This window comes from Stylophora pistillata, chromosome 2, assembly GCF_964205215.1.
Source record: "Stylophora pistillata chromosome 2, jaStyPist1.2, whole genome shotgun sequence".
NCBI classification, from domain to species: domain Eukaryota; kingdom Metazoa; phylum Cnidaria; class Anthozoa; order Scleractinia; family Pocilloporidae; genus Stylophora; species Stylophora pistillata.
Genome location: NC_142520.1, coordinates 12850937 through 12974700, shown reverse-complemented (window position 1 = coordinate 12974700; position 123764 = coordinate 12850937). Strand labels below are relative to the sequence as shown.

General features: G+C 38.2%; 9 protein-coding genes and 4 pseudogenes across 15 annotated transcripts; 4 read left to right on the top strand and 9 right to left on the bottom strand.

Annotated features, from left to right (window-relative positions):
* Positions 1-6918: 6918 nt before the first annotated feature.
* LOC148737195 (uncharacterized) lies at positions 6919-34050 on the bottom strand. The gene is made up of 3 exons (XM_088749077.1): positions 33933-34050; positions 9782-10300; positions 6919-9152 (listed from the first exon to the last, which is right to left on the bottom strand). Exons 2-3 carry the CDS (start codon positions 10071-10073, stop codon positions 8812-8814), a joined length of 633 nt encoding a protein of 210 aa, XP_088605203.1. The 5' UTR covers positions 10074-10300; positions 33933-34050; the 3' UTR covers positions 6919-8811.
* Positions 11186-16518, bottom strand: LOC111338915 (uncharacterized). The gene is made up of 3 exons (XM_022945473.2): positions 16317-16518; positions 11821-12086; positions 11186-11329 (listed from the first exon to the last, which is right to left on the bottom strand). The coding sequence occupies exons 1-3, from the start codon at positions 16405-16407 to the stop codon at positions 11186-11188; spliced, it is 501 nt and encodes a 166-aa protein (XP_022801208.2). The 5' UTR covers positions 16408-16518.
* On the top strand, positions 19514-24718 carry LOC148737197 (uncharacterized; annotated as a pseudogene). Its single transcript, XR_015996734.1, has 12 exons — positions 19514-19638; positions 19829-19999; positions 20110-20255; positions 20579-20690; positions 21208-21291; positions 21928-22108; positions 22344-22433; positions 22547-22615; positions 22709-22769; positions 23350-23418; positions 23551-23737; positions 24006-24718. The product of XR_015996734.1 is annotated as an uncharacterized LOC148737197 (transcript).
* On the top strand, positions 30455-31520 carry LOC148737196 (uncharacterized; annotated as a pseudogene).
* Positions 34051-49929: 15879 nt separating the features above from the next.
* Positions 49930-61110, bottom strand: LOC148737194 (uncharacterized). Its single transcript, XM_088749025.1, has 5 exons — positions 60500-61110; positions 55183-55448; positions 54205-54319; positions 52307-52825; positions 49930-51632 (listed from the first exon to the last, which is right to left on the bottom strand). Exons 1-5 carry the CDS (start codon positions 60588-60590, stop codon positions 51292-51294), a joined length of 1332 nt encoding a protein of 443 aa, XP_088605151.1. The 5' UTR covers positions 60591-61110; the 3' UTR covers positions 49930-51291.
* A 2236-nt stretch (positions 61111-63346) lies between these two features.
* LOC148737193 (uncharacterized) lies at positions 63347-66540 on the top strand (annotated as a pseudogene).
* A 791-nt stretch (positions 66541-67331) lies between these two features.
* On the bottom strand, positions 67332-68161 carry LOC148737192 (uncharacterized; annotated as a pseudogene).
* Positions 68162-74670: 6509 nt separating this feature from the next.
* Positions 74671-87591, bottom strand: LOC111338917 (uncharacterized). The gene is made up of 6 exons (XM_088749018.1): positions 85882-87591; positions 80163-80428; positions 79555-79669; positions 79077-79199; positions 76903-77421; positions 74671-76272 (listed from the first exon to the last, which is right to left on the bottom strand). Exons 1-6 carry the CDS (start codon positions 85970-85972, stop codon positions 75932-75934), a joined length of 1455 nt encoding a protein of 484 aa, XP_088605144.1. The 5' UTR covers positions 85973-87591; the 3' UTR covers positions 74671-75931.
* A 2161-nt stretch (positions 87592-89752) lies between these two features.
* LOC148737191 (uncharacterized) lies at positions 89753-93397 on the bottom strand. 2 transcript variants are annotated; one of them, XM_088749041.1, is made up of 3 exons: positions 93163-93397; positions 92066-92587; positions 89753-91383 (listed from the first exon to the last, which is right to left on the bottom strand). In XM_088749041.1, the coding sequence occupies exons 1-3, from the start codon at positions 93395-93397 to the stop codon at positions 91043-91045; spliced, it is 1098 nt and encodes a 365-aa protein (XP_088605167.1). In that variant the 3' UTR covers positions 89753-91042. The 2 variants fall into 2 exon arrangements, with proteins under 2 accessions (XP_088605167.1, XP_088605168.1); XM_088749042.1 differs by lacking the exon at positions 93163-93397 and having other exon boundaries at positions 92066-92467.
* LOC111338927 (uncharacterized) lies at positions 92460-98327 on the bottom strand. Of its 2 annotated transcripts, none has more exons than XM_088749059.1 (5): positions 96979-98327; positions 95549-95869; positions 93929-94246; positions 93474-93580; positions 92460-92584 (listed from the first exon to the last, which is right to left on the bottom strand). In XM_088749059.1, exons 1-4 carry the CDS (start codon positions 97205-97207, stop codon positions 93519-93521), a joined length of 930 nt encoding a protein of 309 aa, XP_088605185.1. In that variant the 5' UTR covers positions 97208-98327; the 3' UTR covers positions 92460-92584; positions 93474-93518. The 2 variants fall into 2 exon arrangements, with proteins under 2 accessions (XP_088605185.1, XP_088605184.1); XM_088749058.1 differs by lacking the exon at positions 92460-92584 and adding an exon at positions 93163-93254.
* A 1208-nt stretch (positions 98328-99535) lies between these two features.
* Positions 99536-102623, top strand: LOC148737190 (uromodulin-like). 4 transcript variants are annotated; one of them, XM_088749108.1, is made up of 4 exons: positions 99536-99848; positions 99928-100039; positions 100799-101673; positions 102015-102623. In XM_088749108.1, the coding sequence occupies exons 3-4, from the start codon at positions 101584-101586 to the stop codon at positions 102171-102173; spliced, it is 249 nt and encodes an 82-aa protein (XP_088605234.1). In that variant the 5' UTR covers positions 99536-99848; positions 99928-100039; positions 100799-101583; the 3' UTR covers positions 102174-102623. The 4 variants fall into 4 exon arrangements, with proteins under 4 accessions (XP_088605234.1, XP_088605232.1, XP_088605231.1 ...); XM_088749106.1 differs by having other exon boundaries at positions 99928-100068; XM_088749105.1 differs by having other exon boundaries at positions 99536-100068; positions 100799-100914; positions 101505-101673.
* Positions 102624-102823: 200 nt separating this feature from the next.
* Positions 102824-111164, bottom strand: LOC111338911 (uncharacterized). Its single transcript, XM_088749095.1, has 2 exons — positions 111056-111164; positions 102824-105896 (listed from the first exon to the last, which is right to left on the bottom strand). The coding sequence occupies exon 2, from the start codon at positions 104257-104259 to the stop codon at positions 103753-103755; it is 507 nt and encodes a 168-aa protein (XP_088605221.1). The 5' UTR covers positions 104260-105896; positions 111056-111164; the 3' UTR covers positions 102824-103752.
* On the bottom strand, positions 106500-111197 carry LOC111338910 (potassium voltage-gated channel subfamily A member 4). Its single transcript, XM_022945461.2, has 2 exons — positions 111056-111197; positions 106500-108261 (listed from the first exon to the last, which is right to left on the bottom strand). The coding sequence occupies exon 2, from the start codon at positions 108020-108022 to the stop codon at positions 106724-106726; it is 1299 nt and encodes a 432-aa protein (XP_022801196.2). The 5' UTR covers positions 108023-108261; positions 111056-111197; the 3' UTR covers positions 106500-106723.
* Between the last annotated feature and the right edge of the window lie 12567 nt (positions 111198-123764).

The window sequence follows — 123764 nt, the reverse complement described above, 5'->3', positions numbered from 1 at the left end:
TATCAAGATTATTTAACGAAGGTCGATAATTATAATTATTGCTCAGGCAGATTAGATGACTAAATATAGATCTCTCTTGGACTAATGAAGAGCTCTACCTTAAGGATTTTAGATGATGGGGTGTTTATGGGCTAATACCCAGTCCTAATTACAGATCTCCAACCAGAGGCTTCGCAGCTAGGACTTCTTGATGAGATAGATGCGTTCCAGTAATAGTTGTTCGCTTTTCAAGTTCCTTGGGTAGCATTTTAAGATCGAAATCATATAAAGAAATAAACGACAACTACAAAAAAAAAAAAGAGAAAAAAACTGACAATCGGGAAAGGGAGTTTTATCAATGCTACTCCTTTAGTTTTTGCCCTTTCTTCGCTCAGTTTTATTCTGCGCTTTTGCATTTACATTCCTGCCTCAGCACTCATGAATAACTAATGATGTACAGCCATAGATTACAAATAAAAGAGGGCTAAGGATCGTTCCTTGTGACACACCATATTTAAGAGTTGTGAAGTCAGAGAGAAAACCATTAATTGAGCACCGTTGTGCATGTGTGATTCGTCAAATACGATTTAAACTAATCAAGAGTTTACCTTGAATTCCACACCGATTTATTTTAGTTAGTAATAGCTCATCATCAACAGTGTCGAACACCTTTTTTGAAGCGCGAAAGACTACGGCATTGACGTAGCCACGATCGATATTAAACGCCCAACTGTCAGTGGCTTCTAGAAGTGTAGTAACAGTAACTGATCGTACACAATCCTCACGCGGAACACTTTAGCGACTTCGGAAATGACTTAGATAGGTCGGTAGCTGTTTAAATCAGATGAATAACCCTGTTTAAACAAAGGAGTCACTCTGGCACCCTTCCAGTCGTCAGGAAATATGTCAGACACCAGAGATTTATTAAACAGATCGCATAACAGGCCTGAAATAATAACCGCACACTCACGAAGCAACCTAACTTTAGTCTTAGACAATCTATTCAGATGGGAAAAGCCATCACTGGTAGTTGTTGGACGAAAGCAAGATTTGTTGTAATTTTCAGTAATATTAGTTTGTAAACTAATAGACTCCTCGTCCCAAGCTAATGGTATTTCACGGGCTAGTCTATGCCCTATGGTTAAAAATTATTCGTTAAAGGCGTTCCAAATCTCGTTACATATAGAGATTTCATTTACTTTCGCATCCATTCTAATTTTGACCCTCAGCTTTTTTAACAGGGCATAGAGCATTTTAGGTCTCACTTGTGTTCGACTGAAATCATTGTATCTTTTGTCCTTGATACCAGTCAGTCTTGCGCTTTTCCCTTACTCTTTTACTTCGACTTCAAATGGAAGTAGTGTAGTTGTATCACAAACTTAACGACCCATAGCAAATATAAACAACAACAAACATATGAAACATATGTGTGAACTGCGTTTATGAGACGTATATGAGAACGATCCTTCGCAGTAAAGCACTATTTGAGCAATAGTGGAAATCAGACCTGAAAAAAATTTTCAGGCCTGTACGGGATTCGAACCACTGACCTCTGCGATAGTACTAGGCCTGTTCGGGATTCGAACCACTGATTCGAACCACTGATTCGAACCACTGATTCGAACCACTGATTCGAACTCTTGGTCGCGTTCGTAAATACCTCTCGACGCAGCAAAATGAAAGATTGATACATGCCTTCATCTCATCGAGACTTGATTACTGTAATAGCCTATTGTACGGTCTACCGATTTGTGACATCTAAAAATTTCAACGGATCCAAAACACAGCTGCCCGCTTGTTAGTCGGTGCTAAGTCAAGAGACAGTATAACACCTATACTTATGAAACTTCATTGGCTCCCGGTCACAAAACGAATTCAATTCAAGATACTGTTGATAAAATACAAAGCACTAAATAACATGGCTCCAACCTATCTTGTTGAACTTCTTAGTCGATATATTCCAGCACGAAACCTCCGTTCATCAAATATGAATCTACTTGAGGTCCCAACAATTCGAACTAAAACGTATGGGCAAAGAGCATTCTCCTACGCCGCACCGTATTTGTGGAATCAATTACCTGAATGCATAAAAAACGCCGAATCTGTTGACTCCTTTAAACGCTTATTGAAAACTTATCTTTTCAAAAATTAAGCCACCAGATTTTTTGATATCGTACGTTGTCAAACATATGTATAACACGTAATAATTCATTAGTTTAGATAGAGTAGCGAATTGCATGTATAGGATTTTTATTGAAATTTTGTTAATTTGTAATTGTAAAGCGCATAGAGTTCAATTTTAATGCGCTATATAAGAACTTATTATTAAATTAATTAAATATACGCCATAGCAAATATTTTTGTTTACATTTTGGCTACATATGGCGCTGAATCCAGCTTCCCCCGGTGAAAGGGGAAAATATGGCGCCATATCACGAAGCTAGAAATATTACCCATGGACAAACTGAATGGGGGAGCTTTTATGAAAGAAAGATAAACGAAAAAGCCAATAAAGACAGAATGTTCCCAATTTCTTCCAAATTTCCAACTTAAAAAAAAATCCCCTTCATTTCGAAGGCTCTTTAAGTTAGCATGGTAAAATGTAGGGTTGTGGTGATCTTTTCCAGAAAGTTTTAATTCTTTACTGAGATTTTGCACGAATTTGGCACGTTATACCGCAATAATGCGAATTGCGAAGTCTCTTGCACACCCTACTGGCAAACTTAACAAAATATTCCTGATGTTAATGTAGGTGGATTACAAGAACCTGAATATTTTTTGTATCTATTTGTAAAGCTTATCTAAGAATTTTTTCGAACTTACCTTCTTTTATATCAGATGTGATCTAGCTTTTGTTCATAAATTCCTAAATCACGCTCACTTTTCTTCCTAATTTATGATTCACATATCAAATGCGGCCTTAATTACGCGTCAATTATAAAGCCTTTGCCACCCATTTGAGTGTGTACATGGAATCTCTCGGTACATTTGATATATAGGTTAAACTAAAGTAAGCCTGGAAGGAGAGCAGCTAGTATATTTTACAGCCCTTTCTCTTTATCAGAACTCCTCAAGGGTTGTTGAAGAGTTCACTCAAGGGAATTTTAGGACCCGTCGTTAATTATGTGGAGGGAGGTATGAAGCCAAGGGGGGTTTTTCTAGTGGTATTGGAACGATGGAGGTGAATATCCGTATTAGTATATATTAAAACAGTGGATAGCGTTGAAGGCGCGCTCTGACTGGCTGGTCAAACTCCGAATATCCTTTTCTATTTACCTCCGAGCAACTCGAGAAAAAGTGGCGTGCCGGTTTGCATCCATGACAAGCGAAGAAATCACTCAAATAACAGCGAAGCAGTCCCTGAAAACACAGAGAAAGCCACTAAATTTGATTTGGATGTGTTTAAAGGTAATGGTAACCGGGAGTTTATCGATAAAAGCCAATGGAAAAGGTTTTGTTTACAAATGCAAATTAATCTTGCGTAACCTCACTTGTTTACTTGAAGATCATACATACATACATACATACATACATACATACATACATATAATTTTTGTTAAGGCAGGTCGGTTTGTGGCAACCCAAAGGCTGGTGTGGACCTGCCAGGAACTAAAAGGGAACTACTTAAATATATGGACAATTCTAAGGAAAAAGTAAAGAAATTTCAAGGACTTAAAAGTATAAAAAATCCGTTTGCTTTGATGTTATCACACAGGCCTCCTTTTCGAATTGAATGCGATCTAATGTCCTTGAGGCCTGTCTAAGTTTTTGTTTAAAAAGCTGTAGAGAGGAAGCATCCTTGATGGCTTTAGGCAGCAAATTCCATACAATGGGCCCTCTGTACCTTGTACTATTTCTACCAAGGTCACTGTTACACCGTACATGCGGAAAGTCATTAATACGCCTTAGATTATAATTACTATCAATGTTGCGTTTTGTGAAAAGGGCAGTAAGTTGATCAGGTAAACTATTATAATGTACTTGATACATTATAGAAGCGAGTCTACGTTTGTAAATATAGCCTAATGATTTCCATTTAACTAGGTCAAGGACGTCAGAGTCAGGAGTTTCGCTGGGCAGTTTATGGATTAGTTTGGCTGCTTTCAAGTGTAAATGTTCCAATTCATTAAATGTAGATGGTGAACAGGACCCCCAAATAGCAATGCAGTATGTGATGCTTGGGACAATCCCTTTAAAATATATTTCTTCTAGTACACCTGATGGTAGGGCTTTGAGCTTTTTAAGGAATTTTAGCTTTCCTCCAAATTTGTAGTGCAGGGCTTTAACTTGCGGTTTCCAGTTCAGTTTATAATCAATTTCAACACCCAAGCAGGTAGATTTGGTGGTGAAGTAAATGTGAGAGTTTCCGAACATTAGGGGTCTCATTGGTCCGACAAAGACTTGACTGGAAATTAACATTGCCACGGTCTTACCAGTGTGAACAGTCAGGTGATTTTTACAGCACCACACTTTGAAGTCGTTTAATATTAAATTTAACGCATCAATGATTTCTTCGACTCCTTTCCCAAGGTAATAAATTGTGGTGTCGTCTGCAAACATATGAATGCACCCAGTTTCGGACGAGTTCGGTAAATCGTTGACATATATTGTGAAGAGTCTGGGACCCAGTAAAGAACCTTGTGGAACACCGATATCAATTTGTTGTAGCTTTGATCGTACACCGTTAACAGTGACATATTGGGATCTTTCATGAAGGTAGCTTGCGATCCACTCGAAGAACACACCAGACACACCTACATCGGACAATTTGTCTTTTAGATTTGTTATGTTTAAGAATACTTGCGCCGTTTAGAATTATATATATGCGCGCTCCGCGTGCTCGAGTTAAAACATTTTAATTAGCATAGATTTATGGTAATAGCTCTATTGGGCTCGTTGTATTTCAGTTTTTACGAGCTCTCAAGTCCAATAAATCCATTGAGAGATATAGATGCCTGAAGATTGCGTCACTTATAAAACATTAGGGACTTTAAGAAACCGCGACGGCGACGCTAAGGAAGACTTCGATGAAAATATGAATTTCTACTCTTAGTTAGAATTTCAAAATGGCTGCAGGAGCTTACTGTCTCATAGATCGCCACAGCTCAACTTCAGCATGACGTATAAAGTAGCCGTTGAGTTCCAAATGGAAATTAAAATAATTTGCGGTTTCGGTTCGCAGACGACGCAAATTTTGGCGATTTCACGTTGTTGTTTTGCATAGGACGGCTACGAAATGTACAAAGTTTCAAAACGCACGTGCTAAGCTATTGTTCTGCCAAATTAGATCTCTTGTTTCTCCACATCCTCGTTGCCGTCGCCGTCGTGCTTTCTTAAGGTCCCTATTCTCCGATGCGGCGCTGTTAAGAAATTCAGAGACCGAAAGAATCGATCGAAGTCAGCGTCCGCCCTGTTACAACTATTCACCTCCGAGGAGCCAATGGGACAGATTCGCGCGTAAAGAGTTTAATTTTCGAACGTTTTTCAGTATATTGACACGGATAAATTAACTTTAATCTTTTGTATCTGTGTGGTATGTACTTAAACATCTATTCACCTCATTGTCGCTCAAAGGAGTGGGTATTTAGGGCTCGGTAAATATCTACAGCTGTTCACCTTCACTTCAGTGAATAATTGTTAAGTGTCGGCAGGACGGCATGACTCGAAAAATCGTCTAGAAAACTCTAACTTGATTTCTCATTGGGTTTTATTTTTTCATCCCTTTCAAAAATTTGGTGTGGCATTAAGCTCTCAAAACGGATACTTTTCCTTGGTTTAGAAATGTTTCGACAAAAGAAACAGGACAGCTGGTGAGAGTATTGATAAGTATTCCTTTGTTGGTTCACAATCTCTAAATTCACTGTCTATGGTACATTTTCACCTTATGTTATCATTTAATGCTTTCTTGCAAAATAAATTATTACTTACTCAAAATCAAAAAGGGAAAATTTGGTGGGAGCCCACCTCGAATAAGTTGCCAATCTAAACGTTCAAATGTGCCAAGGGGGCTTAATCCAAGGAGCTTTTGTATCTGTAGTACAGTTACTGCTACTTTTTATATGGAGGATTAGTTAAAACGAAAACTCACACGATAAGATTTTCGCAACATGTTACTGTAGTCGTGTTAATATTAAAAGTGCCATTTGCAACTAAGTTGCGGAATGAGTGGAAGTTGAATGATGCATGCTCTCAAGAAGGTCTCAATGGGGTCAACCATAAGCCGTAAAACGGCCAAAACGCGTAGCCGTTAGGCGTAGAAATTGACAATTTTTAACCGTTAGTCGTGGGGAAAAAACTGTAAATTTTATAGGAAAATTGATTACCTGTTTTGTGAATTCCGTGTTAACTTGCACGCGATTCGTGCGATATCGGTTTTCGCGTGCAAGTTAACGCGGAATTCACAAAACAGGTAATCAATTCTCCTCGAATCGCATAACTGAATGAAAGTAAGAAAACAAGATATGAAATCGGAAATATTATTGTTTGTTTATATCCCGAGCGCGCGCTCTAGAAAGCCATTTCAAAGCCAACTGTCAGAGGTGTCATTATGTTAGCGAATAGAAGGCAAGGTTAGTCGTACACGTTTGAACCTTCGACAGTTTTATTTGTTCCTCTTGCTCAATTTTACATTAATTTTCGAACTTTTTAAACCAGCGTCACACTATTTAAGGATAATAGTGGTATTTCGTTGAATTTACAAGCCGCTTATCGTTAACATCTCTTTTCGAATTTCCAAGTAATTTGCTCGAGAAAGAAAATAATTTACACCTTTTACCTCTTTGTGGCAAACTGAGAGAAATGAATTGTGCAATCGAAAGCACTGATTTCAAGTGCTATAACATCGCGATTAATATAAGGTAAGCGCCTTGAAGTGTAAATACGTGTATTGATCGATTCTTTATTCCTTGAAAAATAAAGAAGTGTTTCATGAAAAGTCCGAAAACTTTAATATTTTTATTTGTAGAAACTCACCACAGGCGACTGCCATTAGCTCAATCGCTGGGATGAGCATTCGACTTAAAGTTGATGGAAATATTCACTGGAGAGTTTTTGAACGATACATTGGCGAATAATCCACCTAGAACTCTTGCTGCTAGATCATCAATGCTGTTATTCATTGATGTTGTGTTATTGCCAACTACTGATGGAAGTGCAACGCTATTGACACAAATTTCTCTTAAAGCTTTAGTGCGTGGACCGTCGCGGGCGTTGGCAGCTGTGGCAGTCGTAGTGGTACGACTGCAAACCCAGCCAACCTGCTTGACGTCCTTTGTTGTTTTACTAAAATATTATGGCTGCAGATGGATACTGAACCTGGCTTGGCGTGACCTGTTTGCTCGTAGATTGTTTTCTCAGGGGGGTGTTCACGGGATTTTTTCGCTTTCGGGTTGTCGCCAGCGAAAGAGGTTTTTCATGCCTCTCCAAGAATTTGAAGTTCACTTCAAAACAAGGAAGAACCTCAGGCTCACTTTGAAAATGCTTTTGTTGTTTTTGCTCTTTAGAAGGTGACAATGGTTTTGAAAACATTTTTAATTGACGTAGCCTGAGCCAAACTTTGTAACAATTTGACGATAGTTGTGGGACTTACGTACATGCGAAACAATTTCACCTAGCTTCGTTTTCAACTCGCAATTCCACGCTAAATACCTCGCTTCGTTAAGCAATCAGAATGCGAGATTCTATTCAATGATGCGATTCTATTTTTAATCACAATCATGATAAGATGTTTACCTTTGATACTGGAAGATGAAGACTGGCTAATTTAAATGTTTCCAAAAGGAAATTCAAGAGTTGGAGCCTTTGTTTAAGATACAACACTAAGGTTAGATAACGTATACAATGGCGTCTAGTTCCCTGAAGCTAAGAAAAATGTTCGGATTAAAACTTAAATTTATATATGATGTCTATAAGAAACATGAGCAAGCAATTGTAGACCTTGAAAAAACTCTAGAAATAAACGCGATTAAGTTAAAATATCAACAAGGCAAGGTAATTTCAATTTGGCCCCACGATCTCTACGATATTTTAAATTTTACAAGGTCATTGGGTGGCGAACACTTGCACTGTATTGTTATCTCAAAAGTTGACCGAAATTTTTAAAGAAAAAATTTAAAAAAGAATTTATATGCAGCCTCATTAACCCTTACCCTAGCCTTAAGAAAATGTAATAGATTAGAATGAGATAAATTGTCATAGGGCTGCATTCTTTCTTTACTGGTGCGCGCTCTCACTGGTTAGTTTTGAGGTCACATGACGTCTAATATGAAATGGTTTCTGTCAAAAGGTTTCGAGGGGGCATTACTATGAAAATCGAAGACGATTTAAGAGTAACAGTCCAATTTCATCTGTGAAAGTTGACCTAAATCTACCTTTGCACGTGAACAGATCGTGATTTCGGGTGACATAAGAATAGCACGAGATTATTCTGAAAGTATTTTGCTCTGTTATGAGGTTACATATAAATCAACCTCGAGTTTCATTTGTTTGTTTGTTTGTTATTTATTATTATTTTTTTTTTTTACAATATAACCTTGCCTTTCCTGGTTGTGCTATACAGTAAATCACTCAACGGCTCTTTATTCGAGAAACAGATTTTCCCCCTTGGGTCCAACCTGGTAAAAAGACAGTTTCCCTCGGGATCAACCTTTCAAAGACATAAAAGTGCGTATGCTCAAAATACACTAACACTAATTTTTACATTCAAAACCGCGTTATGACAGTATGTCCAATATTTTTATTGGATTCGATAATAATTGCAAACTCTACTGATCGATCTATGTATTCAGTCAGCGCTGAGAGTTTTTCGATCTCCATAAAAGTTTTTTTTTGTTTTTAAATTTTGGTTATGATCACCTGACCATGGCCAAATGATCGATAGCAACATTCATTATGTTGATTTTTACCAGCATTGTAAGATCCTCCGCCGCCTCCACAGGAATCAGCTATATTATCTCCACTGCCTCCTCCAGAATACCCCCCTCCTCCTCCACCGCCTCCTCCTTTTCCCAAAGCTCCTCCACCTCCGCCAAATCCACCCACAATATTGTTAGATAGAGCTCTACCTCCCACTCCTCCCTGAAGAAATCCTTTACCACCCTCACCACCACTTCCTATGGTACCACCAAACTTCACTGAGCTTCTGCCGCTGGAGTAGAAACCTCCTCCGCCGCCACCTATCGGTGATAATGACAATAAGTAGTTGTTTGCAGTCGATTCGTAATCTTTACATTTAGGTTTAGAAATAGGTGAGATTCTTCATTCTACTACTGATGAGACTAGAAGTTCCTTTCGTGCGATAGAGATCAACGGAGATTGATGATACGGTAGTTACTCATTTATTAAAGAAAGGTCAATTTCAGACTAATGTCGTAACAACTGAATCAGTGTTTATTTAAAGGAAAAATGGGGTAAGAATTGGAAAAATAGCGATGCGTACGGGCGAAAATTAAAAGACGAAATTAAAATGTAAATGATTTTAAGATAAAACACATCTTCAAGGAGAGCTAGAAGAATCCAAGAAATCGTCCTGTTTTAGATTCCCTTTAGAAGAGTTCAATTCTCAAGGTACAAAAAAAAGAAAACAAAACAAAACAAACAAAAGCAAAACGAAAACGTTTTTAAGCATTTAGCGATGATAAATACCTAACCTTTCTGCCGTGCAGTCCCACGTCAAATTCATTCATTTTGATTTCAATAATTTGTATCTTTTACGTTTTTCCTGACAATTGATTGATATGTGGATAAGAGACATGGGAATTTTGTTTCGTAAACAGATGGTGACATATCAAAGCCACCGACTTACCGGAACGGCCAGTGTCAGCGATCTGTGCTCCATGTCCATTGCTTCCCCCTGACCATGATCTGTACCCAGGATTTCCCGATGAATTAGAACTAGCATCACATCCTGAATGCCTTGACTTTAATTTCTTTATACCTCCTCCGCCCCCGGCTATGATCAAAGATTTGTTGGCTCCTCTCACTACAAATGTACCTCCACCACCGCCAGAAGAATAATCAACCTTGTTTATTCCTCCTTCTTGACCGATAAGTATCTGAATGACTTCACTCTTGTTTAAACTGAATGTTCCAATCATTCTTGCTCCTCTTCCTCGATACTGAGCACTGTTGTTGAGTTTATCGTACCCTCCTGCTGCTCCTATTGCTTCTATTCTGTATTCGCCAGTGTACGGCACAGTTTACTGTTGAATACCGCTGGACAGTGTAACTTGTCCGTCATGATCCTGACCTGTGTAGTGACTGCTTAGCGTTGTCGGACCAAATCTTCCACTGGCGTTGAGATTTGTAAAAACGGCATTGAATACTGAAAGGGAATAGTTAAGCTATCTCTATCAATATCAACATAAACGTTTTCCTTTTATTGGCGGTACATTGCATTTATAAAAAGAGATGTTGAAAATTGATTAACAAGTAAATTGATCCTTAAAGTTACTTATACACTAATGTGAGCATTAAATTATCTATTTAACAGATGGTGAACGCCATAGCGTGTACTGTTGAGTTATCGATGCACGCCGGAGGTTGCTAAGCACGAAAGAAGCGTAAGAGTCGCACGAGGTGATAGCCGAGTGAGACTCTATCTTCTTGAGTGCTTAGCAAACAACCCAAGTGTATCCATAACTCAATAGCGCACGCTATGGCGTTCACCATTTGTTTTATAACATAACATTGAGACATTGATAGAACAGAAGTTCTTTTATTGAGCTACATCGCAAAAAAATGTTCGTGTAGTCTTGCATGACAAGAGAAAACAAGCGCGCGAAAATTCATTCATAACAACCGACTGCACACCAGCAACTCGATAAAGTTTAAGCACCCTTCCTGAAATACTGACAAAAATCTTCTTTATAAGCTCTTTATTTCTTCAATAGATGATGAGATTTCAATGTCGTCCAACTCCTTTTCTTCCTTTGCTTTATTTAATAAAATTGGATCGATATTCGACATCCATTCCAACTCTTTATCGTTAGAAGGATAGTTTGAATTTTTCGCCATTTTTGTTTGTAACCTTAATCCAAGTAGTCGCTTGCGAAATGCAAGAAAACATGTCTTGAGCGTTATCTGTATTCTAAGAAGCACAGTTGGATAATAAATGACTCGTAAGTAATCAAAACACATGTCGAAGCATACGAGACCATGGTAAAATGGATGCAAAAAAGAAGCATAATTGTAGTAGCGAACATGATTATTAGAACGCACGTGCAAAGTAACTCTTGCCTTTTTCACAGTGGTCTCCCGTGTAACCAGGTGGACACACACACTTGTATCCCTTGTCAGTAAATCCAACTAAGCAAGTTGCATTGTTGTAGCACATGTTGAAACAACACTTGTTCTAGTGGGGAAAAATATTGAGCCTTATTTTTTCATAAAATAACGGAGATGCTATTCATGCGAGCGATTTATACTTTCTATCCATAAGGGGCATGCCTGGAGTTTTTCACTTTTTGTGTAACAAATAAAAAAAGCCTCGACTTTGCTCTGTTCTGTTGTAAAGGACGACGTAAGCGGCTAGAGAACAAAAGAAGTGAAGGGGGAGAAACTTCTTGATACTCTGATAAGACATGCTGTCTCAACCAATCAGAACGCGGGTTATACAGGAACTTTATTTTTAAAATTCATTCATCTTTTTTTTTTTTTCATTTTTAGCCGATTAAGGTGTTCTCAGGCTTCACTCAAAAAGGTTTTGAGATAAAATTGCCTCATCTGAGTTGCTGAAGACTCACAGAAGACCAAGGAAACTCTATTAAACGGTACACGAGGCTTGCGAAGAGCATCAAACTTATAAACAAAAAAAAAAAAAAAGAAAACAAGAACAAGTCTTACCTCCGTGCCCCTATACATGAAACCTGCCATCGGTTTCAAATCATTTGGGTGTTGTAAGTGGTCCGAGTCACTCAATTGACACAAAACCTCCTCTTTTTCTCCTGCGGGTCCCATGTTGATCGATTTACATCTGTCTTCCATAGTACACCAATTTCTGCAGTGACTATATATATGCATTCCGACTGGTAATAAAATGTTTTTAAAGACGTGGCCCACTAATCCATATCCATCTTTCTGTTGCAAGAACTTTAGACGCCGACAGCTATCTATAAATCAGACGTTAGAGAAAAGCTTTTGTCAGGCCTCAAAAACGTCTCGCGTAGGTTGGCGAAAAAAAAAACTCAAAAAGGCACAGGAGTAGAATAGAATATAATTGAGTAATGTTTAATAAGACCAGTATTTAGAGCAAACCGTGTGGTCTTAGGGATTTGACAATTTTCATGGATATCAATTCATGAGCTAAAACTTCTATCCACTCGGACTTTAAAATCCATCTGCTCAAGAAATTGGATAGTTTATTATATCGTCTATATGTGGTTAGCTTTCGGTCGAAATATACTGAACCGCTTAGGGGCCAGACTATTTATTTTGTAACCCATCTGTAATATTATTTTTCCTTTAACAGCAGCAAAATAGAAGTGTGACAACTCCGCAATATGCCGGCACAAGAGGTTATATGTTTATTTTTTTTTTGGGGGGGGAGGGGGGGGAAACTTTAAAGAAACATTTGCAATTTTTTATTTCATTTCCGTTTTCATATGCGTTCTCATGCTTTCTTTTAGCGGATTAAAAGATTCAAAACGTAAAACGTTTTTGAGCAAAAACGAATTTGAGTTGATGTGACTCAGGAAAAAGGAGATAAAAAAAAAGACCTTGCAGAGGCTAAACAATCATTTTTCTTTCTAATTTAAAACTTTTATAATTGCTATTGTTTTCACCGCAAATTATAAAAGTAGAATGTTTCGAAAACGAATCTGGGTGGTAGGGCACAGAAAAAATAGTGGAGAAGAAAAAGCTTTCGACAAGCTAAGCTGAGGGAGCTTTTTAAAAATATGTTTGTACCCCGAAATGGTATCTTAATTTCTGTAAATATTTCACCATGTACTTTAATCAATTTTTAAATGGTCAAAATCTGAATTTTGCCACAAAGATAGTGAATAATGTATGATGTTATGCCCCAAAATGTGCTTACTTTAATGGTCTCTGAAACTTTATTCCAAGTTGAAAACCAAAACAATAAATGTAAACAATAATGTCAAGGTACATGGAACTTTAGAAAATCATCTCTTTTTTCGCTACTTATGACCTCATACCCTATTCATTGTAACCTTCCTCAACTAGATTTGAACAAAGGAAAAATGTGTGAGAAATTCTTTCCCAATTTGAATCTTTCTTTACAATTTCCTTTTTTTGCAAACGAAATTTAAACAGCCACAGAAAACAGCCTGTATTTGCTGAATAAAACCATTTGTGACAAACGTAACCCTAGTCATTTTACTGACTTGAGCTAAAGTGCTGGTGACAAGCTTACTGAAAGATAAAAAGCAAGCAATATTAATTCCTATTTTCTTGATATTGAACGATTTTTTCAACCTCAAACATACCCAAGTCGAAAGATGTTAGCCCTTGGAGAGAAGATAAGTTCATAGGAATATTAGGTACTGAGTTTAACTTAAACTGGCGGCAATTTCGCATGCGGTCTGATTGACCACTTTGCTGTTGTTGATAAGAGTACAGAGAACGCTGCTCTCGTCAACGTGTCACGTAAAGTTTCGGTCACCGAACAAATCCACAGCATTTTGGGTACTGTGATAACGACTATCGTTGTCACGGTAAGAGGAGAGACCACTTTAAACCACTGTCGATTTATTAATTTTATTCTCATGGAAAGATAAGTTACTCAGTCACTAAGTTGTACACGGAAACAAGATATGCTTTTAATCATTTTTAAAGCCCTCTATAACAATATGCCTCAGTATATTCAATCTTTATTTCAAGTAAGAGAAAATAAGAAAAATCTTATGGGCAAAAACAAACTTGTTTTACCTGTAGCTAAGACCACAACTTACGGCCTCAAATCGACTTCTTACATTGCTGCTAAGGCTTGGAATGCATTACCTGATAAGCTAACATTAATGGCCGAATTTGGCCCTTTCAGGAATGATATAAGAAATCTAAGTAATTTGTAATTTTATATCACCATCATTTATATCATCATTTATATTTAGGCTTATATTATTTTTAAACTCTGTAATTTATATTCATATATTTTTCTCGGTATATTAGCATCTCCATTGCAAGAGGCCTAACAAGCCTCATTTTCATCCGAGTTTAAATAAAGTCATTATTATCATCATCATCATCATTTATCGCTCACATTTTGGCTTACTAAACAAAACTGCTTTTGTGGTTCTCGCACTAAGTAAATCATTACTGGCCTATTGTTCAAAACTTCTTTATTTTATTTGTTATATACAGATATTTAAGGAATAAAAAAAATTATTCCACATCGACTATAAATCCTTTGTTTCCCTGCTTAGTCTCCTTTACAGGCTAATTCAGTTCAAGAAATGTTGGAATGTTCTGTTCGTAAACTATTGCATAGATTGCACCTAAGGTTCCTCTGCTCCAAGAGAGGCTGTCAAACGGAGGACGAAAAGGACATTTTTCTATTATATTATTGATGTTCTGAGGGTATAAAGATAATTCAGATGGCATTAGTTGAGGAAGAAATAAATATTAGAAATTTTCACCCATTTTTACCAGGTGTGTGCTTAAAACTAGCCAAAAGTCATAAATAATCGATGGGTTTTTGCATCGACGTTATTAGGAAATTTTGGGTTTTTTCTCTGTGAAAAACATATGCGTCTCTGAAAAAAAGAATGAAGTGGATGAGATTCTTGCAATTCTTTTACTGGAATCGCGTGGACTTACATGAAATACAGACGTAAAATTCTTGCTACTAAAAGTGTTCTCGTAACAAGGAAGAAACTATATTTTCATTGAAATTAATTGTAACCTTCCTTCAACGAATTTTTTCTTCTTCCCTTTTTATTTTAAATTCCACACATCTTATGTTCTTGACTTCCTTTCTAAATGCGGTAAATTACTTTCAAATGAGTCACTGTATGCTGAGTTAGTTTAGGCAATTTATTCTTTCTGAAGGACCTCTCACGGGCCTACCTAACCCTGCAGGAGTTCTTTTGTTTCCTTGGGCATGCTAAGTAGTTAATAGCATATCAATCTAGTCCGTCTAAGTTTTCGCAATAACACCCAGGAAGAGCATAATACGGAGACAAACGTCTCTGCAATATAACTGATTAAGTTTCTGTTTGCAACATATTTTTTCGCTGCGGACTAAATCCCATTTTAAAATTCTTAATGTATAGTCTGTTCGAAACAGGTGCCTGAAGTCTCAAAAAGCAAATATATTGCTTAGATACAGGGTATTTCTCAAATGAAGGAAACGATAACGGAGAAAAAATAATTTTCATACTCGCTTGATGATGACCTCGTTCTCTCCAAAGTTGAAGATTCAAGCGTAAATGAAGGAAGATATTACTGGTGGTTTTGCTCATTAATCAAAAATCACGCGTAGTTGTTTCCATTAAAAACCATGATAATTCGAGACGTTTTTCCTTATTTTCCGCATTTTTAGAGATATCTTTGTTTCTTCTTCCTAAAATGATTTCAATGAATACTCTGTTACTTTGATGGATAGACACAGAGCTGAATTCAAACGCTCTTAAACCACCTATAGACAAAAGCTACGACGATATGAAGTGCTTCTCAAAGTTTTCCTAATCATAACGTTTGCTATAGCTGACACCTTGATTCATTTTTACGAATCTAATGGATTTAGAGACTTTAATAGAAATTGCAAAAGATAACTCATGAGCGACAAAAACCTTATAAACAAAATTCCTCCATTTGATTTTCTGTCCTCAAGTTACAAAGGTCTGAGTGTCTCCTATTCATTGCCATCCATTATTGCAAAAGTATTTCTTTCCCCTCCGAAAGATAGCTTTTATTACGTATTTATGATTGTTTCATGATGAAATTGATCTGAACAAATTCTTGTAAAAATTTGATGCTTAGGAAACGTCGCCGAAAAGTTAGAACCAAAATACCCCCAATGAAGTTCCCACACACACCCTCGATTATGTTACAACTGGTCTAGAAAGTTTCTAAATTATTAAGCTTTTAAAATCGTCACGGTAGTTTCCTTCTTTCTCTCCTTTAAAAAGCTACTCTTGTTTACAAAATACTAAATCTCTTTGCACTCAAGCTTTTCCGAGATGGTCATGTCAATTTTTACTTGAGAGCCCTCGCGATGTGGTAGATTAGGATTTCCAAACCCTTGAAAAGTGCATAATTTTTGGTCCCTACTCCTCGGGCCCTTGCTTTCCTGTAACTCCAGGTTTGCATTACTTCAGGAGTTGCCATAGTCTACATTTTCATCCAACCCACACAAAAGACTTTCAAAGTTAACTTACCATGGTTTGCAACCGTTAAGGTGTAGAACCAGCCTCCAAACAAAAAGAGAAGAAATATGAAAGAGAGCATCGGGCAGCGACGGCGGGCCATCTTCAGAGTCTTGTCAAAGAAGAAAGCGTTTTTAACCAACCATCAGAGTGTTTCGCTTTACAAAAATCTTTTCAGTAAAGCGAGATAAATACAGCAACCGTCAGTTTCCCATCTCTGTCACTGCTTGGTTCTTGTAGAGCCAAAACGTCTAAGTTTCATTCCTACCGTCATTTATTATTAACTCAAATTGGGCGGGATAATAAGTCTCTTAACTATTCCTGTTTACTACTTTCTTCAAACGTCATTGGTGCATGAAAAATGCCCATTACAAGCCTCTTGTTTAATGGAATTTTCAAAAAGAAATTTCTCTGAAACGTTAATCGAAACGAAATGAAAGAACGACGAAAAAAGAAGAGAAGAAAAATCTAGAGATACTAATTGTTATGATGATTATTTGTACTATCACTCATTAACTTCCCTTGGGGAAGTAAAGTCTTAACCATAAGAGCCAGTTTTGACTAGAGTAAGCCTTTTGTACTCTATGTCGAGACAATTCCATAATTTTACAAACTCCTTAAATAAAAACACATTAAATGACTACCGAGTTTTTTTTCCCATTTATTTGGCATTTTGGGGTGAAGACTGTTATTTCAAAATGATTATTTAAACATTCAATAAAAAAAAAAAAGTCCTGGAACGTCACGCAATGTGAACTAGGTCCCAAAAATGTTCTTTTCGAACTTTTACGAACTTTTCCGAATTTTTTTTTTTTTTTATCGCTAATAAAGAAAAAATGCCATATTGATTTTAACGTGCGAAAATAAGTCTGTTTATACGACAGGGGTGCATAAAAGTTAAAAAAAAAATACTTTCGTGTTAGCCAGGCTTTTAGAATATTCGTCACGAACATTGTAATAATGAACTGTACACGAATTCATCAAAAATGCGTTTCGTTTTTTCCTTCTTGAAACGACTCTTTTATCACGGTTTCCACTTGCCAATCTAAATGGCTAACAACCATCTAATCTAACTTTAGATGAGTGGGTTCAAGCCGTTTTAAATGATTATCTCAGTCTTCCCAGTAGCTCATTAAATATGCATAAACATTTCAACCAATCAAATCCCTCATTCATCGGTGAACAAGTCAAGGTCATCGCTGCGAAATGCGTCGGTTAAAGCCCGTCTTCCTTGATGTGAAGAATATTGGGCGCGATGGAAAGAAAACCACTGTATCGATTCCGCTGAGAGTGGATCTTGGGAAGCAGCCTCATAAGAGTACGGAGGAAAATAGTCAGGACACCAACAGTCCAGTAGAACAAGATGTCCCTCTTGACAATCTCGACAAGCAGGAACTCTCAACTCAACAGCAAAATCGTGTTTTGAGTTTCTCTGCTAACTGGGAAAAGGTACGAGAAAAGTTGCTGAATTCGTACATTGAAGAACAGCATCTTCCAGACAATACTAACTGTGTGAACCGTCAAAAGAGTATCGCTACAACACGATGTGAATACTGTGGCCCTCGCCAGTACTTCTGTGTTGAATATGCACGAGCTCTACATGTCAATCGAAACAAGTCTCATGTACTTGAGCAATGGAAGGTGTGTATGAATATTCTGGGGCCGGTTGTATTCTAGCTACTTTTAGTGTAACATATCTGGTTAAACTGTACTTTTATCTACTTCTTACTTTCTTTATTTTAGTAGGATTGGGTATTTTCTCCTTTGTATGCAGATGAGGCAACTGTTGGCTATGGCCATACGTGCAGAACCGCAACAGTAAAGCTGTTCAGACCTCTGGATCCCTCAGGTCAGTTCATTTCATTTATAGTGGTTAGAGAATACTAGAATGGTTTTAAACGAAGCGTTCTTTTTCAATTTCATATGCTCCTTTGTCAAATTTTCCTGCCGCTTGCCTAAAATCAAGAACGCTGATGATAATGATACGATTTTTAAATTCTCTCAATATGTCAGGGCCAATAATTGGCTGTCCAATAGTTTCTAAATATTGAACCGGGTAATGTCCTGAATGATCGCACATGCAATTAAGTTTTGTGATGATATGGCTTGCCATTAAGTCCAAAGAGAAACTATAAATTTGGCTTGCATCTATCTGTAAGAGCCTTTTCTGACGTGCTGGGAGAATATTGGCCCTTGGACTTTTCTGTACAGACCTCGCTGCACTTGGTTTGTACTTTCAAGACCTCGTGCCAATATTCTCCTAGTATGGCTCTCGCGGTTGGTTAATAAGGTGTCTACATGTCCCTCAACAAAGTAATAGGTATGTAAAGCTCTATGTAATGTTTTTTTTTTTTTTTTTCGTTTTGTTTACTTAACTTCATAAGTTGTTCATTTATTTTTTTTTATGAATGTCCGGAAATCATCGCCTCAGATATGTACAAGTGTGTGATTGTGAGCCGCATGCTGTCACACTCTTGAAATGTCAGTTCTGGCCAGGGTCACCAGAAAATCCCACCACAGGATTCAGCTTCAAACTGATGGAGTTTGTGGAGAAGGTCTTTCTTCATTGTCAAGTGTCCCTGCTAAACATCACAGAAGTGATCACAGAACTCAATCCTCAGCTACAACCAACACATGTAGGTTTGCTTGCAAAGAGTCTTTTTCAGACATATGACCAGACTTTTTTTAATTGATTGATTTTGGTTGGACGGTATGTTTTTTTTGAGGTGAGCTCAATTTACAGTATCCTTAATTCAGAATGCTTTGAAGAATTCAGGTAGGTGTGGTTATAGGTTGACAGTATCAAAGCTGCTAATTTTTGGACGTACAAGGTCTACTAAGGTATTATTGATATTAGAATTAATATAATTATTACTACTATTATTATTGTTGTTGTTCTTAATATATTGTTATTATTAATATTATTATTATTATTATTATTATTAGTAGTAGTAGTAGTAGTAGTAGTAGTAGTAATAGTAGAGGCAGTCACATGATTTACAAGTGCTTCTTTATATAATTGGTATATTTCTTTATTTATTTTCTAGTTGCCCAGCTTAAATATATAAATGTCAAACTCATGCTTTGCTTTTGTGTTCATATGATTCAAAGATACATTGACTGTCTGTTTTAAGGAAAATATTCCATTTACATGAATTTATAAGACATATTTCTTGCTGTACATATACATCTACTGACTTGCTGTAAGAAAATAATTAGTCCTAATTGACATTTTGTTGTTTTCACGTGAAGGTATCTCATGCATCAGTACAAGCATTGTACAAACTACAATGGAAATCTGTACAATGGAGCTTGGTGTCCTATATGTCCAAGGGTAACTATACATTGTAATTTGTTCTGAATAGTAGCCTGCACTTGAGGAATATTATTTTGGCATTCATTTTGGGGCACACAAAATGCACTCATCTTTACACTAGTGCTGCAGTTCTGCAGTATTCATTTTATGTTGTTGTTGCTGTTCTGTTTTATATCTATTTTTCTCTTTTCCCCTCTCTTTTGAACAGGATGATGGTGTACTCATTGAAAGCATGGATGGGTGCTTTGGATTGTGTAGAAAAAAGGACAAAGGGCATGATTTAGGAACACCCAAACATGGAACACTCCTATTTGCAGACCAGGATGATGTTGACAATTTTGTCAACAGTTATGGCAAAGCTGGAGCAGACATGGAACAAGTCTGTATATAAGATGATGCAATGCTCAGATGTTAATTTGAGAACTGTATAATTTTCCTTTTGGCCCTTTGAATTCAAGATTTCCTGTTTTTGTCCCTTTTTTATCACAGAACTGCAGTAAGTTCCATGCTGGAGAGGTTCTTTCAGCTTTAAGATCAACAGGCAAAAACAAACTCTTTGACAAGAAAGGTGTCTTTGGGCGAGTATGCAGACATGACTTTCCTAAAGGATTCCTTAACATAAAGCATGGTGAAAGGTATGGCGTATAATTATGTAAATACATTTAACCTAATGTTGTGCTCAATCCTACATGTATTGTCTGTTAGAGAATTACATGATAGAGCCTGCCATGATTATTATAAATTTGTCATGCTGACAATTAGCACACTTGGATATACATTATGCAGGAGCATCCTATGATTCTTTACACTAATAGCATCACCATTGTATAACTTTGTTATTAATTTGAATGTCATATTATAGGAAATATATTCAATTTGTCTTAAATTTTGTGTAAAAAGATATAAAAGAAAAAATTGGTTATTGATTCACCTTTTCAATAATCTTTTCTCTCTACAGAATATCATACTCTGTTTATGAGCTTAAGAGGCTTAGAAGTCTTAATGAGAGCACTAGAAGCAGAGTAATCATCATGTATGACATCGCTTGTCTATTAGCACACCATTTGAAGGTAAGTAAATTTTTTGAACATGTATGTGCAGGAGGTCAAATGGTGGTTCTAAAGTGCTATTTAATTTTGTAGAACTGTCCAAAGTATTTTCTATTAAATTTGGGATGAAATAAAATAATTTATTGAAACAGTCTGGAATTATGTGAATTGTGGAAATTAAATGAAGATGTAGTCGTCAGAGTTATGAACTGTATTTTGAGTAGTTGGCTCAATCAAATAAAACTTAATTTTTGCAGCTCACGTAAACTTGTCCATTGCCTGTTTCATCACTTCCTCTCATGGGTACTGGCTTGCTCCCAACATATGGGGGTTCATAGCTCAGTGGGTAGAGCATTGTAATGACAATGTCACGGGCTGAAATCCCAATGGGGCCAGATTCGTTTCTTCTTTGTGTTTGGTTAAATTCCCATTATTGCTTACATTTACATTGCATGAATATCTGTCAGGATCACTCCTTAATTCCAGAATAGTTTGTTACTTCTGACACAATTTTCATTTACATGATTATATTTGTTAGTGTTCATCTCAGGAAAGCCTCTTGGAAGGTGTTGATGTTGCCATACCCATATTCCTTTGCTATGGGCACAAGGCATCATGTCAGGTTAGTAATTATATATCAGTTTAACGGTAAATGGCTTGGTGACAATGTGAAGAAATGTGTGGCAATACCACGACATTGGTTAAATACAGTTGTAATTATAATAAACATCCCACGCTTACCAATGGGTGAGCAGTGTGGGATCAGAAATCTGACAGTAGTTTCCAAAATCAAAAGCAAATGATCTCCAAGCGTCAGCTTAGCAAGCAAGGTAAAATATTTAAGCACAGGTACATGTTCCTTTTATAAGAGTGACCACCCTACATAAACCTATCAGCTTCGGAAAAGACCACCGGCCAGTGAACCTTTACTCGTGGTTAATTTTACCTAAATTGAAAATTAAATTAGGTGGTTTTAGTGGTTGTTATCTTTTGAGTGTTTGTTTTACTGGAAAGTTGGGGCGAGAATGCAATGCGGGAGGAGGTCTCACGCCTACTGGCTTGGTAAACATATTTCTGCGCTAACTCTCCACTGTTTTCCTAACTCGAGATGGTGCTTTGAACACTCGATTTGGAAATATTCATTCACACTGCTAAAATCTGCCTGCATTGTAGGCTAGTACGTGTATTGGCTAACTATCTCATGCAAGGTCCATACCATATTGATTCTTAGGTTTATCTTCAATGTGATTGTCCGTAGATCCAATACAGTCCAAGAAGGATCAAGGGAACTGGATTGACAGATGGTGAAGGGGTGGAAAGGTTATGGTCCTTTCTGTGTAGGTTTTCCTCTGCCACTAAAGAAATGAGTGCTCACAAGAGGACAGATGTTTTGACTGATGGACTTCTTCACTATGCCCAACATCTGTATCACAATTTTGGTATGGTTAATTTTATTGAACACATAACTTTCACGTTTCTGTAGGTTTTGCTTAAAAGTAAAGTATATATCAACTATTGACCAGAACTTTAGCTGGACAGCTTTATCTACCCTGTATTTTCTGTGGTATAAGTTGCAATTCTTCATTTTTTCAATAAGGACGTGTGTTAAGATGTAAGTCCAGGTTGATTACTCTCATTAACACACATTAAACTGATTCCTTTCAATGTTCACAGGTAGTACTCTAAAAGAAAAGTTTGCTAGGGCAGAAACTCTTCTACATGATGTAAGTGCAAAGCTTGAGGAACTCATGGAAAAACTTCCAGGTATACATTTTAAACTTTTTTTTTTACTCATTGCATTGAAAAACAGCACAATGACTTACATGCGTGCGTTTCTGCCCGATTATTGCATTACAATTTGTATTTACTTGTACTAGGTTGTGATGATGATGTGATACAACAGTGGCAAAAGGATGAAGTGGAAGCGCTGAAACCAAAAGAACACGGTAATTCTATTCCTCAGCATTTATTAAAAATCAGTAGGGAAAACATTTTTTTTTTTTTTTTGTATTCACTAATATATTATTAATCTGTCACAGAATTAACACTGCAGTGGTACGAATCATATGTCAGCTTGCTCCATATGTCTAAAAAACTCAGGTATATAGTGTGGAAGTACCACCTACCGAATTCATGATTTACATTATAGGGAGTACCTGAGCTTTTCGAAAGTGATTAATGTCGTAAAAAAGGCGAAATTCCTACCTAACCAATCGTTGTGGTGGACTACGTGAAACTAAACTTTTAGTTGATTCATGGCATTAGGTATTCCTTTAATTGTGACTTAGGCTTGAATAGAGCTGTTTTGTAGAGCTTTCTTCGGTCAAACCCAGTCTGGTCAAGTCAAGTAAAAAACTAGTCAGTTCAGTGGTACTTAATAAATCTACTTTGGAGCCAACTTTGTTGTTGTTAGTCATTGCCGCGTGGATAGTCAACAGCCGTGAGTAGATCCCGGCCTTCCTGCAGCCACCGAGTGCCCCCAGGACAACCTTTTCCCAGAAGAAGTTTATCGGGTTGTCCCCCGTCCGTCCGTTTATTTGTGAAGGCAAAACCCGTTTTCACATAAATATAACAAACGCATTCGTACTTCCCTTTCTTTCCACCTTAGCTGATATAATTACTAAGTATTAAATTTAACATATCGTGTACGTATCTCCACCCACTTAATTTTTTTTTTCAGAAATGAATTGAGCTATGTACAAGATGAAGATGAAGGGAAGGTAAAAGATGTTGAAAAGAAAATCAAACGGTAGGTCATAAAGATGAAAATTTCTTCCTTACAGCAACGACTGGAATAATCATGTTCTGCAGAGAGAGAATTAGGGGTGCAAAAATTAAAGACAAATAGTAGTTCTCTCAAACTTGCATTTATTGTACATAGGAACGACAAGGCCATAGTAGCCATGGAAAAGAAGCATCACATCAAAGAAAGATGGTCCGATTTGTCCCGTGTGTTGTAACCTTTAAGTCACGCCTCTACGAGAAGAGAAAGGGCGAACTCTTGTTGAAGTTACATTGTATGGCATCCGAAAGATGTTTCTTGGTGGAATTGAAGCGAAAATATGCTGGTAATAAACTGAAGAAATTGCTATGTAAAATATTTAGTAGCATGTGTATTTTGGTGATCATGGTCTGCGGTAATTCCGTCGTTATGTTACTGCGTATGCCAGTTGTTTTTAACTGCGAGGCTAGGCATTGTACAGGGATTATTTGAAAAGGGGTATGAGGGCTAAATTTTCCCAGTTCCCAAGTCTTACACATTTACATCTTTCCGTCTTATCCATAAAACTGCCACTGCATTGTATCTTTAGTTATTGTGAACTTTTTAATTTTCAGATGGTCAAGCAATTGCCATAAAGCTCGCAAAGCAGATCGACAAAGTCGTGAAGTCCATCCACAAAACTTTGTCTGAAGTAAATGGTATCTTCCTAATGATGTACCCCAAATTCTTTATGACGATGCCAAGGATCCAAGGAGCAGCATTTACTCTGAAGTCCAAGTGGAAGGGGACACCGTTCCTGCTCTTGTTAGGAGGCAGATAATTGACCTTTTCTACTTACACAACAGGTGTCAGGATGAGCTTGAGCTGTTGAAAGAGGAAATGAATCGCCTTGTCTCTTTTCTCCAAAACGAAAGCAGGCTTATAAACGAATCAGTGGAAGCGCTTCTGCCTCTCACTGATAACCCTCTTAATGCAGGAATGATAACTTGCCTTAAAAAGAAACGGATGATCCCCTGTAATCACATTTCCTCGCTGCTGCATTTGTGGGGTGGTATCTTGGATTTCCCTAAACCTATTGATCATGCTGAGGTAGCAAAAACCTATGCTCATTTGAGTGGTATCGACTATCTTCCCGATGACGAGAAATCAGACGAATCGATGATGGAGGAAGATGTGGACGATGAGGCCTTTGTGTTGGAACTATCATCAGACAGCGAATTATCTGATGATGAATAAAGCTCATTTTGTCTCTGTTGCTTGCCAAATCCATACAGAACCAGCCGCTGCTTTGTTTATGCGCGCGCGCTAATAGCGGGTAAACTTCTCGGAAAACCCGATAACTACCCACCCGGTTGAGTGGGTAGTTACAGGGCCTTTCTGAAAACCACTTCTGTGAGAACGCACCCTGTCTAAAGATTATTATCTATCTATCTATCTATCTATATATCAGTTTATTTTATTAGCTTCGCCAACCGGCAGGGACACCGCAACAGCTTGCACCAATTACTGCAGGCCCAGTAAACCCACCCATCCCACCCCAGGGGAGGACATCCATCACATAGTAATCTCGTGCGTGGGAAATTAATGTCTCCTACCCCCAGCCCTGCAGGAGACGGGACCTCCATTTATTCGTCTCTATCCGAGAAAACTAGAATATCCAACCAGTTCTTGATGTCACAGAAACGTAGCCAATTCTTCTCAATTATTTTAAGAGCTTGAGTGTTGGTCCGGCCGGGGCTCGAACCCTCGACCTCTCGCACAACAGTCAAGCGCTCTATCCATTGGGCCAACCGGGCGGCTGTACATTGTGTAGGACTATACTGACTGGCTAATCATCACAATATGTTTTAATAAATTATCACCGTTGGCAAATTTCATCTTGGTGGTGATTCGTTGCAGTTTTACGTTATTAGGATTATACATAACATGTGTAGAGGGCATATTTTATTCGCTAATCGGTGCCGAATCTCCCTTAATTAACGGACACTCGTAAGTGGACAGCTCTACTTACCCACCTAGTCAAAACCCCGTTTTATTAGACTCCCATACAGACTCTGTTAGGTTCTGATATGATTGAAAATCATGTTTGTGTGGATTGGAGTTCACCGGAGGTACAATTGTAGGCGTGGAAAAGATGTCGGACCATGAGTCAACGTTGTCATGCAATTTTGAGAGGTCCACCATTGTCGAACAAAAACATTTGTCATCTTTGTCGATCTGTACCAAAGGGAATGATAGATAAACAGAGATTAGCAAGTGTGGGGTGGGTGCCTCGAATATCTACATAAACTCTGTATTTTAATTATCGCTTTTATAAGGCACTATATAACTTAGGTTTGAATACTCTAGTTGATGAGCCAAATACTGAACTCGGTCGTCGTCCTTTAGTACATTGTCAATTCGGACCTTCCTTACTGAACTGAAATGACGCTTTTTCAGCGTTGCATACGTAACCATCACCCGTCCAACAAAATTTTTTAGTTTTTAATTTCAAACCTCATTTGTATCGTTGATCTTATCCATAGAACTCATGCGGTTTTATCTAGTTATTAATTTTTATATTGTTAATGTAAATTGTTTCGATAACAGCAGGTCCACATGAGCTATTTTTAGCTGCCTTAATTCAACCTGCTATACCAAATAAAGTGTATTTTTGTATGTATGTATGTAGATATACACATGTACCTCCTATTATTCTTAGATGGCGATGGATCTCATTGTTTAACCTTCCTATACAGTGCTTAGGCAAAACATATCTTGGTGACATCCATGGAATAGTGAATATGTGCCACATAATTTACAATTTCTGATATGTATGATGTCAAGTAAAATGTATCAGTATACTTCCTTTGTGAGGCCATAACGAAATTGACACACCCGTAACGGAATTAGCACGTGCCGGAATTACTGAGGAAAAGTTATAAGTTGTAATTATTTCGGGCGACTTAACGGATTATGTTGTTAAAATGGTAAACAGGCAGTCAGCGCTACTCTGTAAAAGTGTCCTGCAAATTGTGCAGAGGTTTAACGCGATCATTTGCTAACTCTGGATCTTCGCTTTATTCGTTAAGTTGTGTTGTCGTGTCATTGTACATCAAGTAGCAAATCAACCACAAGTCATATACGACGTCGATCGCCCTCCAACCTCCATGATACTAGACTATTTCTTAAAATATCATTGTCCTGGCGAAAGTAATGTTCAGTAATAGTTTTTATAGACTGATTTCTTCATAAAATTGTTCTAAGGTCTTTTTTGTCCTTTTCAAGATAGTCCGGTAGTCAGGTTTATCACATGATTTCGTTATATCATATAACTACCGTATTCCTCTTCAGTGTTCACAATTGTGTGTACGGACGTATATTTTTAAAGTTTATTTTTGAAGGTGAATTCATGTTTCTGCAAAAAGATATCATAACAGCTATTTACTGTGGTTTGGCTAACCATGTGAAGTTTTTCTAAATTCTTTTAACGAAATTAGCACAATGAGTGCTGGTGTCCTTGCGCCATGATGACCATGATAATGTGAAACTTCTCCACTACATCGAGGAGAAGCCATATTTTTCCGGCAATCAAAGTACCAAACGTGGAAGAATCATTTCATCTAGGTAAAGTTGGGAAGGGGGGGGGGGGGAAGTTAAGGTGTGAGGCGTGGGAGGTGGGAGAAGGGGGAGGCGAGGAAAAAGAGACGGAACGGTGACGCACTGGGACACGGCGATTAATTTTTCTTCTTTCAATCGATTGCAGCTGAAAAAAAAAAAAGAAAGAAAACGTGTTGTGCGTGGCATATCTGCAAACATCTTTGAACTGAAAGACTCGGATCGAAGGCTGAGGAATGCTACAGCTGTCTACCTCCAACCTAAATGACTCCCGAGTACCTCTAACCTCAATGACTGGGTACCAGACTCCCAGACAAACCACAGGGAGGGAGGTCACGAACTTACGCTTCTCTTTGAACCCTTCAATTGAAATGTATTTCCATTTCGAAAATGGATACGACCCTATCGATCTTGTTATTCAATTTCGCCAAGAAAAGAACGTGGCAAAGGATATCGGATTAACGCAAAGAAGCCACTATCTCGGTTTAATAGAAAATCTTGTTTGCCATTTCCATGAGATCCGAAACGTGGAGTCGACAACCTCCATTCGTACAGGAATGTCAATGGAATTGATAAAGATGAAGATGTCCGACGAGGCCGAAAGCGTTTTAAGTCACTTGAATGATCATAACCTGTCAAAGTTACCACAGCGGAAGAAACGACTGAGGAAAAAAACTTTATAAATACCCCTGCAGTGGGAGTATGTAGTTTCCAAAGTAACGCACGAGACGGAGTCAGGAGGAGGGGTCAGGCAAGGTTTGGGGACTCTGATATTTTCTGTCCAAAAATTGTCATATTTGCCACCCCTGTTACAACACCGAAATTGGTAAAAGTTTTAAAATCCCTACCTTAGGGCAGGTGAGTGCGGTCATTTATAACGATTGCCAAAATTTCTCATGCACCCAAGGGACAATGACAGAAAATCAAAATACCTACATTGGGGACTGCCCTCACAGTCAAATTTCCAAGGCTAGCCTGACAACCCTCTCCTTCTTGGGCTTTATGTTAAAAGGTGCATTGAGAACATGCCAATTAACTTAGAGAAGATAAGCTAAGCCTGCCATTGTATAAAGCGCAAAATTAGAATTTTAGGTCAACTCCACTGTCTGGTTCTGAAAGTAATTGGCTCCTACATATAATCTACATCTATATAGAATATATATAGCACTATGATGTATAAATGTAAACAAACGACATCCATCTTGGTACTCAAAAGGATTCAAACCACAGAGGTGGTGGAGTCTGTTCAGTGGAGTGAGAATGACATCTAGAACTACTTTTAAGATGTTGATATTGGCCCATCCCTTCATATCATAAGAAAATACTTTGGGAAACAATCTGCAACATTGCTGGATTATTTATGAGCACAGCTGTGTATGGGAATCTGGAATTTTATTTGCACAAAACAATGTTACATACGAATAGATCACTCTTTGCAGAGAGATATTTGCAGGTGATACGTTGATGCTTGGCCTATGTAATGATGATCGTAACTACCTGTCATTATGCAATGACAAGCTAAGCAGTCATGATGATCCAAAATAAAATATTCACATATCTATTTTGCTATAATTTTATTTTCAGATTTGCCAGAAGGAATACAATAATCTTTCCAATCATTTGAAGCATGCACATAAGCTGAGTAAGAGTGAAGTTGGAAGCTAAATAGGGAAAAGAATCAGGAAAAGGCCAAAGGAAATCAGCAAAATAAGTAATTTATTACATTTCTCATTGTTCTGAGTTCTGTTTTCAAGAGGATTGTGTTCATTGTAGTTACATAGATTAGTGTTTTCTCTACTGTACACAGCATTTATAACCTTTTTCAATTCACGCTCAATTTGACACAATGCATTCTCCCTATATTTTCAGCAAAACCAAGAGGCCCATGAGATGTTGTCCACTATGGGGATGTACCTGGGTTGGACGACGCTTCGGTTACCACCAACCAAAAGTAGACAATATCGGCAAAGATTCCGAAAAGTACTTGACACTAGTACACAAAAGATGCTAAGTTTTAATTTTATGTTACTTTCTGTTTTATTTGTACTATCAAGCTTCTACAAGTGGTCTTTGTTACAAAGTATAAAATGCATGTAACGTATTGTTATAATATGTAACATAGGTAATAAATTAAAAGTACTTTATACTACATTTTGTATTCATTTGTAGAGTCACACACCACTTTGTTTGACCACTGAAAACGATCAACAAATGAACAAAAAAACCTCTAGGCTTATCATTATCTATAGTTTGATAGTAGTAACAGTTTAAGAACTACGATTAGGATTCTCTGTTTGTCAGCTGGCTATTATTGAAAATTGGCTTTCTGACAAGTTCTTAGAAAAAGTATATTAAATTAAAGTATATGTTTGAAAAAACCAAAAAAATTGCTACCAGTTTGAGTTCCTGTTTTCTGTCTACATATACCGCAGTACTTACATATAATTTGGGTGAAGTCATTAGTATAGCATAGTCCATATATATGGTGAATGATAATGATTTCAGTGATCTGAGTGGAAAATGAATTCATGAGCTTTGAGTTTTGATATTTTACACTGTTGGATGGAAAGTTAATTTTTTGTTTCATGGATCTTTCAGTTTTGTCGAAACAGCAATTTAAAGATGTGTTCATATGTGGCACTAGAAACTTCTCAATGTTCTTCATGTGATTTATGATTTTATGCCTTTATAGCCTTGTGCCCACACTGAATTAAAGTACATAAATATTGTTAATTTTTAAACAATAGCGCTAAATCTTAAGGCAGCATATATTGAATTGTTAAATACTTCAGGTATATTAAAATACTGGTCATCTGAAATTTCTATCCTCTGCAAAAGATATAATGGCCCATAGGGTCCATTTTTGATCAAGTTGGCAATAGTAACATCCTGATGATTCGTATGATGCACGATCCTCGCAGGAGATAGCGCTATTTAAGCGATAGCGAAAATCAGACCTGAAAAAAATCAGGCCTGTACGGGACTCGAACCACTGACCTCTGCGATACTAGTGCAGCGCTCTACCAATTGAGCTAACAAGCCAACTGGGAGCAGGTCGTTAACTTGATACGTAATAAACCCGTGAAAGTGATAAATCAGATACAATGAAATATATGAGGTTCATATATTTTGAACTGCGGTATTAGATACGTATGATGCACGATCCTCGCAGTAGATAGCGCTATTTAAGCAATAGCGAAAATCAGACCTGAAAAAAATCAGGCCTGTACGGGAATCGAACCACTGACCTCTGCGATACTAGTGCAGCGCTCTACCAATTGAGCTAACAAGCCAACTGGGAGCAGGCCAGTTTCGTGATAACTATGTATGATAACTTTCACTGATAACTATGAACAATTGGTTCAATACTACCCACAATCTTGCCCTTACCAGAACAGATCTTATTGACCTCCTAAACGTAGCCACCAAAGGCCAACTATTTCAATTTAATGGAGCTCTATACGAACAAACAGATGGCGTTGCTATGGGGTCCCCTCTCGGGCCCTTATTAGCAAACGTCTTCATGTCATCCATCGAAGATACCCTTGAGCGACAAAGAAAACTCCCATCCTATTATCGTCGATATGTTGATGATACACTCACTGTAACGCCCGATCTAGCAACAGCAACTACCTTCTTGCATACCCTCAACAGCGCCCACACTTCAGTCAAATTCACCATGGAGGTGGAGAAGAACAGCAAGCTTCCTTTCCTTGGCACCGAACTACTCAACCATGCACCTCGGATTGAAACCAAGGTATATGTGAAACCAACAAACACGGGCCTACTATTACACTACCAAAGCCATGTAGACAATCGCTACAAACGGAGCTTGCTGAAAACTATGCTGGATCGCGCACACCGATTATCTTCCTCCTGGGCCCATTTCTCTGATGAGTGTGATCGCCTAAAGAAAGTTTTCGCACGGCTTAAATACCCGGAACGCCTGGTAAATTCTACCATTAACACCTTCTTACAATCAAGAATTGTTGGTACGCAGCCTACACAGACGCCCAAAGAACCTATATCCATTGTTCGTGTGGTCATACCTTTCAAAGATCAGGAATCAGCAAATTATGTTAAGAAAGAGCTCAAGAATCTTAGCATGAAGGTGCAGACAACTGTCCAGCCAGTATTTGTTAGCCGCAAAGTTGGCCAAGATCTTAAAGTACGAAAAATCAAGCCACAGATTGTCAACCAACAACGCGTCGTTTATCAATTTCAATGTGACCTGTGTGATGCGGGTTATGTGGGCTATACACGCGGACACTTACACACACGCGTGGATGGACATAAACGAAAGGCATCTTCAATATATAAACACTACCACGAACGGCACAGCGAAGTCCTGAAAGACTTACTGAAACGTTTTAGCATTCTAAAAAAGTGTAGTAACAAGTTCGATTGTTTGGTGAACGAAATGCTTTTCATCAGAGACTAAAAACCCACTCTGAACGTGCAAAGCGATTCAATTCGCGCAAAAGTATTTGTTTAATTAGCTCGTAACATATTCATGCTAATTTAGTGTTACACCTTGCCACAAACTTCATTTTTATTTCTCCTTGACAATGGCGTCATGATGACACCGAAATGTCGGTTTTTATCGTTAAAATGGTATATTGATGATTTATTGGAAACTTTTATACGATATTACAATGTAAATCAAAGTTTTATTTGGGAGTAACCAGGACTGGTAACCATAGCAACCCTCTTATTTACTTTTGTTCGCGATCTTATCAGAATGTTTCTTCTCTCTTTCTATAGGGTAGAGGAGTATGTAAGAACTGGAAAAGATCAAAACCTTATCAAACAAAGTCTGAAGTGGTTCTTGTCGTTCTGAGTCGAGCTCAGTCATTAGTAACTAGTTTGCTTTGGCTAATCGCTCTGACCTCAGTCGATGATCCTGAAGTTGAGATTTCTAGTGCATTCATTTTTTCTTTAGGTTTAGCATTCCCTGCTTGTGCTTCTATAAGTTTTTCTTCTATTGCCCGTTTGCGTACAATCTCTACAGGTTCAGCGATCGAATCGGCGGTTGAAGGCTCATCTTGGACTGGTGTTGTTACTGTTTGGGGTTTTGTAGGCGATTATCTCTTCTTTGGCGATGCCATATGCCACGAGAATTTCGATGAGACGCTACCAGGCTTCATTTTTATAATACCATTTAATGACTTTTTCATGTCAGTTTTCTTGAAATGACGGGAGCACACTTTAGTCCGACGAGTTAGTTCATAATCTTTTTCCGATCTCTTCGAATCGCATGGATCCATTTCTTTCGCAAAACTGCATTCTTCGGGAAGTAAAATAATGAAAATTTCTCCCCATCTGAATTGCGATGGACCTTAAAGGTGCAATGAGGAACACAGCAGTGTGTAGGCATTACAAAGGCAAAATATTGATAAGGATTTCGAGAAAATCCTTGCTAAAAAAGCGTACAACGAAATGGCGATGGCTGATCGACCTCTTTTTTGTGCAAAATCGTTACCAATCCCTACAAAAGAATGCTCGATTTGCATAGCGTGTATAAATATGCATTCCGATTGGTAATGAAATGTTTTTAATGACGTGGCCTACCAATCCATATCCATCTTCCTGTTGCAAGAACTTTAGACGCCGACAGCTATCTATGAATCAGACATTAGAGGATAGCTTTTGTTAGGAAGGAAAACGTCTCGCGTGGGTTGGCGAAAAAAAAGGTCTTAAAAAAACACACGAATAGAATAGAATATAATTGAATAATGTTGAATAAAACCATTTCTTACAGCAAACCGTGAAGTCTGAGGGATTTGACAAATTTCCATAAATATTTTACCATATACTTTAATTAGTTAGTAAATGGTCAAAAATTGAAATTTTGTTGGATACAGAACTATGAACAAACTGTGGTGTTTACCTTTTGTTTTATTAACATAACATTGAAACATCGTTACAAGACTTCCCTTTTATTTAACAAATCTTTAAAACAAGCGCGCGGAAAAATAGTGTTAGCATTTGCTCACGTCAGCAGCATACATCAATGGGCAAATAGTAGATGCTGAGTTAACCAATCAGAGCGCGCGCTTTGCTTTAGTTATGTTATAATTAATTAATTTTTTGATCATATATTCAATTTGTTGTCTCTCGATTGACGTGTACCCAGTTATCAACAAATATTTTCCCCTGCCTCGCATCTGATTGTGGTTGTAAATGTTGTGGCAGTCTTGTTTGTTAAAACTGAGAGGTTTTGAAATCGGCCTTCGACTGAACCTGTCAATTCCTTCGTCATTTTCAAAGGTTAAGCGTCCTAATACTTCCTCAATCTCTCTCTTTTTAAGCTATAAATCCTTCTTTAAAAGCTGTTTTTGGATTTGTTACTTATTGTTTAGTTACAAACGAATCATTTTAATATCTGCCATCACATGTCACATCAACTTACTATTTTTTTTAAAAACGTCAGCCCTTAAGTTTAAACGCTCATACGAGGCTACTACTAAACGATCCCTACTGTTACACATATTCCTTCTGGAAAGCGGGAAAGCGAGTTTTATCAACGCTGCTATGCTAGTTCGGCCTTTTTTTCTCTTATTTTGGGCTTTTCAAGGCACCATTTTATTTAATAATTAATATTTGAAATTGTCCACCATTTATCTTCGTAACTTCAATCAAATTCTTCGCTTACACAATTCGAGAAAAACTGTCTAGCCGGTTGTCTGGAGTACAAATACCGCGAGATATTTGTATTGGGTTTAGGCGTTATTTGTACCCAACGAAGCACCGTTGGATGATATTTTATCAACCAACCATTGGTTCATGCTTAGCGACGTTTATCGCGATATGGATGCACGCGTGATCTTTGGAGAGCACAAGCTAAAAAGTCACCATGGTCAGGCAAATATAAAGAAACGAGGATAATGAATCTATTGTTTCTGATATTGGCTAAAGTTTAGATGGACAAATGTCATAGTTACCTGTGCAGTATTTGCCATCGCCTTGAACCCTAACCATGCAACTGCAGTTAAAGGAACTTTCAGTATTGTTGCACTTGGCATTAACGTCGCAGTTATGGGTATTGGGGGTACACTCGTCTAAATCTGAAGAGACAAATTCTTTCCGTTAATGATGTACTTAAAAACAAATAAATGATAAAAGCTTGCAGGTACGTTCATACTGCATGACCTCGGATAATCGAGAGGACTGAAAGCTCACTGAAAGCGTGCTTTCAGTGTGGAATCGTGTTTAGGGACCAGTCGTTATCTATCGGAGGAAGGATGAAGGGGCGGGGGAGATCACATGATTTTCAGGGGAAACGTATACAAAGTGTGATATATGACTCGTTGGTCAGTTAGTCATCGGAAGACATGTCGAGGCATACGAGACCAGAGTAAGATAGACACTAAAGAGACGCATAATTATAGTAGTCAACCTGATTATCAGAGTGTAAGTGCAAAATAACTCTTGCCTTTTTCACAGAATTCTCACGTGTAACCAGGTGGACACACACATTTGTATCCCTTGTCCGCAAATCCAACCAGACAAGTTCCATTGTTGTAGTACATGTTGAAGGAACACTTGTTCTAATGGGCAAGGACATTGAACCTTATTTTTCATAAATTAAGAGACATGCTATTCATGCGAGTGATTTATACTTTTGATCCATGTTTTTGTTTAACAAATTAAGAAGCCAGGACTGTTCTCTTGTCGACGATTTCGCCATTTAGAATTTACATGTTTCTGGTGGAAACAATTCCAAAAGCGCTTTTACTTCTTGATTTTAGTTTTTAAAAATTTTCGAACAAAAATGTTTTAATTTGAGTGGAACGAGATCATTCAAAGGCCGGAAATTTCTGGGGTCTGCGTGCGCTCGAGGCAGCATCACCTCATCTTACCAGATAACGTTAGATGATATGGAGAACGACTTAGAGGCAAGCCTTTGATGGGTACCCACAAGCATTATTTTAGATTTGGTGGAGTTGAGTATTAGGTAATTAGCACTAAGCCACTGAATAACACTCTCTAAATCAGATCACAGATTGGACTCCATGATGTTAACATCGTCACTAGCAAAGTAAAGAAGCGTATCATCAGCATGTAGCTCATCATTAGAATATCTATAAAGAGTAAGGGCCCTAAAGCTCTACACTAGGGACTCCAAAATCTATTTCTTGAAGCTCTGAAACTATTTCATTAACAGAAAAACTTTGAGAACGATTGGTTAAGTACAAGATCGTCAACCATTTGTTTTACATAGGTCGGCATATCGGCGCTTTTTCAGTTTTTATACATTTTCGAATAAAGATTCATTAACGTGAATGGGACGATCCCCGCGAAATAAGTGCAGACATGGCAAAAAGGAAAAGAATCACTGCAAAAGAAAAACCTCACGGCAAACGAAAAAACCTCACGACAAAAAGAAAAAGACTCAGGGAAAAAGAAATAAACCTTGACGGCAAAAGAAATAGCAATGTCCTCACGGCATAAAAGAAAGCACAGGGGTTTGGACGAGTTGTAGAGGTTATTTCTTTTGCCATGCCGGCTTTCTCTTTTTACCGTGAGCCTTTTTCTTTTGCCGTGAGGCTTTCCCCTTTTGCCGTGAGGCTTTTTCTTTTGTCGTGAGGTCATTCTTTTACCGCATATACGGCAAAAAATTATCATCCAAGAACGCACTTTCTTTGCAAGACTCACAATAAAGGTCAATTTCGTAACCTGCCTTTTTGAAATACAGTGTTATGGGCAATCAGTATCTGACCCTCAAATGAATTTTAAATTTTCTTTTGCCGAGAGTTTACTTTATTTTACCCCGAGTCATTTTATTTTGCAATCCGTATTCCAAATTCCATACGAAAGCGAAAAACGAAAATTGAAATCCAATTTGTTTTTTTACAGCGCAGCGAAGAACAAAAGCGAAAAACGGTTGGCACTAAGATACACCCATTAAATTTGATTTTCATTTTCCTACGCAATTGGAAAATGGTTGGCACTAAGGTACACGCATTGCAAATGAAATTTGATTTTCATTTTCTTACGCAATTGAAAAACAGTTGGCACTAGGGTACACGCATTCCCGAGGTCTTGAATATCAAGACAGATATCTCAAGGAAAGTTGAATCGTAAATGAATGCAAATGCGTGTTTTGGAGCAATCAGTCTGCTTGTTTGCTTTCTGCAATGGTGTGTGCAAATCTGTCTTCCTTCCACCGAAAAGCTTAAGTCAATGAAACTTTTTCCAGCTAGACACAAGGGGATCAAATGCGACTTTTATTCATCGATTTCCTTCGGTTTCTGTTATGAAATTTAGCGGAGAAATGTCTAAATTCAAGGGACTTGCAAAGAAAAGGCGAAAGTGTATTTATAGAAAAACTCGACACTTTGCTCAACGTTTCACAAAAGAACAAATTTTCTTGATGAGTTTTGATATTAACGAAAGAGAGTCACTTTCATTAACGTTATTTTTAACTGCAACTACCTCTCGTTTTAACTTTTTGAGTTACTTTTTGTGAAGGGTTACTAGATAACAAATTGTTTTTAGGCCGTGTTTCAAAAACAAATTTAGTAGCTCAAAATTTATCTGGAAATCAATTTTTGCGGATGTTTCATGATGGAGTCGATCTTGATTAATTGATCTAAAAATTTGAACTGCTGCATGATGGTGGCCCTGCCTGTTTTTATTATAACTCGTCTAGAAAGTTTCAAAACGAGTAAACTTCTTCTAAGAATAGGGTTCGCTTTATTTCAAATTTCAATTTTTACTTGCCGAGAAAAAATCAAATTTCGTCCTAGTTAAGCTCGCGTTAAATGTTCACGTAGAGTTTAATTCTAAGCTCTACTGATGAGCTGAAATGTGATATATAAGATGTTGAATGACCTTTCCTGATTGGCCGATTGGGGCATCTTCAAATACTGCGTGAAACGAATTGTCCTTAAGAATTGATTTGAAAGCGGAAAGTCTTCAACTTTTCTGTAGATGTATAAATAAAAATCATGACACAAGAACCAAGTGAATTCAGATTTATCGTGCCAGCGCCCGTTTTAAATCCTGGATAGAGAAAGGCTGAGCTTTCGATCTGAAATCGAAAAAAATTACCAAAGTGCAGCCGCATCTCCCGCCAAAAGAAACCAAAGAAGCAACCAAGAAACTTTTAACCATGTTAGATTAAAACTGCCATTAAGAACTAATAAAATCCTTCATCTAACTAACACTGTAAAATGTTAAAGTAAACTCACCATGGTTTGCAAATGTAAAGGCATAAAACCAGCCTCCGAACAAAAGAAAAAGAAATAGGAGAGAAAGCATCGCGCAACGACGACGCCTCATCTTCAGAGGCTTGTGGAAAAGGAAGTTTAACCATTATTCAAATATTTCTTATCATGGTTAATTATTAAAAGGAGTTCCAGTCAATCTTTCTGTTTACAGAGTTCCTCCCACGCCCTTTAGGCATGGAACTTTTCACTAATTGGCTTCTCTTTTTGGCTTAACTCTCGACATGGACTCTTTTGTATAAGGTGAGTCTTTTGCATTCTAGGCTTAAGGCAAAGCAATTCCATATTTTTATAAACCGAATTGATAAAAACGCATTAAATGAGTAACATGTTTTGTTTTTCGTGGCCACACTTGGTATTTGGGAGTCACGACTGTCATTTCATTAGCATCTAGTGTGGAATGACTAAACAGTCAATCCTTGGAAGTTCGAAAGAAATCATGTACCAGATATATTTGTTTATTAGGAACAGATAATCATGTACCAGATATGCTTGTTTATTAGGAATTGGGGGGAGGGAGCATCTGTAAAATTTCTTCTTTATTAATATGTACCCTTACTTTCTCTTCGCCGCGATTCGCCACCATAATCGACCCCGACTTTCTTTTTCCGACCTCGTAGCTTAGTCGGTAGAGCAACGGTAAATCTAATCCGGAGGTCGTGGGTTCAATTCCCACCGAGATCATAAGAATTTGAATTTCTCTTTACCTCTTGTGGTTCCCTTATACCTTTTACTAGGGCAAACGTCCAATGAGATTTTCATGGGTTTCACTTAGCACTTTATTTTACGCCTCAGAGCTAATTCTCTGTCCCATCATTTGTGTTCAAAGTGCTATGCGGAACAACATTTGTATGTACCCTTTCCATTCCACAGCAGTATTTCATTTTTGATGCACAGAAGTTCTGCCTACCGTCGTTGTCCTTTATATTTACGTTTTGGGGTCATGAACCATCAATATTTCTGTCTTAAGCGCCCTGTTCTGTAACCTTTTCTAGAGCTTTTAGTCGCTTTTTTACTTGATTGCGACTAAAACTTCTAATCTAGCTTGCATCGGACAACTGAATAACACATTTGGGCCCCTCCTCCCTCTACCTCTCTCCCCCCTCTACCCCCTCCCCTCTTTACCCCCTGGTCTGTCGCTATCCTTTAATTTCGGTTCCTATAACATTCCCACTTGGAAGTATATTATTCATTACCATCCTATCAGACCTCACTAGGTGAAATATTTTGCAGTGTCCTTGAAAACAGACTAAATGAATCATTTCGAGAATTCACGTGATGCAAAGGCAGCTATTTTAACATACCTTCAGAACTTAAATAATTCTATAACCGCACTCTCTCTTTTTTATGCCATTTTCATTCTGAATGCAAAGAGTGTTTCTCTGAAATTTGATTTTGTTATCATTCATTCCCAGTGGTGCCTAGCTATTACAATTATCAACCGTAATGCTACCTGCGCTTAATAATTTAAGTCAGGTTCATTTTCACACCTCGAAGAAAGTATTCCGTTCTCCTTGGAAAAATTTCATCAAGAAATTGGAGGGACGCACAAAAAACTGTAGAGGACCAAAAAGCAGTAGTTACGTGATGGATTCGAAATGAGAACATTCATTGCTTCTTCAGCTTCAGTTGGCCTAGCCTGTAAACAAGCCTGTAATGATATATCTCATATTTAATTTATTTTAATCAAAAAAAGGAGATTTTAGACCCTCCACTGTTTTTGAAATCATGTCATAGCACCCGCCTGAATTGTTGTGAAGTCACTTACTTCATCAGAAATAGTGACTTGAATAATTATACAGTTTGGTGCATTTTTTTATTTTCCTTGTTTTGTCGAAAAGCGTCAGAGAATGAAGAAGTTTTACAATTACTGTCCGCGCAAGTGCTGCTCACTAGTTTATATTTAAAAAAATAGACCCCAACGCCTAAGCACTCGTTTCAGCTGGCGCAAGCTTATTTCAATTCCATGAAAGCACAAAGGAAAAGCGAGGATCTCTGAATAACCTATGCAGCCAGATCAAGAGAAAAATAGTGATTGACGATATCGTTCGTTTGGAAAGTATTAGGGAAGCCATTACCAACGTAAGTGGGTAATCCTGCGCTGGATGAATGTATTATTCCAAAAGTAAAAGTCCTTTCAAATAATACCTTGACAACGCCATCTTACTATGTTGACTGCGTGATAAATATAACGCACACGCTGAGTGAGGAATATCATGCGATACAATTGAATTTATCGCGCGATAAATTCTTAATTAATGCGCGAGAATTATTCACCTATCACGCGATAATTTATCATTTATCGCGCGATAATTTATCATTTATTGCGCGATAATTTCCATTTATCGCATGATATTTTGATTTTATCGCTAGATAAAAAAATGTGGCTTGTCCCCTATGGGCCACCGTATTAATCTCTTTGAAAATAGAAATTTCTTGTTATTTAGTTACGTATAAGCTTGAATAGAGACCTGTTGAACTATAGTATTTCACGTCTTTTTCGCAGAGGTAAAATAGAGGTCAACCTCAGAGGCCATGAAGAGGTCTGTCATATTTATTTCCAAATCATGATAAACACCACCTTAAAGATTTATCCTTGTATTCTTATTATATCCTTCTAATTCTCTACCTTTGCCCGCTTTAAGCAGCGCGTCCAGCTTGAAGAGAGTTCGTGTTAAAATGACAAAAATGTAATGAGATAGAATAAATATATGAAAATCATATATTTTGAACTGCGGTATTTGATACGTATGATGGACGATCCTCGCAGTAGATAGCGCTATCTACTGCGAGGATCGTCCATCATACGTAAAAATGTAATGGGAACCGTTCAATGGTTGTCACGACTTATTTTAAGACCTATGCAAAGATCCACCATAGAAATTTACGAATCATAATAAACACCACTTTTAAGCTTTAAATGTTTTTCTTTTAATTCCTCAAAGTTTCTCGCTTGGCCCGCCATAAGCGGTGCGCCCATGTTGAAAAGAGTTCGGATCATCTTCACAACAAATATGATACGTTACGGGGGCCAATTTACCATTTCAACTTTGTTGATATATCCAAAATATCATACGAACTGTTGAACGGCTGTCACGAAAGAGGTGATGTATTTATTACATTCCTGGCCAAGCTGAAACTGAAAGGACATGATCTCTTACGTAACAGCCATTCACTCATTTAAGCCCGCACTCCCTTCAACCTGGACGCACCGCCCTACGCATGCGCTTACACTCCACGCTTGCGCTGTAGTGGAACTGCGTTTTGTGACTCAATGGAAAAATACTGACCTCGGTCGTTTCCTTCTGAAAAGATGATGTGAACCGGATCAGCTGAGAATATTAATTTTTATTCGGATTCTCTACTATCTGCCGAAAAAGTCGCTCTTGTATTGTATCGTCAACCTTTGGTACGGCGTAGGTCGGCATATGGGAGCTTTTCGACTTAGCTCTTTGCAGTATTCATACATTTCCGAACAAAAGATGCATTAATTTCAATGGAAAGAGATCATTCAGAAGCCGGTAACATTTGGGATCTGCGAGCGTCTGAGGCAGGCAGTGACATCGTATCTCACTAGATAATATCGCAAAGATGAAAAAAAAAGAAAAAGATAAGGGAACGTTTAATCGTTCGTCTCATGAAGACAGAATCTTTTAAGCAGTCCGCATAAAAATAGAATTTTGAAATTCTACGCAAAGCCATAAATATATCCTATGATTTGCTACTAAAGGCAGACAAGAAATCTCTTGACTTTCATTTCGATCACCGCCCTGACTGTTCACCATTTCGCCGACTTGGACTTGTAAGACACTTGAAAGATCAAACTCAAACAAGATTAATTTCCAATCGCCTGATATTAGTCATATTTTTTCTAGCTTATACAACGATAATACTTCAGTCAGAGAAGGTAGGCATTTACATTGAAAGTGATCATTTTCGGTTACTAAGTTCTAGCAATTTGTAGACTATTCAGGGGCGTAGCCAGGATTTTTCAAAGGTGGGGGGGGGGGGGGATCACAGAGGCTGATCACCAGATTGTCATGTCGACCTCCACGCCGTGCATGTTTTACTTAATGTTACAGTTTTGGGATGAGCAACGAGAGTGTAGTGGGCAGGCCAAGGTATTGCCATGGCGTTTCCACCACCTGAATATTGTAGGTTGTTTGCTCAAAAGAAGGCCTACCAAGGGCACCCCAGGACCCCCCCTTCCCCGGCTACGCCCTTTCTATTATGAAACATTGTTCTCTCACATTTGGGCTAGTTGATGGAAAGAGCATTTTAGGTACTCGCAGTAATGATCCATTGATCAAAACCCCTTTATTTTACTTAACGGCTATGAGAGAAATAGCGATGAAAATATCCGACCTTCACTCCTTGATTCCCCAAACCAATTTTGGGATGAGCAATGAGCGTGTAGTGGGCAGGCCAAGATATTGTCATCGCGTTTCCACCAACTGAATATTGTAGGCTGTTTGCTCGAAAGAAGGCCTACCAAGGGCACCCCAGGACCCCCCTCCCCCCCCCCCCCCAGGCCTTGCTATGATGCATCATTGATCTCTTACATTTAGGCCAGTTGATGGAAACAGCATTTTAGGTACTCGCACTAATGATCCATTGATCAAAACCCCTTTTATTTTACTTAACGGCTATGAGAGAAATAGCGATCCGACCTTCACTCCTTGATTCCCCAGACCCATTTTCTTTTTTAAAAGACTTCTTTGCTCTTTTTACCGCTTTTATCAATTAAGTTAATTAAAAGATCGTTCGTACATGAGCTAACTATGCATTAAAGGATGCCAAAGGAAAATAAGAGAACAAAATTGTTTTTCGCTGACCCTCAATTTTCTTGGTTGCTCGCGGGTTGTTTTTGTAAATTACATTAATTTTAAAAACGGAGAAAACATTGGAATCTATCTTCTATTGTTTAGGAATTAAAACATGTGAAGGTGTCTTCTTAGAACTAATCAGAAAGCATAAATAATCGATGTATTTTTCACTTGGCGTTCTCTAGATTTTATAGCAAAACTTAAATGACTTTTTTCTCCCTCTGTAACATACAATAGCTAAGTAACAATTTTTGCTTTTACTCTTGATATCTAATGCTTCTCGACAGTTTTTGGTAGCATTCTACTTGCTTGGATTCTACTTGACTTCTTCTCCCTTGCTTTGACACTAGAATTGTCAATGCTGCTTTGTTCGATCAAGCTGCCTGTTCTAATCAAAATTCAGCAAAACAAGGTAATTATTGGACACTTTAATTCTATGTAACTTTTATTTGTCAGAAAATATGGCAAAATGAATTCTCACAATAGAGGCGTCTTTGCTTAATCTTTAGTTGGAATTTTATATAGGATTAAATCTTCAACTTATTTTCAAAAGATTCCCGTCTTTGTTCTTTAAAATATGATGGAGGGAAAACTATTTTATTTTTGATACGTGATCATGAAGACCGAGTTTGAGTCAGAACTCGTGAAACTCATGTAGATAAATTATACAACATATGCACCCACTGCTTCGACTAACACAAGAAAACTTCTGTTTCAAATAACATTTTACGATAATTTTAGTTCTGTTATTATCTTGTTCATATTTTTTAGACAGATCAGAGTGTCTCTCGCTCGTTCTGATTAGTTATTAATCAGTGTTTATCTATACGATCGATCTGTCCAAGGACAAACTTTTGGACCGCTAATAATAACCACCGAGATTGAATTTTTAGCATGTTTCTTATTGATTGTTTCAGGACGAAATTGATCTAGATGAATTCTTCTCAAAATCTGAGCTGCTGCATGTTGGTGGTCCTTCCCATTTTTATTAGAACTCGCCTACAAAATTTCAAAACGAGTTAACTTCTTCCTACATTTTGGTTCGCTTTATTTCAAATTTCAATGAGCTATACTTGCCGAAAAAAAAAAAAAAGATCCCCATTAAGCCTAGGTTAACTGTTCACGTTAGAGTTTTGTTCTGAGCCCCATTGATGAACTGAAATAGGATATTCAAAGTGTTGAATAACCTTTCCTAATTGACTTGTGGCATCTTCGCATATTGCGGGGAACGAGTTGTCCTTAAGTATTAATTTCAGAGCTAAAAGTCTTCAACTCTTAAGTAGATGTACGAATAAAAAAACAGAGAGCTTTCGATCTGAAATGGAAAGCAATGATCAAAGTGGAACGGCATCTCCCGCCAAAAGATACCAAAGAAGCAACCAAGAAAATTTTAACCATTAAACCTACCGTAAAGAATGAATAAAATCCTTGATCTAACTCACACTTTAAAATGTTAAAGTAAACTCACCATGGTTTGCAAATGTAAAGGCATAAAACCAGCCTCCCAACAAAAAAAGCAAAAATAGGAGAGAAAGCATCGGGCAGCGACGACGCTTCATCTTCAGAGTCTTACGGAAAAGGAAGTTTCGCGATTATTCAAATATTTCTCATCATGATTAATTATCAGCAAGGAGTCTTCTCAATCTTTCTGTTTACAATTCCTCTCACGCCCTTTAGGCATGGAACTGTTCACTAATTGGTTTCTCTTTTTGGCTTAACTCTCGACCGAGGCTCATTTTGTATAAGTTGTGTCTTTTGTATTTAAGGTTGAGGTCAAAATAATTCAATATTTTTATAACTTGTGGTGAATTGACAAAAACACATTAAATTTAAGTTTAAGCTTAAGTTAATGATACTTTGCCAGGCTAATAAAAGTAAATATAATTACAGAAAATACAAAAACTGCATGACTGGAGAACAATTGGGGGAAACTGAATTCCCATACAGTGAATATTCTACAACGTTACAAATGAAGAAATGAAATTTAAATGCAGCCCAAAACTAACCTAACTGAATTGCACACTAAAATTGACGCTAAAAATTAAGAAGTAAAACTTGAATAAGGCCCAAGGCTAACCTAATCAAATTGCATACTTGTCACTCGCGAGTTGCACCTGATTTAAACCTGACAAATATGATCCAATAGATAGGACTTTAAACTTCTCAATGAAGGTGCATGCATAATGTTCGATAGAATACTATTCAAACTTAAAGTAATTTGCACGTGTCTTTTTTTAGATATAATTTGAATATATCAACAAATTTGAAATGGTAAATTGGCTACCGTTACGATTATAAAAGCTGACGTTCGAGTGTTAGCCCTTCGTCGGAGTGAATAGAGGAATTGTGGTTTGTGTGTGCTTTTAAAGGCAGAAAATGGAGGTAAGTTATTGGTGGGAACATGGCAACGAGAAAAAACATGAATAAACTACTGGAATGAAAAGCGTTCGTTAATACCTGTGGGATTTAGACTGCCGGTTTGAAAGATGACCTTTTGTTCAAGAAACGTCTGTATCATAACAAGGTCACCCTTAGCCTCAATCCTGTTCAAAGGCTTGGCCACCAAGCCCACAACTGTCAAAAGGACTATTGTTTAGTGCCTGACAAAGAACATAGCACGAGCGGCTAAACTAATTCCATTACCGAGAATACACGTTAGTATCTTGATACGCATTTTTGCTATCGTCTTGAACTTCTTTTTGATCCCCGGAACTGGAATTATACAAATTCACAGGGAAATATCATTATGCCTACCATTTTCATGAATTAGTGGGAGTGTTGGAGGATAAATTGTTTCTTAAATTGGGCCTAATGTACAATCAGGCCTACAATGATGCATCTCTTAATTCATTTGTTTTACTTCAAACAAAGTACAATACAGTACCAGCTTAATTGACACCTCCTACAGAGGGTTTTTCGGTGACAATGATCTAAAAATTACAAAAATTACAGTACGAAAAAGTATGATAGAAAAATTAAGGAAGCTAAAATTTTGATTAATGCTCGCCAAAGTTACAACTAAGTGCGATGAGAAAGGAAAGCAGCAAGTAATTTGGCTCTAAGTTTGCGCTTAAAATCACGAGAAGAATTACAGAGTTTGAGGGTATTATCTAAACTGTTCCATAAACTAACTGCATGATAGAAGAAAGTCCTTTGTACAGATTTAGTTCTATATAAGGGTATATGCATAAGTTGGGAGCTTCTGGTCGTGCGACCACTTAACTCACCACGTGTCACAAACCTCGAGGAGAAATAAGTAGGAACGGAGCCGGTCATACATTTAAAGGCAAGTATGGCGTCATGGAGATATAACTGATATTCAATAGGTAGCCAGTGCAGTTTTCTCAGAAGCGGAGTCACGTGGTCAAATTTTCTGAGACCACAGATAATCCGGCCTGCAAAATTCTGGACCGCTTGTAGCTTGAGAAGGTTACTGTCCGCTGCATTGGACCAGACGGAGGAACAACAAAACAACTTACTAAACACTAAAGTTAATTATTATCAATAAGGTCGATCTGTCAAACACGTGCTTAACACGATTCATTTGAGCTAAACTTGAGAAGTAAGGGGAAACTGTTTTAACAATATGCTCGTGAAAAGTAAGGCTCGAGTCAAAAGTCGCGTCTAGGTCTTTAACGACGTGCACCGGTATTAGTTCCTTCCCTAAGAGGGAGAGAAGAATAACCGGGATATTATTCAAATTTTGTCGCCTTCCATAAATAATAAGTTTAGTTTTATCAGGATTCAAGAGAGGACGATTTGCGACGCACCAGTTTCGAATCTGTAGAAGATCAGCGTTAAGATCAGCAACAGCCTTAGCCCAGTCTTGGACTGGGAAAGAAATGTAAAGTTCTATGTCATCGACGCAACTTTCAGTAACACAGGACCGGGGGGTGAGGGGTAAATCTTTTACATAAATATTAAACAAAATGGGTCCGAGAACGCTTCCTTGTGGCATGACTGATACAACGGAGTGACGTTAGATCCTCCACTGCTCTTTAAATCATGTTACGGTATCGCCTCACTTTCAATCAATTGATTGCTTTCATCAAAGTAATACAATTCCTTCGAGAATCATAAGTTTATGGAACCCTTTTCATCAATTATTTTTGTTATTGTTGTTGCTCTTGTTGTTGTCCGAAGATCTCATATTTTTTTTCTCTGGTTCAGCTCAAAAAAGGAAAGTTCATGAACAGTTTAATATGTGTACAGCAAAAGAAAGGAAAGGATGGGAAGGGGAGTGGGCTCGAGAACTGAGAAGGGAAATAATCTATCATCATGATGGTCTTTTAAGACCAGTGGTTTAGTGTTAATGATGCTAAAAAACAAAATTCGATTAAAAAAAATAAATAAATAACTGCGCCCTAACCAATGTTTCTTATTTGTATGTCCTGATGTTTAAAAATTACATGTTCTTTTGTTTGACCTCTATCAGCTTAGACTAGCACTGAACTGGCAATATTCGTTTTATTGATTTCTACCACCATTGTCAGATCGTCCACCGCCTCCACAAGAGTCAAGAATATGAATATGTTACCACTGCTTCCTCCAGAGTACCCTCCTCCTCCTCCTTCTCCTCCTCCAGCCCCATCAGCACCTCCAACTCCTCCAAATCCACCAAGAACTTCGTAAACCCAAGATCTGCTTCCCAGCCCGCCCTAGAGAAATTCTTTTCCACCTTCTCCACCTAGTCCCATGGTGCCAACAAACTGCTTTGAACTTCTGCCGCTCGAGTAGAAACCTACCCCGCCGCGAACCGGTCGATAATAGTAACAAGAAAATAGCCGTTTACGTTCGCTTTTTATCAAGATTATCTAACGAAGGTCGATAATTATAATTATTGCTCAGGCAGATTTTATGACTAAATATAGATCTCTCTTGGACTAATGAACAGCTCTAAGTTAAGGATTTTAGATGATGGGGTGTTTATGGGCTAGTACCCAGTCCTAATTACATATCTCCGACCAGAGGCTTCACAGCTAGGACTTCTTAATGAGATAGATGCGTTCCAGTAGTAGTTGTTTGCTTTTCAAGTTCCTTGGGTAGCATTTTAAGATCACAATCAAATAAAGAAATAAACGACAACTACAAAAAAAAAAAAAAAGAGAAAAAACTGACAATCGGGAAAGGGAGTTTTATCAATGCTACTCCTTTAGTTTTTGCCCTTTCTTCGCTCAGTTTTATTCGGCGCTTTTGCATTTACATTCCTGCCTCAGCACTCATGAATAACTAGTGATGTACATCCATAGATTACAAATAAAAGAGGGCTAAGGATCGTTCCTTGTGACAAACCATATTTAAGAGTGGTGAAGTCAGAGAGAACACCATTAACTGAGCACCGCTGCGCATGTGTGATTCGTCAAATACGATTTAAGCCAATCAAGAGTTTACCCTGAATTCCACACCGATTCATTTTAGTTAGTAACAGCTCATCATCAACAGTGTCGAACATCTTTTTTGATTCGCGAAAGACTACGGCATTGACGTAGCCACGATCGATATTAAACGCCCAACTGTTAGTGGCCTCTAGAAGTGTAGTAACAGTAACTGATCGTACACAATCCTCACGCGGAACACTTTGGCGAGATAGGTAGCTGTTTAAACCAGATGAATAACCCTGTTTAAACAAAGGAGTCACTCTGGCACATTTCCAGTGGTCAAGAAATATGTTAGACCGTCAGAGATTTATTAAACAGATCGCATAACGGGCCTGAAATAATATCAGAACAGTCACGAAGCAACCTAGCTTTAGTCTTAGACAATCTATTTAGATGGGTAAGGCCATCACTGGTAGTTGTTGGACGAAAGCAAGATTTATTGTAATTTTCAGTAATTTTATTTAGTAAATTAATAGACTCCTCGTCCGAACCTAATGGTATTTCACGGGCTATTCTATACCCTATAGTTAAAAAGTATTCGTTAAAGGCGTTCGAGATCTCGTTACATATAGAGACTTCATTTACTTTCACATCCCTTCTAATTTTGACCCTCAGCTTTTTTAACAGGGCATAGAGCCATTTTAGGTCTCACTTGTTCCCGCCAGAAATCGTTGCACCTTTTGCCCTTGATACCAGTCAGTTTTGCGTTTTTCCACTACTCTTTTAATTCGACTTCAATTGGAAGTAATATAGTTGCATCACAAACTTAACGACCCGTAGCCAATATTTTTGTTAAATTGTGGCTACATATGTCGCTGAATTCAGCTTACCCCAGTTAAAGGGGAGAATATGGCCTCATACTACGAAGCTTGAAATATTACAGATGGACAAACTGAATGGGAGAGCTTTTATTAAAGAAAGATCGAAAAAGCCAATAAGGACAGAATGTTCACAATTTCTTCCAATTTTTGTAAGTTAAAAGAAAAAGAACATTTTCTTTATTTCGAAGGTTCTTTAAGTTAGCATGGTAAAATGTAGGGTTGTAGGGATCTTTCTCAGAAAGTTTTAACTTTTCATTGAGATTTGCACGAAATTTGCACGTTATACTGTAATAATGCGAATTGCGAAGTCTTTGCACAATTTACTGGCAAACTTAACAGAATTTTCCCGATATTAATGTAGGTGGATTACAATAACCTGGATATTTTTGTATCTATTTGTAAAGCTTATCTAAACATTTTTTCGAAGTTACCTTCTTTTATATCAGATGTGATCTAGCTTTGGTTCATAAATTCATGAATCACGCTCACCTTTCTTCATAATTTTGGATTCGCATATCAGTTTTGGCCTTAATTACGCGTCAGTTATAAAGCCTTTGCCACCCACTTGAGTGTGTACATGGAACCTCTCTGTACATGTGATGTATAGCTTAAGCTAAAGTAAGCCTGGAAGGAGAGCAGCTAGTATATTTCCCAGCCCTTTCTCTTTATCAGAACTCCTCAAGGATTGTTGAAGAGTTCACTCAAGGGAAATTTGGGACCCGTCGTTAATCATGTGGAGGGAGGTATGAAGCCAAGGGGGGGGGGGGGGAGGGTTTCTAGTGGCATTGGAACGATTGAGGGGAATAGCAGGTATTATTCACCTCCGAGCAGCCAATGGCACAGATTCGCGCGTCAAGAGTTTAATTTCCAACCGTTTTTTTGGTATAATGTCACGAATAAATTAACTTTAATTTCTTGTATCTGTGTGGTATGTACTCAAACATTTATTCGCCTCATTGTCGCTGAAAGGGGTGGATACTTACGGCTCGGTAAATGTCTACAGCTATTCCCCTACACCTCAATGAATAATTGTTAAGTGTTGGCAGGATAACGTGCATGACTCGAAATATCGTCTAGAAAACTCTAACTTGATTTCTCTTTTGGGTTTTATTTCTTCATCCCTTTCAAAAATTTGGTGTGGCATCAAGTCCTCAAAACAAATATTTTTCCCTGGTTTAGAAATGTTTTGAGAAAAGAAAAAGAACAGCTGGTGTGAGTATTGATAAGTATTCCTTTGCTGGTTTACAATCTCTAAATTCACTGTCGATGGTACATTTTCACTTTATGTTATCATTTCATGTTTTGTTGCAAAATGAGATTAGTACTTACTGAAAATCAAAAGGGAAAAATTTAGTGGGCGCCCACCTCGAATAAGCAGCCAATCTAAACGTTCAAATGTGCCAGAAGGATTAATTCAAGGAGCTTTTGTGTTGTGGTACAGTTACTGCTACTTTTTATATGGAGCATTAGTTCAAGAGAAAAATCACAACAGAAGATTTTCTGTCGCAACATGCTTTTGTAGCCGTGTTAATAATGAAATCGCCATTTCCGACGAAGTTGCGGAACGAGTGGACGCTGAATGATGGATGCTCTCAAGAAGGTCTCAAAAGGGTCAACCATAAGCCATAAAACTGCCAAAAAGGTTCGCCGCTAAGCGTAGAAATTGACAAAATTTAACGGTTAGTCATGGTAAAAACTGTAGATTTTATTTTTAATTTTAATCATTATAAGATGTTTACCTCTGATATTGGAAGATGAAGACTGGCTAATTTATATGTTTTCAAAAGGAAATTCAAGAGTTGGAGCCTTCGTTTAAGATACAACACTAAGGTTAGATAAACGTATACAATGGTGTCCAGTTCCCTCAAGCTAAGAAAAATGTTCACATTAAAACTCAAATTTATACATGATGTGTACAGGAAACACGAGCAAGCGATTCTAAACCTTGGAAAAACTCTTGAAATAAAACACAATTAAGTAAAAAGATCAACAATGCAAGGTAATTTCAATTTGGCCCCAAAACCTCTACAATATTTTAAATTTTACAAGGTCAATTGGGTGGTGTACACTGGCACTGTATTGTTATTTCAAAAATTGACCGAAATTTTTTAAGAAAAATGGAAAGAATTGAAAAGCTGCCTCATTAACCCAAACCCTAACCCTAAGCTTAGCCATAAGAAAATGCGATAGATTATAATGAGATAAATTGTCATAGGGCTGCATTCTTTCCTCACTGGTGCGCGCTCTCATTGGTTAGTTTTAGGGTCATATGACCTCTAAATATGAAATGGTTTCCGTCAAAAGTTTCTGAGTGTTCTGTTCAGACTACTAAAATGTTTTGTTCCGACTACTAAAATATTTTGTTCAGACTACTAAAATAACTTCAAGCGAAAAGCACATGTTTTGATATACCATAATAGTAACGAAGCAAAAAATTTTCTCCGTAGGATGGTCCCGTCATAAGTCCAGTCTCACTGGGGGGCGTGAGATCCTCTCACTGTGGGTCCGGGCCCGAACACTGAGAGGGCATCATTGTGAAGTTCCATTACGGTTTAAGAGTAACAGTACAATTTTATCCGCGAATGTTGACCTACACCCACCTTCGCATGTGAACAGATCGTGATTTAGGGTGTCACAAGATAGCACGAGATTATACTGACAGTATTTGTCTCTCTTATGAGGTTACATATAAATCAACCTTGAGTTTCATTTGTTTGTTGTGTATTGTTTATTTTCGCAATATAACCTTGACTTTTCTGGATGTGCTATACAGCAGATCACTCAGTGGCTCTTTATTCGAAAAACAGAACATTTTCCCCCTCGGGTCCAACCTGGGAAAAGGACAGTTTCCCTCGGGATCAACCTTTTAAAGACATAAAAGTGCGTATGCTCAAAATACACTAACACTAATTTTTACATTTAAAAACCGCGTTTTTGCAGTATGTCCAATATTTTTTATGGATTCGCTAATAATTGCACACTCTACTGTTCGACATGTTTAATCAGTCACCGCTGAGAATTTTTTGATTGTCCAAAAAAATTTCTTTTACATTTTGGTTATGATCACCTGACCATGGCCAAATGATCGAAAGCAACATTCATTTTGTTGATTTTTGCCAACATTGTAAGATCCTCCACCGCCTCCACAGGAACTATGTTTATTATCTCCACTGCCTCCTCCAGAGTACCCCCCTCCTCCTCCACCGCCTCCCCCTTTTCCAAAAGCTCCTCCACCTCCACCAAATCCACCATAAACATTGTTAAACAGAGCTCTACCTCCCACTCCTCCCTGAAGAAATCCTTTACCACCCTCACCACCACTTCCTATGGTACCACCAAACCTCACTGAGCTTCTGCCGCTGGAGTAGAAACCTCCTCCGCCGCCACCTATCGGTGATAATAAAAATAAGTAGTTGTATGCAGTTGATTCGTAATCTTTACATTTAGTTTCAGAAATAAGTGAAACTCTTCATTCTACTGCTGATGAGACTAGAAGTTCCTTTCGTGCGACAGAGATTAGCGGAGATTGATGATATAGTAGTTACTCATTTATTAAAGAAAGGCCAATTTCAGATTGATGCCGTAACAACTGAGTCAGTGTTTATTTAAAAATTAAAATGGCAACCTTCACTCATTGGTTTGCGCTTTAAAAATGAAAAATGCGGTAAGAATTTGAAAAATAGCGATGCCTACAGGCCAAAATTAAAAGACGAAATTTAAATGTAAATCATTTTAACATAAAACACATCCTCAAGGAGAGAACAATCCAAGAAATCGTCCTGTTTTAGATTCCTTTTAGAAGAGTTAAATTCTCAAGGTGAAAAACAACACAACACAAAACAGACAAAAACAAAAACAAAACGAAAACGTTTTTAAGCATTCAGCGATGATAAACACCTAACCTTACTGTCGTGCAGTACCAGGTCAAATTATTTCATTTTGATTTCAATAATTTGTACCTTTCACGTTTTTTTTTTCTGACAATTAATTGATATATGGCTAGGAGACATGGGGTTCTTGTTTCGGAAACAGATGGTCACATGTCAAAACAACCAAATTACCGGAAGCGCCAGTGTCAGCGGTCTGTGCACCATGTCCATTGCTCCCCCCTGACCATGATCTGTAACCAGAATTTCCCGGTGAACCATAACTAGCATCACATCGTGACTGCCTTGACTTTAATCCCTGCATACCTCCTCCGCCCCCGGCTATGATCAAAGATTTGTTGGCTCCTCTCACTACAAATGTACCTCCACCACCGCCAGAAGACCAATTACCCTTGTTTATTCCTCCTTCTTGACCGATAAGTATCTGAATGACTTCACTCTTGTTTAAACTGAATGTTCCAATCATTCTTGCTCCTCTTCCTCGATACTGAGCACTGTTGCTGAGTGTATCGTATCCTCCTGCTGCTCCTATTGCTTCTATTCTGTATTCGCCAGTGTACGGCACAGTCCACTGTTGAATACCGCTGGACAGTGTAACTTGTCCGTCATGATCCTGACCTGCGTAGTGACTGGCCAGCGTTGTTGGACCAAATCTTCCACTGGCGTTGAGGTTCGTAAAAACGGCACTGAATACTGAAAGGTAGTAGTTAAGCTATCTCTATCAATATAAACATAAACGTTTTCCTTTTATTGGAGGTACATTGCATTTACAAAGAGAAATATTGAAAATTGATTAACAAGTGAATCGATCCTTAAAGCTACTTATGCACTAATTTGAGCATTAAATTATCTATCTAATTCTTTTTCATTGGATCATGTATTCAATTCGTTGTATCTCGATTGATGGGTACCCAATCGTCAACAGATATTACCCCTTCCTCGCATCTGATTGTGGTTGTAAATGTTGTGTCAGTCTTGTTTGTTAAAACTGATAGCTTTTGAAATCGGCTTTCCACTGAACCTGTCAGTTTCTTCGTCATTTTCAAAGGTTAAGCGTCTTAATACTTCCTAAATCTCTCTCCTTTTAAGGGATAAGCCCTTCTTCTTTAAAAGCCGTTCTTGGGTTTCTTACTTATTTTTTAGTTGCAAGGGAATCGTTTTAATATCTACCATCAAGTGTCACATCAACATACTGGTTTTTTACAAACGTCAGCCCCTTAAGTTTAAACGCTCAAACGAGGCTACTGCTAAACGATCCCTATTGCTACACTTATTGCTTCTGGAAATCGGAAAAGCGAGTTTTATCAACGCTCCTGTGCTAGTTCGGCTTTTTTTTTTTTTCTCTTATTTTGGGCTTTTCAAGGCACTTTTATTTAATAACTAATCATTTAAATTGTCCGCCATTTTTTTCGTAACTTCAATCACATTCTTCGCATGCGCAGTGCGAGAAAACCTGTCTAGCCGGTTCTCTGGAGTATAAATACCGCGAGATATTTGTGCTGGTTTTGGGCGTTACTCGTACCCAACGAAGCACCGTTGGATGATATTTTATCAACCATCCATTAGTTCATGCTTAGCGACGTTTATCGTGATATGGATGCACGCGGGACCTTTGGAGAGCACAAGCGAGCACTCATCATGTTCAGGTAAATATAAACAAACGAGGATAATGAATCTATTGTTTCTGATGTTAGGTATTGGTGGTACACTCGTCTACATCTCAAGAAACAAATTCTTTCCGTTGATAATGGAATTAAAAACAAATAAATGATAAAAGCTTGCAGGTATGTTCTCACTGGATGACCTGTGATAATCGACAAAACTGAAAGCGTGCTATGTGGAATCAGGTTTAGGGACCAGTCGTTATCTATCGGAGGAAGGATGAAGGGGCTCGGGAGATCACATGATTTTCAGGGGGTACGGATACGAAGTGTGATACATGACTCGTTGATCAGTTAGTCATCGGAAGACATGTCGAGGCATACGAGACCAGAGTAAGATAGACACAAAATTGGCGAATATTTATAGTAGTCAACATGATTATCAGAGCGTAAGTGCAAAATAACTCTTGCCTTTTTCACAGAATTCTCCCGTGTAACCAGGTGGACACAAACATTTGTATCCCTTGTCCGTAAATCCAACCAGGCAAGTTCCATTGTTGTAGCACATGTTGAAGCAACACTTGTTCTAATGGGCAAGGACATTGAACCTTATTTTTCATAAAATAAGAGAGATGCTATTCATGCGAGCGATTTATACTTTTGATCCATGTTCTTGTTTAACAAATAAAGAAGCCACGACTGTTCTCTGTGGTGTTGTAAAGTACGCAGTAAAGCGGCTAGAGAACGAAAGAAGTAAAGGAGGAGAAACGAGACGTTCTCCCTTTAAAAAATGGTAAACGCCACAGGATACACTATTGAGTTATGGATGCACGTGGGAGGTTGCTAAGCACGAAAGAAGCGTAAGAGTCGCTCGAGGCGATAGCCGAGAGTGACTCTAGTTTCCTGAGTGCTTGGCGAACCTCCCAAGTGCATCCATAGCTCAATGGTGTACGCTGTGGCGTTTACCATTTGTTTTATAACATAACATTGATACATTGTAGCTAAAGAGTTCCCTTTTATTTAACAAATCGTACGTGACCAGAAAAAACAAGCGCGCGCGGAAAAAAAGTTTTTGCATTTGTTCACATCAGTAGCGTACACCCATGGGCAAATAGGGGACGCTAAATTGACCAATCAGAGCGCGCACTTTACTCTGGTTATGTTATAATCACTGTTTCAGCCAGCAGAAGGCAAGTAATATAGAAACTTTATTTTTCTATCAACTTATTTACCTTTTATCATTGGCCGATTCAGGTGTTTTTAGGCCTCCCTTTAGTTTTGAAATGAAATTGCCTCATCTGAGTTTCTGAAGACCTCACAGAAGACTGAGGGAAAAATCCTTTAAACGGTACACACACACACACACACACACACACACACACACACACGCACACACACACAAGCACACACACACACACACACATAAATAATAAATAAATGAACTCTTACCTCCGTGCCTCTATATATAAAGCTTGCCATCGGTTTCAGATCATTTGGGTGTTGTAAGTGGTCCGAGTCACTCAATTGACACAAAACTTTATTTTTTTCTCTTGAGGGTCCCATGTTGATTGATTTACATCTGTCTTCCATTGTACACCAATTTCTGCAGTGACTGTATATATGCATTCCGACTGGCATTAAGATGTTTTTAAAGACATGGCCCACCAATGCATAACCTTCTCTTAGTTTCAGAAACTTGAGTCTCCGACAGCTATCTGTATGTTAGACAGGAGTAGAGAAAGTTTAATTGGTTCATGGATCGGCACATGCGAGTTGGCGAAAAAAGAAATATTGAAAATATGTGAATACGACTGAATGAAATTAAATAATCGTGGATTGGAGAAATTCCATGGATATCAACTGGATCAGCTTAGAATTGCAATTCGGATTCTCTACTATCTGCCCAAAAATTCGTTCTTGTACTGGATCGTCAATCTTTGGTTTGGCATGAGTCGGCATATCGGAATTTTTCCACTTAGTTTCTCAGTTACCGACATTTAAAGCCAGTTGTAAATCCCCAACAGACATGTTAATGTCTGTTGAGGGGTTTAAAAAAAAACCCCTCAATTAAGTTTGTAACCTTTCAACAATATTTTTGTCTGAAATATCGGCACAGAAAAAGAAACGAAAGAATTGTCGACGGTTTCGCCATTTAGAATTTACATGTTTTTAATGGAAACAATTCCAAAAGTGCTTGTGCTTCTTGATTTTAGTTTTTATACATTTTCGAACAAAAATGCATTAATGTGAGTGGAACGAGATCATTCAAAAGCCGGCAATCTCCGGGGTCTGTGTGCGTCCGAGGCAGCAACATCTCATCTTACTATATAATGTTGCAAAGATGAAAAAAATGAACGTTTAATCGTTTGCCTTACGAAGACAATATTTTAAACAGTCCTCGCATGAAGATAGATCTTGGAAACTCTACGCTAGCCATAAATATATTCTATCATTTGCTACTGAAGACAGAAAAGAACTCTACTGACTTTCTTTATTTCACCGCCGTGCCCTTTCATCATTTCACTGACTTGAACTAAGTTCCATGTAAGAAGCTTGAAAACTCAAAATCAAACAAGATTAATTTTCAATCCCTTGATATTAGCCATACTTTCTAGCTCGTACACATAATACTCGAGTCAAAGAAGGTAAGCATTAATTTAGATTGATAAATTATTGAAAGTTTTTTTTTTTTTTTTACTGAGTTCTAACAATTTCTATACTGTTATGGATCATTTAAGATCTCTCACATTTAGGAAAGTTGATCGAAACAGCACTTTAGCTACCCGTAGTAATAATCCATCAAAACCCCTTTATTTTACTTAATGGCCATAAAAGAAACAACGATTAAATATCCGACCTCCATTCCTTGTTTCCCTAAACCAACTTTCTTAAAAAAAAAAAAAAAAAAAAAAAAGAAAAAACTGCTTTGCTCTTTTCGCTCCTTTTATTGATAAAGTTCTTGCTTAGATTACTTACATGAGGTAAATGTGCTTCAACAGATGCAAAGAAAAAATGACAAAACTGTTTTTCCTTGACCCTTAACTCTCTTGATGGCTCGTTGGACATTTTTTAAATTATATTAATGTTAAAGACGGCAGAAACATTTGAATCTTTAATCCATTGTTTAGGAATTAAAGCATACGTAGGTGTCTTCTTTAAACTCATCCAAAAGCATAAATGGTCGATGTGTTTTATCCCTTGAGATGATTCTTAAAAATTCAAAGTAATACTAAACTGCTTTTTTTCTCCTTCTGTGAAAATACAATAGCTAAGTAGAAAAAATTCTTTTAATTGCAGTTGCACGAAATAAAGGAGTAAAGTTCCTGTTGCCTAAAGAAATGTTGATATCTAAAGCTCCTCGACGGTTTTTGGTAACATTCAGTTTGATTGAGTTCTATTGCTCTTAATAACAACCCTTCTTTCGACAACTTTTGTTCCCTTTTCCTTTTCATCTATGGGTTTTTATTTCAGTTCTTGGCTTCCTTACGGGATCTGGTGAATATTTTTCCATGGAGATCTGTTTGTCTTTTTTATAAGAATACACGATGGAATGAATGTAGAATCTTCAAAATCATCCATGATGACTGCATTTCGGGATCTTTGAAAGGCTACAACCTTCACAGAAAACATCAAGCTTTTAAAGCATAATTTTGTGAGATTCCAACAAAGATTTCATTTTAGAGCCTCGAAAATAGTTTATTCATATTCCTTCTCATTGCATCGAAAATTACCTTTCAAACATTCCCTCCTAAACGTTTTGCTCGCTGCAAACTGAGTTATTGTTATGGAAATTATTTTCTTTATCTCTTAAGAATCCCTCACGACCCCGGCGAACTTAACGGGAGGTCTTTATTTTACTCCCATTCAATCGTTAATAACATACTACCACAAGGCATAATACTGTCAATGCTACTTCGTTCAATCAAGCTGCTTCTCCTAATATAAATTCACAAATAAAGCTATTTTGGCCACTTTAATGCTCTGCAGCCAGTTTTGGTCAAAAAATATAGAAAAACCAGTTCTCACAATAGATGCAACTTTGCTTCATCTTTAGTCAGAAATTTATTTTGGATTAAACCTCTGGCTCGTTTTCAAAAGATTCCCTTGTTTCTTCTTTGAAATATGAATGGGAGTATTGAGGAAAAACTCTCCAATTTTGATACCTGATCATGAAGACCGACTTTCAGTCAAAACTCGTAAAACCAATGTAGTTAAAATATACGATATATGCACGCATCACGTACACTAACACTATGAATTATGCTCAGGAAATTCCTGAGAAATAAGGAACTTTTGCTTCAAATAGTATTCTACGACACTTAAGTTCTGTTATTATCTTTTTCAGAAGCTAGACAGAGCAGAGTGTCTCATTTATTTTGATGAATTATTAATCGGTGTTTCTCTACAAGCTCGATCTTTTAAGGGAAAAACTTTCAAAACATGTTCTCTTCTCCAAAAAAAAAAAGATGGATCGATTTATTTCATAAATTTCCTTGAATTTGGTCCCCATAATTTTACATAAAATGTTGACGTTATATTTTTGTTCCAAGCCCTATTGGTGAACTGAAATAGGATATTCAAAATGTTGAATAACCTTTCCCAATTGGCTTCACATATTCACATATTGTGTTGATGACTAAGGAGGCTAAGTTGTCTTTTCAGAATTGCTTAGTGAATTTGGGATCATTTTTTCTTAAGAAGTTATTTGAAAGCTGAAAGTCTTCAAACCTTCTACACATGCATTTATAAGAAATCATAACACAAGGATCACTTCGAGTCAGATTGATTTTGCCAGCGCCCAATTTAACTCTTGGATGAGTTGGAGAAGGACACTGTAAGGGCAAACTAGCTTTCTCAAAAACACACCACAATAGCTCATAGGCCGGAACTCGGGTCCAGAGCTTTTGATCGAAACTCGAACGCAATGACCAAAGTGCCTTCGCATCTCCCGCCAAACGAAACCAAAGAAACAACCAAGAAAGGTTAAAAATATTCTCGGAGGGCCGTGGCTTTTTCAAGGGCACGATGCTTATCAGGTCTGATGAAAGCTTTTCAGAAGCTAAGTTCACAAAGGTTTTTTATTACCCTTTATATTTAAGATTTTCAAAACTGTCGTTCCATGTTCCCTAATGCGACATCTAATTTAAGGTAAAGATTGTTTAGAATTTTTTCATTTTTCAGTCTCACATATCGGAGGAAATGGTTCTAGGGCGCACAAATATGTCTGGAACTCTATACAAGTACATGATTAAAATCCAAAAACCGAAAAAAACAGGAATTTACAAAGATTAAAAAAGAAGAATGGCCATTTCGTGCTGTTTATGACCTTATATAGTAATAATAATAGTAATCAAAGTTTAATGTCTTTACGTGGGGCATGGTTACCCATATTGCCCAAGCCAGAGGCTCATGTATGAAATGCAAGACAACAACCCATCCATTCCACCCCAGGGGAGGAGATCCATCACACAGTAATCTCGTGCGTGGGAAATTAACGTCTCCTACCCCTAACCCTGCAGGAGACGGGACCTCCATTTATTAGTCCCTATCCGTGAAGACTAGAATATCTAGACCATTTCTTGATGTTATAGAAAGGCAGCATATTCTTCTCAACTATTTTAAGACCTTGAGTGTTGGTCCGGCCGGGGCTCGAACCCTCGACCTCCCGCACGTCAGTCCAGTGCTCTATCCATTGAGCTAACAGGAAGGTTGCCATAGTAACCTTTCAAGACTAAATTTCAACTAAGAAGAAATGTGTTAGGAGGAAACGAAAGGTTTTCCCCTGTTCATGATATCTTACTTCAAAATTTAACAAAATCCGCGCTTCTAGAGATAATAAGGAGAATAGGAGGAAAAAACAACGAAATAGTTCTCGTAGATTCGTGATTTTTTTAAGGGCGCGATACGAATTAAGAATAAAGAGTTTTTTTCTTTTTCACGCATTGTGTAGGCGTAAAATATATGCAGATGGTTTCTTAAAACTTCTCGAAAGGCATAAATCACTGATTCGTTTTTCCCTCAGCATTTCTAGGAACTTTGTAGCACTTCTTTAGCTGCGTTTTTCTTTTTCTGTAAAATGCAAAAGCCGATGCAAAAATTATTTGAAGCAGATACTAATCTTTTAATTCATGTAAAGGAACTGGGCGAACTTAATGAAATACTGACGTAGAATTCCTTTTGTTAAAATTAAAATAATCTTCTTGGTGCACGGTTACAACATCTAGTCTGTACGAATTCTATTGTTTAGAGATTTAGCCACAGCAACGAAACAAATGTTTGGGGAAAAAATCTTGTACCGTTCTGTCAACGACTTTCTTTCTTACCTTTGGTTTGTCCCTCCATCTACACAATTTATGTTTTGTTCTTCTTGAGATCTTAGCCTATTTCAGGATCTGGTAAATCTTTTTTCAATCGAATCTTTATCATTTTTTTTTCCTTCTTGGCAGGATGGCATAAGCGTTAAATCTTAAATGTCGTGTAGAGTGACCGCATTACGAAATGCTAATATTTGAAAAGCACTAGGATTTTATGGAGAATGTACGTTAAACTTTTAAAGTTATATTTCTTGAAATTTCCACACAGTGTTCTATGTAAAAACCTCACCATAGGTAATTCCTTCTGTTTGCAAAACACTTAAAATTTCAAAAGGGATAAAATCCAAGGTGCAGATCTATAAATTTCCCTCTAAAACTTTTCGTTTATATGTACTAAATTATTTTAGTAAATTTTCATCAAAACAAGCAAAAAAATTTTAATTTTAACTCACCATGGTTTGCAACTGTGACAGTGTAAGACCAACCTCCAAACAAGAGAAACAGAAATATGAAAGAGAGCACCGGGGAGCGACGGCGCTTCATCTTCTGAGTCTCGTCAGAAAGGAAGTTCTTAGCCTCCTTCTCACGGTAATTCACTTTTTAAGGAGGCTATCAACTCCGACGACCATCAACTTGTTTTCTCTTGCACTGACTATTACGGCTAAATTTTATTTCTCATCGTCATTAATTATTAGGGACTTTAAGCAAACCACGACGGCGACGGCAACGAGAACGTGGAAAAACAATAGATCTACTTGGCAGAACAATAGCCCAGCACGTGCGTTTTAAAACTTTGTACATTTCTTAGCCGTCCTTCGCAAAACAATAACGTGAAGTCACCAAAATTTGCGTCATCTCCGAAGCGAAACCGCCGCGGCAAATTATCTTAATTTACATTTGGAACTCAACGCTACTTTTATGCGTTATGTTGAGTTTGAGGTCTGGCGCCCTATAAGACGGTCAACATGCACATGCAGATATTTTCGATATTCTAACTAAAAGTGGAAACTCATTTTTTAATCGAAGTTTTCCGTGGCGTTGCCGTCCTGGCTGCTTAAAGTCCCTATTAACCGGGAGCAGGAGCCCAATGGGCTCCTGCCGGGAGGTGACTTAATCTGCCTGTTTACATCATTCGTGCATAAAAGATATTCAGTAATTACTTTCTCGCTTTGGCTTTTTGCACACTCAAACCGATCATTAAAACAATGGTGAAAACAAAAGAAAAAATAATTATAATAAAAGATAAATAAATGATAATAAGAAGACGAAAAAAAAGGAAGCTATAACAGAAAATTTGTCGTTGTCAAGTTATTTTCCTTATTACATAACGAGCCCCACGCCGTTAGCAACCAAAAAAAATCTAGGTATAATCTAGCTTGCATCGGCCCCTCCCCTTTCTATCTCTCTTTCCCCTCTATCCCCTCCTGACTTTACCCCCTGGTCTGTCGCTATCCTTTAGGTTCGGTTCCCATAACATTCCCACTTGGACGTATATCATTCATTACCATTCTCTCAGACCTTACTAGGTGAAATATTTTCCAGTGTGCGTGAAAAAAAGAGTAAATGAATCATTTCGAGAATTCTGGTGATGCAAAGGCAGCTATTTTAACTTACCTTCAGAACTTAGATAATTCTATAGCCACACTCTCTCTCTTTTATATTCCATTTTCATTCTGAATGTAAAGAGTGTTTCTCTGAAATTTGATTTTGTTATCATTCATTCCCCGTGGTGCCTAGCTATTACAATTATCAACAGTAATGCTACCTGCGCTTAATAATTTAAGTCAGGTTCATATTCACACCTCGAAGTAAGTATTCCGTTCTCCTTTTGAAAAAATTTATAAAGAAGTTGGAGGACCAAAAAGCAGTAGTTACGTGATGAATTCGAAATGAAAACATTCATTGCTTCTTCAGCTTCATTTGGCCTAGCCTGTAAACAAGCCTGTAATGATATATCTCATATTTAATGTATTTTAATCAAAAGAAGGAGATTTTAGACCCTCCACTGTTCTTACAATCATGTCACAGCAACCGCCTAAACTGCTGTGAAGTCACTTACTTTATCAGAAATAGTAACTTGAATAATTATACAGTCGGGTGCATTTTTTATTTTCCTTGTTTTGTCGAAAAGCGTCGGAGAATAAAGAAGTTTTACAACTACTGTTTGCAGAATTGCTGCTTGCTAGTTTATATTTTAAAAAAAATAGACCCCGACGCCTAAGCACTCGTTTCAGCTGGCGCAAGCTTATTTCAATTCCATGAAAACACAAAGAAAAAGTGAGGATCTCTGAATAACCCAGATCAAGAGAAAAAAAGTAATTGACGATATCGTTCGTCTGGAAATTTATTAGGCAAGCCATTGCCAACGTAAGGTGGTAATACTGCGCTGGATAAATGTTTTATTCCAAAAGTAAAAGTCCTTTCAAATAATATCTTGACAACGCCATCTTACTATGTTGACTGCGTGATTAATATAACGCACTCGCTGAGTGAGGAATATCGTGCGATACAATTTAATTTCATCGCGCGATAAATTCTTAATTAACCCGCAAAAATTTTTCATCTATCACGCGATAAGTTATCATTTATCGCGTGGTAATTTCTATTTATCGTATGACATTTTGATTTTATTGCGAGATAAAAAAATGTGGCTTGTCCTCTATGGACCACCGTATTAATCTCTTTGAAAATATAAATTTCTTGTTATGTACACGCTGGACCGTTGTCAATGCATTTCTTTCCGTTGCTATGCTTGGTGTCACGAGACCCATTAACAAGTGTCGATGGATCGCAAGAAAAGCCACTATTAAACGGGGGATATAAATTCCAGTTTACTAGTTAAGAAAGACTTGAACGTTTTAAATGCTAAACAAATTATCCATTACTAGATAAAATCCAGTTTTGTAGTTAAATTTCGCTTAGATCATATGAAAATAACATAATTTCGTGACCCCCTTTTCAACATATTTCGATTTACACTGATCTCAGAATTGGGCAAATCTTCGTTATTGAGGGAGGGAACGGTTGGGCTAACAACTATCTTTGATTTCCATTTAGGCTACCCCTGTGAGGTTTCGATTTAAAAGCGCGGTAAAAAAAAATCTTCAAATTTTACGATATTAAAGGGTTTAAGGTCCCGTAACATCTTAGCTAACCATTCCGTTGTCTTTTTCCAAAGCCAAAACCCAAAAGAAATCTCTTTTTTTAGTCAACTGACTGAATGAAGCTTTCTAAAAGCGCAAAATAAAATGTAGATAAATGCCCGAATGACCACAACATTACTTCGCGTAGAATGCAAGATGGCGGCTACAAGAAGTGCAACAGAAGTTTGTAAAAGTAGGAAATGTTCGAAGACAGCTAGTCATAAAGGCAGATGCAACTCAGAAAAGCCTATTATTCTGTTTTGGGAATTATCTCCAGTGTTTCAACTGAACACAAGTAAACGGAAACTGTTCGAAGAGGAAAAACAATTTGAAGAAACGCACGAGGAGAAGAGACTGTTACTCGATGACTGAGAACAAGCACTCGAGACGAGCAAACAATTAAAGAACACCTTGTTAGAAGAGGGAGGTAAAACTTTTTAACAAATAGATACATTCAGTACCATATCATTTCACATAATGAAGAGACAGTGCAATATTTTATTTTTAACTCACACAAAAGCTTACTAATGCATTGTTTATAAAAGTCTATTATAAATTTATAAGCTTAGTACATGTAGGAATGAGAGAACATAAGAAAAAAAATTGCATGGGTGGATTTTGGATCATTAAAATAGCATGGGAAAATCAAGTGGAGCTTCTATATTTATACTTTCCTTTAAACTAAAATCATCTGTGTACTTTTTTACAGAGAACGAGTTGTGTAGTCCACATGCTGGTTTTGAAAAAATGAAAGCACTGGCTGAATCAACAAAGAAGGAGTTGTCTGCAGTTACCCAGCAGAATGAACTGCTGAAATCCATGATTTCATCCCTTGGTTTGGATTTTAAGCAATTTTTTAAGTCAAAACGGGAGCAAAATAGTACATCAGCAGCTACTAAACCAACTACAAGGCATCACAGACGGAAAGAGGCAGAAAAAGCCTTAAAGTTTATCCATGGTGGAGGTTCAGGTTCATTTTATGGAGCATGGGACTATATTGTTGCTAATGCTCCTAAAGAACTGGTTGGTGAGTTTATTACTGGCTATCAAAGAGGAAAGTATATCCAAGAAGTGTTTGAAAAGGCAATGAAAGAGCACCAAGCATCTCCTGAAGCTTTAAAGAAAACCATAGCAACCAAATATCAGAACTTTCTTTCCCGAAGGAATTTCAACTTAGTGTGCAAAACCCAGACTTCATATTTTAATGCGGAGTCAGAAGTATGGGTTCCAAGAAATGTCAGGTGTGTGGGGGTAGATTTGAGAGTTCCACAACCCATTTCTAATGCTGCTGTAGACAAGTTTGTTAAGCAGTTAAACATTGGTGCAGCTAATCAAATCCCAAATGCTCCTGGAGTGTCAAGAACAGTCACTGGACTTGTGTTCATGATTATTGATTTACACCTGCGAGTACCACATCTGATGAAGAAGCTTGTTTGGTTCAGTGAAATGGAAAACCATTTCATTTTCCAGTTCTTTGATGATGGTGCCCCTCAACGCAGCCCATTGAAAATGTCAATAGGCAGTTTGACAATGTGGAACCTGGGTGACAGAGTGCGAAGTTCTGACTTCCAATACCTCTTGCACTGTGTAAGCCTAGGAGAGAAACATGAGGCATTAGAAAATCTTTGGAAGCAGCACACAGATGAGATGGCTTTGCTGGAGGGAAACATTAGCCCTGTGTGTGGTAAACAGTGCACAGTAGAGTTCCAGACAAGCGCCGATATGTGCTGGCAGAGTTGGGCCAATAATGAGCTCAACCAAGCTTCAACTTATCCATCTCCATATGCAAATGCACGCAAGGGATCAATGAGTACAATGGAAGGCTTGATTGGATACTTGCCATCTGATACTTGGAAACCTTACAGCATTGCTGATCGATCAGAGCATGCAAAGAAAGTTGCCAAATTCATGTCAACTGTTGAAAGCACTCTTCCACAAAAGAGTAAACATGAACGGATCCTGGCATACATGGCAGAAAATGTTATCAGGTAACTTGGCCCTCCTCGCATTGGAGAGTTTGCTGACAGGCAAAGACCAGAACCACTCCACTGTGAGATCAATGTTTGGCAGCAAATCTCATCAGTCATTTACTTGGAATTTGTCAAAAGAGGTATGTTTGATGTCTTTATTAGAGTGCTAGGCAATCCCACAACAAAGCCTGCAGATGCACAGGGTACAGGTAACACAATCAATGAACAGCCATCATTGGGTTGTGGATTATCCTATCTGGTGCCTTTTATCAAGGAGCACTGTCAAGATAAAAAAGGGGCACAACAAAATTCCAACGAAGCTTATTGGAGCTCAAGCCATTGCACTTTCAAGATATACATGCCGCTTCATTGGTAGTTTGTACTGCACAGATGAGTCACTGTCACTGCGTGTTGTACGTTTGGCACTTGGTAGAATAGTGCTATTTCTCCGGCATGCATTTTCTACTTTTAACAAGGTCTCAACAACACCAGCAGATTTACAAGAGCTTAATGAACACTGTAAGCTCTATTTCAATTTGATGTGCCTGTTTTTTCCAAGTCACGTTAATGTCACTGTTTGGACAGTTGCATATGCAATTCTCTACCATGCCTTCAAGCTCTTTAAGACTTTCAAGGTTGGGTATGGAATAATTTCCCAGCAAGCAAAGGAAGCAAAGCATTCTTGTGTTGAGAATGACCTTGCATTAAGCAACAGATCCAAGAGTCAGGACACCTCCGGTAAATGGTGGCAAGTAATGAGAGCCAACTATGTACGAAGCTTTTACCTTCCTGAACATCAACCGATGCCAAACACCTACAAGTCACACTTTCAATCTCGTGTGCCTCCTCATTGTCAATCAGTTGGACTTTGTAACTGTGGGAGGGATAAAGATGAAGAATCAGACTACTGTGACACTTGCCTTGAGTGTGATGAAATTGTTAAGTCTGCACAAAGCCAAAAGCTCTCCGAAAACTTAATTAACATTCTTAAACCCCAGTCTTGCACACTCTGTGGTGAGCGTTTTGCCGATAAAAGCATGTTGGAAGTACATGTTTCAGCGCACGGGCAAATGACAATTACCAACAAGAGCCCTAAAAACATGACTGTTGCAGAACTTAAAAGTGAACTGAGGAAACTGAATGTCAGTACAGTTGGTACAAAAGACATTTTGATCAAGAGACTGGATATGAAAATTGCTGGAGGTTGCTAACTATAATAATCATATACTGGTATATGAATATTATATCAATGGATAGAGCGCTGGACTGTTGTACGGGAAGTCGAGGGTTCGAGCCCCGGCCGGAGCAAAACTCAAGGTCTTAAAATAATTGGGAAGAATTTGCTACCTTTCTATAACATCAAGAAATGGTTAGATATTCTAGTCTTCTCGGATAGGGAAGAATAAATGGAGGTCCCGTCTCTTGCAGGGTTGGGGTATGAGACATTAATTTTCCACACACAAGATTACTGTGTGATGGATGTCCTCCCCTGGGGTGGGATGGGTGAGTTTATTGGGATCGCAGTAGTCGGCGCAAGCTGTTTCGGTGTACCTGCCGGTTGGCGAAGCTAAATAAATAAATATTAACATTTTTTATAAGAGAATATCAATTCATTTGTTTTAGGAATGTTTCCCTGTAATTAAAGCTGTGTGTTCCAGAGGATCTTCTTTACTAATTTTCATGATCTTCTAGATTCTTTTATTTTGTAAATATTTTTTTTTGTGAGCAGGAAATATGTAACGTACCTGCACGTAAACTTACTTATTACATGACTGAGAAAATTAGTTCATTGTGATTGACTGAGAAAAAGCAATTTACTGTCAATTTTTAATTTACATTGCAGAGCAAACTACTGCACGCACTTTTGTAACTTCCTCAGTCTTATAATGAATAAGTAATCTTGTGAAAACTTGAGAAATTAAGGATTTAGACTACTTGTGATATCTGAAAATTATTATGAAAGGCTCATGTTATTATGAGGTCAGATACTGTCTTCTGTAATAAATATCATTTGCTGGATTATCTAAGTTTTGTTGTGAATGGGAACATTGAATGAAATGGACCAGCTTCAATTTCATGCTAGGCCACTGCTTAAGTCATGTTTACAGTTTGAGGTATAGTTCTTAGTAGACTATAAAATAAAGCAATCTAGCTAACAGTTCAGCCATTCACTAGTGCTTGAAGGCTTGAATCCAATACACAGTGTATTCAGCTGTGTATGTTTGGAGATAAAATGTCACTGTGACACGTTGTGTCTTCATAGCATAGTTCAGGCAAAATGGGGTTGACTCTGTCACAACAGTTGTAGACCTTCCACTGTACACAGAGTCAGTCTTGCCACCAGCTTTGGATGGAACGTTTTTGAAGTGCCTTTGTGCAAAGAAAGTTTCTCCTGAGAAACGACATGGCGAGAATAACTTCCTAACAGAATTCATTTTGGTTAACGTCAGCACATGTTTTGAACCATCGGCCTTTGTGTCCACATCTCCCGAATATCCTCGAACCAGAACAAGGATGTGTCTAAACACTGACCAAGGGACAAACAAATTAACTGGATTCACTAGTCCAGTTGCTTTAGACCTCGATAGCTTTCATTTTACCGCCTTCCCTATTTCCTCTAGGTATGAATCGATCATAGGGCCGACCAACTCAAGCTTGTTTCCCACGACTTCCTCTAACTGCGAATCCATATTTAACATACCATAATTTGGTTTTCTCTTTGCTTTGCGGACAGCTTTTATCCACTGTCTTTCCACGAAAAACTTCATTTCCACTTGTGAGACATTCCAGAATGATTTGCCACGTTCTGAACCGTCAGAAGCTCGTAAATCTAAGTCAAGATCACAACTTTCCCTCGGCATTTTACCGAAAGATTACCTTTGTTTTCACTGATTTCAGTAGGGCGACCGCAGCGCTACGTGAGCCCGCCTACCTTTTTAGATGAACACCACTGACATTTATGAGCCCGCACGAGTGGAAAAATTTTGCCGCTATTATGCCAATGTGGTGGTCACGTGTAAGCTTGAATAGAGACGCGTTGAACTATAGTATTTCACGTCTTTTTCGCAGAGGTAAAATAAAGGTCAACCTCAGGGGCCCATGAAGAGGTCTGTCATATTTATTTACAAATCATAATGAACACCACCTTAAAGATTTATCCTTGTATTTAAATTCCTCCAATTCTCTACCTTTGGCCGCTTTAAGCAGCGCGTCCAGCTTGAAGAGAGTTCGCGTTAAAATGACAAAAATGCAATGCGAACCGTTTAATGGTTGTCACGAATTATTTTAAGGCCTATGCAAAGATCCGCCATAAAAATGTACGAATCATAATAAACACCACTAAAGCTTTAAATGTTTTTCTTTTAATTCCTCAAAGTTTCTCTCTTGGCCCGCCGTAAGCGGTGCGCCCATTTTGAAAAGAGTTGGGATCATCTTCACAACAAATATCATACGTTACGGTGGCCAATTTACCATTTCAACTTTGTTGATATATCCAAAATATCATACGAACTGTTGAACGGTTGTTACGCAAGAGGTGATGCATTTAATACATTCTTGGCCAAGCTGAAACTGATTGGACATGATCTCTTGCGTAACAGCCATTCATTCATTTAAGCCCGCACTTTCTTCAAGCTGGACGCAGCGCCCTACGCATGCGCTTACACTTCACGCTTGCGCTGTAGTTGAACTGCGTTTTTTGACTCAACGCAGAAATTCTGACCTCGGTCGCTTCCTTCTAAAAGCTGAAAGATGATGTCAACCGGATCAGCTGAGAAATATTAATTTTGATTCGGATTCTGTACTATCTGCCGAAAAAGTCGCTCTTGTATTGCATCGTCAACCTTTGGCTCGACGTGGGTCGGCATATCGGCGTTTTTCGACTTAGCTCTTTGCAGTATTTATACATTTCCGAACAAAGATGCATTAATTTCAATGGAAAGAGATCATTCAGAAGCCGATAACATTCGGGATCTGCGAGCGTCTGAGGCAGAGGCTCATTTTGTATAAGTTGAGTCTTTTGTATTTTAGGTTGGAGTCAAAACAATTCAATATTTTTATAACTTGTGGTGAATTGATAAAAACAAATTAAATCTAAGTTTAAGCTTAAGTTAATGATACTTTGCCAGGCTAATAAAAGTAAGTAAAATTACAGAGAATACAAAAAGTGCATGACTGGAGAACAATTTGGGGAAACTGAATTCCCATACAGTGAATATTCTCCAACATTAAACATACTAAATATTAAGAAATAAAACTTAACTGCGGCCCAAAAGCTAACCTAATTGAATTGCTACTAAAATTGACGCTAAAAAGTATGAAGTAAAATTTGAATAAGACCCAAAGCTAACCTAAAACAATTCAATATTTTTATAACTTGTGGCAAATTGATAAAAACACATTAAAATAAAGTTTAAGCTTAAGTTAATGATACTTTGCCAGGCTAATAATAAGATAGAAGCGTTCCAGTAATATTTGTTCGCTTTTCAAGTTCCTTCAGTAGCATTTTAAGATCAAATTCAAATAAAAAAATAAACGACAACTACAAAAAAAAAAGAAAAAAAAATGACAATCAGGAAAGAGAGTTTTATCAATGCTACTCCTTAATTTTTGCTCTTTCTTCGCTAATTTTTATTCTGCGCCTTTGCATTTACATTCCCGCTTCAGCACTCATGAATAACTAATGATGTAGAGGCATAGATTACAGATAAAAGAGGGCTAAGGATCGTTCCTTGTGACACACCATATTTAAGAGTGGTAAAGTCAAAGAGACAACCGTTAACTGAGAACCGTTGTGCATGTGCGATTCGTCAAACACGATTTAAACCAATCAAGAGTTCACCTTGAATTCCATACCGATTCATTTTAGTTAGAAATAGCTCTTCATCAACAGTGTCGAATACCTTTTATAAGTCGCGAAAGACTACGGCATTGACGTAACCACGAACGATATTAAACGCCCAACTTTCAGTGGTTTCTAGAAGTGTAGTAACAGTAACTGATCGTACACAATCCTCTCGCGGAAGACTTTGGCGACTTCGGAAATGACTGAGATGGGTCGGTAGCTGTTTGAATCAGATGAATAACCCTGTTTAAACAAAGGAGTTACTCTGGCACATTTCCAGTCGTCAGGAAATATGTCAGACATCAGAGATTTATTAAACAGATCGCATAAAGAAGCCTGATATAATATCAGCACACTCACGAAGCAACCTAGCTTTAGTCTTAGACAATCTATTTAGATGGTAAAAGCCATCACTGGTAGTTGTTGGACGAAAGCAAGATTTGTTGTAATTTTGAGTAATATTATTTTGTAAATTAATAGACACCTCGTCCGAAGCTAATGGCATTTTACGGGCTAGTCTATGCACTATAGTTAAAAAGTATTCGTTAAAGGCGTTCGAAATCTCGTTACATATAGAGATTTCATTTACTTTCGCATCAATTCTAATTTTGACCCTCAGCTTTTTTAACAGGGCATAGCGCCATTTTAGGTCTCACTTGTTCCCGCCTGAAATCATTGTATCTTTTGCCCTTGATACCAGTCACTTTTGCGTTTTTCCCTTACTCTTTTACTTCGACTTCAATTGGAAGTATCACAAACTTAACGACCCATAGCCAATATTTTTGTTTCCATTTTGGCTACATATGGCGCTAAATCCAGCTTCCCCCGGTGAAAGGGGAGAATGTGGCGCTATATCACGAAGCTTGAAATATTACCGATCGACAAACTGAATGGGGGAGCTTTTATGAAAGAAAGATAAACGAAAAAGCCAATAAAGACAGAATGTTCACACTTTCTTCCAAATTTCCAACTTAAAAAAAAAAAATTTCCTTCATTTCGAAGGTTCTTTAAGTTAGCATGGTAAAATGTAGGGTTGAGGTGATCTTTTCCAGAAAGTTTTAATTCTTTACTGAGATTTTGCACGAATTTGGCACGTTATACCACAATAATGCGAGCTGCGAAGTCTTTTGCACACCCTACTGGCAAACTTAACAAAATATTACTGATGTTAATGTAGGTGGATTACAATAAACTGAATATTTTTTGTATCTATTTGTAAAGCTTACCTAAAAATTTTTTCCAACTTACCTTCTTTTATATCAGATGTGATCTAGCTTTGGTTCATAAATTCCTAAATCACGCTCACCTTTCTTCATAATTTATGATTCACATATCAAATGCGGTCTTAATTACGCGTCAATTATAAAGCCTTTGCCACTTATTTGAGTGTGTACATGGAATATCTTGGTACATTTGATATATAGGTTAAACTAAAGTAAGCCTGGAAGGAGAGCAGCTAGTATATTTTACAGCCCTTTCTCTTTATCAGAACTCCTCAAGGGTTGTTGAAGAGTTCACTCAAGGGAATTCTAGGACCCGTCGTTAGTCATGTGGAGGGAGGTATGAAACCAAGGGGGGTTCTTCTAGTGGTATTGGAACGATGGAGGTGAGTAGCAGGTATTAGTATATACTAAAACAGTGGATAGCGTTGAAGGCGCACTCTGATTGGCTAGTCAAACTCCGAATATCCTTTGCTATTTACCTTCGAGCAACTCGAAAAAAAGTGGCGTGCCGGTTTGCATCCGTGACAAGCGAAGAAATCACTCAAATAACAACGAAGCAGTCCCTGAAAACACAGAGAAAGCGACTAAATTTGGTTTGGCTGTGTTTAAAGGTAATGGTAACCGGGAGTTTATCGATAAAAACCAATGAAAAAGGTTTTGTTTACAAATGCAAATTAATCTTGCGTAACCTCACTTGTTTACTTGAAAATCAAAGTTGAATGGATTTTTTTACAGAATGGTTTCAAATACAGAAAGAGTTTGCAACACCATTTGAAGAAATGTCTCCACCAGAGCTAAACAAAATGTCTTCAGAAATTTTATCTGTCAGCGAAAAAACGAGACGGCAGTTTTTACAGCAAAAAATCACTTACCGCGATCCGAGCCGCGTTGGATCGTTACGCGCGGGAAAATGTTGAAATGTTGGAATCGTATGAATTAAAATCAATTTTTGGTGGTGTATATTATCTCACTGTTTTAGTATATACTAAAACAACTATTGTAACGAATACCGTTCATTGTCGTGTTTGCGTGAGCGTCAATACCTCCTTATATTATGTCACATATCGATTAGCTGTCGGCATTACCTTTCATTCGACACACGTGTAAGTTACAAGCGCATGTAGTGGAAATTGATGGAAGGATCGTCGAATATATCATTGTAATAGAACTGAGAAAGATGTATGTTATATTGTTTGTTCCTTTTATCTAGACTCCGAAATGTACACCATTTAATCGAAAGCAGATTTGTTATGTTTAAGAATACTTGCGCCGTTTAGAATTATATATATGCGCGCTCCTCGTGCTCGAGTTAAAACATTTCAATTAACATAGATTTATAGTAATAGCTCCATTGGTCTCGTTGTATTTCAGTTTTTACGAGCTCTCACGTCCAATAAATCCATTGAGAAAGATAGATGCCCGAAGATTCCGTCACTTATAAAACATTAGGGACTTTAAGAAACCTCGACGGCGACGCCAAGGAAGACTTCGATGAAAAAATGAATTTCTACTCTTAGTTAGAATCTCAAAATGGCTGCAGGAGCTTACTGTCTCATACATCGCCACAGCTCAACTTCAGCATGACGTATAAAGTAGCCGTTGAGTTCCAAATGGAAATTAAAATAATTCGCGGTTTCGGTTCGCAGACGACGCAAATTTTGGCGATTTTACGTTGTTGTTTTGAATAGGACGGCTAAGAAATGTACAAAGTTTCAAAACGCACGTGCTAAGCTATTGTTCTGCCAATAAGATCTCTTGTTTCTCCACGTCCTCGTTACCGTCGCCGTCGTGGCTTCTTAAGGTCCCTATTCTCCGATGCGGTCCTGTTAAGAAATTCAGAGACCGAAAGAATCGATTGAAGTCAGCGTCCGCCCCGTTACAACTATTCACCTCCGAGTAGCCAATGGGACAGATTCACGCGTAAAGAGTTTAATTTTCGACCGTTTTTCAGTATATTGACACGGGTAAATTAACTTTAATCTCTTGTATCTGTGTGGTATGTACTTAAACATTTATTCACCTCATTGTCGCTCAAAGGGGTGGGTATTTAGGGCTCGGTAAATATCTACAGCTGTTCACCTTCACTTCAGTGAGTAATTGTTAAGTGTCGGCAGGACAGCATGACTCGAAAATCGTCTAGATAACTCTAACTTGATTTCTCTTTTGGGTTTTATTTCTTCATCCCTTTCAAAAATTTGGTGTGGCATTAAGCCCTCAAAACGAATACTTTTCCTTGGTTTACAAATGTTTCGACAAAAGAAACAGGACAGCTGGTGGGAGTATTGATAGGTATTCCTTTGTTGGTTTGCAATCTCTAAATTCACTGTCTATGGTACATTTTCACCTTATGTTATCATTTCATGCTTTGTTGCAAAATAAAACTAGTACTTACTGAAAATCAAAAAGAGAAAATTTGGTGGGCGCCCACCTCGAATAAGCAGTCAATCTAAACGTTCAAATGTGCCAGGGGGCTTAATCCAAGGAGCTTTTGTATCGGTAGTACAGTTACTGCTACTTTTTATATGGAGGATTAGTTAAAACGAAAAATCACAAGATAAGATTTTCGCAACATGTTACTGTAGCCCTGTTAATAATGAAAGTGCCATTTTCAACTAAGTTGCGGAATGAGTGGACGCTTAATGATGCATGCTCTCAAGAAGGTCTCAATAGGGTCAACCATAAGCCGTAAAACGGCCAAAACGTGTAGCCGTTAGGCGTAGAACTTGACAATCTTTAACCGTTAGTCGTGGGGAAAAAACTGTAAATTTTATAGGAAAATCGATTACCCGTTTTGTGAATACCGCGTTAACTTGCACACAAAAACCGATATCGGACGATATCGGTTTTTAATCGCTTCGCGATTCGTGCGATATCGATCTTCGCGTGCAACTAAACGCGGAATTCACGAGTCAGGTAATCAAATCTCCTCGAATCGCATAACTGAATGAAAGTAAGGAAACAAGAAATGAAATCGGAAATATCATTGTTTGTTTTTATCCCAAGCGCGCGTTCTAGAAAGCCATTTCAAAGCCAACTGTCAGAAGTGTCATTATGTTAGCGAATAGAAGGCAAGGTTAGTCGTACAAGTTTGAACCTTCGACAGTTTTCTTTGTTCCTCGTGCTCAATTTTACATTAATTTTCGAACTTTTTAAACCAGCGTCACACTATTTAAGGATAATAGTGGTAATTCGTTGAATTTACAAGGCGCTTATCGTTAACATCTCTTTTCAAAATTCCAAGTAATTTGCTCGAGAAAGAAAATAATTTACACCTTTTACCTCTTTGGTGGCAAACTGAGAGAAATGAAGTGTGCAAGCGACAGCACTGATTTCAAGTGCTATAACATCGCGATTAATATAGGGTAAGCGCCTTGAAGTGTAAATACGTGTATTGATCGATTCTTCATTCCTTTAAAAATAAAGAAGTGTTTCATGAAAAGTCCAAAAGCTTTAATATTTTTATTTGTAAAAATTCACTACAGGCGACTGCCATTACCTCAATCGCTGGGATGAGCATTCGACTTACAGTTGATGGAAATATTCACTGGAGAGTTTTTGAACGATACATTGGCGAACAATCCACCTAGAACTCTTGCTGCTAGATCATCAATGCTGTTATTCATTGATGTTGTGTTATTGCCAACTACTGATGGAAGTGCAACGCTATTGAAATAAATTTCTCGCAAAGCTTTAGTGTGTGGACCGTCGCTGGCGTTGGCAGCTGTGGCAGTCGTAGTGGTACGACTGAAAACCCAGCAAACCTGCTTGACGTCCTTTGTTGTTTTACTAAAATATTATGGCTGCAGATGGATACTGAACCTGGGTTGGCGTGACCTGTTAGCTTGTAGATTGTTTTTTCAGGGCCGTGTTAACAGGATTTTCTCGCTTTCGGGTTGTCGCGAGCGAAAGAGGTTTTTCATGCCTCTCCAAGAATTTGAAGTTCACTTCAAAACAAGGAAGAACCTCAGGCTCACTTTGAAAATGCTTTTGTTGTTTTTGCTCTTTAGAAGGTGAAAATGGTTTTGAAAACTTTTTTTAATTGACTTAGCCTGAACCAAACTTTGTAACACTTTGACGATAGTTGTGGGACTTACGTACATGCGAAACAATTTCACCTAGCTTCGTTTTCAACTCGCAATTCCACGCTAAATACCTCGCTTCGTTAATGGCATTATTGTGAAAATCCAAGACGATTTAAGAGTAACAGTCCAATTTTATCCGCGAATGTTGACCTAAACCTACCTTTGCACGTGAACAGATCGTAATTTCGGGTGACATAAGAATAGCACGAGATTATTGACAGTATTTTGCTCTCTTATGAGGTTACATATAAATCAACCTCGAGTTTCATTTGTTTGTTTCTTTGTTATTTTTATTTATTTTTTTTTTTACAATATAATCTTGCCTTTCCTGGTTGTGCTATACAGCAAATCACTCAACTGCTCTTTATTCGGGAAACAGAACATTTTCTCCCTTAGGTCCAACCTGGGAAAAAGACAGTTTCCCTCGGGATCAACCATTTAAAGACATAAAAGTGCGTATGCTCAAAATACACTAACACTAATTTTTACATTCAAAACCGCGTTATGACAGTATGTCCAATATTTTTATTGGATTCGATAATAATTGCAAACTCTACTGTTCGACCTATTTAATCAGTCAGCGCTAAGAGTTTTTCGATCTCCATAAAAGTTTTTTTTTGTTTTTAAATTTTGGTTATGATCACCTGACCATGGCCAAATGATCGATAGCAGCATTCATTATGTTGATTTTTACCAGCATTGTAAGATCCTCCGCCGCCTCCACAGGAATCAGCTCTATTATCTCCACTGCCTCCTCCAGAGTATCCCCCTCCTCCTCCACCGCCTCCCCCTGTACCAAAAGCTCCTCCACCTCCGCCAAATCCACCCACAATATTGTTAAAAAGAGCTCTACCTCCCACTCCTCCCTGAAGAAATCCTTTACCACCCTCACCACCACTTCCTTTGCTACCACCAAACTTCATTGAGCTTCTGCCGCTGGAGTAGAAACCTCCTCCGCCGCCACCTATCGGTGATAATGACAATAAGTAGTTGTATGCAGTCGATTCGTAATCTTTGCATTTAGGTTTAGAAATAAGTGAAACTCTTCATTCTACTACTGATTCGACTAGAAGTTCCTTTCGTGCGATAGAAGTTAACGGATATTGATAATACGGTAGTTACTCATTTATTAAAGAAAGGTCAATTTCATACTAATGTGGTAACAACTGAATCAGTGTTTATTTAAAGGAAAAATGGGGTAAGAATTTGAAAAATAGCGATGCCTACGGGCCAAAATTAAACGACGAAACTCAAATGAAAATGATTTTAAGATAAAACACATCTTCAAGGAGAGCTAGAAGAATCCAAGAAATCGTCTTGTTTTAGATTCTCTTTAGAAGAGTTCAATTCTCAAGGTAAAAAACAAAACAAAACAAAACAAAACAAACGAAAGCAAAACGAAAACGTTTTCAAGCATTTAGCGATGATAAATACCTAACCTTTCTGCCGTGCAGTCCCACGTCAAATTCATTCATTTTGATTTCAATAATTTGTACCTTTTACGTTTTTCCTGACAATTGATTGGTATGTGGATAGGAGACATGGGGTTTTTGTTTCGAAAACAGATGGTGACATATCAAAACAACCGACTTACCGGAACCGACAGTGTCAGCGATCTGTGCACCATGTCCATTGCTCCCCCCTGACCATGATTTGTAACCAGGATTTCCCGATGAATTAGAACTAGCATCACATCCTGAATGTCTTGACTTTAATTTCTGTATACCTCCTCCGCCCCCGGCTATGATCAAAGATTTGTTGGCTCCTCTCACTACAAATGTACCTCCACCACCGCCAGAAGACCAATTACCCTTGTTTATTCCTCCTTCTTGACCGATAAGTATCTGAATGACTTCACTCTTGTTTAAACTGAATGTTCCAATCTCTCTTGCTCCTCTTCCTCGATACTGAGCACTGTTGCTGAGTGTATCGTATCCTCCTGCTGCTCCTATTGCTTCTATCCTGTAGTCGCTAGTGTATGGCACAGTCCACTGTTGAATACCGCTGGACAGTGTAACTTGTCCGTCATGATCCTGACCTGTGTAGTGACTGCTTAGCGTTGTCGGACCAAATCTTCCACTGGCGTTGAGATTTGTAAAAACGGCATTGAAAACTGAAAAGGAATAGTTGCATTATCTATATCAATATAAGCATAAACGTTTTCCTTTTATTGGAGGTACATTGCATTTACAAAAAGAGACATTGAAAATTGATTAACAAGTAAATTGATCCTTAAAGTTACTTATACACTAATTTGAGCATTAAATTATCTATTTAACAAATGGTGAACGCCATAGCGTGCACTGTTGAGTTATGGATACACGCGGGAGGTTGCTAAGCACGAAAGAAGCGTAAGAGTCGCACGAGGCGATAGCCAAGTGCGACTCTAGCTTCTTGAGTGCTTAGCAAACCTCCTAAGTGCATCCATAACTCAATAGTGCACGCAAAGGCTCTAACCATTTGTTTTACAACATAACATTAAGACATTGGAAGAACAGAAGTTGTTTTATTGAGCTACCTGGCAAAAAAATGTTCGTGTAGTCTTACATAACAAGAGAAAACAAGCGCGCGAAAATTCATTCATAACAACCGACTGCACACCAGCAAATCGATAAAGTTTAATCACGCTTCTTGAAATACCGACCAAAATCCTCTCCAACAACCGGTGAAAGAGTTCAGCAGAACTATGAAGAAACTGTGGTGTTTACCTTTTGTTTTATCAAAATAACATTGAAACATTGTAACAAGAGTTCCCTTTTATTTAACAAATCTTACGTGATCAGAAAAAACAAGCGGAAAAATAGTATCAGCATTTGCTCAAGTCAGCAGCATACACCCATGGGCAAATAGTAGATGCTGAATAAACCAATTAGAGCGCGCACGCTTAGCTTTAGTTATGTTATAATTAATTATTTTTTATTGGATCATATATTCAATTCGTTGTCTCTCGATTGACATGTGCCCAATCGTTAACAAATATTTCCCCTGCCTCGCATCTGATTGTGGTTGTAAATGTTGTGTCAGTCTTGTCTGTTAAAACTGATAGCTTTTGAAATCGTCCTTCGACTGAGCGTGTCAGTTTCTTTGTCATTTTCAAAGGTTAAGCGTCTTAATACTTCCTCAATCTCTCTCTTTTTAAGCTATAAACCCTTCTTCTTGAAAAGCCGTTCTTAGGTTTCTTACTTATTGTTTAGTTGCAAAGGAATCGTTTTGATATCTGCAAGCACGTGTCAAATCAACTTACTGGTTTTTTACAAACGTCAATTCTTTTAAGTTTAAACGCTCAAACGAGGCCACTACTAAATGATCCCTACTGTTACACTAATTGCTTCTGGAAATCGAGTTTTATCAACGCGTCTGTGCTAGCTCGGCCTTTTTTTCTCCTATTTTGGGCTTTTCAAAGCACCCTTTTATTTCATAATTAATACTTTAAATTGTCCGCCATTTTTTTTCCTAACTTCAATCAAATTATTCGCTTACAAGAGGCGAGAAAACCTGTCTAGCTGGTTCTCTGGAGTACAAATACCGCGAGATATATGTACTAGTTTTGGGCGTTATTAGTACCCAACGAAGCACCGTTGGATGATATTTTATCAACCAACCATTGGTTCATGCTTAGCGACGTTTATCGCGATATGGATGCACGCGGGATTTTTGGAGAGCACAAGCTGAGCAGTGACCATGTTCAGGCAAATATAAACAAACGAGGATAATGAATCTATTGTTTCTGATATTGGCTATACTTTAAATGGACAAATGTCATAGTACCTGTGCAGTATTTGCCATCGCCTTGAAACCCAACCAGGCAACTGCAGTTGAAGGAACCTTCAGTATTGTTGCACTTGGCATTAACGTCGCAGTTATGGGTATTGGTGGTACACTCGTCTACATCTGAAGAAACAGATTCTTTCCGTTGATAATGGCAATAAAACAAATAAATGATAAAAGCTTGCAGGTATGTTCTCACTGGATGACTTGGGATAATCGAGAAGACTGAAAGCGTGCTTTCAGTGTGGAATCGTGTTTAGGGAGCAGTCGTTATCTATCGGAGGAAGGATGAAGGGACGGGGGAGATCACATGATTTTTAGGGGGAACGGATACAAAGTGTGATACATGACTCGTTGGTCAGTTAGTCATCGGAAGACATGTCGAGGCATACGAGACCAAAGTAAGATAGACACTAAAGAGACGCATAATTATAGTAGTCAACCTGATATCAGAGCGTAAGTGCAAAATAACTCTTGCCTTTTTCACAGAATTCTCCCGTGTAACCAGGTGGACACACACATTTGTATCCCTTGTCCGTAAATCCAACCAGGCAAGTTCCATTGTTGTAGCACATGTTGAAGCAACACTTGTTCTAATGAGCAAAGACATTGAACCTTATTTTTCATGAAATAAGAGAGATACTATTCATGCGAGCGATTTATACTTTTGATCCATGTTTTTTTTTAACAAATAAAGAGGCCACGACTGTTCTCTGTGGTGTTGTAAAGTACGCAGGAAGCTGCTACAGAACGAAAGAAGTAAAGGAGGAGAAACGAGACGTTCTCCCTTCACTGTTTCAGCCAGTCAGAAGGCAAGTAATATAGAAACTTTATTTTTCTATCAACTTATCTACCTTTTATCATTGGCCGATTCAGGTGTTTTTAGGCCTCGCTTTAGAAAGTTTTGAAATGAAATTGCCTCATCTGAGTTCCTGAAGACCTCACCAAACAGTGAGGGAAAATCCTCTAAACAGTACACACACACACGCACACGCACGCACGCACACACACATACATACACACACACACACACACACACAGACACACACACACCCACAAATAATAAATAAATGAATAAACTCTTACCTCCGTGCCCCTATATATAAAGCGTGCCATGGGCTTCAGATCATTTGGGTGTTGTAAATGGTCCGAGTCACTCAATTGACACAAAACTTTATCTTTTTCTCCTGAGGGTCCCATGTTGATTGATTTACATCTGTCTTTCATTGTACACCAATTTCTGCAGTGACTGTATATGTGCATTCCGACTGGCATTAAAATGTTTTCAAAGACATGGCCCACCAATGCATAACCATCTCTTATTTCCAGAAACTTGAGTCTCCGACAGCTATCTGTATGTTAGACAGGAGTAAAGAAAGTTTAATTGGTCCATGGATCGGCTCGTGTGAGTTAGCGAAAAAAGAAATTTTGAAAACATGTGAATACGACTGAATAAAATGAAATAATCGTGGATTGGAGAAATTCCACGGATATCAACCGGATCAGCTTAGAACTGCGATTCGGATTGTCTACTATCTGCCCAAAACGTCGTTCTTGTAGTGGATCGTCTACCTTTGGTTCGGCATAGGTCGGCATATCGCCTTAGTTTTTCAGTTAACAACATTTAAAGCCAGTTGTAAATCCTCAACAAACATTTTAATGTCTGTTGAGGGGTTTTAAAAAAACTCAATTAAGTTTGCAACCCTTCAACAATATTTTTGTCTGAAATATCGGCACAGAGAAACAAACGAAAAATATTGTCGACAATTTCGCCATTTAGAATTTACATGTTTCTGGTGGAAACAATTCCAAAAGCGCTTTTACCTCTTGATTTTAGTTTTTATACATTTTCGAGCAAAAATGTATTAATGTCAGTGGAACGAGATCATTCAAAAGCCGGCAATCTCCGTATTCTGCGTGCGTTCGAGGCAGCAACACCTCATCTTACTTGATAATGTTGCAAAGATGAAAAAAATTAACGTTTAATCGTTTGTCTCAAGAGGACAATATTTTAAACAGTCCTCGCATAAAGATACAACTTGGAAACTCTACGCACAGCCATAAATATATTCTATCATTTGCTACTAAAGGCAGAGAAGAACTCTATTGACTTTCTTCATTTTACCGCCCTGCCCTTTCATCATTTCACTGACTTGAATTAAGTTCCTTGCAAGAAACTTTAAAAGTCAAAATCAAACAAGATTAATTTTCAATCCTCTGATATGAGCCATACTTTCTAGCTCATACACATAATACTCGAGTCGAAGAAGGTAAGCATTTAAATTGATAAATTATTGAAAGTTTTTTTCTTTTTGTTACTGAGTTCTAACAATTTTTATATTGTTATGAATCATTCAAAATCTCTCACATTTAGGCTAGTTGATGGAAACAGCATTTTAAGTACTCGCAGTAATGATCCATTGATCAAAACCCCTTTATTTTATTTAATGGCTATAATAGAAACGATTAAATATCCGACCTCCATTCCTTGTTTCCCTGAACCAACTTTCTTAAAAAAAATAACTGCTTTGCTCCTTTGGCTGCTTTCATTGATAAAGTTCTTTCTTAGATTGCTTACATGAGGTAAATGTGCTTCAACAGATGCAAAGAAAAAAGGAGGACAAAACTGTTTTTCCTTGGCCCTTAATTCTCTTGATGGCTCGTGGGATGTTTTGTAAATCATATTAATGTTAAAAACGGCAGAAACATTTGAATCTTTAATCCATTGTTTAGGGATTAAAGCATACGTAGGTTTTACACTCATCAAAAAGCATAAATAATCGATGTGTTTTTCCCTTGGGATGACTCTTAAAAATTCAAAGTAATACTAAACTGCTTTTTTTTCTCCCTCTGTGAAAATACAATACGGAGTGAGGTGAGGCAGGCCATCAGTGAGTACTTTGCCAAAAGAAGTAGTCCTCAGGCTGCAACCGAGTGGCTATCAATGTAATAATTTTCAAGTGATACCTCGCAGCGAATGAAGTCGCTCTCCTAATACTCGTAGCATCTGCGCAATGTGATTCCAGGTGCACCGTAGGCTTCTAAGATTTTCAAGAAGTTCCTCTGCAATGATGAACTTTGGTCTTCCAGGTTGCGATATGTGTGCAACGCTATTCGATCCTAAATCGACAAGACTGACTGTTCTCCTACCTATTCAGTCATCCTCTCAAACCAGAACTGATGTATTTCAGAAAAACACTCACAGAGCTGCAGTAAATTGTTTCTACAACATAGATCCTCACTCTGATCAAGGACACTTCGCAGAACGGAGAGTACCCGGTCAAGACAATTGAAAAGCAGCGCCGCTGAGTAGAACTCTAAGTTTATGATTGTGGCGCTGTGTTCGCACCTATCCAGTAGATTTTCAGCAAATATAAAAAAATCATTCCAAGTAGTTGCATCTAGTGTTGCATCTAGGTCTAGATTTGTCGCCATTTTCAGACAGAACGTAATGATTTTGCATAATGGCGGGAAGCTTTGTGACCGTTCCATACTTTGTGGCCATGCCTCCTTGGGTCATGTGACTTTATGGAAAATATTTTTTTATCAAATAAAAAAAACTCAAATAAATATATTTTTTATAGAATGACGAAAGAGCACAGAAACAGTTTTAGCACACAAATAAATTTTTATCACATGAAAATAATTTCAATAAAAATATGTCATCCAATAAAAATACCTTTAGTGAATAAAAATATGTCATTTATAAAATGAAAATATATTTCGTCAAATTTTGCTACTTGTCGGCAACCATAGTATAGGAACACAATAAATTATGCTCAGGAAATTCGTGAGAAATAAGGAACTTTTGCTTCAAATAATATTCTACGACACTTAAGTTCTGTTATTATCTTTTTCACAAGTTAGACAGATCGGAGTGTCTCATTCATTTTGATCAATTATTAATCGGTGTTTTTCTGCAAGCTCGATCTGTTAAGGGACAAACTTTCAAAACGTGTTCCCTTCTCCGAAATAAAAAAAAAGGATCGATCTAGTGCTTTTGGCCAAAGGAAGACCAATCAAATCCCTGTGCCTGGTAATATATGTATGACATTTCTTAGCTTGAGTAAAATCACTCCATAGCCAGGAAGGTGCTAAGCAGTTCATGGATTTGATAACCAGGATGCATTTAAGACAGTCTCTACGAGACTGAAGGCCAGGCCAACCAAGAATACGAACAATATCTGCTTCACTCACAGCCCTATTTAAGATATATGATACTCGCCGCACGCCCATTAAACTTATCAAGATACTATTTAGATATAGCCCCACAACTATCCCATGAAACTGAGCAATAGTCAGAAAGGGGGAGTATAATTGCGTTGTACAAAATGATACAGGATCACTAAGGCAAGATCTTTCGTGCTCTTCGCAACATTCCTAATCTAGACGATATCTTCTTTCCCAAGTAATTAATGTGGGACTTCCAAGAAAGTGTTGGGTCCATATTTAAAATTTTCTAATCTTTGTAAGTCTCAGCTGAGCCGTTAGATGATATAGAGAACGACTTAGAGGCAAGGCTTTGATGGGTACCAACAAGCATTATTTTAGATTTGGTGGAGTTGAGTATTAGGTAATTAGCACTAAGCCACTGAGTAACACTATCTAAATCAGATCACAGATTGGACTCGATGATGTTAAGCTCGTCACTAGCAAAGTAAAGAAGCGTATCATCAGCATGCAGCTTAACATTGGAATATCTATAAAGAGCAAGGGCCCTAGAGCGCTACCCTGGGGACTCCAAAATCAATTTTTTGAAGCTCTAAAATTATTGCATTAACACAAACAATTTGAGAACGATTGGTTAAGTACGAGATCGTCAACCATTGGTTCGGGATAGGTCGGGATATCGGCGCTTTTTCAGTTTTTATACATTTTTTAACAAAGATCCATTAATGTGAATGGGACGATCCCCGCGAAATTAATGCAGACATAGCAAAAAGGAAAAGACTCACGGCAAACGAAAACACCTAAGGCAAAAAGAAAAAGACTCAGGGAAAAAGATATAAACCCTGACGGCAAAAGAAATACCAATGTTCTCACGGCATAAAAGAAAGCACAGGGGTTTGGACGAGTTATCGAAGATGTTTCTTTTGCCGTGCTGGCTTTCTCTTTTTGCCGTGAGGCTCTCTCTTTCGCCGTGAAGCTTTTCCCTTTTGGCGCGAGGCTTTTTCTTTTGTCGTGAGGTCAATATTTTACCGCATATACAGCAAAAAATCGTCATCCAAGGACATACTTTCTTTGCAAGAGTCACAATAAAGGTCAATTTCGTAGCCTGCCTTTTTGAAATACAGTGTTATGCACAATCAGTATCTGACCCTCAAATTAATTTTAAATTTTCTTTTGCCGCGAGTTAAATTTATTTTACCCCGAGTTATTTTATTTTGCAATCCGTTTTCCAAATTCCACATGAAAGCGAAAAACCAAAATTGAAATCCAATTTGTTTCTTTACAGCGCAGCGAAAAACAAAAACGAGAAACGAAAAACCGTTGGCACTAAGGTACACGCATTAAATTCGATTTTTATTTTCCTACGCAATTGGAAAATGGTTGGCACTATGGTACACGCATTGAAAATAAAGTTTGATTTTCATTTTCTTACCCAATTGAAAAACGGTTGAAACTAGGGTACACGCATTCCCGAGGTCTTGGATATCAAGACAAAAATCTCAAGGAAAGTTGAATAGTAAGTGAATGCAAATGTGTGTTTTTGAGCAGCCAGTCTGCTTGTTTGTTTTCAGCAATGGTGTGTGTAAATCTGTCTTCCTTCCACCGAAAAGCTAAAGTCAATGAAACTCTTTCCAGCTAGACACAATAGATCAAATGCGACTTTTATTCATCGAGTTCCTTCGGTTTCTGTTATGAAATTTAGTGGAGAAATGTCTAAATTCAAGCGACTTGCAAAGAAAAGGCGAAAGTATATTTATAGAAAAACTGAACACTTTGCTCAAAGTTTCACAAAAGAACAAATTTTGTTGAAGAATTCTGATATTAACAAAAGAGAGTCACTTTCATTGACGTCATTTTTAACTGCAACTACCTCTCGTTTTAACTTTTTGAGTTACTTCTTGTGAAGGATTCATAGATAACAAATTGTTTTTAGGCCGTGTTTCAAAATCAAATTTAGAAGCGCAAAATGTTTCTGGAAATCAATTTTTTGCGGATGTTTCATGATGGAGTTGATCTAGATTAATTGATCTCAAAATTTCAACAGCTGCATGTTGATGGCCCTGCCTGTTTTTATTATAACTCGTCTAGACAATGTCAAAACGAGCAAACTTCTTCTAAAATTAGGGTTCGCTTTATTTCAAATTTCAACGAGCTATACTTGCCGAAAAAAAAAATTAAATTTCGTCCTAGTTAGGCTCGCGTTAAATGTTCACGTTAGAGTTTAGTTCTAAGCTCTACTGATGAGCTGAAATAGGATATTTAAAATGTTGAATAACCTTTCCTTATAGGCCGATTTGGGCATCTTCAAATACTGCGTGAAACGAATTGTCCTTAAAAATTGATTTGAAAGCGGAAAGTTTTCAACTTTTCTGTAGATGTATGAACAAAAATCATAATACAAGAACCAACTGAATTCAGACTGATCGTACCAGCACCCATTTTAAATCCTGGATAGAGAAAGGCAGAGCTTTCGATCTGAAATCGAAGGAAATGACCGAAGTGCAACCGCGTCTCCCGCCAAAAGAAACCAAAGAAGCAACCAAGAAAATTTCAACCATGTTAGATTAAACCTGCCATGAAGAATGAACAAAATCCTTCATCTAACTCACACTGTAAAATGTTAAAGTAAACTCACCATGGTTTGCAAATGTAAAGGCATAAAACCAGCCTCCCATCAAAAGAAACAGAAATAGGAGAGAAAGCATCGGAAATCGACGACGCCTCATCTTCAGATTCTTACGGAAAAGGAAGTTTCGCGATTATTAAAATAGTTCTCATCATGATTAAATATTAACAAGGAGTTTTCTCAATCTTTCTGTTTACAGAGCTCCTGTCACGTTTTTCAGGCACGAAACTGTTCAGTAATTGGTTTCTCTTTTTGGCTTAACTCTCTAGCTCATTCTGTATAAGTTGCGTCCTTTGTATTTTAGGTTGAAGTCAAAACAATTCAATATTTTTATAACTTGTAGCAAATTGATAAAAACGCATCAAATTCAAATTTAAGTCAAAGTTCATAATACTTTGTCATGCTAATACAAGTGAATGAAGTTACAGAAAATACAAAAAGTGCATGGCTGGAGAACAATTTGGGGAAACTGAATTCCCATAAAGAGAATATTCTCCAACATTAAACATACTAAAAATTAAGAAGTAAAATTTAAATGCGGCCCAAAATTCACTTAATTTAATTGCATACTAAAATTAACGCTAAAAAAGGTAAGAAGTAAAATTTAGATAAGGCTTAAAGCTAACCTAATCAAATTGCATACTTGTCATTCACTAGTTGTACCTGATTTGAAATTGACAAAGATGATCCAACTCATTAGATAGGACTTTAAAATGCTTAGTGAAGGTGCAAGCATAATGTTCGATGGAATACTATTCCAGTTTAAACTAATTTGCAACTGTCTTTGTTTTAGGTCTTATCATAGAATTATAGTTCTTGCGCGTTTTCGCTAATACATTAGAATAAAAAAGCATACGAGGTAATAATCTTGTACATCTGCACCAAGCAGATAAACTTCCTTCGTAACTCAAGCGAAGGCCATTTCAGGACCTCAGGTCTGTCCTGATATTCTTCCTCTGATCCGCAAATGGCTCGAGTGGCTCACCTCTGTATCGACTCCATAGTTTTGCTGTGCTTCACTAAATACGGATTCCAGACCTAACGACCAGGTTCCAAATTTTGGGCGCACTAACGTCTCCGATATGCTGTCGAAACTCCTTAAGAATTGTTTGGAGCAAAGGTTCGCCTTATTAAAGCTAGAACCTTGTTACCTTAAGCACAGATATAGTTTATATGGTAATACCAAGACAGGCAAGACTCCAGCCAGACACCAAGGTACTTGTGGTGATCGACTGATGATAAGGGTTTGTCAGGCAACCACTACTCATGATGATATGGATCCTAGGATCTTGATAGGTGTAGGACCTTGGACTTTTTGGACTTCAAAGTAACAAACCAGGAGTTACACCAGTCATAGGCACTATATACGGAGGTGAGTTTGAAGATCATTACATTGGTGAGATGTTTCGTTTCTCATGACCACATTTGGCATTTGGAAGTCAAGACTAACATTTTATCAGCATCTAGTGTGGAATGACTAAACAGTCAATCCTTGGAAGTTCGAAAGAAATCATGTATCAGATATATTTGTTTAGGGGCTTTCCAATGTCCAAAGTTGAAGCAAACTCCTCGATTGATTCGGTTTAATCACAACGAGGAAACAGATCTACAGGATAAATCACAAAATCCATACACTAAGTAACGCGAACTATAAAGCTAAACGAAACACAATATAATAGACTTACGATAATAAGTTCAATTCGCAAGATATTTGTTGATGTTCATGAGTTCGAGTTTCCGAAACGATCTCGCTGACTAGCACAGGTCAGCGGTCCTGACGAGTCCTCAGTATGTGGCCAGCGGTAGTCCCTTCAAAAGTAATAATTTATGTACGACCTAGCTAAAGCGCGTTTAAAAATGGAAAAAGTGTAGTCAAGAGATGTCATGAGTTTTATGGAAAATTGGTTGCCTCTGACTGTTGTTATCTCTGAAAGAGACGTTTTGACTAATGCTTAAGCCTTCATCAGTGATATGAAAAAACGAAGATCGTTATCATACGCCATTTAAAGTTAAAAACGTGACGCGAAGCTTGCGCGCGTAACTATGTATTCGATGCTCGCGCGAGATCTTTATAGGCCTCTGGAAGTGCGATGTCATCGTTCCCAGCATTCGGAATTAAAGTAGAGTGCCAGGCTTCAAGTAAAAGTCTCTCGTGGTAATTAGTTTCGAAACCAACGACCCTGGCCTTTGTAAAATCCACGTTATGTTATGTTATAGCTAAAGCGCTTTGGAATGTTTCTCAGCAAGAGTGGAAAGGACTTCTTCCATCTCCATTTGAAAACTTCCTTTCTGGCTGTAGCTTATGTACATCAATTCATACGAGATTTCAGATATACTTCCGCTTTGTTACGTCACGCAGTGCATTTCCGTAGCAGCTTTTCATTTTTGTTGCACAGAAGTTATGTCTACAACTTTATTCTTTATGTTCACGCTTTGAGGGCACGAAGCATCGATACTGCTGTCTTGATTGCCTTGTTCCTTAGCCGCTTCTATAGCTGTGAATCATTATTTTACCTGATTGCCACTAGGACTTATAATCTAGCTTGCATCGGACAATTGAATAACACACTTGGCCCCCTCCCCCCTTCCCCTCTCCTTTCTGCCCTCCCCCCTCTGGGCTTCGCCTGCACTGCTGCATGCTCGTAATTAAACTGATTGAACCGAGTAGAATAACTCTCAGCTAGTGCTGCTTCTGATCAAGCCACGAGGCTCAATATCCAAGTGCATCAGATTAAACGGATTGATATCAGTTAGGCCATGCTCTTTTATGCGCTCTGTTTAGTGTCAGCCGACCGACCCAAATTTTTTGCATTAATAAAAAGTAAAATTGAAATAATATTGAACCATTTTCTCCTTTGAATAATTCTTTTAATCTGAAAATAAGCATAGTGACAGCATAGAGAAAAGCTGGAACAAAATCAGGAATATTTAATATTTATTATATATATATATATAAATTTTTTAATTCAATTATAAAAAACCTGGAACTTTTGAAACGAAAATCAGAATAGTCACGTGAACTCATGTGCAAATAAATTCATTGATAAACAGAGAAAAAATATTTTAGAGTCTTACATGTAACTAAACATTTTTCATTGTCACTGAAAGGAACACAAAAAGCGAGAGCTCGTGTACCTTTTTTGTCTTCGTTATTATTGTTTGTTTTGTATTTGTATTTTTGTTTTGCTTTCTTTTTTTTTTTTTTTTTTCTTTTTTTTTTTTTTTCAGGTAGACCCCTCAGTAAAGGACTAAGTGAAAAAGCGAACCGAATTTCTAGGATTAGAAGAAATCTTCAAACCACTTACTAAGCACATACGACCCTGCTAACAAGGCAATTATACCCATGTTGCTTGGTTTCTACATGAATTTTTATTCACAATTCTCTCAGGTACACACACACACCAGAGAGCATACTAACAGACGATCTGTAACTATTAAATACACATGAGCACAGGAAGGGAGTAAGGGCTGGGGGGAGGTTCGTTCAGTGTGAACCTACCGGACCAAATATTTGGCTTTCTAACAAAAAAAAAAGCAACGTTTAAGTAATGTTAAACCATTTTCCCCTTTTAATAATTCTTTTAATCTGAAAATGAGCACAGTAACAGCATAGAAAAAAAAAAAGAAACAAAATCAGGAATATGTTTTTACTGTATATGTACATTTTGTTAATCCAAATATAAAAAAATATCAACTTCTTTTGACTTCTGGCCTCCTATTCAGAGACTTCCTGCGATTTTTCTTAAGTTATTTTTTATCCGACAGGGCTGCCCAATATCAGGAAACGCATTTGACGCTGAACGAAAAAATAAATGGGGTGGGGGGGGGATGGCCTCACTGGACCGGGACGCCCGATTAAACTGAGCAAAATGATTCTCCAAAACTTGAAAGTAAGTTTTATTCCGTTTAATAATTTTATTACTGACCCCATTGAATCAAACACGTACATAAAGAGGAAGAAGAAATTTAGATCTCTATAAAACCTAAGTTACTGATTTGTTTTCTGATCTTAAAGCAGCGTTTTTTAAAGAACTTACGACTCCTTGCGAATGAGTCTTGAATTTTTTATTTTTTTATTTATTTTTTTTTTTACTTTGCAACCTTTTGAAAATTTCTTCGTTTTGCCACACAAATCACTTAACTGATGTTTCCTGGAGAAAAAGATTTTTTTTCTCTACGTTTCCCATTAGGAAAAGGGCTGTCTTTTCGATTTTTTTTTCTTTTTTTTTTACTTTGCAACCTTTTGAAAATTTCTTCGTTTTGCTATACAAATCACTTAACGGCTGTTCCCCAGAGAAACAGATATTTTTTTCCCCTAGGCTTCGCATTAGGAAAAGGGCTGTTTACCTTGGGATCAGTCCTCGAGTATTTATTAATATTCGCAAAGTACATTTACGCTAATTATGTATTCAAAACCGCACTAGGACCATATGTGTAACAAAAATAAGCCCGGCGAGGGTAGCCAGCGGCCAGCCGACCAGGGGAGCCAACTGGTTTGTTTGTCGACTGCAGGCCGCTGGCTACCCTCGCTGGGATTATTTTTGTTACCCGACATATTGTGCGATCGGCGAACGAGTCCACAACTGTTTCAACGAGCCAAATTCGAAATTGGAAAGCCGATCGATCTGGAGATAAAAGCATCGCTAGTGAAAGATCTGTGGGAGGAATTGGGAATCAAGTGAATGGAAATGGAACTGCAACATCTCTGCTTTGATTATCTGGAAGAATCGAGACTAGTGGTAATTTTTTGGCGGAATTAATCGCTTCGGGCGACGGACACTTCTAAAATAGGTTTCCGGCCTTGTCTTTTTTTTTTTAGCAGTTGAACACCAAAATAGCGCTAATTCGCCGAAAACGCTTCAAAATGGCCTGAGACGCTGGTAATCAACAAAGAAAACACCACGGCAATAAGGTAAATCCATTTTATTTCAAAACAAGGCATTTTTTACTCTCCTTTAAGGCAAACCGATAACATCCCATACAAACCTTTATAAATATAAAACGTTGCGCAACACTGTAAGAGTCACGTCCGCTTTTCTAGTAGTGTGCTTGGCCTGCCTGTGGTCTTGTTGGCTAACAATTACGCACTCTACTGTTTCACTTGTTTAATCAGTCTGCGCTGAGGGTTTTTCCAGCAAACGGTCGATGGTTCATTATTGGTGTTTTTCTTTTACAGTAAGGCTATGATCACCTGACCATGGCCAGATGATCGATAGCAACATTCGTTTTGTTGATTTTTACCAGCATTATAAGATCCTCCACCGCCTCCGCAAGAATCCCTAATAAATTTCCCACTGCTTCCTCCAGAGTAGCCTCCTCCTCCTCCACCACCTCCTCCATATCCATCAGCACCTGCACCTCCACCAAATCCACCAGAAATGTTGTGCTGCCTGGCTCTACCTCCCACCACTCCCTGGAGAAATCCTTTTCCACCCTCTCCACCATATCCCCCGGTACCACCAAACTGTTTTGAACTTCTGCCGCTGGAGTAGAAACCTCCGCCGCCGCCACCTGTCAGTGATGGTAATAACAAGAACAATAATTGCTTACGTCCGCTTTATATTTGACTCATTTAGCAAATTATTGCTCAGGCAGATTTGATCAGTGAATATAATTTTTTCTCAAACTAATGAACAGCTCTACGTCAAGGATTGAAGAAAGGGGATGCTTAAGGGCTATAGCTGTTTTTGGACGTCAATTGATGGATTTAAATACCCATGTAGGAATTAAGACTAGTAGTGGTTGGTAACTGGTGGTTGGACTATTAAAAACAGAAGAAGTTGTCTTTATATAAGGAGAGGTAAGGAAAAAAATGAAAAATGTAATACAGTTCAATGTCCTTCAAGTCTGTTAAATCTATAGCACAGTCCAATGGATAGATAGCTAATTACCATAGAATATATGTTATAATCTCAAGTGTATTTTTTGACGAGCACAAATGCTCCCAAATGTTGCGTGGTTAAATAAGATACTTACCTACTTACTTATCATATTACTAATGTAATTATGCAACAAATGCAGGAAGTAGGAGTTTTATGAGGGGGACCCCATACCTCCCGGGGATTTTATTTTCACACATTTGTCAGTGCAAGATACTTGACATTGGTGCCAAGTGTAATTGAAGTCGGTGATTTGAGCATTATAGACTCCGCTCGGTTTTCTCCTAGATACGCTTTTAAAGGAACTCACTAACCGGAGTAATCACTATCACCAGCTTTTGCACCATGTCCATTGCTCCCCCCTGACCATGAGTTGTACCCAGGATTCCCAGACGAGCCAGTACTGGCATCACATCCTGGATGCCTTGAGCTTGCAGTCGCTAGGCCTCCTCCACCTCCGGCTATGATCAAAGGTCTGTTACTTCCCCTCGCGACAAATGTACCTCCACCACCGCCAGAAGAAGTAGACTGCGAATTAATTCCTCCTTCTTGACCAACTAGAATCTGAATGACTTCACCCTTGTTTAAGCTGAATGTTCCAATCATTCTTGCTCCTCTTCCTCGGTACTGAGCACTGTTAGTATATGTATCATACCCTCCTGCAGCTCCAATTGCATCTATTCTGTAGTCACCGGTGTACGGCACAGTCCACTGTTGAATACCGCTGAGCAGTTTAACTTGTCCGTCATGATCCTGACCTGTGTAGTGGCTACCAAGCGAAGTTGGACCAAATCTTCCACTAGCACCGAGGCTTGTAAAAATGGCTCTAAACTCTACTTATCAAAGAGAGGGAAATGGTGAGACGGCAACAAAGTTTAGAAATAGATTACGCAAAAACAGGAAGTCTGACTAAATTTAAGTCCAAAAAATAGTGAAAATAGCTATATTAGGCAACGTTCTACGGCAGAGACCTCAGCCTCCTTGAAAGAAGATCAAGGGTAATATTGCAAACACAGAAACGTCAACTGTATATATTTTATAACAAGGATTAAACTTCACGGCTCGTGTCCTATCAACGATATCTATTGGTTTATTGCGGAAACATTGATATCAGTGGCATAGGGAGAGGGACATAGAAATTCTTCTTTTTGAAATACAATACCTCCGTGGCGCTTTTGAACAGCGCTGTAATGCCAAAAAGTGGTTTATGCTTTTGTTTTCATCTACGCTTGGGAAAACACACGCGAGAGGCGAGGGAGGTGCGGGGGGATTTCAATGTATACTAACAGAGTGAGAAAAGTGAACAGGTAATAATCACAGAGAAATCAGGTGTTGACTTCAAATTTCCCTCGAAATGTCAATTGACTTGTGAAGCACAAGATCGTAAGGTATGATCAAAATGTCCACATACCTTTGATATGAATTAGGGTTGTCAAAACACTAGCAGATCCCAGTTTGTTGGCAGCTTTGCACTGATAGTCACCGGTATCTTGAGGGCTAAATCTGGTGATCATAAGAGTGCCGTTTATAACAGACGATCGCCCTTGTGGTAATGAAGAAAATGCCTTCGACCATCGAATTGTCGGAGGAGGAAAGCCAAAGGCTTGGCAGGCAACAGTAACTGCTTCGTTTCCTTTGATTCTCATGATTCGATCCGGGATCCTAGTAAAATGCGGTGGCACTACAGAATCAAAATAATGAAAATCAAAGACTTTTACTTACCTACTTTGACAAAGGACGCTTGTAGGAAATTTCAACTTTAAACCCTCAGGGAGACCAGTCCGAGCAGGAGCTGTTTTTAATTCTTAATTCCCTAGCCCTAAACAAGTCTGAGGAAAAGCACACGGCATCAGAGATATCTGTTAGATATAATGTTAAAAAAAGCTTGGTTTAATGTGGCCTTTACCAAAGTGATGATTTCGCATGATCTATGTGCCGCTATTGGGTCTTTCAAGCCAGTCTTTAATTTGTAAACCATGTTCACTCGCGCTTGTGCTAAAAACCGTTGGAACTGTTTCAATGTATTTTCGATGGAAGTGTTGAACTCTGGGTAGAGGAAAATACGAAATTTTTTCGGAGACTTCTGTCATTTCACGAGGTAGTAGTCAAAATGCAGCTTAGATTAATCTTTTTTAAAAAGTTAAAAAAATAACAATAAAGAAATGCAACCATCTTACCTTCCACAAAAAGCCTTACGACTTTTTGAACTTTTCCGAGTATACTTGTAGCTGTGCAAACATAATTTCCTGAGTCGTTAAAGGCGGTTGTTCTTATTTGCAACAAACTATCTCGACCGTTAGAAGATTCCAATCCAAAGCCATCTATTCTACTCCAGGACACTCTAGGCTTGGGATTGCCATCTGCCGCGCAGCCAAACCTGGCGGTCTGGTTCTGAGTGACCGTAAGTGAAGTAGGAGATACAGTGACTGTTGGTAAAGATATGGACTGGCCTGGTTCACCTTTAGATCCCGGATGCCCTGGAATTCCCACATTACCTTACGTAGATCAAACAAGAATGAGGACATTAAAAAAATACTCTTTCAGAATGGATTCCTTTAAAATCAAAACCAACATATATGTACTTAAAACTATTGTGAGAACGACAACTACCACTAGAGAAAAAATAGCTCTACTGCCTATGCCCAATTACCATCAATATCATTTTTTCATTATTGTCGCTTGTTTTTTTGTTTTGTTCATTAGCGATTGTTGTCATTTTATTTTTTATTTTTTACCAATTCGAAGCGGAGGAAGAAACAAACATATATTTCAGAGGTTTTTATTCAATATTTTTCATTTTCTGCACATTTTAGACAAATATATTTTTTGATATTTTACATTGGTTTCCCTTACACTGATTTGTTCACCTACATTACATACATACACACAAACTGGCATATAAATAATCGTACACTCTTTAGATCTTAAGAGAAACTAAGCATATGGTAGGAGCTTAGTTTCAGTACGCACAGTAATTAGTAGGAATGATATAAATAATAACTGATAATAATGATAAAATCAATACGTATATTCGTATTTTAAAAAAAATAATAATATTAGCACCTCCGCCAATGTAATCTATTGCATAACTTGCACTTATTGCAAAAAGATATACATCGGCGAAACAGGCAGAAGACAAGGTGACCGATTCCGAGAACACCTTCGAGACGTGGAAAAGAATGACAAGGACACATCGAAACCAGTCGCGAGACATTTTAATTTACCTAATCATTCTAAGCAACATATGGCAATCTGCGGTCTTTCCTTACACTTAGGTAGCACGGAAAGCCGTAAAACTCTTGAACAAAAGCTCATCTTTCAAACCGGCAGTCTAAATCCCACAGGGATCAACGAACGCTTTTCATTCCACTAGTTTATTCGTGTTTTTCTCGTTGCCATGTTCCCACCAATAACGTAGCTTCATTTTCTGCCTTTAAAAGCACACACAACCCACCATTCCTCTATTCGCTCCGACCAAGGGCTAACGCTCGAAACGTCAGCTTTCGTAATCGATACGGTAACCAATTTACCATTTCAACTTTGTTGATATATCCAAAGTATTTCGTTACTCCCACCGACGCAGCCCCAAACAATTTCTTTCGAAACTATCAGCCTTTAGACAAGAATATTGGTTACGATAAGGAAAAAAAAAGAGATAGACAGACAAACTCATAAAAATTCCTAAAACAAGAAAAAGGTTCTGAAAAAGTAAACAAAGAAGATGCACCCAAATGATTAAATAAAAGCCGGCGTACAATATCTTTCGGTTTTATTTAAAAGCTGTTTGTCTTACTTACCTTTCTCTCCCTTAACTCCTTCAGGCCCAGTATCTCCCTTGATGCCTTGCTTCCCCGGTTCTCCTGGAGGTCCCATAACTCCTTGCGTTCCCTTTCTTCCCTTTGTTCCTTTGGCTCCTTGTTCTCCAGGGGAACCACGACTTCCTTTGAGTCCGGGAGGCCCTGCCACACAGACCCTGTCCGGACTTTGACAGACATATCCTTTCATAATCGATTGCACATATCTCTTGATAGCCTCTCCCACTTCTCGCAGACCCATAGGATCATTAGAATTATATGTATCCAAGCTGCGACGGACAAATGTGGTTTTAAATTGCATGCCTAAAATGACAAAGTAACCAAATTAACTGGCCCCGGTTGTTCGAAGGTTGGATATATAACTCTATCCACTGGGTAAAACTCTATCCGGAGAATAACGCTATACGTTTTGCTATCACTTATCCGCCCGCAAGCGATTTATTCGGTGGATAGCGTTATCCGTCCTTTATGCAACTGGATCCTGATGTTTTGATCTCTTTGGATCAATTTCGTCATTGATCGATGTTCATTTTCTAATTTCAAGAGAGTTTCAATGTTGCCTAACGTTGCATGTCGTTAATGCTGTAGGGACTGTGAGATATTTTGAATACCAGATGTTGAAATGTTCTAACATAAGGTCAAGCCATTGGCAGTTTTCCACCATTCAGTCTGTTAATTTACGGAGGGATAAGATAGATAGCCGCCAGATTGATTACTGATTTTAGAGGTGTGCAGGAGAATCCTAAATAAATAAATAAATAAATAACATAACATAACAAAATAAATGGGTAAAAGTAAGTTTGAAAAGCTTGAGTAGAACTGAAACAAGGGTTATATAATTTGGATATATCAACAAAGTTGAAGTGGTAAATTGGCCGCCGTAACGATTACAAAAGCTGACGTTTCGAGCGTTAGCCCTTCGTCGCTCCGACGAAGGGCTAACGTTTCGAAGGGCTGACGTTTCGAGCTCCGAGACGAAGGGCTGACGTTTCGAGCGTTAGCCCTTCGTCGCTCCGACGAGGGGGCTAACGCTCGAAACGTCAGCTTTTGTAATCGTTACGGTGGCCAATTTACCACTTCAACTTTGTTGATATATCCAAATTATTTCGTTACTCCCACCGACGCAGCCCCAAAAAGTTTCTTTCCAAGTTATCAGCCTTGAAACAAGGGCTGCCGCTCTCTCGCTAAACTGTGTCGAATGGTAATGTGGTTTGTAAATTATGTGTTCTTTTAATTTAAACCAAAAATTTTATTTTGATTTTAAATTTGAATTATCGTCGTTGTGTGTCGTGTGTCTGACGTGGACCAAGACGTCTCGACAGCATGCTGCTCGTCTACCTCGGGTGCTGAAATAACTACTGCTACTTCTACTGCTGAAGTAACTATAAAGAAGTCAACTTCAATAATCTCACCTGTACCTTTAGAAATGTCAAAGCCTCCTTTCCGGCCGAGGGAAGCTGATTCTCTTAGAGTATCTTGAAGTTGTTGAATTTGCAGCGTGAACTTTGAGTCCATCACCTTCCATTCTCGAGCGACTGTTTCGATTCTCACAAACAAAGCAAACGTGAACACAATGGCAAAAACAGATAACACGGAGAAAAACTTGTAAAGTATTTCACGGCTGTCACCTCTCTCTATCATGGTTATTTTTGTAGCTCGTGCAACGCTGTTAGACGTGCCAAAGCTAGAGTGCTTTGCTTCTTTTTACCAAATCGAAGCAGCGGAAAGGACTTTAGATGCAATATTCTTTAATATCACTGATCTGTTTTCCTCGAATGACCTCAAGATATCCTATTTCGAAAGATCACGCAACACGTAACTGACAAAGAACAGTTCAACCTACTCCTTAATTTTCGAGCGATTCCATTGCTACTTCACGTCGCGTGGTGCAAAATCACCGGACAGCTATCACGCAATAACGCAATAACATCCGCATGCCTCTATATTTGTCCTCCGATTATTACCATCGAAAAGAAACAGAGGCAGGGGAAAAAAAGCCAGCTCAAGTTTTTCATGTTTTCATCTTTGCACAGAAGAAAAACGAACTCATCATCAAAAAGCTGATCTCAAATGCTGTTCCGGAAAGAACTAAAAAGTCAACAAAGTTTTCTGTTAAAGAGTGATACGAAAATCAATGAAGAATTGTAAATAAAAATAAATAAACCCCCTCCTGGCTTGCCGGTATCTCGGCTGATAATGTCCTTGGCCAAGAGATTGTTCTCAAAATGTCACATCCTCAAAACTTTGCTTATCGGCCAAATATTTAGTTATCGGACAATAAATCAGCCGCGGACATCGTCAGCCGACACACTAGCCACCTGAAGAGCTTATTTTTTGAAATTTTTTTCTCATTTTTTTTTTTTTTTTTAACAGGGCATGGGGCTAATTTCAGGTCCTAGTGCTTTCGTATCTAACTTAAACGGTATTTTGCGTATCGCATGTTTATTTCTAGTCCTTGATACCACTAAATGTTAGTGTTATTTCGTTTCCTTTCACTTCCTTCTTTCGAATTTAAAGCTTAAGTTCGAATTCAATTGGAAGAATTGCAGTTCTATCATAGATTTAAAGACTCGAAGCCTAGGTGGTTTTTTCGTTTTTTTTTAAATAGAGGATGACTGTTCACAAGCTCCCCCATGGTTTGAGAGAAAATGAAAAGACTGAAAGCATTAATACATATATAAACCAACCGAAGGGGAGCTCGTCTGAGCAACAGCTAGGCGCGATTTCCGATGGATTCACGCAACTATGCCCTAGAAATACATAAAGCTCAGCGTTTAAATGGTGTATCGAACGTAGAATTGTTTTGAGAGAAAAAAATTTTGAATTGATCTAAAACATCAATTTATGATGTAGCAAAAGCGACTTCCAGCGCCTTACAATTCAGAATGGATAGAAAAGAGGACCAAAACACTAACTGCTACCGCTGAATTTTTGCTAAATGACATTGGGTAGTTTCTAGTAAAAAACTCAGTTAGCTTCGTGGCATGTTACTTTTATGAATTGGTGGAGAGCGAGTTTGGTGAATGACTTTACTTATATGAGCTCCTGCTGCTTGCATGAAATTAAAAAAGAAACATAAATACAACAGCAGACGTTGAGCTAGCCAAAACTACAGTTAGGCAAATTTTTTTGTTGATTCAAACACCTGTGGGCCTATAAATCGATAAAGGTAAGTATTGGCGAGGCAAACATCAAGAAATTTATTTCGATAATGTGCGGTTACGGTTTTTAAAATCTAATTTAAGACTTGAAAACCGGAAACCGCAAAGACAGATGATATCGAGATCGTTGACTGCGTTTTCCTGGGAGGAATAAATAATACTTTCCCAGTCTGGCGCGAAATTTATAATAGACTTTTAAGAAAAATTATCGTGGTTCACTGAAATAAAATGGTCTTGAAGTCCACTGATTTTCCTTCTATATTATCAGAAATACGTTCTTAAGGCACTGGTGCTGAAAGGATACCCAATTATCCCGTGTTTGAAACAATTTAGAACTATTTAGAAACCTAAAGAAAACGACAAAACTTTTGAGTTTAAGACATGTTTCGACAGAAACCTCTGTCATCTTCAGTTGATTAAGAAAGCGTTACAAGTTGAGTTTAGAAACGTTTCGTAATTACCGAACCCTTTTAGGATACTGACATTTCACCAACTATAAACCTACGCCCGATAACAGAATTTCTTCCCATTTCCCTGAAAACTGAGCTGAGTAAAAGATCTTTGGCTAATCATATAAGGTATCCGTTTTGGTTACTCGTTATCCTCTAGTCGCTGCCACAATATCTGAGATGGCAAGTAGGCGTCCTAACCAAATTATAGACAAAGAACGAGCCACAGTTTCGTACGTCAACGGTACCTTTCCAATGACACGAATCCAACTGGTTGAAACAGACTTCCTTGATGACCTTAACAAAGAAAAAAAAACACGCAAACACACACACACACACACACACACACACACAAAGTGGAGTGGATAAACGAAAGAGTTCTTTATTCTCGAATTGCGACATTGAGGGTAGCGTGCGTTCCTCTTTTGTAAGGAAAGGAATTAACAGGATAGCTATTTTGCAGTACTCTCGAAATACTTAACTCGTGATGTTCACTTCCTTTAGCAAATATCTGTGGCATCAACGTGACAAATGTTCCGTTTGCTATGATTGATTTAAACCCGTCATGTGCCAGTGCAAATAAATAAGCTTTAACGTTAACTCAGAATTTCCCAGAGATACTTCCTACGTGATCCTCTTCAATTGAAAGAGATGAAATTCTTCCTTTGCAAGGTGAGTATTCTGCAGAAACAGCTTTTTTCTATTGTTATTCTTTCTTTCTTCAGTATTCTTTCTTTCTTTCTTTCTGCAGTAAAGAAGAAAGAAAAAAAAAAGAATCAATAAATAGAGTATTAGCAGAGCTACCCGAGAGTCACCTTTCCGTCGGCAACAGATGGATGTTCCCCGTTCAACCAGCCGGTTGCGTACGTGTTACATTTGTAATTTTGTAGAGGTGAGGTAGCCATCTTTGAACCTGCAGCTCCAGTGAAACGGTACCATCCGGGTACGATGGCTCTGTCACAATGTTGGCCGAGCTCAGGTCATCGAAAGTAATAAGTCTGTCTGCACTCTCCAGAACTTTGTAGTACTCAGACTCTAGAGATATCACGAAAAGAGACAAAGCTTAATATGGTTTAGGCGCATACCTCTTGCTAGCTCCCTCGGCAATCCTTAGCAACAGTGTCTATATATTGCTAAAATGACGGGTATTAAAACTTTCTTAGCTAAAAGGTGTGATATTCACAAATCAGTTGGATCACTTTTAAAAACAATTGAAATTAATAAGTTATAAAAAATGATCTGATATGATGAAAAGCGGTTTGCTTGAAGTTATTTAAAGAGTTCATATCTAGAATAACATCAGTTCTATGAAATTTTTAAGAAACAAGCTGGTGTAACTTAAAATAAATTAAACAGATATTCGCGAAGAAAGTTATATATAAAGATAACTGCATATCAACAAGATAAACAAAGAAATTGAGAAGAAAAGCATACCTGAAAGTTCAACTCTCCATGAATCGAAGAGTTTTGCTAAACCTAAATTGTAGATGAATATTGACCACTGTTGATAAGGAAATCTGCCTCAAGAATAGTACTGGATAAAACTTTTCAGTCTCAAGGAAGGGTGTTTAATTCTGCAAGGTTTCTCTATATTTATTCTTACTGCGGTAATTTATTTCCAGTTTGCTCAGTGGTCGAGCTACTGACAAAGTGACTCGAAGCTGTGGAGAAAGAGCTTGCAGAACTGAAGAAGCCATCGCCGAAAAGTCCGCTCCGCCTGCAAAACCTTCCCCACCAGGTACATTATTAATACACTCCGATAAATTGTCGAAGAACCTCATCAAAAGGTCGCAGATGAATCGAAGCCTCGCTAATCGAACTTCTCTTTAAATTGAGTCTAAACATTTTTTCTCATGGGCTTTAGTCATACATTTAATATCTAAGTTTGCTCTGTTTTTGGTTTTCTGTTTTCTTAATTTTTGTCTTTTTTTGCCTGTTTTTTTCCTTTTTGGTATTGGTTTTTGTTTTTGTTCTATTTTCCTTTTTTCTCGTCATGATTATTTACTCCTACTTATTTGAGAGCCCTTGAAAACTCGAGCTTGCCGTAAACTTCAAGTAAATTCTACATCTCATAAGATTGTTTTCCATGAATCATTGTTTTTAAAAGCGATTCAACTAATGAGTGGATATCACACCTTTTTTTGGAAAGTTTTACTTCCCGCCACTTTAGCAAGTATATCTATATTGTTGCTATGGATTGCCGAGAGAGCTAGTTAGAGGTATGCCCAAATGTTATCAAGCTTTGTCTCTTTTGATGATATCTCAAATTAGAGTGTAAGGACTGGACTACAAAGTTCTGGACAGTGCTGACAGAAATATTAAATTCAGTCAGCGTGGCGCGCAATCGCAGTGTGACAAAGCATTCGTCCCAGGATGGTACCGTTTCACTGAAGCCGCAGGTTCAAAGATGGCTACCTCACCTCCAGGAAAGAAAAAATGTAACACGAACACTCCGAGCTGGTTGAACGGGGAACATCCATCCGTTGACGACGGAAAGGTGATTGGTAGCTCGGCTGATACTTTGTTCACTGATTCTTTTTTTTTTTTTCTTCCTTGACTTGGCAGGTGAAGGGTTTAAACCAATGTATATAAAGCGAAAACATTCGTTTCATTGATGGCACTGATATTTGTTGAACATCATGACTTAAAGTCTTTTGAGAGTGCTGCCAATGCAAACAGCCATCCGCTTAATAGATTTATAAAATAATTACTAATGAGCAACCCACACTCAATGCCATAATTCGAGACAAAATAGAACGGAACATGAAAATTATCTCCTCTCTCGTTTGTATATTTATTCTAATGTTTTTTTTTTTTTTTTTTTTTTTTTTTTTTAAGGTCCTTATAGAAGTCTGTTTCCACTGGATAGATGAGTGCCATTCTAAATCTGGCGTTGAAGTACGAAACTGTGACTTCTTCTTTATCTACAATTTGGTTAGGACGCCTAATTGGGCTCAGTCTCCGGTACTGTGGCAGCGACTAGGGGATACTAGGTAGCCAAAACGGAAGCCTTTATATAATTAGCCAAGGATTTTACTCAGTTCAGTTTTCAGGGAAAGGGAAAGAAATTCTTGCATGGTCTTGTATCGGGCATAACTTTAGAGCAAGTGATAGGGAGAAAGGATTTTACTGCATTATAGACTTTATTACTGAAAAAAAAAAACAAACACACGAACAAAACAAAATAAAAGATTAATCTTAGGTGAAATTTCAGTATCTGTTTGAAGTGTCTGGTAAAAGTGTTCAGCAATTACGAAACATTTGTAAAATGATTCTAAAATGTATCAAATTAATACGGGATAATTATAATAAGGTATCTTTTCAGAGCCAGTACCCTTTAAGGCGATATTCAATATTCTCAAAAATACGCCCTTAAAAGAGCGTATTTCTGAGAATATCAAGAATTTATAGACACCAGCACAAGACAATATCAACGGAAAGAACTTATCCCAGTGACCCAGGGAAATTTTAAAGTCTATTTTAAATTTCGCGCTACGCTGGGAAGTTATTCTTCATTTATACTCAATGAAAACGCAGTTGACGATCTCCATATAATCTGTCTTTGCGGTTTCCGGTTTTCAAAGTTCAAATTAGTTTTTAAATACTGTAACTGCTTCATTATCGAAACAAATTTTTAAATGTTTGCCTCACCGTTCGAATACTTACTTTTATTGATTCAAAGGTACACAGATGAACGCATATGAATCAGCAAAAAAAAAAGGGGCTGAATGTAATTTTGGACCATCGTCTTGATGCTTTATCAGTGATTTCGTGCAAACAGCGGGAGCTCATGCAAGCAAATTCATCGAACAAACTATCCACTAATTCATAAAAGTATTAAGCTATGAGGCCCACTGAATTTCGCTAGAAATTAGTCAATGACAGAAATCAATGTTTTGGCAGCGAGATCGAGCCGGTCCTCTTTTTGTACGCTAGGAATCGCTTTTGCCACATCATAAATGGATGTCTCAGATCAATCTAAAATTGATTTCTCTCAAAATACACCATCTAAACATTAAACTTTACAAATTTTTCGGGGACAGATACTGACGTGGATCGATAAGACATTGCGCCTAACTGTTGCTCAGACCAGCTGCCCGTCGGTTGGTTTGTACCGAATGTTTCCATAGTTGTAAACAATCCACCGATCTTTAATTCTGTACAAAATTATACCAGGTTGTCTCTTGGTCGAGACCCGAGTTAAAAAGTCACATAGCTACCCAAGCATGGAGATCAGCAATTGACGGCATGATCGAGCATCAAGATCGAGCCTGTTCGCGTTCTGGAAAAAGCGGATTTTTTTCTTTTTTTTTTTTTTTTTTTTTTTTTCTAGTATAAATCGGCAAAGTTTTCAATCAGCATAAATATGAGACAATTTAACTTAATGATAACTGGAGGTCACCTCTATATCTGTATAAACCCTAAAAAGAAATGCCATGGAAATGTACTATAACTCAGCTCAAAGCATTGGCAAACTTCCTGTTTGAAAATTTTTTCGATCAAAAAGTCAACACCGCTTTCAAAAAATTTAAAGAAGAAATATCAAGAGGCTGTTTTCGCTTCCCGATCAAAACGGTCATTTTCTACATTTATTTGCATTTGCCCTGTCCATCCAAGCCAAAAATTCAGAGAAGGAGACAGTTCCATTGCCATCTTTGTCCACACTTTTAAGAGCGATCACGATCTGCTCCTCGCTGCATTGGTTCCACTCCTTGCTTCCGGAAGCCAACAAAGCTCGAAACTCTTCCCTGTCAATCACTCCGCTCGCGTTTCTATCGTACTTTATAAATTCGTCGGCAACTCTTCGGACGTACGCGTATCGGTTTCTATCGTCAATCACTTTGAAACCTTCACCGGCACGGAACCACAGTAAAAGCTCTGTAAGAGAGACGCTCATATTTCCGTCTTTATCGACTAGCATAAAACAAACTTCTGCCTGTTTCTCGTCCAATCCCATGTCTCGCAGCATCGCTAAAATCTCGGCTTTCTCTAAGCATCCACTGTTATCTGTGTTATATTTTCTGAAAATGCTCTTGATCACGACTTCGGGAACATCATCACGAAAGAGACTTTTGCCTGCCATATCTATCGATGTAAACTTTAAGAAGGAGCACAATGCAAGCCCAGAGGTTGTTTTCAAAGGCGAACTGTCTCAAAGACGGGTGTTAAAGTCTTGCAAATCCTCTAAGAAACATTTCTACATTTCCTAATCACTGCAGTATTTATTTTGAGTATTGATTTCCTTTCAGCTGGTTTGTTAGCGTACAAGTGTGGCTTAATTGGATTTAATTTACTCTCTTGGGAGTCTATTCAGAAAAATCGAACCACAAAACAAAAACTCGATATGCAAAACAAAGCATTCGTAGCTATCCTTAAAATATTAGAAACCTTGAAAAAGACAGACCTTAAAAAAGAATAATTAGTTAATATTAAAGATCCCAAAACAAAAATTGTGATCTTGGCGTGCCGTTTATTACACCTGCGTGATTCTTCTTGTGAAAAAAAGACAACTACAGATAAATAGCACTCAACACAAAATCTTGGTAACAGATAACTTCGTCTTTGTTGTACAAAGCTTTCAGTTCTTTTGAGATGCAAATATAATCCGAATGGTGGTTATGAATAATGAAACACCTTTTCTTGATTTGTATTTTTTTTTTTCTTGTTTCGCATCTTATAGCAAGAGCCTTAGTGGTCAGTCTTTTAAACCCCTTAATCGATACTTGACCAGCTCGTTATGTCCCCGGGGACTCATCTTTTTTGAGACTGAAGGTCTGCTTTTAAGTGTATTATTCTGTCGAAGAGTGAAATAAGACTGAGGACGAAACATAACATCTACCCATCCTCCCTGGTTATTCCCCTTCTGCTCTTAACTCAATTACCTAACTGTACTAAGAGTAAACTCCATAGCAGGGATCGATTGCGTAGAAAAAATAAGGAGCATTGGATGTGCCGTACGCATATTGTTCTATTTTAAAGGACCACACTCAACCATTGCGCTTTGCGCGCCTTTGTGATTGTTTTTATCCTGGAGTACTTTTTCTCACAAACCCGCGGCCGTAGCATTTGCCGGTATTTTCAATGCAAAAATAAAAGTGGATGGTCACCCAGAGGGGAACTAAACCGCTGGTTTGGAAGACTTATATTACACAACTAAAAACAAAAGAGAAGTTCTGAAAGACAGGGAAACCGCTACCACGCCACATTCAAATTCCAAGCTGAAAATGCAGGCTCAGAAATTGTCTTTTTGGACACAAAAGTGTACAAAAGCGAGAGGTTTAACAGAGAATCAATCCTTGACATGAAAACGAATTGTAAAGAAGACTAGGCCTTCCAATACTTGATTTTTATTCGTGTCATTTAACAAGCGCGAAGAAGGTGAACTTTCCTTTCTGTAAAACAGAAAGTGCTGAGGCCGGCCATTATGCGCGCAGAGCACCCTGGTTGAGCGTGGCTCTTTAATATTTGTACATGTTTGCAGCGATGTCACTATCATAACCACCCCTTTAGTGCACTTCCAAACTCGCTTCAGACTTTCCTTGATCTTACGAAATAAATTTAAAATAGCGGCTGTGACGAACAATAGGAATTCTGGGAGCTCTCTCGCTAGGAGGTACGTTTGTTATGCAAGTTCTGTGACTGACGCCATCCTGGATAAATATCACATCTTCAGAATATCCTATCGACTCCAAACCCCGGTGTTGAATCAATTTAGTTTACCTAAATGGAAGGAAGGGTGGGGTAACGATTAGCGCGTTGAAACTCAGGTGGAGATGTCTCGGTTCGAGTCCGGCTTCGCTAAGATATTGTGTTATGCTCTTGATAAAACGGTTTCTGCCCGACGGAATGTAGAGAAGTAACCTGACTTGGACTGAAATCGAATCTCATCGAAGGGGAATAGCAATAAGCCCTGGTCGCTCAATGTTACTGGGAGCATTGCAAGCGCTCCGACTGGCTGAGGCCATTTGGCTCGAGAGCAGAATTAACCTCTGACTCTTATACCAATCGTAAAGTTGAAAGAAAGCCGCAAGGAACGCTTTAGAACAAAAATTGGAGTTAAAAATCGACCATTAAATTTCGGTTTTCAGTCTGCCATTTTGTTCACCACACTTTTCGTTTCAGCTGAGTAACATATTAATTGGAAATATTTTACTTAATTCCCTTATTCTCATGATACTCGTAGCGCTGAAGAGTCAGTGACCTAATAACAAAATATTTCCATAGAATGGAAAAAAACTAGTGGGGACAAATAAAACAAATTATGTACTGAGAGGGCCTTAATGGAGTAAACCGTTAACTTCAAAACGGCAAAAACATTAGCTGTTAAGCGTAAAAGTTGACAGATTTTAATTGTTAGTCATAAAGAGAGTAAAAATAACATTTTTTTCTTTAACTTTAAAAGAAAGAAATTAATCGTTAGCCGTAACGTGGCCAAAAATTTAACCGTTAGGTGTAAAAGCCATGTTCCCATTGAGGTCCTCTACTAATGGATGGATGGATACAGCGGCCCTCCACCGACCATATCAGCAGAGCAGCAAAAGTCTTTCTCATTTGTTTGACCTAAGGAATAACTGCTTTAAATTGTGAGCAAAAGCTCGCTTCCTTTCGGTAAGATCTCCGTACTGAAGGTAAAACCTGACAAAATTAGATACCAGGACCGGTGTGGGGAGACAGAACAGTACCACCCCACTCATGGCACAAAATGCGCCCACAAATTTTCCCAGGGGAGTAATGGGAGTCACATCACCATAACCTACACTTGTCATGGTGATTATCGTCCACCAAAAGGCGTCTGGAATACTTGTAATGTTTGGATCTCCTTCGGCGTAGAAAATTGCGCTAGAGAATAACACTACAGCTACTAAGATGCAAAATCCTAAAGTCTTGAGCTGCTCTACGCTGGAGTATATAGTGTTGACTAATAATTTGACGGCATCACTATATCTGGAGAGTTTAAAAACACGCAGAACTCGGAATAATCTTATAGCGCGTAACACGGCGAAAGAACGCACCTCCTCGGTGCTGGATTGAAATGCCAACGTTACATAGAATGGCATAATAGCTAAAACGTCTAATATCCCCATTGTGGACTTGACAAAATGCCAAACGACCGGTGCTGAATATAGACGAATAGAGTACTCAAGGGTAAACCATGCGACGAATATCCCCTCCATAACGAACCAATAATCAACAATATTTTCTTGGTAAGGCACACGGGTGTAATGGCCTCCTACGCTAACGTTCTGGTAAGTTGTCTTTGGTTGAAGCGCAAGCGCTGGAATAGTTTCGATACAGAACACAACAGTCGAAAACATAATGACGAAAATCGACCAAAGAGCAAGAATCCGCGCAGTTCTTGATGACCGTGGATACTCGAACCATAGCCATAGCTTTCGTTTGTGTGGGCTAAGGGGTAAAAGGTCCTCCACATCTTCTCCCGAGGCCGACAGATCTTCGAAGTTGTCTGAGTAATAACTGCCGGGCAAACCGTAAAACTCAATTTCTTGCAGAAATGTTTCTTCACTGACCGTTGGCGGTCTGGCAAGTATACCGCGTGATTGGTAAAAAAACAAAATGGCGTCAAACGACGGCCTATCTCGAACGAAAATGTATTCATCTTGTGCCGTGCTGTAAAATTCCCTGCGTCTCGATGGAGAGCCGAGTAGTGTGTCCGGAAAGTTTCCCAAGGTTTCCTCGTATGTCTCATAGCGCATACCGCTGACATTGATGGTAACTCGTGGGCTATTGTACGCTGGTTTGTAAGATGGTATATGGTTTGTGATTCGTCGCTGTCGAGGAGTTTGGAGAGGGGGAAAGTTTATCGCGGCGTTGTAAGCTTTAAGCATTCTGTTGTCTGACTGATGCTATTTTCTATGAAGAAGATGATTTCTATCGACGCTTGTGTTTTCTTCATTAGACCCTGATATTATGGCGTTACTATCTGCCCGCCAAAATAGCGTTTACACCGCATACCACGCGCTACAGACCTCTCACTGGGGCCAGACTCGTATAATTTGTATATCACACCAGCATTATAGTTGTATAGAAGTTTCCGGCATTATCAAGCGGGTACACCTGACGTTGGCTGAATTAAAAAAAAATATATAATAATAATAATAACGGCAAGGGAGAGTGTAGTCAATTATAGTTGGTTTTGATATGAGTTTATATACATGTAAATTAAAATCATTAAGTTGCGTTTATTATAATAAACGCAGGCCAAGCAATTAGAGTCTAGACTTAAATTAAGCGTGAGATTTATTTTCGCCTTTGTAAAACGAAAGCAGCCTGCGTTTTGTAGTCTTAACATCAACGAAGTGCGATGAAACGAAAATCAAAATAATAATCACTGAGAAATCTCAAGACAATGACTTAAACTTTTAAACAAGCTCGAATGTTCTTCGCTCTACGTTTTCAACTTGGTTTTCGTTCGAGAGACAAATATTAATAAATGAAGGCGATATCCTTGCAAACTGGTACCTTCATTGTCGAAAACTTAGGATTCCGAAAGTATGCCTATTCGTTAATTGAAAAAAAAATTATGATAAAAATGAGTACATTTTATGACATTGTTAATTGAAAATAATATGTTTTTAAATTTTCGCATGGTTTCTTACAAATTCACATAGCTAAGCCATCTTATACGCCTACACACTATTTTTCATAATTTTGAAATGTTAAAAATTAAATTCAACCCCGCGTTTGTGGCAAACATGGCAAACAATGTGATGCTGATTTCAAGCATCTCTCAGCTGACAAAATGCGAAGAGCCTAGAGGTATCCAAGAGGAGATTGTTTAAATCCTGCCAGCATTTGTAAGAAAAAAAGCTCCCCGTCGTCGCTTGTAGATCTTTAGCCGTTGAACTGATTAATCCGGGCTCATAGCGGTGTTTAGCATGGTGCAGCCAAAGAAAATAGCGTTCGTTTCCAACCACAAATTACAAACATTTTGACAACAGGTTCTTAAACATTGCGAAAACCGCAGCGCAGTATACCATTAAAATAAATGTCCGGCTGCGAGTCGTTTTGGACAAACTAACGCACATGAAAATTATTTCGTTTTAAAAAAAAGGATAATATTTGCTTCTGTCCAAATGAGGCTATTTACGCGAATTTTTTAACTATTTTGACAGATATTGCAAATTAAGTGATGTGGTTTCGCCCGCTGGTCGCTTTTAAGAGGTATCGCCTTGAACACTAATTATGATATAACACTTTTGTTATGTAAAGTAAAACTCCGCCATGACAAAGGAAGTATGTAATACAGAAGGTTTAAGAACAATATAGTTTAGCAAGAATGAACTACCTTCTAATTTCTATCTTCGAAGTCCAACCTAGCATTCGATAGATATCATATATATAGGGCCCTTGGGGATTTTTATCTTCTCATTCTAGCGCATGAAAACTACACAACTTGTTTGTTCGTTGCCGTGAGAACGATAGAATGTTTTTTGAATGACATTTTCGTTCATTTGGCTTTCGATACCCTAAAATGTGCGCTTCATTAGATGATTTTGAGTATACCATCGCAGCCTCTATCGATAACAGCATGAGTGTTGTTAAAACTTTGTAAACCAGCCGATGTAGTGTCTTTGGATCAACAAATATAAGGCTAAGGATCGGTTCGTACATTTTTAGACCTGCCTAGGTACAAACTTGAAAAATGGTAAATTTCTGCTTTGATCGAAGGAATTATAAAAGGTCAGAAACATGTTAAATCCCACAGGTTAAGAATATGCAATAAAAAAAATAAAAAAAAAAAAAAAAAGTTGGTAATGCTGAGTTTTCCGTGTTCAAATTGTCTTACACAGTTGAATATATTTACATTCTGAATACAGCACATTTTTAAATTAAAACTCAAAGCTGAGGGAAGCCACTGAAAATGCTTATCCTCAAAAAGGATTAAGAGCCTTTTCGCTCTCATTCGCCCTCTCCCTCTATCTTTTTTCATTTTATATTTGTTTTGTTTTTGAATTTCCTTCGTATGATACAGTCCTTTGTCTAAAGAACAACAAAACACCTGGAGACAATAGCTAAGATAACAAAATGGTCTTGGTGACAGTGTACTAAAACTTCGCGAAAGACACTTAGAATAAAATGGGAGATGTTATGTTCGGAATATTTTTTGCTGGCCTGCATGTGTAAACCCCTTTTTGCACGTAAGCTGAAAGCACCAGCTCGCATTCAGTTCTATAAAGAAGAATAATCTGGTTCAAAAAAAATAGGATTACACGTTTTAAACGTCGATTACAATTACAGTTGAAATTTTTAACCTGCCGAATAATACTACACCACATACAATTCGGGGAATTAGAAGAAACTTGCAGTAGTGAAGGAAAATTGCACCCTGAGCAGTTAAGCAAGATAACACTTCTTAATCAAGTAAGCCGTGGCAAATTCTCTCTAAAATTTGAACCCTCGATTATACGAAATCGCATTCAATTTAACTCCTGCCTTAGGTAGGTTTATCCTTCGAGTTTGTGCATGACTCCGTGAGGCATAATCACTCTGATTCCGCTGTGTTTAGCGAGGATGCTCAAGAAAAAGTTATTCAAATAAACTTGGGGCGACTTCCTCGACGCGCGAAATTTTTTTTGTAGCTTCCGAAAATTGAATATTCTTTTCCACAATAACTGGTATTTACTGAAAGCATACTACCAAATTGTGCACAACGAAAATCTCAGCGACAACGAAATGTTATCATCACCTTGGATTCTTTAAAGCGCGCGGTAGCCAAGATAAAATTGTCACTAACAGAAAAGACAAACACCTCTCAGTTCTAGAAAACATTGTGTGTTTCCCTTTACGCTTATATCGAAATGATTGAGTAAGAGACGTAAAAAAAAAGGGGAAAAAGTCCACAAATTTAGCGAACTTACCGTAACGGCTGAGCTCAATATCCTAGCTTCAAAAATATCACAATAATAATGTGTTCGTGATGTACTCTGGTATCAAATCGTGGTTTGGGATATTTTAGTTCAATCCTGAATCGGCCGGGAAAGATCGTTTTTACCACATCTGCCTTTCACACTCGGTGAACACGAACACCGAGGAAGCCAGCCCTAAGCGCTGTAATTGATATGGTCGATCAAACAATGACATCGATACGGTGTTTACAAATTTAATTTAAAAAAGAAGCCTATACGACATTTCTTAATGACGTCATGGATAAGCAGGTGGGCAAGTGAATTAACACTCCGGGAAATAATTTGAAAAGCTCCCATTTCCGATGCTGTAACGCTTGGTTTGTGTTTGACTTCTTAGTTTACTGTTAACAGACCCAATCACTCTTTTAAATGCGGCAATTCCGTGAGTCTTATAAGGGTTCGTTGATGATGAATAATTGCTAATTTTGTGTGAGTTTGTAATCACCTCAGGGTAAATTTGTCAAAAGTTTCAATGTTATCGTAAAAAATACATATATTTTCATTACATATTGGCCATTACTAAGTGGAAAAATTGTCCCAAAGCAATTATATTGATTATCGAAACTACAAATCAAAAAGACTCTCTGTACAAAATGCCTAATTATCATTCACGTTATTTGAAAACCTGACAGTTTATTGTCAAGATAACTTCAGCCCGACTGGCTAAAATGAATTCAAATTGAATTTTGCGTTTATCGTTGTCTTTGTAACTAAAAACTTAATGCAAATATGGGCAATTAACGACCAAACACTCCAAAAAAGTCAACAATTTTGTCAGTGTTTTCCTGTTAAAATTAATTAAACGAAACCAACGAAATGAATAAACTACGATAGGCTCTTGCATTTGTTTCTGTCTCGTTCCATTTCAAAGATAAGGTAATAAAAAAAAATTCGCGTTCGAAGAAACATAATTTTTAACTCCATATATAAATAACAAAGGAAAATAAAAACCCAATTGTCATGTTCTGAATGGATACATAAACAAAGTCAATAGAAGGTAGGAAAATGATATTGATTTGGCGTCATCTTTACTTCTGTGGATGAGAGTGAGGTAAATTAAGCTCTCAGATATCTTGGTACGATTTTAAAGCAAAAAAACAAAAAACAAGACATGTTCCGCGAAAATGCAAGGAAAAGGAAATTTAGAAGGTATCTATGAAGTCCTGTTTCTTTTACAAAGGAGCAACGAAACCGTGACTTTTTTTATTTCTTTGCGTTTTTGATCAAACATTTTTTGAAATTTTCTAGTCTCTTTTTCGTTCCTCAAATGTACTTAATTCCATGAAAAACGCTTTTCTCTTAAATCTGATGCAGTTATCTTAAATTAGTTTTTCCATATCATTATCATTACTTTTAAATTTATTATCATTATCATCATTGTTATCTTCATTATTATTAAGTGTAACATCATTATCTGGATCTTGATATTTATTGTTATTATGTTATTATTTATCATAACGATACTGATAAAATTCAACAATTTTACTTTTACGTGTGAGGATACTGGTGTCGTCACGATTACTAACACGATTTTTCTCTTCTTCGTTAGAATTTTGACGTTTTAGAACAGAAAATATAAGTATTATTGTCTTTATTTCTCCTTTATAACTTTATATCCCCGTTTCATAATATTTTTGTGACAGGCATTTTGAGATAGGCGACCATTTTAATTGCCTATTTTGCTTTTTCGAAAATGAATAAAAAATTAAAAAGTTGTGTTTTATGTGGAAACTTCATCAGTATCTATAAAATAAACAGAAAATTACATGGCCGCTCGAGATACGACTTTTATCTCCTCGCGCTGAAAATATCTCTCACGAGTGAGCTAAACGAACGAATGAGAGCTACTTACAGCACTCGACGATAAAATTCGTATCCCCGGGCGGCCATGTAATATCCTCTATTTCTGTTATAATTCTTAATCATTATCACTATAATTCTTATAGATAGATGGATACTTTATTATAAACACCTTGCAGCCATAGCTAACCAATATTTATCACTATGGCTATCATTCTCATCATATTTTATATATGAAGTAACTTAGACGCAACGTGCGCTCTGGTCAGTCAAATAGTCTAATGTATATTTGCCTGTATACCCATAAATAGTTAAAACATCTTCCTTCCCTGTGAATGGCGCCACACGGTGCAAATTCTCAGAGTTTAATTTGTCAAAGGCCTTTGGCCCGGAGGAAACGAAGAGGATACATTAAACCCCAAAAACAATGACAAAGATTTCATTTTTCAGCATTATCACATTTTCTATTCAAAATGCAGTCTAACTAACTTAAAGCCCTTGCTTTTCGTTGCGCTGTAAAAGTAAAAGAACCTCAGAATTTCTCGACCAGAATTTCCCAAACGGCCCGCCGAGAAGAAATTTAAAATTTGGTGTGCTTTTGCTTCAGGAAAATTGAAGCGACAAACTATTTTAACTTTCATTAAGATATTTATCGAAAATCTTAAGGCCTGGCTAAACTAGGAAACTTTGTTGCGGAAACATTGTTGCGGAGGTAAATGTTTTCCAGTTTAGCTGCGCGGGAAACACATGTTACGGAAACAAATTTTGCTGCTCGGAAACAAAAATTGCTTTTGCCTGTATACGAAAACATTTTTTTTTCCCGGACATAAACTTTGCGCCCGAAACATATGTTTCCCAGCTTAGCCACGATGAAAACAATGTTGATTAATTTCCAGTGCCGCTCGCACATTGAAAAATGTTTCCTAGCAACGGCGAGCAGACAACAATTAAAATGGCTGACTGCGAAGAAACTCAAGCAGTGCAGTAAATGGCTTGAACCCGGGGATAACATGTGAAGGTGTAGTCTGATCGTCCGGGTGAGTGAAGTCCTCAGAAGGACTGTTGTCGGTGGTAGTGACTGACGTTTCGACAACCTGTGCGGAAGTCATCATCAGAGTTAAGTGAATGATTGTTGTCAGTAGAATGTTCTTATTCCAGTTCGTGTGAAATGATCGGTTGGTTTTGCCGTGATGTTATTGGCTGTAAGGGATATTGACGCGCACAACTAGTATGTGACTCGACAGACAGCTTATCCGACGAGAACAAATACCTTCACCGTGTTTTTACGAAGAACAACTAAAACAACGACTTCATCCGACGAAACACTCACCAACCCACTACCACTACCGAAACAAACGACACCGCAACCCCTACGACCACAGCAACCATACCGTACTTAAAAGGCATGTCGGAAAACATCTCGCGCATCTTACTACCCTTCAATATCCGCGTCGCCCACAAACCCATCACCACACTACGTCAGTTACTAACCAACGTTAAAGACAAAGACGAACCGAGGAACAGACAGGGAACGATTAATAAGATCATTTGTTCCGACTGCCAAGCCTCCTACATCGGTGAGACAAGCAGAAACCTCACAACAAGACTGACTGAACACAGACGGGCGACGAGGAAAGGTGATGTCAGCAATCACATTGCTGAACACCATCGACTTACCAACCACAACATTGACTGGGACTCTGCGCAATGCCTAACCTACAGCACTGACTATTTTCAACGACTGACTCTGGAAAGCTGGTTTACTAACTTAGAACAGACTCCCCTAACCAGATGTCAACAACTACCCGCTCCATACAAACGACTCATTCACAACATAAACATCACAAACGACCGAAAAAGAACGACCTAACTTTACCGACAGATCGAAACAGACCAATCACGACCGACTTACGTCACTTGAGTCTTACAGCCAATAACATCACGGCAAAACCAACCGATCATTTCACACGAACTGGAATAAGAACATTCTACTGACAACAATCATTCACTTGACTCTGATGATGACTTCCGCACAGGTTGTCGTCGAAACGTCAGTCACTACCACCGACAACAGTCCTTCTCAGGACTACACTCACCCGGACGATCAGACTACACCTTCAAACTCAAGCAGGTCACGCTCAAAGAAAGGGAAAGGGAAGGGAAAGGAATTGGAAAGATGAAGAAATTGAAATGCTAATTACGCTGCATGAGGAAAGGCCTTGTCTCTGGGACGTAATTCATAAGGACTACATGAACAGGGACAGTAAGGAGGTGGCGTATTCGCAAATCATCATCTACTGATGACAGAAAAATATAATATCAGCCGGGAGGATTACAAGAGCAAGTGGAAAATTATCACAATTTAAGAGGGAACAGGCCTTGGAAAGAAAAAAGAAGTCCGGTCAACAAACAAGCGATGTGTACCACTCCTCTTGGAAGTGGTACAAGATGCTAAAGCTCCTTATTATTGTGCAGAATGCCACAAAGGGCTTTGATACAATGAAAATGTGAACATCATTTGCTCCCCAGACTTCCTCGAAGTCAGTTTATTCATACACGCATGCGTCGCTCATTTGTTTTCCGAAACAATGTTTCCTCGTTTAGCCACTGGGGCAGCAAAACATTTTGTTTGTTTCCCGCTAATTTAGCCACCCCGGGAAATATAACAGGAAACAATGTTTCCGCAACAAAGTTTCCTCATTTAGCCAGGCCCTTACTCACTGATGAGAACGTTACAAAATCCACTTGCAAAGTGAATGTGCACCCAAGATTTAAGGCAATTCCGCTGGCTGTCCGCGATTTCAGTTTTCATTTGATAGTTTTCGCCAATTTTGAGCGTTTTAAGCTCTTTCTGTAAATTTTAAAGAGGACTCCATGAAAAATTTCACTCAAGCCGTGTGGCAATAAGAACGAATTCGGTCGAAGAAATACTGAAACACGGGTAAAAAGAAAGCCAGACGTTGTTTAAATCACTGCACATGGCTCGATGTTTTTGTCTTTCGATTTTTCTGCATTTTTTTCGTGGCACGGACTGACGGTTATTGCAATGGAGCGGACGCTGACATAAATCAATTCAACAACGTTGTGTCAGGGAAATGTCTTATATCAACGGAACCTCCAAGCATCTATCATTCGCGACTGATTTATTAGTTACTTGAAAGCTCGTAAAAACTGAAACACAATAAATTAGAATAGGCCATTACCATTGAACTCTAATCGAAATGCCCTAAACTCGAACACGCGGGGCATATATATAGATAAATAAAAAAAAACACAAATATCTTAAGCTAACAAAACTACCTTTGATCATACACGTTTCGGTTTATAAATACAAAAATAAATTAGATGACATACCTCTTTCCCCTTTCTATTATTCTAGCCTATGAAATTCCTTCGATTTGTTTCCCTCTTTGACCAACACGTGTCTTGTGGCCGAACGAAACATAACGCCGACAATTCGAGAGTATGTCACACAAAAAATAGCAAAACAAAGGGTATTCAACGTCACCAGGAGCCCAAGTGATAAGCTCCTGACGTCACGCAAATCACGACTAAAAATAGCCTTCGTTACAGTTATGTTCTCATAATCGAGCTTAATTTCACCAGTTAAACTTCTATAACTGACTTTCATTTCCTCCAGAAAAGATAAAAACTGCTTGCTAGGCTTGCAAACTTTAAAAACTTTCCATACAAATTAACAGATCGTAATCGCAGTGGGCCAGCTCTGGCCCCAAAAATCGCGTTTTCTCCATCCAAATAAAGGCATCCTTCTGCAGCACTTGACAGTTTGTACCTTTATCCTGCATAACACTATTTCTTGTTAGGTTTCTTTTCAATTTCTGCTGAGTTTCTCCGTGCCAACGCTAAATTAGTTACAGTCTTCGCTCTTTTGGTTGACAGTTTATTATTTTCCGGCGCTTTGATTGGTTTATCGCACTTTTTGACAAACTTTTCTCTTGTTCTCCCAACATTCCGCGTGGTCGATTCCCTGCTAAACTGATAGAAAGTGTGGTTTAATGCTCAATTATTATCTCTTATAATTGTTATAACAACTATATTATTATTATTATTATTATTATTATTAATATTATTATCATTATTGTCATTGTCATTATCATTATCATTATCATTATCATTATTACCATAACTGTAATTTTGCAATCAGGTACTAAGCGTTTACATGAGATGGTTTTATGATCATACAAACATGAGATGGCAGGATTTACTGGGGAAGGATAAGGGTTGGGCCTACATTCATGCTACATTTACGTTTTCTCTCGACTGGAAGAAGCTTGTCTATTGTGTGACTCTCTCCTTTGGCAAGAATGATTTCCCTGGACTTAGCCTGATTAGACAGTGCAGTCGGAAGCTGACAATTATTTCTATTATCGTCCGTTTGCTTGACATTGCAATCGATATAGTAGCGGAAGTTACACGTGGATTTGTTTTGAGAATGAAAAACCTCAATTATATGGGAAGGATCTTGCATTACATTTCATACGTTAAATTTATTTATTTATTTACTTAGCTTCCACCCTTAAAAGATATAAATAACATAGATATAATAAAATGATATGATAAGATAATAATGATGATAACAAAGGGGGGTGAGGAACGACACAACAGAGCGAGGCTCCAAATTAAGTGCGCCCAAAAAAAATAAAAATTAAAAATAGATAAAATATCGAATTACAAAACAACATTAATATAGAAACTCTCTATATGTATATATATCCAAAGATTATATAACAAAAACTACAGTTTATCTTTAATTACGAAGTATGTCGCATATTATACAGTCATTATTGTTGATGATTATCGTTAATAGTAGCAGCACTTAGAAGATAAAATATTACAGAATGAGCAGCATTTACAACAGATAGATTTTCAAATGTTAAATAAATCAAGGTTATAGGCATTATTAAGTGCATTATTATAGTACTTAAAAAGTGAATATTTAAATTGGTTAGAGGAAGAAGAAGCGCGTACAGAGCTCAGAAAATTATTCCAAAGCTTGGTTATGCGGTTAAAAAAACTAGCCTGAAAGAGTTTAGTGCGACATCGAGGGATTATTATGTCAGAAGCAGAAGAGTGGCGAGTAGTCCTAACTTTAGTACGCGGTGCAACAAAGTCATTAATAGGAATATTATAATGGTTAATGCGACATTTGAAATAAAATACCTGATCTTTAAGCTCATACCAATAAGAGACAGGAAGAAGATTTAATCTAATAAGACGATCACGATAGGGAATACTATTATAGTAATTCGTATTTAAAATTTATTTTGTAGCTCTGTGTTGAAGGCGCTCTATAAGAGTTAAATTGCCAATCTCATGAGGGGCCCACACTTCGCTTGCATACCCTATGTGCGGGCGAACAAAAGAAAGATAAAGAAGTTTTCTTGTGTTTTCATCAAATGATTTTAAAGTGTGCCTTCTTAAGAGAGGCCGCCAGAATATTTCGAGAATCGAAAATCAGTGACAAAGACTCGAATTTTTTTTTTTTTTACCAAAACATCCCTTTCTGTGAAATGGTTTCGAAAAAAATATTTTAAAGTTCCAGCTTTTTTTTTTTCCGGCTAAAATTTAAAAAAGTTTGAAAACTCGCCAAAATAGCCGTTTTCGCCTTGCCTAAACGGTCAATTCGTCACGCAACTTTAGAAAGATGTTGGTAGCGCTAAAAAAGTTCATTCACCATCAGACTTTGCACAGTAATTAAAATACAACTGCACAATAAAAGCATATAAAATTTTTCTTGTAATTCTCTTTGGTATGGGTTTTATCGCCGTTTTTATAAAGGTGTACTTTGCATGTCTTTTTGGGAGACAAAATGAAGGCTAACACTTTGACCGGTTTAAACGACACCTGGTACCGAAAATTTCGACATTAAAACCATATCAGACGAGAACTCATTTATCAAACTATACATCTGGAAAGTTTGGCCGTTGGAAATTGTCATGTATTCGGTTTTTAGATTTATTGTCGAAAGCACATGGAATACATAATGCGCACACGTGCGCATGCTTACGAGGACCAACCGCATACACTACAACACCTCCCCTGTAAGCCAGTCTCTTGTCCCCCTAAAGTCCTTAAGAATTTAAAAGTTTCCAAAAGTTCAACGCAACATGCTATCAGCAGAAATCCAGTCTCAAACTCCCCCCCCCAAAAAAAGGGTAGTTCAATGTTCACAGATCCATCCGAACTGGGGGTTGCCGCACTCTGGAAGGGTATCGTTTCACAGGAACATGTTCAATCTGGGTCGGTGAGCTGCTAGCGGACGATTCAGCCACTGGATTGCATTTGGGTGACGGGCAGTCTGTCTCCCTCGAGACAACTTCTGTCTGTTCAGGTAGTTCAGCTACTGGGTGATCAGTGGTCGTGGCTGGGAGTGGAAAAGCCAAGGGGTATGAAACTGGCGGGTGTCTGTCTGTAACAGGAACATTGGAATCTCGGAGTTGATCCGTGTGTCGACGCCAAACTAGGTTAGGCCCAATCTCCACTTCATAAGACAGGGGTCCCAATCGTGCACGTACAATACCGGGTACCCACTTTGACTTTCCAGTGTAATTTCGTGCTATCACCCTCTGACCAATGGCAAAATGCCTTGTTACAGAACCACTCTTGGCAACAGACTGGTCTATCTGACGGTTGTTTACCTGGATGAAGAGATCTGGTTTTAACAAGTCCAGTCGAGTGCGTAATCTTCTTCCCAAAAACAACTGGGACGGTGGCTCTCCGGTGGTTGAGTGGGGGGTGATTCTATAAGTTAGCAAAAATCTCGCCAACTTAATGTTCAAAGATGTCACTTCAGTTTCACTCTTCATGGCATTCTTGAAACTCTGGACAGCACGTTCTGCTAGGCCGTTGGTGGCAGGGTAATAAGGTGCTGAGGTGATGTGTTTGATGCCGTTTCTCTTAAGGAATTGCTGGAACTCTTCTGATGTGAACTGAGGCCCATTATCACTCACTAACTGGGCTGGTACGCCATATCTTGCAAACAACTTCTGAAGGGTTTCAATGGTTTTCGCTGAAGTTGTAGTGTTCATTTTCTCTATCTCTAGCCAACGTGAATGTGCATCCACTACCACTAAAAACATGCTGTTAAGGAAAGGACCTGCAAAATCGATATGAATTCGTTGCCAGGGCAACGAAGGCCATTCCCATGGGTGCACTGGCACTGTACTGGGCTCCCTCTGTACTAGTTGGCAATCTGGGCAGGACTTAGCAGACAGTTCAATTTCTTTATCGATTCCAGGCCACCAGGTGTAGCTTCGGGCCAGGGCCTTCATCTTCACGACTCCCATATGTCCCTGATGAAGTTCCTTGAGAACTTGAGGGCGTAGTTTTGGGGGTATTATTACTCTTATTCCCCACATCAAACAGCCTGATTGTAATGTGATCTCATCTTTGTGAACAAAATAGGGGTTGAGTACAGGGTCATGGTTGTTTGGCCATCCCTTCCTGGTCATTTCATGCACTTGGGCCAAGACAGGATCTCTTTGTGTCTCTCGTCTAACGTTGTCCACTGTGACTGGCAAAGGGTCAAACTGCATCAAATTAAATACACCCACTGGGTCAACCACTTCTTCATCTTTGGCTTCCGTTAACAGTGGTAGGCGGGAAAGACCATCTGCATTGCTGTGAACCTTAGTGTTCTTGTATTGAATGGAGTAGTCATAGCCTGCCAGGAACAGGGCATAACGTTGAAGACGTGCTGCGGTGACCACGGGGATGCTCTTCCGCGGATGAAAGATTGAAGTTAATGGCTGATGATCTGAGTATAGAGTGAAAGGACGGCCAAATAGGTACATGTGAAACTTCTTGACACCCCAGATTATCGACAAAGCTTCCTTGTCAATCTGCGCATACTTTGCTCAGTTTTTGTCAGTGTCCTTGAAGCAAAAGCTATAGGTCGCTCGGTACCATCGTTAATTACGTGAGAAAGCACTGCTCCAATGCCTACGGGGGATGCGTCACAAGCAAGTCTAAGTGGCAGACTGGGATCATAATGTGTTAGAACTTGCTCTGAAGTGATCATTTCTTTCACCTTGTGGAATGCTGCCTCGCATTGCTCTGTCCACTTCCATTGGTGGTCCTTTCCCAAGAGTTGAGTCAAGGGGTGGACAGTTGTCGCCAGGTTAGGTAAGAACCTATGGTAGTAGTTGATTAGTCCGAGAAATGATCTTACTTCAGCTACGTCGTTTGGGCGTGGTGCTTCCAAAACCGCTTCTACTTTTGCTGTAGACTTGTGAAGGCCATCCTTGTCAATATCATGTCCACAATAGGTTATCTTCTCCTTCAAAACTCACATTTGGCTTTGTTAGCTCTCAAACCATGAAACTGTAGCCGTCGAAGGACTTCTTCTAAGTTAGCCAGGTGTTCTTCATCACTCTTTCCAGTGATAATCATGTCATCAAGTATACAGCTTGTGCCAGATGTCCCTTCCAGCACTTGATCAATGGTGCGTTGCCAGATAGCGGGTGCTGAAGTGATGCCGAACACTAGTCTATTGTACTGGAACAACCCCATGTGTGTGTTGATGGTGAGGTATTTTCTGGAATCTTCTTCCATCTCTAGTTGGTGGTAGGCCTGGCGAAGATCAATCTTTGAGAATTTCTGTCCACCAGCAAGCTTTGCAAAGATATCTTCGATGCGGGGTAAGGGATATTGTTCAGCCTGTAGTTCTGGGTTTACCGTGCCCTTGTAATCACCACAAAGCCTGACCGATCCATCTTTCTTGGGGACGGGTACAATAGGTGTTGCCCACTCGCTCCACTCAACTTTCGTGAGAATTCCTTCATTCTGAAGTCTTCTTAGCTCTTCTTCAACTTTAGGCCTTAAGGCATAGGGCACAGCACGGGCTTTGCAGAAATGGGCTTGGCTATCTTCTTTAAGGGTTAGCTTTGCTTTAGCTGATTTGAACGTTCCAAGTTTGTCTTCAAAAACATCAGAGTATTTGTCTAGCATGGTTTGCAGCTGCTCCTTAGTAGTTGATAGGGTTTGTGAAGCTTTCAATGACTTAATAGCATACCAATCTAGGCGTACCTTGTGAAGCCAGTCCCTTCCCATCAACACAGGGCCCTTGTTCTTAACCACATACAGATCCAACAGCAATGGTTGCTGGTCTTTGTACTCAACATTTACCTTCAGCACTCCAGCTGGGAAAATGTTCTCTCCAGTATAGGTTTTCAACATTAATTTAGTTTCTTGCAAGGGCTTGTCGTGAAATTTCTCCCTGTACAAATTATGTGGAATAATCGACACAGCTGAGCCTGTGTCCAGTTCCATTTTCAGTGGTTTACCTTCCACTTTCAGATCGATCCAGATTACAGGACTGTTCGGTTTGCTTACATTGTGTATCTGTATGCTTCCTAATACATCTTCAAATTCATCGCTCTCACTGTACTCAATAGAATGGACTTGAGTGTTAAGCGGTGGTTTCGGTGGTTGTTTTGGCTTACCTTGTTGTTTCGAGCGACAAGCTCTTGAAATATGGCCCACCTTCCCACAACGATAACATGTTTGGTCCTTGAATCTGCAATTGTGCGTTGCGTGCGAGTCTCCCCCACATCGATAGCAAACTTTAGTGGTGGGGTTCGGCGATGGCGCTTGTGTGTGGTTATCTGAGATCTTGTCAACGCGAGGTTCTGATTGAAGCTCACTTTGTAATTCCGCAGCATCGCGAATAGCCGTTTCCATTGCTATCGCTATTTCCAAAGCCTTGGAATATTTGAGTTTGGCTTCTGAAAGCAACCGTTTTTGTATCTGCACATTTCTAAGGCCACAAACCAGTTTATCTCGTAAAGCTTCGTTAAGGTTGGCCCCAAAGTTGCAGTGGGTTGCTAATTTCTTCAGGTCTGCTACATAGGTCAAGACAGTTTCTCCTTCACGCTGAATCCGTTTGTAGAAACGAAAACGCTCCGCGATTTCTAATGGTTTAGGACTTAAGTGTTGCTGAAGAGTCGTGACGATCTCCTGGAAGCTCTTCGTAGCTGGTTTATCTGGTGTAAGAAGATCTCTCAACAATGTGTACGTTTTGCTGCCCATCAAGCTTAACAAGGTTGGCGCTTGGTGGTCTTCATCGATGTTGTTTGCTAAGAAAAACTGTTCCACCCGTTCTACATAGGTTTCCCATTTCTCCTGTGTTTCATCAAAACTTTCTATCTTCCCGATAGTAGTCATATTTTCGACGGTCTCCTACGACTTTATCCTCGTCGCCACTGTCATGTATTCGGTTTTTAGATTTATTGTCGAAAGCACATGGAATACATAATGCGCACACGTGCGCATGCTTACGAGGACCAACCGCATACACTACAGAAATGAAGTCTTGTCTCGGTAGTTAAATAAAATGTGATGCCACCCAAGCGCCATGTGCAGAATTCGTTGTTCATTTCAAGCCAATTATAGAGTCAGTTTGTCGAAAATACACAGAAAAAATTAAATGACCATTAAACGGTGTCAGCATCGTTATGTTTCTTCTGTGAAGCTGTGAATGTAAAGCAAAGTAGTTTTTAGTCTTTTAATCTTTCTTAATCACGTTTTAAGTGCCAGCGTGTCTCTTAACACATGTTAACACGGCTGATGGAATTTACAAACTTCAGAACTCTTTGAAGACAACACAGTGTTGGCTAAAACGTCGCTACTTACACTTAAATTAATGATGTGTTGACTTGCTTCTTATCAAATATACACCGAAATCTTCGTGCCTGAATGAAGAAAAAGAATGCTATTTGGATCATTCACAGCGTTCATGGTATAGACAACGTATGCAATTTATCAAGTTTATTAACCTGTGCGTGACCTAAGCCGTGACGCTTAACATGTTCAGGTAAACAAAGAACCGCCTCAAATTCTT

Bases quoted from the DNA above. Each gene is read 5' to 3' on its own strand.
- LOC148737195 (XM_088749077.1), bottom strand. From the start codon at position 10,073: ATGATTGGAACATTCAGTTTAAACAAGAGTGAAGTCATTCAGATACTT. The intron at 9,153-9,781 runs GTAAGTCGGTGG...TATCACCGATAG, and splicing joins CGCTGACACTGGCCGTTCCG to GTGGCGGCGGAGGAGGTTTC.
- LOC111338915 (XM_022945473.2), bottom strand. From the start codon at position 16,407: ATGGCCCGCCGTCGCTGCCCGATGCTCTCTTTCATATTTCTTCTCTTT. The intron at 12,087-16,316 runs GTAAGTTAACTT...TCTGATTTATAG, and splicing joins CTTAACGGTTGCAAACCATG to ATAGCTGTCGGCGTCTAAAG. The intron at 11,330-11,820 runs GTAAGACTTGTT...TTTCCCCACTAG, and splicing joins TCATGTATAGGGGCACGGAG to AACAAGTGTTGTTTCAACAT.
- LOC148737194 (XM_088749025.1), bottom strand. From the start codon at position 60,590: ATGAAGCGCCGTCGCTCCCCGGTGCTCTCTTTCATATTTCTGTTTCTC. The intron at 52,826-54,204 runs GCAAGAGTTATT...ACTACCTTTCAG, and splicing joins GGGAGAATTCTGTGAAAAAG to TATTCAGTGCCGTTTTTACG. The intron at 51,633-52,306 runs GTAATTTGGTTG...TATCACCGATAG, and splicing joins CGCTGACACTGGCGCTTCCG to GTGGCGGCGGAGGAGGTTTC.
- LOC111338917 (XM_088749018.1), bottom strand. From the start codon at position 85,972: ATGAGGCGTCGTCGATTTCCGATGCTTTCTCTCCTATTTCTGTTTCTT. The intron at 80,429-85,881 runs GTGAGTTTACTT...TCTAACATACAG, and splicing joins CTTTACATTTGCAAACCATG to ATAGCTGTCGGAGACTCAAG. The intron at 79,200-79,554 runs GCAAGAGTTATT...CTGTTTCTTCAG, and splicing joins GGGAGAATTCTGTGAAAAAG to ATGTAGACGAGTGTACCACC.
- LOC148737191 (XM_088749041.1), bottom strand. From the start codon at position 93,397: ATGAGAATCAAAGGAAACGAAGCAGTTACTGTTGCCTGCCAAGCCTTT. The intron at 92,588-93,162 runs GTATGTGGACAT...CTCTTTGATAAG, and splicing joins AACCCTAATTCATATCAAAG to TAGAGTTTAGAGCCATTTTT. The intron at 91,384-92,065 runs GTTAGTGAGTTC...CATCACTGACAG, and splicing joins TGGTGATAGTGATTACTCCG to GTGGCGGCGGCGGAGGTTTC.
- LOC111338927 (XM_088749059.1), bottom strand. From the start codon at position 97,207: ATGATAGAGAGAGGTGACAGCCGTGAAATACTTTACAAGTTTTTCTCC. The intron at 95,870-96,978 runs GTGAGATTATTG...TTGTCATTTTAG, and splicing joins TGACATTTCTAAAGGTACAG to GCATGCAATTTAAAACCACA. The intron at 93,581-93,928 runs GTAAGATGGTTG...GCTTTTCCTCAG, and splicing joins CGTAAGGCTTTTTGTGGAAG to ACTTGTTTAGGGCTAGGGAA.
- LOC148737190 (XM_088749108.1), top strand. From the start codon at position 101,584: ATGGCTACCTCACCTCCAGGAAAGAAAAAATGTAACACGAACACTCCG. The intron at 101,674-102,014 runs GTGATTGGTAGC...TTTTTTTTTAAG, and splicing joins CATCCGTTGACGACGGAAAG to GTCCTTATAGAAGTCTGTTT.
- LOC111338911 (XM_088749095.1), bottom strand. From the start codon at position 104,259: ATGGCAGGCAAAAGTCTCTTTCGTGATGATGTTCCCGAAGTCGTGATC.
- LOC111338910 (XM_022945461.2), bottom strand. From the start codon at position 108,022: ATGCTTAAAGCTTACAACGCCGCGATAAACTTTCCCCCTCTCCAAACT.